This window comes from Enhydra lutris, unplaced genomic scaffold (assembly GCF_002288905.1).
Source record: "Enhydra lutris kenyoni isolate GAN:26980312 unplaced genomic scaffold, ASM228890v2 scaffoldscaffold1, whole genome shotgun sequence".
Classification (NCBI taxonomy): domain Eukaryota; kingdom Metazoa; phylum Chordata; class Mammalia; order Carnivora; family Mustelidae; genus Enhydra; species Enhydra lutris.
This window is the reverse complement of record NW_019154085.1, coordinates 35732760-35876938: the sequence shown is the minus strand read 5'-3', so window position 1 is coordinate 35876938 and position 144179 is coordinate 35732760.

Here is a 144179-nt window from a genome sequence, read left to right as displayed (position 1 = left end):
GGGATCACTTGGTAAGAACCAGCCTTGTTAAAGGGGGCAAGGTCAAGTTTCAGGAATAGCAGTTCAATTGTCACCTCAGGTCTTAATATCCACAAGACTTATAGCCTGCATGGCATCATGGAGTCCCCTACTTATGCTGTCCTCGAATTACATAGAGCATTACAGTAGAAAGGGACTGGGGAAAAGAATTCATTTCCCCAGATTCACTTGTAAATTAATCTACAATTTGTCGTTGTTGCTTAAGGTGAGTTAGATGTATCTCCAAGACTAGATTGAGTGTTTCTTGGGTATAACCCAGAATACTTGCACTTACTGCCATCTCCACTTAGGTTAGCAAGTATTAGACTACTTGGAAACACACAGTTAAATATGTTGAGTTACTGTGAGGACTAACCAGTTGTAATTTATATTTGGGTTTCACAATATCTGTAGAAATACACAGTGCAGAAATGAAGCAAGTGGGGGGATACAGTGCGTTCTGTTAACAGCAAAGTGACAAGAGACAGACTTTCCTACCCCTCCGTAGTTCTCATAGCTATCTAAGTCCCTTAGCTATGCGGTTTCAGCTTTTTATTGGTGATTACTGTCAGATCTATAATTTGAAAGGCAACGTACTAGCCGGTGTTTAAGAAGGAAAAGAAAGACCACGGTATTTGTAATGAAATGCCGGAAGAGCAAGAAAACACGAGCATGTTGGCACGTTGTAGATCATTATTGCCCTTGCTTCCTTGCTTAATAAAGTCATAGATGCTTCAAAATTACTTTGAAGTTGTTGCCAACTTCCTCCCAGTGCTGTGAAACCTGATACTTCTGGCTTTAAAACGTGCATGAAAGTGCAAACGGTAGTCCTTGTGAATTCATTCAGCAACGTCCAAACTGTAGTCTAAGCAGGGAGCGGGAACCCAAGACTGCAGAAGGAGGGAGAAATGGTCTCTGTAAGATTCGGTGGTTGGATGTCAGATTTGGCTAACTTTTAGTTACGCAGACTTGAACTTTACAGAGATAAACACTGGGTTCACCAAAGGATCTGAAGGAATTAAAAGGAGGAACTTTGATCTTCTTAACAATTTTCTTTTAATTTAATAAGCTCATGACAGAGTTAAGTGAAAGCCAGCTCAACCCATATTTAATCAAACACTTATCGGACTACCGAAGTTAATAGATGTGTTTTCGAAGGTAGAAATGAGCGTCCAAATAATAAAAGGGTTAGTCAGAGGAATATTGCCTGTGCTTGAAGCAAGATGACGAGTGCGAGAGACTGGCTCACTGGCAAGGCTGAAATCGTTGTCTGGTTTCAGTCCTGCCTCCCTGAGCAGGTGCTCCGTGGGCTCCGATTCTTGAAAATGTCAAGAGTCATTTTCACAAGTGTCCTGAAGGCCACCCAGGAAACTGAGGAAAATAAAAGCCTTATTTTTAGAACTGCATTCTGGCCTTGGGTGCAGATGCATAATCTCTGTTGTATTTGGGGAGAACATGACAACAGATTGCCGTCCTTGCCCGATTTGCTTGCGAACAAAGTGGTTTAGAACAAAGGTTGACTGCCTAGCTGTTGCTCGCCTGCTGGGTTGTGTAACAGAGTCAGAAGTCTGAAATCTGTGACTTCAGAGACTCCTGAAGCAACTAGCCACTAAGTCAGACAAGCAGAGAGATGATTTTCTTGTGCAACACAGTGGGCAGGACCACAGAGTCATGTGGTGAAACGGAGACGTCTTTATGGGAACACCGGTCCAGAACAGCAAGCTTCTCTCCAGTCTGGCTCTGGCGCAGATCTCTGTGAAAACTCCATGCTCTGCAGCCGTGTTGTTCAATGCTTGCCACGGCGAAGGACCTGTTCTCTACCTGCACTGTCCAACAGGGTAGCCACAAGCCACATGTGGCTACTGAGATGAAAACAGTGAAGTTTCGTTTGCTTCTTTTGAATTCATTTTAATTTCAGTACTCATACGTATCTAATGGGTTCTCTGTTGGACCACACAGTTCTAGAGGGACCACAGTGAGAATATTTGTGAACACCTGCTTCGTGTGTAATACATAATTCATGGACACGATGTCTGGTGTCTGTTTTTAAAGTTTGGGAACTTCCGTTTATTTTTCTCATGACTCTGCAGTGCTGATCATAAAAACAAGACACATTCCTGCAAGATGATAAGGCCCTCATTAAAAACCAGAAAGAACTGAAATGAAAAGGAAAGAAAAAAAAAAGTTGAAGTTACAGGTGTTTGTTGCGACTGCCTGATGATTATTTCTTGGCCAGACATTTGCTGTGATGAAAAGCAGTAATGTCTCAGCAAGCAGACCACTCTTTTACTGTCATTCATTTCTGGACGCTGGGTTCCTACACTTTATCTGTGTTGGAGAGCTGTCTAACTCCTTCCCGGGCCACATCTTAGAAAAACAGAACAGAACAATAAAACAGAGAGAGGAAGGTTTGCTAGGTGTGAGAAAATGCTTAACGATGCAGGTTTCAACTTGCTACCAAGTCATTCCATATGTGACTGTAACTTACTTATTTGGAATCTGGAACACTCTGTCTATGGAAGCACTTTTATAATTTGCTAGCTTCCGAGGCTAATCTCTGGTAGTCTGTTTTACTGATCATAGAGTTGATGTATGAGTATCTGCAAAAAATAGGAGAAAATACTACTGTGGAATACTTGTTGGAAACTGACATCACAATACAGCAATATTAATTACTTGGTCCCACTCTCCAAAAATAAGTATGAAGTTTGACGAACTGCATAAGAACTGATTTTTTTTGTTTTGTTTGGAAGTGTCGACTGCTCAAAGAAAAGCAGATTAAATTTAGAAGGAGGAGGAGACTTTGGAGGACATTCTGAAGGAGGTATTTGGGTGATTCTGGCCTTATTTTCAAGTGTTTGCACTTATTAGCCCTAGTCCCATACTTCACCCCAAATATTTTATTTCAAAGTCAATAGCTTCCTTTTCTTGTCTGTGGGCATGGCAAGTAGGGTTGCTTTTAGAATCTTTAAGCAGGGACGCCTGAGTGGCTCAGTCGGTTAAGCCTCTGCCTTCGGCTCAGGTCATGATCTCAGGGTCCTGGGATCGAGCCCCGCATTGGGCTCTCTGCTCAGCAGGGAGCCTGCTTCCCCCTCTCTCTCTGCCTGCCTCCCCCTCTCTCTCTGCCTGCCTCCCCTTCTCTCTCTGCCTGCCTCTCTGCCTACTTGTGATCTCTCTCTGTGTCAAATAAGTAAATAAAATCTTAAAAAAAAAAAAAAAAAGAATCTTTAAGTAGCCTTGTTTGGATTTGTTACTGGAACAAACTGCTGGAGAGAAAGAAAAACTGAGAGAGAAATAGAATGATATATAATGGACAGAAGTTGAAAGGAAGTAAAAGGATCAAGTCAAGGGTTAGGATGATTGCTGGGGGTGAAATTCACAGACTTGGGAATAATAATTGTCCCCACTTACAGAGCATTTCCTGCCAACAGGAGGAACTGAGCAGGATGATCGACATTAATTATTTCTTGTAATTTTCATGGCAACCCTATGAAGTTGATCTTTTCCCCCCCATGCCTCACTGGGGAAACCAAAATTGAGAGTTGAAACAATTCACTCAAGGTTAGCCCCCTCACCCCCTCCAGGTAAAAGGAGGTGAGTCTGGATTAAAATGCAAGGCTGATGAGTGCCAAAGCCCCTTCCCTTCCACGCCGTTGACTGGTGAACAGTGGAAGATGCGGGTGGTCATGATGTGTATGAGCCTTTCTGGAGAGATGAAAAGGACCCTGGAAGAGGGTGTCCGTGGCTCCCGCTGCTTGTCCAGAAATGGGTGATGAGCTCCTGAAGAGTGAAATGGGATCCATCATGGAGCAACTAGCTGGTCGCAGTACGAGAATTTTAAGGAGCCAGGCGATTCAAACTGGGGAGTGCCTCTTGTTGCCTCCGTGTGAGAGAAAGCTCACTACCAGGGAGAACCAATGGAGACAACTTGCAGACTCTGACTGGTGGTCCCGTTGCTGGGCGCGTGTTGAACGTCGGTGGGTCTGCAATGCTCACTTTGCAGGGAATTTGCTTCAGAGAATATTCTCTCGGACCTCAAAGGGTAAACCATGCAAAATGATACATTCATTCAAGCAATCTACCTTTGCTGAAGACCTGTTGCTGATTGTCAATCCTTCCACATTCCACAAACGGATGCCTGTTATGTGTCAGGCACTCTTCAGTGCCCCCTACCACGAACACTAACTCCATGTATTAGATAATATATTGAAAAGTCAAATTCTAATTTACTTGACCTCTTATTTTAATACCCTTTTAATACCCTCACTTCCCTTTACACCACAACACTGTGTGGCCCTAAAATGGTACTTAAAGTAAATGAGAGCATTTTCCTTGCAGTGTATTTATAAGTTTCTCTTGATTAGGGCTTGACAGGGCTGAGTAGAGAACTATTATAACAGCATTTGTATTTTTCCCTCATAAGCCTGTTGGGCATTGAGAAGGAAGGCCGAGAACACAAGCTTTGTGAGAAAGGCTTCCAGTGTTAATGAGCAGCTGTATGTATCTCAGGAAAACAGTTTGTAACTAAAAATAGAGTCTATCTAACTATAGCAACGCAGAGAGCATTTAATACCCAGCTTCTCCATGGGCAGAAATGAATCCCAAACAAGTGTGTGATTGAGGAGGGTGGAATGATCCCACTGAAGGGCTCTGAAGAACCAGGGCCCCAAATCTAGGGTTGCATGGGTCCTTCTCAGGAACTTCAGCCAAATACGCTTAGTACATTCACATGAGATTTTCGGAGTCTCAAATACAATTAGAAATCAGTTTGTAACAATGAAGCTAAAAGGAGAAACAGTGCACACAGGCTATTTTTAGCACACTTCACCAATTTTTTTTTTTTTTAAGGCCAAAAACTAAGCAGAAAGAAGGAAATATAAATATTCAAAGGAAAAGGTAATGTGAGTTTCTTGGTCTATAGCCATAGTTTACTAAAGATTCCAGGTATGTCCAGAACATTGAGGACATTAGTTTTAAAATGGCCATTTCTGTTATTCTAGTAATACTTGCTAAATTTGAAGATCTTGGAAGTGCTTTCTAAGTTGAATTAGAACTTTTAAGAGGTATTTATTGTTGTTGTCAACCAGCTATGGACTGAATTATGCTCCACCCCCATCCCCACCCCCATTCGTAAGTTGAAACCCTAACCCCCACTGTGTTGGTCAAGCTTTTGAGGAAGCAATGGGATCTAGAGGAGCTCATGGGTGCAGGGTACCCAGGAGGGGATTAGTGCCCCCATCAGAAGACACACCAGAGTGCTCTTTCTTTCTCCCTCCACTCTGTGAGAACACAGTGCAAAGGGGTTGTCCTCCAGTCAGGAAGAGCTCCCTCATCAAGAACCAAATCTCCTTGCATCTTGATCTTGAACCTCTCAGCCTCAGGGACTTTGGGAAATCAGTGTATGTTGCTGCAACCACCCACCATTCTAGCAGCCCGAGCGAACTCACACAACCAGCACTGACCTTGTTGTGTTAAAAAAATAAGTTGTTTGGCTATTGTTGAGTAATCAAGGAATGATCAATCAAGCATTTTTCCCCCTCTCCATATCCTTTTCCCCTTCCTCCATGATGAATGAAATCTTTTGGAAATGTCAAAAGGTAATGCTATCCCCCTAATACCTGTTCTGATCTGGACTGGCTTTCCCTTGCTAAAACATTTCTACCATGTGTAGATTTTTAAGTTTGAATTAAAGGCAAGACCCTCGAAGCTAAGCATTTTCATGTCTTTGGCAGTGTAGTACTGGAAAGAGGAAGAGGGAGGCTACCAATGTTCCAATGACTGAGAGCCACACCTTTGTTTTGAAATCATAATTGTTATGTTCTTGGCCATGGAGGATGACCTGATTCCATAAATACCTGTAAACACATTAAGGAAATCAAACTTCCCACGTGGAAGGTTCTCCACCACGGTAATGCTGACTTAAAACATAATCGGTGAGATCCTCCTAGCAACAATAACCGATCACTTTGAGAAATGAAAATATAACAAAATTTTAAACAGAATACAATTATTCTTACACCCTTTACACATATTATCTCATTGTTATTTGTGTTTTGGGGTCAAATCATAGTGACAGGTATCACAGTACCCCATTACTGATAGAGAAACCCAGTCAGAAAAGTTCAAGTATAAAAGGATAATTTGTTCCTCCCTGTTGGATGCTTTTTCAGAAACTTTAAAATAATAGCTTTCCATTTCTAGAGGATTGAGACCGACCATTCTTAAACTCTGTTGATGCACTTTTTTGCAGTGATGAAGGGTCCAGAGCTGAGGAAGAAATTCCATTGCTATTCTCAGATGTATATTCCCAAACATGGGTAAAAACTGGGAAGCATTTTGACCGCTGTGTATTGTTGAAATCCCCTTGGATAAAAATGGAATAAAACAAAACAACATAAAACAAAATAAAAACATTGTGGGCAGCCTCCTTCCACAGGCTACAGACCCATCTGGTAGGACGGGGTAATTCTTCTCAGTCTCTTCCCGGTTCATTTGAAGTACAATGTGAATACTATATTGAACCAGTTGGAATTGTTACTTTTGCGGGTCAGAAATGGTCAAGTATTGGCAATTCCTGGCAGTCCTCCTTACAAGAGATGCTTCCCAGTTTATATTGCAAAACTGATCAGCAGAAACTCAGGCTCTTTAAACTTTCTCCTCTCTCTCTTCCTTCCTCCACTACAACGATAAGTTGACATTTCCAGGTGCTACACTCTTGCTGGATATATTCAGATTTTATTGAAACTCCAAAATAGGAGGGGAGTCAAGGGAGGGACTAAGGACAATAATGGCTTTTATCATTATAAGAATTAAGAGCCTCTGGCTTAGCGAATGTGGGCCATAAGGTATATTTTATTCCAGGACAGAAGTCTACAGCTCTCTCTCTCTCTTACAAAAGAAAGGATGAGTGGAGTTGCCACTGATAGAGGAATAACCTAGAATTGGCTCTTATTTAAGAAGTCAGTCATTTTCTAACACCAGTAATGAATTACTTCCAGGACATTTTATACCTAATATACACAGTGTCCTGACCCCATGAATGAGAACCCCTAGCATTGTCTACAAGTCAATGGGAATGAAGGGGTTAAACTCTAACAACTTGAGCCTGGGCTCCAGGGAGCATATCTTAGGGGCTGCCCAGGGACTATCAAGATGACCAGGAATTCCACATGTCTGGGAAACCTCTTCCAGCTTGTAAGTTAGTCAGTTGCATTAAAAACCCTCCCAGATGCTGCAGTCCCTTGGAGGAGGCTGGATGGAGCCTCAGGGGCCAAGATCACTCAAGGTACAGAGTAAAGGCAGAGCTGGAGGGCCTCAAGAGCACCTGACAAGCCCATGTCAGATAGGAGGCCTGGTTTCCGAGGGCATAGAATGAAAGCGATTGCAGCAGCACTGGGGTTGATAGACAGTTCACCTAAACTCACCACATCGCATTGCAGACTGAGAACCATTTGCAGCTGATATGAAATACTTCGCTACAAAGAAATAGTCCACCAGGACTCACAGGTTTAGAGCCCCTTGAAATGGTCTCCAGGTGACAGAAATGGGACTCTAACAGCAGGAGAGGATACAGATGAAGCCAGGGACAGGCTAAATCCTACCTGGCTACGAATTTCCACCAACTCTTTTTTTTTTTTTAATTATTATTTTTTATTATGTTATGTTAGTCACCATATAGTACTTCATTAGTTTTTGATGTAGTGTTCCATGATTCATTGTTTGTGTATAACACCCAGTGCTCCATGAGATACGTGCCCTCCTTATCTTCAGTGAGAAAGTAATTCACTTAGAAGAGAATACCAGAACTTCATGAAACAGTGTTTGCAGTTTGTTTTCTGGGTGTGGTGGTGGTAGCTGTGGTCCAGCTTGTGTGTGGGAGCGCGCACTCATATGAATTAGTACATCTCCTGTCTCTAGTTTTTAATTTCATAGCATGGGTTTTATCACTTCCAATGGACTCTTTATAAAGGACGGAGTTAAAGAGCCTGTTGAGACATTTCTATGGACATATCTGCACCAGGTGGAATCAATTGATAAGGTCACAGGTGATTTAGATACTCTGAGGAGGCAGACTAGACAGAGTTCTTACAGAGTGCTGAGGGGATCCCCCCATACCCCAAGACAAGGTCAAGCTTGCTCATGCTCACCAACTCATTGCTTCTATTTGCCAGAGATAGGGAAGGAAACCCATTTACATATTCCTTTTTTTTTTTTTTTTTTCTCAAATCAGAGTTTTGAGATAAAGGTAATTAAATTCCATCGACATGTGGGGTGGTTCAGTCAGTCAAGCATCTGCCTTTGGCTCAGGTCATGAGCCCAGGGTCTTGAGATCGAGTTCTGCATTGGGTTCTTTGCTCAGTGGAGAGCCTGTTTCTGCCTCTCCCTCTGCCTCTTTCCCCTGCTTGTGCTCTCTCTCTGTCAAATAAATAAATACAATCCTTTAAAAAAGAGAGATAATTAAATTCTAAAGGCTTTCAAAATAGGTATATAAATGAAGAGAATTGGATATTATGATAATGATTAAAAAAGGGACAAAGACTTGAATCTTAGGAGCAAATATTTGTGCTATTAATTAAATAATAATAATAAAGAAATTCCAAAAAAGAGGTTCATGTAAGACAATAAAATGCACATAAAGACTTTAAGACTAGGTCAGCGTTAGATCATCAAGGTTTTGTTTTTGTTTTTTTCTCTCTTTATTTTGATTTCCTGTTTGGACAATGAGATTATAGTGAGGGAATGAAAGTTTGAGCTCTGCCTGGTCAGGGACACTGAGGGTAACGCTGAGTCTGACCCCAGCATGACTTCTGCAAATACCCACAAACTCTGAGCTTGACGGGAAAGAAATTTCCTTCCAGAAACGTGCAGTTCACATATGAAGTGGTATTGGAAGTGAGAATTTCTAAGTCTATTTTTTGTCAAGTAACGGTGAAGCTTCCCTCATTGCTGGTACGTGCAGTTTCTTACCTGGAAAGAACTGGCACTTTTCTCTGTGTGGAAAGCAGGACTGCAATGGGCAGATTCTAGGGCACGGAACTCGGGCATCAGTAAGCCGCAGAACTTCTGGTCACTGTAATTAGGAATTTTGGCATGTGATGGTCCCAGAAGGCATGCATTTAAAGAATCCCTAAAAATATTTTCGGAAGAAGGCAGGGCAACGTAAAAATTTACATTTAACACTTTTGCCTCGTTTCAGCAACCTGTGATCAGAGAAGACAGGACAGTAAGAAAACAGAATCTCCCACCCACCCGTCTGGTCTAAGCGATTTCCATTTTACAGCCTTGACTTTTGAGGGGTCTGACGGAAAGATGTGACAGGATTTGTGGCAAAGGAGGGAGGTGACATCAAACCTAGAAAAACAAGATTATTTAGTTAGTTATTATTTATTAACATGGCGTGGGGGCAGGGAAGGGGTGGGTAGGGGCTTGATTTCTAGGGTCCTGCATTTCTACATGGAGGTCTTTCATTTCAAGCAGAGATTCTTAGATGTTGTGGGGTCTTTCTGGAAGTCTGGCAAAGCTAACGAACCCCTTCTCAGAATAATGTTTTTATTTTTATGTTTTTGAAGATTTCTTTCATTTATTTTATTTTTTTAAGATTTTATTTATTTGATGCAGAGAGAAAGATCACAAGTAGACAGAGCAGCAAGCAGAGAAAGATGGGGGAAGTAGGCTCCCTGCTGAGCAGAGAGCCCGACGAGGGGCTTGATCCCGGGACTCTGAGATCATGACCTAAGCTGAAGGCAGAGGCTTAACCCACTGAGCCACCGAGGCGCCCCATCTTTCATTTATTTTGGAGAGAGAGAGAGAGCATGAGCGGGAAAAACAGAAGAAGAGGGAGAGAGCATCTCTGACAGATTCCCCGAAGAGCACACAGCCTGACGTGGGCTTTATCCCAGGACCCTGAGATCATGACCTGAGCTGAAACCAAGAGTCAGATGCTTAACTGACTGTGCCACCCAGGTGCCCCTCAGAATGTTTTTCCATTATATAATATATATATATATATATACTGTACACACATATATTGTGTGAGTAGAGGAAATTATATCTTTTCATAGAGGAAATTAATTATATCACAATGCCATTATCAAAATACTGAAACAAATCCAAATTTGTGATGTAACATATATGTTTCTTGGTAGATACTAAGTAACAAGGTCTACAAGCATGTCCGACCTTCCTTAATTTCAAAGTGCTGGTGCACACGAGTGGGATTCTTCCTCCCTGCGCCGTGACAACATGGTATGGAAGCATCTGAGACATCTATTGCCTACAGAGTCACATGGACAGCTCATGCAAGTCTGGCTTATTGCCTCCTTTCATAACTGGAGGAAATGCTAAATTTCAGCTAGAGGTGAGTCGGTCAGATAGAGTTCAATGACAATAAAGAAGTAATTTTTCCCCTCTCCGATTTCATAGCCCCCTGAATTTTCTCCAGGGAGATCTTGTTAAGAACCTCTGGCTCTGCTTCCTTCACTCATTTCCAGGGGAGGAGGGGTGCGTTATCTGCCTGGTGACTTGTGGGGAAAAGAAACGCAGCCTGCTCCTCTCTGCTCAGCTGCTTCGAAAGCTTCTCTCTCTTCCAGTTAGCCTGTCTGCACAATGCATTCTTTCCCATGTCTCTCTGTCCCCTAGAGAGGCCCGCCCTGTAAGGGAAACCCTCAGTTGAGACGCAGACACTAAGTGGGCAGCTCTGTCTCTTTCGGGGGTCCTGCACACTCTCTTTTATGATGGTACTGAGCCATGTCTTCCAATGCAGTTTCTTATTGGGAATCAAGCTACTGTCTGGAGCTCCAGATGTCTTGCTGTGCTCTGCCTCCTTCGTCAACCACCCTTTGCATCCCCAGGCAGCTCTAGTTTTTGGCTGAAGCTCATAGATTGGGAAGCAGACAGCTTGGGCACCAAGCCCGCCTCTGCTGCAACCTGCCGGGGACTTTGGAAAAAGTGATTGCTTTCTCTGCCTCAGTTTCTTCATTTGTAAAATGGAGCCAATAAAAACCCACCCCACAGGGCTATATGAAAATGTAATGAGTTAAGCCACATAAAGGGGTTGGAATGATGTCATGAATGTGGCTGTTAGGATTCTGAGTGGGGAGTGGGGGAATGGGATGCTGCTGATTGAGACCCTGACCCCAGACTTCTATTGGAGATCTCTAACATCTAGTTGCTTGGGTGTTAAGTTAACCAGGTATTTGCCAGATCATCCTGACTTGGGCTGGGCTGCCAGAGTGTCAGACTCTGCTTATGTTGGAAGACATAACCCCTTTACCTATATCGATATTAGTGGGTGGGTTATGAAAACAGGGAAGCTTTATGAAATCCACAGTTTTGTAGGCCAAATGTTGTCTAAATCAGTATTTTCATGTGCTTTAACTGGATACTTCCATACTGGTTGTTAAATAGCCACTGTTTCCCAGTCCCCAAGGGGATCCCCCCCGAGATTCCCTAGAACTTGTCAACTAAAGGGGACCCCAGGATCTTGCTGTGGTGCTGAGTCTGACATCCATTCTGGCTTTTTGGTGTTTTTTTTAGGGTTTTTTTTTTTTTTTTTTTTAAGATTTTATGTATTATTTGAGCGAGAGAGAGCAAGTGCACGTGTGTGTGAACAGGGGGAGGGGCAGAGGGAGAGGGAGTTGCAGACTTCCTGCTGAGCAGGGAGCCTGACTCCTGGGCTCCGCCGGAAGGCAGACACTTAACCAACTGAGCCACCCAGGTGCCCTGTGCCTTCAGTTAAGGGAAGGGTTTTAAAAGTCGATTATTTATTGAGTATCTGAGGACTTGTGTTGGATGTTAAGACCATATAAGGTCCTCAACTAATGGTTTGGACTTCGGTTTTCTGAAGTAATCCCTCACCTCCTGCACCCCCCCAAAACAAACAAAAACCCAAACCACCCTCCCCCAAACAAAACAAAACAAAACAACAACAACAAAACACACCAGAAACAACCAAGATTCAAAGCTTCTGATTGTCTGCTTGGAAACATCAAGGCGTCCGTGACGTTTCTTGAACCTCTGTGCTATGTCCCCAGAAAATAAGTCTGATTATACCAGCTCTCAGACACAGAAGACTTCATGTCTAGCTCTCTGAGGAGAAGCAGAGCGCAAGGACTGATTAAGGGGAAGCTCCTAAAAGGATTATCAGCAGGCACAAGGCTTCCAAAGCCCACCAGCTGAGCGCTGCCTCCCAGGGTGTGAAGAGGGATCCTGTCATAGCATTACCTTTGGCCACAGTGTAAGTCACCCCATGCACACAACCACTCTACATTTGAGCCAATCTGGGGAGCACATGGCAAAAGAGTAATTACTTAGGCTTTTAAGGACTGCTGGGATCTGACACTATTTCCTAGCCTCTTCACCAACAGGTTGTTGTCCCATGGGGATTTTCACCTCTGTGTTTTTAGTTCTGTTTCCCCCCAGGAGTATCTTTCTCTTCCACCTTTCACCGTGGAGGCGTTACAATCCAGCCCAAACGCCACTTCCTTCTCAGAGCTCCCTGGGCAGACTGTACAACATGATGGTTTCTGGATCACATCAAGGCTGCACACAGGCTTCTTTCACTCAGGTCAGAGCTTCCTTCTTCAAAGGTTCAGACAGTAGGAGGAAAAGAGTTGATGGAGATAAACACTCGTTGAGCTCACTCTTGTTATGAATCAAATACTTCTGAGAGCTATTGTTTGATCACTCTTAGGGCAAATATTTATGTGCCAACCATGTTCTAGGCACTGGAGATAGAACGATAAGCAGGACACAGTCCCTAAGTTACCCTTAAAATCTAGATCTTTCTATTTATGAAGCATGGCTTTCAGTAAGGTTGTGTGCTAGTCTCTCTCTCTGTAAAATCATGTACACAAACACACAAATACAAATGGAACAAGAACAAGAAATATTTCTTCCACTGTAAAATTTCCTCCTTCTCCAAATTAAGAATTGTGATCACTACTTTTCTAACCTAACCCCTCTGGGCGCTAGCATAAAACAGAACAGTCATAGAAACAAACTGAAATGAAAAAGCCCAGGGTCTATGTGCCTCTTTTCCCTTGTGACTTAAGACCCACTGAGTTCTGCCATGTCTCTATGGACGTCGGGGTGTAACATGCCCATAGCACCAAGCATTTGTCACTGGGCTACAAAGGAGGACATATGCAAGCCAGGCCACCTGCGTGCAGAGGCCTGCTTAATTTACCAGCCAGCGTGTGTAGATATGGAGAGGTCCAGACTGAACTCAGTGGCAAGCTCATGCTCAGATAAGCAAGGTCAGGCGTCCCTGGGGGCACAGGCAATTACACAAATGACAGCTCATTGCAGCCCCACAAATAGGTTGCCATTTGCTTCTTGCTTTGTTTTGGGCTTCGGGCCAATGTTATACAGGGAGAATTATATTGTAGTATTCACTGGCCAAAAAGAAAAAAACCAGCCTGTGCTTGTTTTTCGTTTTCTTGTTTTTTGTAAGTATAACAAATAATCTTGTTAATGTAACCCATTTTGAATTTTATAGTTCTACAGGCCTCATTTTTCATTTTGGAGGTGAGTGGTTTTTTTTTTTTAAATTTGTTTGCTTTTTGCTTATTTTTGCAAGCATTTTGTGAAGTGTAAAAGAAATTGTATGTGTGATCCACTGTTGTATATAGTAAACTGTTTGTTTTTTTTTTAAGTGAGAACAGTGTAACTGCTGTATATTACCAGGTGAAGATATTATATATAAAGTATTAGGTAGATATTTGTGTCCAAAGATACTTTTGAGTGGGGAAGTTTCTCAGAGATGCTAGCTTGAAGTTAGTGTTTGGATGAGTATGCTTACAAAGAGTTATGCATATTAACGTAGCAATTTCTAATTAACAAAATGACTTTCACATAAACAATCTAGCTATGTGTCTAAGGAGCAATGTCTTTAATTGCCCTGTGATAAACTACTAACAAAAACCACAGCTGGATAACAGATAGCAGTAAAATCTGTCAATAAAACCAATATTGTTATGCTTCACTGGCTCTGCTCACTTGTTAGAGTGCGCTAGGCAGAATTTTAATGGAGAATTATTTGAAAGACATTTAGGCACGCTGGAACATATTTCTGCTCATATATATGTGATTTGCTGGAATGTATTATCCTTCAAAGCTAATCATTAAAAAAGCAAAACATATACAAAACTATTTAGGTAAAGTTTCCTCCTTTATTTATTTATTTATTATTAAAGTTTCCCCCTTTCAAGACATATGTGCCTAAATGGAAAACCTGGCCAGGATTATTGCCCCTGTACCACATGTGTGAACTCTGTACACTAGCCCAATGTGTTTACCTTCTAATGAGGCTAAACTTCACTCAAGGTTAGTAAACACTTTCATTACAGTACTATTCTTGGTCTGCTTGATGATGTTTATTATTAAACATTTAGTTATATTGAGATGCCTGGGTGGCATAAATGGTTAAGCGTCTGACTCCTGCTTTTGGCTCAAGTTGTGATCTCAGGGTTGTGAGATCGAGCCTGGTGTTGGGCTCCACACTCAAGGCAGAGTCTGCTTGAGATTCTCTCTCCCTCTTCCTTTGCTCCTCCCACTCATGCTCCCTCTCTCTCTCTTCCTCAACAATAAATAAGTAAAACTTTAAATAGCCACATTTTGTTATATTAAATTTTCTGAACTCTTAATCTACTGTGAGATTTTAAAATAATCTACTATGTGATTTTTTTTTGCTATGACTGTGGTTTATGTGGATGGGAATTACCATGATTTTGTATTCAAGGTGGGGGATAGAACATATTCAGATTACCTTTCAGGAAGTCATAAAATAAAGATTAAGACCCCAAGAGCAGGTCAGCCCGTGGTAACCATGGCCTCTCGCTGCCCTGCATGCTTTTCCAGCGTTCTTCTCATAACAGACCTCTGTTTTCCTTTCAGAGCAAACCCTGCCCGTTCCACATCAACTTTGTCGGGCTAAGGGTCACATCGGCCTGTTCTCTCGTCGGACACATAGTTCAGAGTACCCTTTTGGCATGGCTATGGTGATTAATTCAAAGATTGGCACCAATCTGAGCCCATCACTAATGACATCCCCTAAAATCTCTCAGAGTTAACTGTTCGCTGCTGGAGTTGGTAACCTGAGAGAATATGGTAGGCAGCCCGTGGAGTTTCTCTCGGAGAGACATAGATGGAAGGATAAAGCCAAGCGAGGTCAAAGGGATGAGGAATGGAGAAATGGAGGCCTGAGGCATTATTTAGTTACTGACACCAGCGTGCCTGAAATCAGGGATAATTCTAGGCCTTCCAGAAACATGGGATTGCCTCTTTTTGCAAGAGCTAGTTTGAGTTGGTTTCCATTATTTGAAACTCGGAGTCATGATTAATACAGAGGGTTATCTGTTTGTTTGGGCAACATTCAAAGCACACTTATCTTGATTAGAAAGCCTAAGTATAATGACTAACAAATCCCACCCGAACAGGGGACTTCTACTAAGGTGGATGTTTGGGAGACAGTCATGCTCATTCAACAAAGTATATCGATAAATGTTGCTAGAGACCTCTGAGAACCATTTTAGACTTTTTCTTATATAATTTCTGCTTCAGATAAACACTGTATATTTATAGAAGGTCTCCACTCTGTGAGCTGATTCATTTCGTTTGCTGATTTATACATACAAACGGGTATAGAAAACAGAAAACACACTGCGCAACAAAAGCCAAAGAGAGCGTACTTCTTTCTTACTTGGTAGTTATAAATACTACCTCCTCCGTGAAGGTAGTAGCCTTCCCCTTATTTGGGGTTTCAGTTCCCCGAGGTCAACTGCGGTCCAGAAGCAGATGAGCCGTCTGTTGTGTTGGCAGAAGGGCAGTCGTAGCCTAACACTATGTCACAACGTCGGCCTCATTAACGTCACTTCATCTCATCACATTAGGCATTCTGTTCATCTCATATCATTGCAAAAAGAAGGGTGAGGGAGAAACCATATTCACATAACTTTTATAAAAGTGTGTTATTACAATTGTTCTATTTTATTCCCAGTTATGGTTGTTGATCTCTTACACTGCCTAACTTAAAAATTGAACTTTATCATCGGTAGGTATGAATAGGGAAAAGCGTAGCATATATGGGGTTTGGTACCGTCTGCTGTTTCGGGCATCCGGTGGGCATCTTGGGATGTATTCCCTGTGGTAAAGGGGGGCTACTCTACCACTGTTAGGCTTGTCCCAAAGACCTCATGTCCCCATGTTTTTCTGATGCGAGTCTCCAATTTTCTGAGCCCATTGGCTGACCCGCATCTTCCTCTATATCTTCCTATCTTCGCCTTGTCTTTATTTTGCTATTGCTTGACCTTGATCCAACTTCTGAGACCCCTTTTCCACCCCCAGACTGTCATCCTTCTGGGCTCTGCATATGCAATGAGAGTCCTTTAGGTAAAACTCCTCCTGGACTACACTATACTCCAGGACTCTTTCTTTACACACTATGACTTAGAGAAGTCTCACAGCTTCTAGTATGGGACCTGAGAGTCATGAAGGGAGCTTTTCCCCATCAGGTCTCTGAAATCTAAATTTCAGAAGTACATTCTCTTGTCTTGTTTCCTCCCTTGATAAAATGTCACTGATAATGTGTTTTTTTTGGGGGGGCGTGCTGTGTTAGGCCTAGTGGTTGACTCTACAACATCCATCCCATGGCTACCCCACCCAACAGGGACTGGGGGGTTGCACCAGCCCAGGGTGGGCAGGACTCTGATTAGTCTCATTCAATAATGGCCTTCATCCCTTTATCAGCAGTTGGTTCAGGAACTCAGGCAAAGCACAACGTTCCATGTATGACAGATTAGGGGCAAATGGCATCTGTTGGTCTAAACAGAAAAGAAGGGTTCGATTCAAAGGCTGGGGGAAGTGTCTATCTGTCTCTCCCTCTCCTGTCCCTCTTCACTTGCCCCTCTGAGAGACATGAAAGAAGAAGGATATGGCCCTAAGCGGCACATGTAGCCATCCTATAACCAAAGGGAAAACAACCATAGGCCGAAGCCGACATGACTCAGAGAGATAGAAAGAACCTGAGTGTTTAGTGACATTGTCCAGTCCCCGGATCTCCCAGTCCTTATCAATATATCCAGAGAAGTGAGTCATTCATTCTGCATTCAAGCCCTTAACTTTAAAAAAGCGAATGTAACTAATACAATGGCTTGGTTAGTGTTCTTTTCTGGGATCAGGCTTTGAATCCAGTAGAATAAATAAAGCCTGGAAGGAGGTCAAAGGAAAATATCTCCCAGAGGAGGACTGAATAGGGTAGAGTCTAGAGTGAGGGAGTGAGGAACACCAGAAATAAACTTTTTATGCTTCACAACATACTGGAGGCCAGCTCTCTGTCCATAGCCTGGAGATATGATTTCCCCCCACCCCCATCAATCAGGGATAAAGGCTCCTTTTCAGAAATTTTCCCTTGAAACCCTCTCAATCATGCAGCAGGGATGGAGAGACTTGTCCAGTGTTTCCAGGCAAAGATCATAAGGTTGGGCCACAAGTGCAGCAAATAATAAGAGCTAATATTAACATTTATAAACCATTTTCCACTTTACAAAGGGCTGTCACTACCTGATTTCATTCGAGCCCAGAGAACAATTTTCTGGACTAAATGCATGTCATCTACCCTGTACAAATGCAGCAACGAATACACAGGGAGATGAATGGAATGAATGGCCCAGAGCCATCCAGCAGGAGATAAAGAATCCAGGTCTACATGCTGGAGTTCTGACTCGGGGATTCATGGCTATGACCACCCCACGCCACCTCTCTACTCTTCCATGTGGCCTCTCTGTTCCCTGGGGACACAGTGGCTGCCTCGACATTCAGAATTAGTTTTCCTGGTTGGCATCTCTTTGGGAAGGCAGCCCCAGGGCCTTCCTTATCTGTTTGCGGTTGCTGGACTTCTCTTACCCTGAAAAGGGCTTTATTTCTTGGCATCTAATCCCCTTCCTTATCCACTCTCTCTTCTCCATGACCTCACGGGACTTCCTGTTGGTTTTGAGTTCTGAACCCAGTGGGCTGACAACTGGAGTCAATTTCTGCTTTTGATTCAAAGGAAACTGGGTGGGATGTATTCCACACAATGGCGAACTCAGTGGATCATTACATCCGAAGTAATTCCCAGGAAATGTGATGAAACTGTAAAAAAGATATCCTTAATCCTAAATAACGTGAGCTGAGAGTGAATAAGCTCTTTGGTTCTTAATAACACCCAGGAGACTGTCAATGCCTGACTGTAAATGCGGAAGAAAGAAAAAAAGAAGAACGAACGAACAGAAATGAACAAGTAGAAGGAGAAAGGCAGAAAAATAAACCTAGATAAAAACATTGGGAGTCAGAGTTCGTATATGCAATAATTTTCTAACCTCTACAGTTTTTCTCCCATTTTTGAGTTAAAGTAGGCATTGCTTAGTAAGCACACTTAGCCATTCCGCAGAGGTTCTTAAGTGCCACTGAACACGTTTAATCGGTAATTTGTGTGATGGCTGATAGAGTTAGCAGCTGACGAAATGGCAGATGTAATCAATAACCTACTGACTCACAAAATGGTTGATTTGGCCCCCAAATACCTATTATGTTTATTTGTGAATCTCATGTACAGAATATAAATTACAAGACAGTGGGGATCGTTTTCTAGAGTTGTTTATTTTAGTTTCCCTCAATAAGCCCTTACAAATTAAAATGCAAAGTGGAGGTTTAGGAATTCATAGGTCAAGTCTTGTTTTGCTCATTTTCCCAGTGCACATTTGCATTTTCGATAGCTAACATCCCTCCCTCCCTGCTTCAGCCAGGCATGCAGTTGCTTTATTCCGCCTTATAAATATTATGATTTAGCTAAGGTGAAACTTGGATAAGGATCAGAACATGTCAACCAGGAACTATGAGGTTAAGGGAAAGTTCAATCATATTTGACCTAGACCTCTGACCTCTCTCTTTGTGGTTCGTGATGTCTTCGAATCTCCTGACATGGGAGGTTTGGGTGCTGGGGTGTTTACACTCAAGAAAATGATAAGATGAGTTCAGATATACTTAAACGTTGTCTTTTATAACCAGGTGGCAGCCAATTTATTTAAAGCACGGGTGAATAAGAGCAACTCTGGAAGGGAACATCTGACTCACCCTTATCTTGACTTTTAGGATGACGATAATCCTTGGAATCAAGGAACATTCAAATAAACTATGTAATGCTGGGTGCATCAGATTAGCTCCATTAGTAGAACCATGAGATTTATTGAGAATAATTAAAACTTGGATTTGGCACTTATCTTAATTGTTAATATGCAGGAGGCAATATAAGAAAAGATTTTGAATATACCAGATGAGAGAGTTTTAGTGTAGATAAGTGTGGGAAAACATTTGCAAAGTTTGTCCATACAGCATTCCTTAAGCTGGCATACAATATATTTCTATTCATGTAGTAAGAAATGTTCAGGAGAACAGACACCACGGGATGCCCACCCTGAGTGGTGTTTTTCTGTATTGATTTCAGGAGAATTGGGTAACGAATGCAAAGCCATGGGCAGGGCAATCATTCAGAATTTACATTCACTTAAGGAAAGATTTTTAATTTTTAATTTTTAAAAAATTTTTAAAAGAGATTTCATTTATTTAAGAGAGAGGTAGAGACCAAGAGAGCACAAGCGGGAGGAGGGGCCAAGGCAGAGGGAGCGAGACAAGCCGACTCCCTGCTGAACACAGAGCCCAACCCAGGGCCTGGATCCCAGGACCCTGAGATGGTGACCTGACCCAAAGGCAGAGCTTAAGCGGCAGAGCCACCCAGGTGCCTGTTAAGGAAAGATTTGTAATGTTCTAAGTTGCTTTGACTTTTTCTGAATGTCACGATTCCTATTTCATGGCCGCAGTGTGCATTGCCATAGCATAGCTCAGCTGTGCAGGGTTTTGGGGTTTTGTTGTTGTTGTTGTTGTTGTTGTTGTTGTTTTTTGCTTTTGCTTTTTGTTGTTGTTGTTGTTTTTCTACTTGTTAATCTCCATTCAATCCGAAGCGAAGCTCACATCGGGGCTGAGGGCTGGCTACTATGGGTGAGTTACGAATAGGTCATGGGATATGAGCAAGCCATGTTCCACCTCCACGCTATTCAAGATTTTCTCTCTTCAGTTTTCTCCTGTGTGTGTATCTGGCAATGCTGAGAGATGAAAGGAGGTCATCTTTCCAGTTCCTACTTCAGAGAGAATAACGGACTCAAGAGCCACAGCAAACACCACCACTGTTGGGGCGTCTGGGTGGTTAGGTGCCAGGTGGTTAAACATCTGCCTTCTGCTCAGGCCATGATCCCAGGGTCCTGGGATTGAGCCCCGAGTCATTGGGCTCTCTGCTCAGCGGGGAGCCTGCTTCTCCCTCTCCCTCTGCTCCTAACCCCACTGGTGCACTCACACTCTCTGTCTCTTAAATTATGTGAATAAAATTTTAAAAAGAAAAAAATACCACCATTATTTAGTACACAGTAGAAATGCTTTTATATCCACTGTGTCATTTAGTCCTCGAACTACCCGGGAAGGATGGTGATATTATTGCCTTTGACAGACGAGGAGAAGGAGATGCAGAGAAGTTAGGTAAATGGGCTCACCCTTGCACAGCTGGTGACTGAATGTGTGAGAGTGTAAACCCAGACTCGGCGCCCGCCGAAGCCCGTGAATTTGTCACTGTGCCCTGCTGCTCTTTTAAAGCAAGGTTTGGAGAAGGTAGAGGATGAGATGGGGCCGCTGGTCACAGGAGTTCTACAATGGTCTTATTCTCTCCCCATTGCATTTCCTCCTTGCTTTTCTACCCACCACATCTAAGCAGGAAATAATGGAACAGAACTAAAAAAGAGACACTACTGGTTGTCACTGATTTAAAAGGAAAGGAAGCTAGTCTTCTAAAGTAGACTTTAGAACACAATTTGGCCATGTTCCCAAATTCTAAACTTGGAGGCACAGCGCTTTCCATTGAGCAAATTATCAAGAAAATCATTTAGATGGGATTTCCTCTGAAATGTAGATAAATCTTATTTCAGAATTTGGGCTACAAAAGACCCATTATCATTTATTTGCATTTCAGTCTTACTTTGTGGGTCTGATCCAGTGGTTCTCAAACCTTCCTATGAATAAGACTCATCCAGGAGTGAGTCAATTAGTTCTTCAGTAATAAGTAACAGAACTCTTCCCTGGTCACTGTAAGCAGCAAGGACATGGGCAGCTCGCAGAAATAAAGGGAAGCCAGGAGAACAAGGGCCAGAAAAAGGAGTCAGACAGGCAGCTCTAGGGGTGTAGGTAGGAGGAACTAATTTTGTTTTCTATCTACATTCTAGTTTGTGATGTCTTTGAATCCCAGGATCTTTAAGTAACTATCTCTAGTGGTCAGAATTCTACGATGGGCCTCAAGAGTCCCACCCACTGTGTCTTAGTGTTCTTTAGAGAAACAGGACCAGTAGAATATATATATATATTTTTTCTGGATATATACATATATATGTATATATATTTTCTGGATATACATATATATTCTGGATATAAAAAATATAAAATATATTTATACCTATGTATAATGTTTCTTTATTTATATATTCTGGATATTAAAAAATCTAAACTATATTTCCAAATATATATATAAATAATATTCCAATATTAAAAAAATCTAAATTATATTTATAAATAATATTTATGTATATTGTTGATTAAAATATAAAAATAAATATATATGAAAGATATACTTAAAAATAAAGCAATTTATTTATATTACATAGATTATAAAATAAATAAGTAAAATAAAAATATTAAAATATATATTTATATAAATTCTGAAATATTTAAATATATATCATACAAATATAACATATATTTAGAGTATATTCAGAGTCCTGGTTCACAGGATCATGGAGGCTAAAGCCCACAGTCTGCTGTTTGCAAGAGGGAGGCCAATGAACACTGTTGGTAGTACAGTCCTAGTCCAAAACAAAAGGCTGGAGAATCAGGAGCTCTTGCGTCCAAGGGCAGGAGAAGATGAATATTCTATCTTAACAGAGAGCAAATTCACCCTTCTTCAGTCTTTTGTTTTATTTCGGCCCTCAACAGATTGGGTCATGACCACTTGCTTTGATGAGGACCACCTTTTTGATTCAGTCTGCCATTTGAGTGTTAATGTCTTTTGGAAACACCATCACCGAGAGACCCAGAAATAATGTTTTACTACCTATGTTGGGCACCCCTTAGCCCAGTCAAGGTTACATAAAAGTAACCGTCATGCCCTGGTATACACATCCTATGTAATCCCTTGAGTGTGGGTGAGACTCTGAATGATGGAGTATCATTTATGTCAACAGATTACTTACTAATCAGTGGACTTTGAATTCATCAGAAGAAAGATTATCCTAGGTTCACCTGATCTAATCAGATGATATCTTAAATGAAGGCTGGGCCCTTTCCTGGGTGAGAGATTTTATGAGAAAGAAATTCTCTTACTGACCTTGAAGCAGAAAACTGCTATAGACAAAGCCATGTGTCAGGGAGTTGTGGGCATCTCCAGAAGCTCAGAGTGACCCTGAGCAATAGCTAGCCAGGAAGGGGGACCTCACTCTGATAGTTGCCAGCAGCTGAATTCCACCATCAAGCAGCTGGGTGGGGAGAGGACTGAAACCTCACTGTAGCTCTAGCCAACACCTTGATTTCAGCCTGTGAGAGCCCAAGAAGAGAACTTAGCCACACTGTGTCTGGAGTTCTGACCCACAGCACTGTTGAGATCATCAATGGATATTGTTTTAAGGTCTTCAGTTTGAGGTGATTGAATCTCTACCATCTACATGTGGGTGACTCTGAAATCCAGACCTCTCTCTCAGCTTCCATCTGATATCCAGCCACCTCCTTGATATCGCTGCTTGGATATCTGTGTAATAGATAGAACACATAATGTGTTCCAAACTGAGCTCCCTGTTTACCTTCCTCTCAACTCACTTTTCCTATAGCCCTTTTATGTCAAAAGTGACAACTCTATAGTTGCTTAAGTCAAAAACTTGAAATCATGTTTCACTTTCAATCCATCAGTTTTAACCTTTGACTCTCGTTTCCCAAGATTTCCAGAATTAACCACTTCTCACTAATGTCTCTGCTGTCACTCTGATCTATGCCACCCAGTGTGTTTCACATGGGTTGGTTCAATAGCTTCTAACTGGCCTCTCAGATTTCACCTTGGCTCTCCTATGGTTGGTTTTCGACACACCAAGCAGACTGATGTTGTTAAATGAAGGATCAGGTCAGTTATCTGCACAGAGCCTCACTGGTAGACTGAGTTTTTAGTCCCTATTCTTATCTCTCCATTTGCCACGTGACTTTGCAGTCCCTCTCCCTAGAGGTGAACTATATGGCCCCACTCCTCCATTTAGGCTTGGCCATGTACTTGCTTTGAGTAAGTAGACAGAAGTGGGGAGAGGTGTGCAGAAATGACAATATATCACTTCTGAGTTTAGACCTTGAGTGCCTGTTTTCACTTGTCCTCTGCACCCTACTGTTGTTGAGAGAACATGCCCTGGCTAGTCCTGTTGTTCAGAGAGGATGAGAAACACTTGGAGCAGACATGAACACAGCCTGCCACTTATGCTGTCCTGTTGAGCCCAGCCTTGATTTGGCCAGCTCTGCTGATCTATAGGTACATGAGCAAAATAAATGCTTGTAGTATGCTACAGACAGTCTGTGATGGGTTCTTTCCAAGCAATAGCTGATTGAGACACACTCAGAAGAAAAGCCAGAGTGATTCCAAAGCCTGGAAGGCTCTGCCCATTCATCCCCGTAAGAGACCTCATCTCTCCCTACCACTCTCCCTCTCCCTTGCTGTACTCCAGCCACATTGGCCTCTTCACTTGTTTTTTGGAACTTGCTAGGCCCACTTTCATGCAGGCCTTTGTATTTTATCCTATTTGGAATCTCTGAGCCCCTGAGAACCTCTTGGCTTGCTCCTCTATGGCCTTCAGGTTTTCACTCAGAAACCATCTTCTCAGCTGTTTGTAGTTGTTAAACCAACCATTTTCCTTCCCTATCTCCCTTCCCTGGTTTGTTTTTCTCTACAGAACATACTACACTACTACATTTTTTATTTTTGTTCAACAACCCCCACCCCGCCATTCTGCAACCCTCCCACACTAGAATGTGAGCTTCCCAAGGGTAGACGTTTTTGTCTGATTGCTCACTCCTGAATCTCTAGTATTTGGAATGGAGTTCAGTAATATTTTTTCAATAAATGCAATACAGTTCTGATAATTTTAACAGGGAGTCACACTTTTTTTCTCATTCTGTATCATTCTGTCCAAGAACTAATGTCTCAGGAGGGATTAGGTCTGGCTTGGGCCCCAGTCCCACCCCTTGGTTGGGGCAGAGCAGGACAGCTTTACCCATAGTCCTTCCATTTGGGAGGGAGGATTCCCCCAAAGGAACTGGGCACGCTGTAGCCCAAAGCAGGGGAAATGGGTGGCAGGAAGCTGTAATATTCAGCTTGAGTTAACTAGGCCCGTTCTCACACCATTCTAGAGCTTCTGTCTCACAGTGTCTGTAGCTCACATTTTGAGAAACGTCAGATGCAATAAAATATCTTATAAGAGGCCTTTGAGAATTCCAAAGAAACATGGGGAAATTTGAATCTCTTTCCCATGTACAAGCAAAAGAGAAATCTCCATGTGAAGCCCTCAGAAGAGGTAAAGCCTGGACTCTGGGGACTCACACAGGGTAGGAAGCCTCGCCAGAGACTTCCAAGAGTCTCCAGACTTCCCTCATCATTGGCATCTGGAATCCCTGACTGAGCCCTTCCTCATACTCCTGACCTTTTCTCTACCAGAGCCATTGTACCAGGCCTCAGAGGCCCAGTGGACCTCAGCTCCTATTTCCTGGTTAGTAAGTAAGAGGGGACAGGTGGCTCCCACCCGTGGCCAGGGCTGTGACATGGGAGAGACACACTTTCCCCTGTTGGCCATGGTGTGAGGTCGCTGGGTCTACAGAGCACTTGAGTCACATGGTGCATGTAACAGGCTTCTGTGGGGTGGCCCCACGACCTGACTGCATCATCGAATGGGTGAAAGAGCATTTTGAGTGGCAGACACACAGTAGCTCTCCTGTTGGTGGGACGCGGGTCATTTGTGAGTTTGAAGTTGTTCATATGTCTAGAGAAGGAGAATTACACAGTCTTTCTAGGTAAAGTACTCAGCATTTAATAACGTGTTGAGATTGACTTCTTTCCGTAGGGGTCTCCCTGTCATTTTGATGGCCCATCAGGTTGCATGTTCATTGTGAAGCTGGAAGAGGGTCTTTGGTTTGCACAATAACAAACACTTGTCCCTTATGTTCCCGAAGCTTGTGACCAGTGTGCCTTTACCATAGGTAAGTGAATGAGTTATCCATTTTCAAGATTTTTGCCTAATGGGAATAAATACACTTCTCATCTCGAGAGCTCGTGGAAAAATGGATTAAGGAAATGAAATTATGTGAATAACTGTGAGCCCTTTAGAGATAGTTGTTATTTAAATTCACTCATTTATTCATTTATGCATTTTTTTACAAGATTTTATTTATTTATTTGACAGAGAGAGACACAGAGAGAGAGAGGGAACACTAGTAGAGGGAGTGGGAGAGGGAGAAGCAGACTCCCCACCGAGAAGGGAGCCTGATGTGGGGCTCGATCCCAGGACCCTGAGATCATGACCTGAGTTGAAGGCAGACGCTTAACCAACTGAGCCACCCAGGTACCCCGATTCATTTATGCATTTTGATGATATGCCTATTGACTTGTTGCTCTCTTATCTCCTGTTATCAGTTTAAGGAATTTAAAGCTTCACTTACAATTTTAACACCGTAGGTATTTCTACATCCGGAAACAAGGCTCGAAGGGTCATAGTATTTGAATAACGCTAGCAAGAGTAGTAGTGGTCGTAGAAATGACAGTAATAATGAAAACCATCATAATAATCATAGAAGTTACCATTTTGAGGATTTATTGTGTGCTCTGGGCAGTGCTGACACATATATTGTCACTTAAGCCTGCAAATCTGATTCTTCTCATATCAGGAAAATGCAGGTTCATTCAGGGCATGCAGGTTTTAAAGTCAGATAAATGTGGGCCCAAATCCCTCCTCTGCCCCTTAGCTGGCTGGGTGATATCGGGCCAGTTAGTCAACCTCTGCAAGGTGGGGGTAGCAATCCCATGAAAAGAAAGCTAAGTGCAACTACGGACATAAAGGATCAGGTGTGGAGTCAACCAGTCATCTCTTACTAGACAGTGGCTATTTGCAATGATCGTAAATTTATCACAAGTTACACACAGCAAAGTTCCTCCTTGCATATAATCAAAGAGGAGTGAATGACTAGAGAAAACTCCCACCACTCAGGGCTCCATGAGAGAATGCACGCATTTCAGTTTTGACTGATGGTCACTATTTGCTAACCATGATTAAACATGAAGATTAGAGGGCCCTACAAGGACTCTGCCCATAACTACATCCCCAAATCTGAGCCGGGCCAACGACCATCAACCATTCCTTCTAAACCCTTTATTACTTTCTCATTAAGGTCTTAGTCTTGGAGCTGTGAGCACCATCCGTAAAAAGCGCAGCTCACGGGAGGCAGGGGTGGGGAAGCAGGAAAGCCTCCCTTTAAAGAGTGCTTAGCCCAAGATAATTATAACCACTGGAGAAGGATGCAGGCAAATTAGCATCATAATCTATGGGAGCAGAAGGCGCAGTGATGATTTTCCCATAAGAAATACATCTATTTTGGAATTCTCAGTAGTCTACCACTTTCTCTACCATGGGAGTCAACACAGTTTTGATTTACTGACTCACTCTCCCTGGAGTGTTTTTCTTTGAATTTTAAACCCCCCCCCCAAAAAAAAGAAAAAGAAAGAAGAAAAAAAGGAGATAAAGGGTGGTAGAAGAAATGCACGGCAAGAAGGAAAAACAGTGAGAAAAAAGAGGAAATGAGAGACAAAGAGGAAAGGAGAGAAAATAAAACTGTGCTGTCACAGAGGTTTACAGTCAAAACTTAACATTTTGCTTTGTTTCAAGTAAGTAAAATATTGAAAGTTAAAAGTTGAAAATATCATTCTGATTATTTAAGTATTACCGAAATATCAGTAGGTTCAAAATTTGAGTATTTTTTCTTTCTTTTTTTTTTTTTTTAAATTTGAGTATTTTTTCAACCTGAAAGCATCCTGTTAACCTAATTGCAAGTGTTTACTGAGTGTTCTTTGTGGGTCTAATTTTGGCAGGTGCTGGGGGATGGGCAGTGTGGGTTTATGGATGAATCAATGTCTGTTCCCTCAGCACTTGTGATGTGGTTGGGGATATAAAACAATTAGAAAATTAGATATTTTATAACCACAGAAGCAAAACTGATAAAAAGGCAGTTTGCTTTAGTTCCACAATCTTCTAGAAGGGAAAAAAAAAAAATTGGCCTAGTCAAATACCTTTGGCACTTTCTGCAACGTACATCTTTTAGGAGAATCTCTGTGCCTATTAGTGTAGTGAGGTTTCCCTCTTCAGTAAAGTAACTTCTTAACCCCGGTTCCCTTGGGGACAGAGGCTGCTAAAGCTGTGTGCAGGGAATTTATTAGGGGCTGTGAAGCTAGACAGCAGGGGCGAGGGGTAGAAGGGAGTGGGGAAGGGAAGGGCACCAAGGAGAGGAAGCCAACACAAGCATGTTACTGACCTTGAGTCAGCCAACATCAAGGGCACCTGGTACTTGACCTTGTGGGGCTTTCTGCTGGAAAATGAAACCAAAACATGGGAAAGCAGGGCAAAAAGTTGAGAGAGAGTGAGTTGAATCTTGCGAACTATCCTTTTAGCCTCTGACTAGAGCCCTATCAAATATGTCTCAGAGTTGTCCACATAGGAGACAAGAGGGGGCTGTTTATCCATGGGCTTGTGAACGTGTTGGTCAAGGGCAACCCTCATGTGTATTGACTCCCTGCCTCTTTGGGTTGCACATCAAGGATTGCTTAGCAGTTCCCACGGGAGAATCATGTTCCACACCCAGTAGCTGGAGGAAGTGATGGGCCGGGAGGGTTTGGAGTGGTATGCAAGCGCTGGCCAACCCAGATCCTAGTGGAGCTTTGATTCTTGTTATCCGCCATCCCATGGAACGGTTATTCTGCTGAATACATTTAGTAAATCCAGGAATGCTTTCTTTGACCATAGGAAGAGGAGCTGGTCTAACGTCATGCATAGCTCTATACAGGGGCTCAAATAATGTTTCTCAGGTATAGATATAGATATAGATATAGATATAGATATTTTTTTCCCCGGCTTTTGCCCTGTTTTGCTAAGTTTCGGTTTCATTTTCTAGCAGGCTCCTTTTCCACATGGTAGGAAAGAGGGACCCTGGTAACTCATTCACCCACTTACCCATTCTTCCTGTTGCTCTGGGACGCCTAATTAGATGATTTTCTCTGTCTTGCTTTGCAATGTGGTGTGAACACATGATGGGTTCTGGCAAGTGGAAGGTGGACAGGAGTGACTCATGGCACCCTTCCTCACAGGCCTTCACTCTCTCTCCCTCTTACAGTCTTTTCCCAGCTGCCTGTAGGTGCAGGGGATCCAGCAAAAACTTCCCAGATAGAGGGAGCCTGCCTTCCTGATTCTCTGTGTGGAGGGTCACCTGCCAAACACCTATAGGGGACTGTTAGGTGAAAAAGAAAAAAAAAAGGCTAAAGTGTGAAGTCACTGCGATTTTGATGTTGTTTGCTACTGGACCTAGCCTACCCTCATACAGCACGCGTGTGCCCATGTCTGTATCAGTTCCTGGATAGAATCCTCATGATCTCAACTGAGGTTATTGACCACATACTAGAGAAATCAGGGTTTCCAGGGGGTTGGGGAGAGATAGAAATCCTTGATTCCCATCAGAAACACATGGAATGGGAGCAGGGTATTTTATGAAGTGAACAGAGGCAGGACCAAAAAAAAAAAAAAAAAAAAAAAAGGATGCTATGGCATATTGGCAATGGATTCTAGACTTGGCTTTGCCATAACTTATGTGTGTGTCTGGCAGCATGCGGTTCAACCATTCTGGGTCTTTGCTGCTCCCTCGGTACAGTGTGAGAATTCAGCTAGACAGTTTCTTTTTTTTTTTTCTTTAGAGTGGCCAGGGAAGTGGGAGCTGACTTCCCACCCAGCACAGAGCTCTATGCAGGGCTCCATCCCACAGCCCTGAGATTCTGACCTGAGTTGAAATCAGGAGTGAGACATTTAACTGATTGAACCACTCAGATGACCCTGGGCTAGATGGTTTCTAATGTCTTTCTCAACTTTGAGATTGTTTGGTAACAAAATGGCAAAAAATTAAACTGGACAGGTTTCTCTTTCCTTTGTTGATCAAGTGGCTTCTGCTCCCCTCATTTTTATAGGTGTTTTAAGAAATACGTCTGCCATTCTTGGCACCACCTTTCGCTGTGTTGGAGAATCCAAGCTATGGCCATGGAAGTTGTAGAGCCAGAGGGTCAGGGTGGCCCACATGTAGTAAAGAGGAAAATGTTGGCAGCTCTTCTGCTGGTTCTGCACCTGTAGGGGCAGAGCGGCTGTGGGTCCTGCCTCACGCTTGCATGGGTTTGTTTGAGAGGAGGAAGCTAGGAAGGGCCAGAGTTAGAGCTATTGCCCTTGTGGATGATCTCCCTGGTGGTCCTGTCTTAAAGATCTGGATCTTTCTTCCCCTGCAGTGGGTATGATGAGTGAAATCGATGCCCTGCCCACTTGATAGATGCCTAGTTAAGAAAAAGATTGAGTATAGACTTAGAAATGGCAGATGTTCTCTCTCTCTCAGTCAAATAAGAAAATAAAATCTTAAAAAAAAATTTAAAACAATGCAGAGGCCGGGTCAGCTCAGGGGCTGCCAGCCATGTGGGCAGAACTGAGAACAGAGGGATCCAGTGAGAAAATGCAGAAGGAAAGAGAATGTTTCCAGAAGTGTGTATAATGCCTTGAAGGGTGCAAGGCAGTAAGAAGTGACATTTATAAGGATTTACAGGGATAATAGCAAAGGACCAAAATAAACAGTAATAACCACACGCTGAGTCACTTTGGAACTATAAGTTCTTAGTTGCCCCCTTAAGAACAGAGCAGAATGTAACAAAAGTGGAAAGGGGAAAAGAATCGGAATAGACAGGCTGAGATGTGGACATAGTTCTGGCCAGATGACCTTTACCCTATTTCTGTGAGGTAAGATCTGTGGTCACCGATTATATTGGTGATATTTTTAAAGTGAATTGTTTGAATGATGGGTTACTTCTTCTCATACTACTCTCTTTTTGTGGAGAGTCCTTTTGCAGGACTCTAATGAGATACTGTTTCTATAGCAGGGGTCCTATTTTGAATCCAAGTTGATGTCTTTGCATGTTAGGAAGACAAATGGGGAGAGCCCAGGCATCTTGTCACAAGGGACCAAGTTGTGTCCTAGGAGAGGGATGCTCTTGAGAAAAGATCTGGGCTCACATTCTAGATTCAATAGAAAGCGACTCAGTGTTTTGGGACAGTCTGTGGAAGCAATTGTCATAGCAACAGTTCTTATAAGTGCACATCTGAGTTGGTGGAGGCTGTGGAACCAAAAACATGGGGAGAAGTGCATTTACTCACACTGTCTAACACACTCCTTCCTTCCTCGATCTGGCAAATATTGTTGAACACTTCCTACGTCCAGGCACTGTCACTGGGGGATAGTTATAGGTACCTGCCCTAGTCAAGGTGGGAAAGACCCCAGATGAACAAGGTAACCCAAGCACGTATCAGCTGACCAGTGAGGAAATAATCAGATTATGAAATGGAGAAGGATGAGAGGCTTGCAGGGGTCGGGATTCTTGGTGAAATCTGGAAGATGCCATCCTTGGCATCCTTATTCCAGCCGTGCAAGGAGCAGTGTTTCAGACAGCTGGAATAACATTTGCAAAGGCCCTGAGGAGGGAAGGAATTGGCATGTTCTGTAACCTGAAAGGAGGCCAGAGTGACTGCAGCATAATGAACAGGGTGAGAGAGACAGGAAGTGGATTGGTCATTTAGAGCAGGATTTCTTAACCTCAGTGCTATTATTGTCATGTGGGACCAGAAAATTCTCTGTTGTTGGAGGCTGTCCTGTGCCCTGTAGGATGTTTTGCAACGTCCCTGGCCTCTACCCACTAGATGCCAGCAGCACCCCCCAGTTATGACAGCTGAAAATGTCTCCAGACATTGCTTTATGTGTTTTGGGGGTTAGAACCAGAAGGAAAGTGGACCACCAAGGAGGGTTAGCAGAATGTGAAATAAAAGAGGAGAAGGGCACTGTGATGGTGAATTTTATGTGTCTCCTGGCTGGGCCATAAGGCTCAACCATTTGGTCAGATAGTATCCTAGCTGTTTCTGTGAAGGTATTTTTAAGATGAGGTTAACATTTGAGAAAAGCACATTACCCTCTGTGATGTGGTGGGCCTCGTCCAATCAGCTGAAGGTCTTAAGAGAAAAAAGACTGACCTTTTGCTTGAAAGGGAATTCTGCCAGCAGACTACGTTTGGACTTGAGCTTCAACATCAACTCTTCCTTGGGTCCCCAACCTATGGGTCTGCCCTGCAGACTCTGGACTTGCCAGGATACACAATTTCATGAGCAAATACCTAAAAATAAATTTCTTGTGTGTGTGTATATCTATCTATCTATCTATCTATCTATCCTACAGAATGCATTGTATAATGTATACATATATTCTACAGACTAGCATCTGACAGGGGCCTTGGAGGTCAGGGCTGGGGGATAGGGGCAATAGTGGGATTGGCTGGAGCCCAACCAACAGCTTTGAGATGATGGCTGAGAACAATGGCTTTGTCAGAGAGCTATTTTGCTGGGGCCAGAGCTGGGCCAGTAAGAAGGTGGTCTCAGTGGCCCACGTGGTTGAGGGAGATCTCACTGAGAGCTTATAGAAGCTGGGCCTAGCAAGGTAGGGCAGAGAAGCTTGTCCATGGTGCAGCTGAGGACCCCCAGGACCCTCCTATTAATGAGGAGGCAGGATTTTTGGTGGTATTGGAGAAAGGTCAGGAGAGGTGACAGTCAAGGAAACACAGTCACTGCTGTTTGATGATGATATTTTAACTCCCAACCTCGTGCAGCAAACCGGGGACGTAGATCTATGAGAAATACCTCAGTGGAGGTGTCCGTTATGAGCTGGTGGGCTCAGAACAGTGCACAGGCATGGACAGACTCTCTGTTTGCAACCTGATTTGGAGGGCACAAAACCAGTGCCTGGGAACCAGGGATAAATATATCTGCACTCTCCTTTGCTGCGAGCACCCTTCGAGAGGCATTTCCATTGCCAAAGGAACATACCTGACTTTTAGCAGACGAAAGCAGAAGACACATCATCTCACGGGATATCTGGAAGTTGGATTTTTTTTTTCCCAAGAGAGGCCAGAGGGAAGAGGAAAAGTGGTTTCTTCTCTCCTTCCTGCTAGGAGAACACACAGGTTTGCTGATTCGAAGGGAAGACTGAAGAGAAGCTTCTTTTTATAGATGTTGGTTTTGGAGTGAGTTTCAGTCATCGAAGGTATCCATCCTGTCTGCTCAGTAAACTTGCTGTGACCTGGCCGTGAGGGGAAGCTTTGGTGGCCTCTGCTCCTGGGCTATGTTGCTGACCCAACCTGAAATCCTTCTTTAGGTTGAGTCAGCAACATATCCCATGACTTTTGGGTGATAGGCTCTTTTATATAAGACCATAAAGCAGAAGGCCCTTTCTGCATCGTGTTGAATTTCCCAGAGGCTATGACCAGGGATTAGACGGAGGTAAAGAAGTTCAAGAGATACTGCTAAAAAGTGTTGAGGAATGCGTAACTTGGTTTAGGCCTGCCCTTTAAGCGTTTGTGCAGAGAAAATAAGACCATGGGTAATTGAGAATAAAATGTGTTGCTTTTCACACGTTGGAATAGCTCAAGTGGAAATAAATCCCTTTAAACGTTTTAATTTCAATTAAGTTCATATTATAAGACACACACATACACAGTCACACATTTTTTTGGCTTGCATCGCTTTTGCTGTGGATGTAGTTCTCTGAACCCAATGTTACATAAGCACAAAAAAGTTTTCTTAAGAATTACCCAGTTTATAATCTAAATATAAGAGTCTCAAAAGAAGGCTGTGTCAACACATAACTAAGCAAATAGTTCTGATCTTTGCTCTTCTGGCCTTTGTTTGTTTGTTTTGGCCTTCTGATACTCATTCTAGGTCACTGGTTATCCACTATTCTGTCCCTCCCCACCCCCTTCACTGATGCTGCTCATGGCTAACCTTGCTGTTGGTCATGGGAGCTCCCTTTAGGGAGCGGGAGAGTCTCTAATATTCTCCTTTCGCCTGTATTGATCTCAGACACTTCAACACCGTGGCAACCCAATGTCATGGTCTACAACTGCTGGGCTAGGTTATAAGATGGTCAGTGTGATAGGAGCATGTGATCTCAGACTCTAACTGGTAGGTTGATATCATCTAGATCTGTTCATTTAAGCGTTTTATTTAAACAGGAGACCTAGTTTGGCCAAGCATGAACAAAAAAGGATATTCCTTACACGAGGAAGTGTTTGTAGTAAAAAACAAACCAAAAACCAAAAACCAAAAAAACAAAACAATGCCCCTTACCCTCACTCCCCTCCCCCAAAAGCAACAAACCTCATTCTTTGTCCACAAGAAATCTGGTCATGGTCAAATCCAAGAGGTGACAAGGCTAGTTCTGTGACTGAGCAGATGGTTCAACTTATTTTGCATTTCAGTTTATCTATAAAGTGGAGCTAATAATAATCAGCTCTAAGTCACTCCCATGGTAGTAATCACAAGAAGTGAGGTAAGAGAGAGTGGTTGCCGGTTTGAAAGCATCAGGCTTCTGTAAGACTGCACTCAGTCACAAATAATTATTGAGCACTTACTTACGTGCTGTCATCCTTTGTGCACTAAGCTGGAGGTTCAAGATCTGCTACAGGGTATAAATACATAGGACATGGTCCCTTGCCCTCTGGGATTGCATTAAGAGAAGCCCGTGAAATGAGAAGAAACTGACATTCTCTCTCTAGCATTACATAAATGTAACATTATTATTATTATTATTTTTTAAGATTTTATTTATTTATTTGACAGAGATCACAAGTAGGCAGAGAGGCAGGCAGAGAGAGAGAGAGAGAGAGAGAAAGCAGGCTCCCTGCTGAGCAGAGAGCCTGATGCGGGGCTTGATCCCAGGACCCTGGGATCATGACCTGAGCCGAAGGCAGAGGCTTAAACCACTGAGCCACCCAGGCGCCCCTAAATGTAACATTATTAAGAAGTAATGAGAATTTAAACTCTGTGATTAATCCGTTTCACAAAGATTTAAATAGCATTGATTGAATTTTTGTGCTTCGGGTTCAGTTTTGTTTCTGAATCAAGGTGGTAAGAGTGGACACCTTCACCTCATTTATTAAAACAGAACTTTTCTTCAAATTACACAAATAAAGTATATGCATTTAAACTAAAGGTGACAGAATTGCAGAACGTAGAAATTATAAATTCCTTGGCTCCAACTGGGTTTGAATCCTTGACTATGGCTGTGACGCCTTGGACTGGCAATTCCTTATCACTAAAGAGAGGCTAATAAATACCAGTGCAAAATCTTGTCATGATTATGAGAAAACAGATTTAAAATGCCAAGGATGATATTTGGTGGGTGTTTTTAATAAATGTGGGGTTTTTTTTCCCTCCTCCCTTTATTTTGAAAGTTAATTTGAGTGGAATTAACTTTATATGTAATATAGTCATCTGAAGAAAGCCCATTCTGCTATGAGTATACATATGGCTCATTTCTGGTTCCATTTATGCATCGTGAATGTCTTCAAATCCCAGGCGCCCCCATGGAGGGCCCTTCTATGCTTGTTACGTAGAACCTTCTCAAGGACTTTTCCATTTACTCTCAGGAAATGCCTCACCCTTATATTTTCCAGCCTTTTTTGAGGAAAATTCCCTTAAAAATTTTTTTTTGTTTGTTTGTTGAATAACTAACCTCTAAACACAGTCATTTCTTTTCCTATGGCTGCAGAGTAAAGTGTCCTCTCTGAATATTGGAAGACTGAGGTAAACAAAATAAGTAATTAGTGAAGTTTTACTTTTGTTATTCTGTAGGAGTGGTTTTATTATAAATTGTGGAAAGAGAACTTGCTGCTTGGCCAAGAAATAGAAAAGGTTTCCTATCTCTCTTTTTTAAAATTAATTTATTTATGTTAGAGAGAGGGGCTGGGGAGGGGCAGAGGGAGAGGGAGAGAGAGAATCTCTAGTAGACTCCCCACTGAACATGGGACCCAATGAAGGGCTCGACCTCATGGCCCTGAGATCATGACCTGAACTGAAATCAAGAGGCAGTCGTTCAAATGACTGAGCCACCCAGGCACCCTGGTTTTCATCTTTATCTCCCATATTGTGAGGCAAGGCATCTCAGATGAAACAAACACTCTAATGAAAGTGATTGTGTTGGCTGCTCAGTCAAAGGAAGAGGCCCACGGAAGAGTGGACATGCTGAAAGGATTTCTGGAAAGTCTTCCAGGTAGAATGGTTTTCCTGGTGACATGAAATGATCATCTTCTCTTTGAAGGAGGATGGCATGCTGTTCCAGACAGAGCCTGCCCTTGGGTGTCACGGCCCACATTCACGCTGGACTCCAAATCTGATCCCGAGACCTAGGCAAGTTGGAAAACTTCCCTGAGCCTCAGTGTCCTCATCTCTGATCGGTGGCCTCATAAGAAGGTTGAGAGGACAGCATGGCAGCATAGATTCCTATTTCTGGTATACAGTAGGCATATAGTGAATCTCTGTTCTTTTACTCTCCGCCTCCCCTCACTACAAATCGTAGGCTAGGTAGTTTTAAAACTAAACGTTGGTCATTTTACAGAAGGCTGCAAAGTGCCTTCTCATCCTTATCTCCTTTGATTTTTCTAAGAAACCCCATGAAGGAGGTGGTCTTGGACTTAATATGAACACCATATACATATAAAGAAATAGCACTCGAAGAAGTTTTGAGAATTAGCCACCCAGACTCACTTGGCTGCTGAAGCAAGATGCAAGGGAGAAGGTCCAGGCCATTTGGCACCTAAGTCTCTGCTTTCTGACCCCCTACTTGGTAACCCCATGGCTTTGTGGAAGATTCAAATGGCAAACTTGAATGGATTCTTCTTGTTCTCTGATGATAACTCAGTCAGGGTTCAAACCAGAGAAGCAGAATTGGTATTGGATTTATCACAAGGATCTAACTCACACGCTTATGGGGACTGGCCACGGGGGCCTGGAGTCTGGGGTGCAGATATCAAGAAAGGAATGTCATGAGATGTCAGAACCCCAGAAGTGTGAGCCTTAAGAGCTTCCAGGCAATTAAGGTAGGTCCACCAGGATGGCCTCCCTATGGAGTAACTTAATGTCAGCTAACTAGGGACATGAATCACATCTGCAAAATTCCTTCAAAGCAGCACCTAGATTAGCATTTGATTGAATCACCAGGAGAAGGCATGTGTCAGCCACATGTGGCTTCTGCTTACCTTCCTTTCCCAAACTCCCAGGAGAGGATATCCAGTTTGGTCCACCCTACCCAGAACATATTAGAAATGGAATTCTTGGAATCATAGTTCAGTTGGGTCAAGTTGAAATATCACACAGCTATTGCAATAGAAACCTGAAGCCCACCACTGAAACAGTTTTCTAGTACCATATGTCTCTGGCATCTGTGTGCACCTTCCAGTGACTGAGAGGAGCCTCAGCAAACTACTGAAGAGGTGGCCCATCATGAGCTTGGTCTTAGCATTTCTGCTCTCAGGTTCCATGGACAGAGCTGCTATGCATACAAGCTCTCATGGATTGGATCTCTGGGACATTCCTGGAGAACCCGCACACATGCCAAGTGTCTGCTGGTGGTTGTAATGGGTGCAGGACTCACTGCTGAACTGGCAGCGTTTCACGGTCTCAGGCAAAACCAAATCAAAGCAAAAACAGCTGAACCAAATAAAAATGACACCTGTAGCAACAACAATGAGGCAGGATCAACAGCGATGATACTAATGACATTATCATGTATAAAGTTTTTATTCTTGATGACTCGAATTATTTGGTAGTACTGAAAAAATATCAAGGGATGGCATACCTGGGGACAGACCAGCCATTTGTCTTTACCAAGCAAGGAGGACTCTTTGGTCTTTATGTCTGGTACAATATCGCACTTGTTGTATTAGTTGGGATTCTTTGGAGAAAAAGAACCAGTAGATGTGGGCACACAAGCACACATGCACCCCCCCACACACACACTCACTCTTATTCAAATGACCTGGCTCATGTGATTTTGAAGGCTGAGAAGTTCCAAGATCAGCAGTTAGCAAGCTGGAGACCCAGAGGAGCCAACAATGCCTTAGTTTGAATCCCAAGGCAGAAGAAAATTCCATGTCCTAACTCAAGGGCATACAGGCAGGAGGAATTATGGGAGGCTTAGCCTTTTGTTCTATTTAGGCCTTCAACTGCTTGGATGAGGCCCACCCAAATTAGAGAAGGTAATCTGCTTCATTTGTCCGATCAATGTAAATGTAAAAACTCATACAGAAGTACTCTTGCAGAAAAACCTGGGATAACGTTTGACCAGATATCTGGGTAGCCTGTGGCCCAGTCAAGGGGACAAAGAAAAACAACCATCAGAGTAGTTTCAGTTTATACCAAGCATAAAAGAAATTCCCCAAAGGGGCTCTAATTCTCTGATTTCAGGATCCCTGGATTTTTCCTCTGGTTTTCTCAGCTCAGAGCATTTCAAATGTGCTTTCCTTCAAGCCCCCACATCCAGTTTTTTTGCCCAGAAACACAAAATTGAGCTTTACTCCAGGTATAGTCATTTGAGGCCCCTTCCTCTCTGCTATTCCTGCAAAAAGGGTTATCTCCCATCTCAGGAGAACCAAACGGTGGGATGAGGCATTTGTTGCTGAACTCTGACAGATGCTCCACAGGAATGCTGTCCTCAGTCCCTGCTGACATGACCCCTCCCTACCCCAGAGAGCTTAGGGAGTATGGCTTTAGGAAACACATGTATGAGTGGTTTGGGGGAGATCGCAAAAATGGCCCCAGATTTTCATGCCTGCAATTTGACTTTGAGGCTCCTCTTATTAAAAAGCAGTGTCTATTTTCCCACTTCTTGAAATAGGTTGGCCTTGGAACTCGTGTTGGCTACAAAATGCAATGGAAGTGGTAGTGTGTTGGTTTTGAGCTCAGGCTCCAAGAGGCCTTGCACACTTCCATCCTGTCTAGATAATTCATGACTAAGACCAAACTAGCCTGACAGAGCATGAGAGAATGTGGAACAGAGATGAACCATTGCTGCTGAGGCATTTCTAGACCACTGTACCTCAAGTGGCCTAGCAGCCAACCATGGACACATTAATGACCCCAGCTGGAATCAGAAAAGCCCCGCTCCCCCCCACCCCACCCAACTGGTCACTAATCACAGCCCCAACTGCAACCTGAAGGATTGTGAGCTAAATAAATGGCTGTTGTTTTAAGTCATGAAGTTTGGGGTGGTTTGTTAGGATCTTCAATTGTGGCATACAAGCCTGGATGACGTAAGGCACTAGGCTTTAACTGTCTGTTTACATAGCAGTTCCATGGACTCTAAAGGTTTAAGAAGGCAGGAACTCTGGCTTTCCTCTTATTCTTGTTCAAGTAAGGTTCTAACTGGCCAAGTGGTCTGAGCAGGTGATAACTACTCTCATTTCCTATTGCATTTATAATGTCCTGCTGAATTTCCTTGACCTCAGTGGGGTCACAGAGCAATGTACTACAACTTTGAAAGAACAATTTCAGAGGAGATTCATAGATTTTGATGGCTATGAATCATACCTTAAGAATTTGTGGCTCCCTTTGAAGTGCAGACCACAAGATGTATCTGATTCATTCAGCATCTGTGCTATTCCTGTGGTTCTGTGTCCAAAAGACCTGACTGAGCTGAAAATGAACTGTACTCACCAACGAGACCACTGGTTAAAAATGGGGTGGGGGGTGTATTAACCAAAATTGTTCTGAGTTTTCTGGCCACGGGGCCAAAATCTTGCTCAAGTTTGGGTTTTATTCTTGGAAATGTTTTCTTCCAGGAGACTTTTGAGATCAAAGCTGAGTCTCTCTTAAGGGATGTGGATTGTGATTCAAGGATGCGATGTGCCCTCCCCGAATGTCCTCCTGAGAGTCTTCAGAGCAGCTCAGTTTAAGATCAGTATTCTTGGGCGCCTGGGTGGCTCAGTGGGTTAAGCCGCTGCCTTCAGCTCAGGTCATGATCTCAGGGTCCTGGGATCGAGTCCCACATCGGGCTCTCGGCCTGCTTCTCTCTCTCTCTCTACCTGCCTCTCTGTCTACTTGTGATCTCTCTCTGTCAAATAAACAAATAAAATATTTAAAAAAAAAAAAAAAGATCAGTTTTCTTATTGACTGATCAGGATGTGCAAGTGACAGCCACTTGGCCTCCAAGAATGGATTTTTGAATGTGTTTGTTTGAACAATTTTTTTTTTTTTTTTTTTTTTAGATTTTTTCATGTTGAGTGAAAAGAAAGTATACCAGAGTGTCCTCTAATTATAAGGCTAATCTAGTTAGTGTTCCAGTCTGGTAGATACCTTAGTGTAACACAAATGGAAATTTTCATTTACTTTACCTGCTTTGTTTAGTTGAAGAGCTTGGTAGAATGCCATGGAACTTTCTAGAAACTATATCCATTGAAAAGATCATCTAATTTGTTGGAGAAATTACTGCATAGGCCACACCCCAGCAACCTGCACATTTTTGAAATATTTTCTGTTTTGATGGAAAAAATATACTATTTTTCAACTGGCAGATCATCCCATCCTTCATCAAAAACATCTTCCCTTTAGAGGCTTTGTTTCATTTGGCAGAAGAGACTATACCTTCCTAAGGGATGACATGGTGCTTTCGGCTGAGCCAAGCCCAGTTTTTTCAGCTTCTAATAAAAACAAAAAAACTGAATCTAATGACTATTGATTAGCTTCTTACTATTATTATTATTATTAATAGTGGTAATAGTAGTAATTACATTTATTGTGTCCTGGGCAAGACACTAAGTAAAATTACCCATAGTGTTATCTCTTTTAATTCCCACAACAACCCTCTTAGATGGGCACTGCTATTAGCCCCATTTAAAAACAAACAAACAGAGGTAGGGAGGAGTCAAATGACTTATCCAAATGGCGTAGCTAAAAAAAGAAGAGTTGGGGACCCAGCACAATTGTGAAATAGCTATGAGTTTTGTTAGGCTCAAAGCTCATAGCTATTTCAAAAAACTGTTTAATATTAAAGGAAGTACTAAATAATCTTTTTTTTTTCTTATTTTATCAAAACACGATGGTGAGTGGCAGTCCCTTTGCATAGGCAAAGTGGGTGATTAAAACTGTATGGGAGAAAAGGGGCACCTGGGTAACTCAGTCGGTCAAGCTGCCGCCTTCAGCTGGGGTCATGAGCCCAGGGTCCTGGGATCGAGTCCTACATTGGGCTACTTGTTCAGTGGGGAGCCTGCTTCTCTCTCTGCCTCTGCCTGTCACTCTGCCTGCTTGTGCTCTCCCTCTCTCTCTCTGTGGCAAACAAATAAATAAATAAAATCTAAAAAAAAAAAAAAAAAGTATGGAAGACAATATTAATTTCCCTCTACCCTTCTGAGTTCTTGGCTGAGGACCCTGCCATAAAAGACAGATCAACAAGAGAAAAACAAGTTTATTAACTCATAACCCTCATGTATACATGGGACATACCCAGGCAAAATGAGTGATTCAAAATAATTCAGGCTTACATACCATCTTAATAGGGTGAGGGGAGGGGACACGCAGGCCTCTTGGAGAGAGTAAATGATTTTTGGCAAAGATGAATGGACCCTTAAAAGAACAGGTGGGAGATGATGTTTGTGAGACAGTTTGTCTCTTCTTCTGGGACAGGAGTCAGTCTTCCTCCACTGATGAGTTTCCTGGGGAGAAACTCATCCCAACTGTGTTCCTTCTGGAGGGTATGTCTTTCAGGCAGATAAAAGAGTTCAGAGAAAGCTGCTCCTGGCCTTTGCTGTTGTTCCAGTGACTACAGCTGGAAACAATGAATATTCTCAAGGGGCATATTTTGAGGTGGAATGTCCTGAGACCCTCCAAAACTTCATGTCTCTTGGTTTCACTTTTGGTTAAGGGACATTGCATGCTGACTCCTAGAATAGAGAATGGGGAAGATGTCAAGTTCAATGTCTCTGCTGGGTTCTTCTCTCAAGGATCTTTTAGACTCAAGATTCCATTCATGGCAGAATATTTTACCATAATCCTGGAGTTAGGGAAGAGGAAGGGGCAGGGGAGAGAGAGGGAGAGATGGAGAGTGAGAGAGAGCTGCCTTTACCACTACCAACCAACCGTTGACCACGTCTTTCCAGCTTCCATGTCTTGCCCCCAGTGTAAAGTTTTGCAGGCGAGATAAACACAACACCAGGCAAGGTAGGCACAAGGCAAGATTTATTAAAGGCACTCTCTGGCGAAGTTCCGGGGCTCAGGAGAAGGGGAGCCAGGAAAGTTGCACCGGGAGGAGGTGGGCACCCTTCGGAGAGGTTCTGCGACTCACAGAGGGTGCAGGTAGTGAGTTGGGGAGGTCGCGCTGGGAGGGAGTTGGCGAGGTCCTTTTATTGGGTTGAGGTAGGGCATAGCCTTGCGTCCATATAAGGCAAGGTATGCGGTGATCGGAGGGTATGGGGTGGAGAAAGTGTATCGGACCAAGGTAAGGCATGGGGTAGATCCAGTTTATATATGGCAAGGTATGTGGTGATCGGAGGGGATGGGGCGGGAGTGGGGGAGGGGGGGAGTCCGTGATGGGCAGTTCCCGATTGGGAAGTTCCTGGGTGGAGAGTTTCAGTTTCCTGGTGGTGACATGGAGGCTGCAGTGAGGGTGGTGGGGAAAGTCCGCCATCTTGGAGAGGGTTGGCGGGAAGATCCGCCATTTTGGATCCCCGGTTTCCCAGCCGGCCCATCACCCAGGATATGTCTTAGTATTTCAGTTGCATTACCTGGAAAATGAAAGGTCAGAACACAGTATCAGGTGTGGTCTCTCTTTGGTCTTGCTCTACTGAATTCTACACACAGTTGGTTTCATTTTGGCTCAGTTAGTCACCTGCCCTTCACTGGCAGTTGCTGTTGGTTGCTGTGTGCCAACTGGCCAAGCCTGTGACCATCAGCACGTGGGGTAGAGTTTGTGTGCCTCATGTCCTGAAAAGCCCATGAAATGTAGGCAATCGGACATTTCTTAGAGCAAGCCCCAGTGGGCCTTCACTTTCAGCGCTGGTTTCCTCGCTGGGGGGAAACCCATGGCCAATGCCCTTCCCCACCCAAACCTGTTTGTGTCATTTCTCTGGGTAACCATGGACTTTGCTGGGGGTGGTGCTGGGCCGGAGATTTCCCCCGTGCCCAGAGAGGTGGGGGACTGATTCTGAAAATGGTGACTTGCTGGGTCCACCGTGGCAGCTCATCTGCCCCTGCCTTTGAGACAGCCTCTGACAAGGGACAAGGAAGCTCCCAGTTCTCTGGGATGACTCACTCCACCTTCTTTGCTGGGTAGTTCACACTCCCGCCAGCCCGCCTGCCGGAACAGGAAGGCCCTTATTGTGCTCAATTGTTTTCCTGAATGCCTTTCTCAACAACAGCAAAAGGAAACATTACTGTTTGGCTTCAGGCCATCCAGGCCACTTGGTACTTATAGTGCTTAGAATATAAAAGTCAAGCTCGGCTGAGAGGCTGAGACTCTCAGGGAAGCTGTTACTTCTGTGTTTCAGATTAAACGGCTGCCTCTCGCAGTCAACAATCCCGAGTGATTTAAGACAAATGGGAACTCCCTTTACTAGCAACAACCCCCTACCCAAAGTCGGGCCGTTTGTTTTATGAGCCTGTTTCTTGTCCAGTAACCCCAAGGGGAGGGCGTGGGGGGGCTAACACCACCACCCACTGAGTCGCCTGAATAAAATATGAAAGCCCATGCCCGCCAGCTACCTCCCTCTTGGCTCTGACTGTTCCAGAGAGACTAGGCGGGTGGGGAAAAGAGGAAGGAGGAAACCAGAAGGTTCGTTAATATGTAAAGAGAAGAGAATCGGGAGGGCCCCCAGCTGCCTGGGGCTCTCCAGCCTCTGGGGGGGACAGCAAATGGCAGTCCTCCTATCTCCGGGTGCTCCTAGGGGAACTTACCTCCTCCCCCGCCACAACAGAAAAGTCTTCCCCATCATTGCAGAGAGGGGAAAGGAGGGGGGCTTCTGCTTAGCGCTGTCTCTCCATGCTCAGTAACCCGTCTGGATGCTTCTTCCTCTGTGGACACCTTGACCTGATCCTGCCTTCTGCCTCCTTCTCAGTTGCTGCTGCTGTTCTCCCTGTGAAGGCTACTCCGTGGGGGGCTGCAGTTTGTAGTGGAAAGTGGGATCTGGGCACAGGATGGCCAGGATGCTTCTGGGCCCCAGCAGCCTCACCGTGTGCACAGTCTAACCACATCCTTCAGTCCTAAACTTCTCTTCACTGAGGCTCAGGCTGGAGGCTATGATGGGGGCGGGGGGCCGCAGCGGCTGATTCTGCATGGTTCCTTTCCTCAGGCCTCCTCACTCCCCGTCCTGTTCCAGTGCCTTCTTTCTGGTTCTCCTGCACCAGCTCTACCTACTTCTTCAGCCCGGACCAGCCCCCAGACGGATCACCTGGAGTGAAGTGACACAGGTGGAGGGTCTCCTGGCCCACCTGCCCTGGTGCAAGGAAAGCTGAAATCAGTTCGGGCTCCCCCAGAAAATCTGCCTCAGGAGCTTCTTCGATATCCTTAGGGGCGTTTTGTCTGTCTATAACAATACGAACCCGAAACAGGGGGGGTTGCCAAAAAGTGAGGCTGCTCGAAATACTTTGGGCAACTAGAGCAAAGGAAAGTGAAGAGATTCTTTGCTGGAGGACTTTTCAGGGACTTAACTCTGCAGCTGGGTGTGGTGGCTTTGCAAAGAGGTGAGGGTGTGCAGAGGTTACCTTGTGCCTTCATCTGGCTCGAGGATTCTCTGGTTGCAAAGGGGGAGTGATAGGCAGGTGCTTTTCCTTCAGCTGAGTGGTCTTCTCTTAGAGAATGCAGATTCGCTAGATAGGAGTTAAACTTGAGTGAGCTTTGTGGCTGCCTCCAGCACCCCTAAACCCATTGAGGGGCGGGGTGGAGTCCAAGCTCGGGAGAGGGGCAGACTTAACAACTTTTCAGAGCCCAGGGGAGGGTAATATGTATGCTGCTGATGGGTGGAAGCAGCCAGAGTCCAAATGTAATGCGGGAGTGGGGTGGGGACTGCAGGGGAGCTGGCTGAGAAAGGGCCAGAAGCCTCATCCTCTTGGCAGAGCTGACTGGAAGAGTCAGGGGTCCCCATGAAAACAGCCAAGCTTGCAAAGCTAGGGCGCGTATTCTGACGTCACACAGCCCTCTCAGGTGCATCAACAGGTAAGCAAGCCAAGTCTCAATGATAAAAAGAAAAGAAAAAAGTCACACATCACATTTGCACATGCACCATGCTGCCAGTGTGTTTTCACCAGGTGGAATCATCTTGCTCATTTCTTGGGTCTAGAGTGAAAACCTTATTACGGAATCCCAAACCTGGGGGCCAGGGGCGAAGGGGGAAGGTCTGGAGAACACAGTGGATACACAATTTTGCTAATGATGGAACCACTTCTACCTTTTGTTTTGTATTGTTTTTAAAAGAAACGTCTCCTATTAAAACTTCTTGGAAATAACATTTCACAGAGCCCTGTTAGGAAAGTGCTTGTCTATACAGATTGCAACTTTCTTTGCTCCCTTTACAGAGACAAAAGAGATAAGCAGAATACCCAAATCAAAAAATGGACAACATTCCAACCATGTGGGAACGTGATGAGTAACTGTGTAAGGGGCATTATCTTCCAATTTCCTTTCCTCTTATGTGATATTCTAAGTGAGCAAACTGAAGGATAAAGTGTTGAATGGAAGGAGGAGGGAGAAGGAGGTACCAAGAAGAGAGCCAGGTTATGGCTTGTGTCACTAGTGCTGACAATCGTTTTTCACCAAGAATGGGAAAGGGGAAGCAGGTATAGACTTTGGAAGAGAGGGAACTAATAGTGAGTTGCTTTAGGACAAGCCTCCGAGACATCCAAGGGGAGCTCTCCACTAGGCAGGCAGATGTATGAGTCTTGAGCTCTGAGACGTCTGAGCTAGAGGCGTAACTTTGGGTCAACAGAGAACTCAAGCCGTGAATGTGCATGAGATCATTGTAGATAGTCCTGCTTGAGCAGCAGAGGGGGCTGGGCTGGGCTCAAGGAGGAAACCAGGAGGGAGGCCAGGCAAGGAGGCTGCTGGAATCGGGTGCACCTGCAGTTAGAGCTCATGAGATGTGTACAAACCTGTCTGAACCAGGATGGAATAAATGGTGGGGATTTGCATCAAACGGTTAAAACGTGCCTGTTTTTTTCTTACCTGTGTTACTTTTCATTGGTATACTAAAGTGGGGTTTTCAGAGCACTTTTTAGGTGATTTTTTTATTTTTTAAAGATTTTATTTATTTATTTTAGAGAGAGAGAGGGAGAGAAAATGAACAAGGGGCGGGGCAGAGAAGAGAGGGGAGAAGGACAAGCAGACTCTGCAGAGCGTGGAGCTGATGGTGGCAGGGGAGGGGGGGTATGTGTCTCTAAACATCATCTCACATAGTATCTTTTCTTCCTTCATTTTTTTGGTAAGAACAAGTGAGTGTTACTCAGCACATTTTAATTATACAATACGATGTTACCAACTGGAGTCACCGTGTTTGACATTTGATCCTTGGATGTTACTGATCTTCGAGTTGGAAGTTTGTACCGTTTCGCCAACCTCTCCCTGTTTCCCTCACATCCCCTCAGGCCCTGGCAACCATTTTTCTTCTGTGTCTATGACTTGGATAATTCCACACAGAAGTGCTACATGTGGTATTTTTATGAGCTTTTTTTTTTTAAGGATAAGGAAGTTGTACTTCACGTTGGCTCTTTGGCTATAACCTAACCCCTTTCCTACTGGATTGCAAAATACTTGACTTTGGGAACCCTGGCTTAATTTCCTCACGGGTTCCCCCTCCTCCATCCAGCACCTTCCTTTGTAACTCCAAAGCATTTGATAAATTGGGGGTGAGTGGAACTGAGAGTAGACATGAAACATTCATGATTTGAGTGCTTTGAAGCTCTCATCTGTGGCTCAGCGATTGTCTTCCCTACTACACAGCAATGGGTATGATGGATTTTGTTGTAATCAGCATTACAGCCTCCAGAAGACATGAATCCATCCTGTTGGGAGGCTTCCTAGAGAATTCAATATGACCAGCTCAACAAATACTTTTTGGATCAGTATGTGTTTTTACACAATTCCCCTCCCTCCTTTTTTTCTCTCCCTAATCATGCACACAACTCCATTGGGATCTGCTTTTGGAAACGTGGAAAAGCAATCTTCTTTCATTTCTTTCGACTTTAAAAAATACAATTTTTTTATAATTTTAATTTTTGGCTTGTTTTTTCCCCCCTATATATTCTACTCTGCATAACTTTGAATGTATTTCCTCTGAGTTTAAATGCTTATAAGATTCCTAATATTGGCCAGTTTCTGCCTTGGGCTATTCAAAATGAGGAGAATTCATAAAGCACAAGGGAGAGAACATGGGCTTTGACTTTAGAAGATCTAGTGTGGGTCCTGAGTGGCCTCAGGCAAGTCACTTAACCTCTCAGGTCTGTTGCTTTATCTGTGGAAGAAATCCTATGGCCTTCATAGGGCTTGACATGAGAATTAAGTGAAATGTACCCTAAAGGTATCCTAGACTTGCCTGCACTATATGCTAGATGCGTGTTTATTTCCATCAACTTCCTCTATTTTAAACTCCGACACATATTTATGATGTAAACATGAGAGCTCTTTCAACACAGAAGCATGTAGGTCGTACCTGTCACTTACCACTTCTTTTTTTTTTTTTTAAAGATTTTATTTATTCATTTGACAGACAGAGATCACAAGTAGGCAGAGAGGCAAGCAGAGAGAGAGAGAGGGAGAGGAGGAAGCAGGCTCCCTGCTGAGCAGAGAGCCCAATGCGGGGCTCGATCCCAGGACGCTGAGATCATGACCTGAGCTGAAGGCAGAGGCTTTAAACCACTGAGCCACCCAGGTGCCCCTCACTTACCACTTCTTACTTCTCCCATTAGTCTGTGCTTGCCACAGTAGATTCTAAATACCTTGAAGATAGATCTATTTTATATTTTAGTGTTTTTATGTCCAATCTCCCCTACGATCTGCTCAGCGTCAAGTAGGTGGGCAGATATTTTTTAACTAGCCTTTCTTTATTTGTCATGTAGTGATGATGGCAGTTTTTGACCCTGTGAAAGAAGTTAAGTAGAAATTTAAAACCGTCCATCCGTCTCAGGTATTCACGGTGGAGCTGTAAGGGGGTGGTGTTGTTCCCATTGATTTACCCCACGATTTCCCTGATCAGAGGATACTCGGATCTCTATTCATCCCTCTTTTCTCTCTGTGTGGCAGGATTCCCAGCACAATCTGCAAATTGGCAAGCCGTGAAGTTTGTGCAGACACGAGTGTCAGTTAGAAATAGAGTGACTATATAATTTGTTGTTCAAATGGGAACACATGTGAAAGTGAAAAGAGGAGCCTTCGTTGATTGTGTTGGCTCAACAGCGGTAAACCAGGGCCATCCCGGGCAACACAGCGACTCTAATTATCACAGAGGGGGACCGAGGTTATCCCTGCCCTGCAACAGCCCCCCCCATTAATAAGATATGGAAGTGATTATAATGCTAATTGAATTTTGTATGCACTTGGCAACATGCATTTCTTTACCACTGTCTGTTAGTATCTCAGAGGGGCTGGTGTTGGCTGCATTAAGCACATTATGTGGAAGAGAAGGAAAAGAAGTAACCTTAGTTAAGAGAAGATTCCAAGTTTGGCAGAAGAGAAATTATGTGGTTTCTTTTCATCATGCAACTCACAATTTAAGGAGGGCCAAGTGTATGGTGTTACTGACCTATCTTGGGGGTGTTCTCCTCTGATCCTGGACCCCAGGCTACCTGCTACCTGGTATCTCTGGATAGCATAAGGCCAGTTCTAAAAATCTTCTCTGAAAGGCAACATCACCAGTTTATTCCTGGAGATCTTACTGCAATTTACTTTGGAAAGTTGGGAGAGAAATTTCTTTGCAAACAGAAGATGGGTAAATGCTACTGTTATTAACTCTCTAAACTTGTCCTCATTTTATTAGAAGGTGGCTTTCTGAGGGGTTGTAATGTCTTTGGTGATCTGGTAATAACCATTGAGATCATAACCTTGTCTTTCATGAAATAAATCAACAAAGAATATAAAATGAAGATGGATATTTAAACTGTTTCATCTATGAGTTCCCGTTATCCAGATGGAAATGAGATGCCTCCTGATTTGTAGCCAGTTAGTCAATAAATGTCTTTTTTTTTTTTTTTTTGGTAAATAAAAAAATCTTTCTGAGCAGAGTCAATGCTGTCTTTTCCTTTTTTTTTTTTTTAAGATTTTATTTATTTATTTGACAGACAGAGATCACAAGTAGGCAGAGAGGCAGGCAGAGAGAGGGAGAAGCAGTCTCCCTGTGAGCAGAGAGCCTGATGCGGGACTCGATCCCAGGACCCTGAGATCATGACCTGAGCCGAAGGCAGAGGCTTAACCCACCGAGCCACCCAGGTGCCCAATGCTGTCTTTTCCTGTTGCTCACCCAAGCAATAGGTTTTTGTGGCCTCACCAAAGAACCTACTAGTCATCGTAACAGCATCTTCATCACAAATTTTGTTCATCAGGTATTAGAAAGAGATCAAAACTCAAAAAAAGTCAGGTTCAGACCCATACCCTGCCTTTTATTTGTTATCTGTCTTCAGAGCAGTCACTTTATCACAGTGACCCTCAGGATTCTTATTTGTCTCTTTCTTTTATGGGTCAAATGAGATCACATGTGACCAACACGTTAGGTAACCCTATAGGCACAAATTTAATAAGCTTAATTAGGATGTAAGCACCACAAGAGTGGGCATTTTGTTTACATCTCTACAGTGTATACCTGCACACTCAATACACAGCAGTAGAATGGATCAATAGTATTCACGAAGAAGAGTTGATAATTTCAACATGCCACCATGGATTCACTTAGCATAGTGTTGTACCTATGTTGTACCTTCCATCTTTCCTGTTCTGAGCCCAGAAGCAAAATAATGTGAAAGATAGGGTCAGCCCATGTCCATAGTTCTTCAAGTGAATTCCCAGTGAACAAAATTTATCAGTAAGTCATTGTTAGAGTGGAAATTATGCTTTTCAGCCAGGCCATTGTTAGGTGAGGAATAGCAAAAGATAGCTTCCTCTGTCTCAAGAATATCAATCATCATTATCTTTGTTTGTTCCTCCCTTGACTCCAGCATCTATTACATGTGTAGGTCATTATGAATCTCTGTTGCCTTGCTTCTTGTGAACGGTGTGATCTCAGAACTTGTCAGAGTGAAGATCTTGGGGCAGGCCATAGTTTTACTGGATCAGAATCTGTATTTTAATAAGATACAAGTGATATAAGTGATACCTGAGAATTCCTGCTCCAAGAAGGAAGGAGATCTGTTTGGGGTCTTCTAGGAGCTTATGATTTATTGGGAAGCAAACATGTGCCCATGTAGCTAATATAGATTTCAGGCCACAACCTCAGTGTGCACAAAATAGGACTTTATTTTTCCTATAATTCAATTTGATTCCTGTTTCCTGCTCCAAACTCTTGGCATGATACAGACTTCATCTTAAACAATTTGGAGTTTCCCTCCCTCTCTCCTGATGTAATAACAGCAAGGTACTGGGGATGAGAGATGATCAGTTCATCAGTCTTGTGTTCAGTGGGGTGTCCTCTGAGATTTTCACAGGCTGTTTTGATCCTTGGTTTCTTACAAATGTGATAGACTCCCCCCCACCCTCCCCCCCCCGCCGCCTTATGGGCTCCTTTGAGTCCAGGAACTTCAAGCCTATAAACTGATGCCATGTTGGGGATTTCAGCGAGATTTCCCTGGGCCCAGGGGGCTTGGACACAGTCCATGAGTCTCTGCTCAAGAAGCAGAACAGGTAAAAAGTGGGTGTCTGTGTGTGTGTGTGTGTGTGTATGTGTGTGTGTGTGTGTTAGTGGGAAGGGATTTCTTTCTGAGACCCACTCAGGACTTTGCCCTCCTTTCTCCATCTATTATTCTTACTTAAGGTCAGGCAACCTTTTTCTACCCTGGGGGATATTCTTCCTTCTCTTGTTTTCTTCTATTTCTTCAGAGGCAACCCTTTTCAGTGATGTCTACCTCAGATGCACTAGCATGGTCTCTTAATGAGTGTAAGTTCTTGGAACCACAAATGCCAGGAGATTCTGTCACAATTATTGTCCGGGGCACTGGACCTACTCTTTGCTTACAAGGGGGAAGAGAGGAAATTACTATGGGGTAAAACCCGATAAAATCATGTCTCAGAAATACTATTTCACTACAGGAATGGAAAAGTGAAGAGAGTTACAAGGTAAGACATCTGTGGGGGTTGGACAGTAGTAGCAGGTGAATGAACGAATCATTCACAAAGGACAAGTCAAGCAAGTTACCATCTTTAACCCATGAAGAGTGAGTGCTTCTCTGTGTAATGAGCACATGCATGGCCCAGCACTCCACTACCTTCAAGGATGGATTTAAAGATGCCTGGTGCTGTTGGGTGGGGCCTGGAGGGGGCCATGCTAACCTTTGTTCCATCCATACTGTTGTCACTTAATCATGAACGGCAAGCTATTGCTGGAAGTGAGACCGTGGTCCTCCAGCCACAGTGTATCTTGTAAGGACTCCGTGTCTGAACCCTTTTGACTATTTTTGCTCCCTCAGTGACCACATGGAGGATGTTTGGATGTTTGGCTATTTTCTGCCCCCTTCACAATCCCCTTCCAAATGTCAAACATCCCAAAGGGTGAGAGGTGTTGAGTATAGAATTAAATAATGTGCTGTCTTACAGATACATAGACACTGCTCATTGGGCGACTCGGGATTGAGTTTTCAATGAAAATAAGACTTTCTTTTTCTGTCTTTTTGTCTATCTGCTTCTTTCACTTCAGCTTGTGGGACTATTGGATATTTTCCCATAGAAACTACTACCTTCTAAGATGTTGGAATAGTGGCCTCTGCAGTAATAGACCCTGGCCTGGGGCCTCATGAAAAGTGTCACAAATTGCCTGATATAAAGGCAAATAGCCATCTGTCTTCCTCCTTCAATCCTTAGGTATGCTATCTTCAGAGCATCTTCTTCCTCTGATTGGAGATAATTAAATGGGAAAGGTGTCTCTTACCTGCTCACATTTGTAGGTAAAATAGCATTTAGGCACTTGATTTGGAACCAGTGTTGTTGGACACAGAAGAGTTGCTGTCACATTAGAATCATTTTACACTTTTATTTTATTGTTATTTTAAAAAAATATTTAATTTATTTACTTGACACACACACAGAGAGAGAGAGAGAGAGAGAGAATGAGCATGAACACAAGCAAGGGGAGTGGCAGGTAGAGGGAAAGGGAGAAGCAGGCTCCCCACTAAGCAAGGAGCCTTCCCAGGACTTGATCCCAGGACCCTGGAATTGTGACCTGAGCCGAAGGCAGGTGGTTAACCTACTGAGCCACCCAGGTGCCCCTCATCTTACAGTTTTTAAAGCACTTTTGTATACATGTCTGTTAATGTATTTGAGCTTCACAACAACCTATAGAAAGAGATGGCAGGCTTTCCCTGTTTTATAAATGAAGAGATTGCAGCTAAGTGACTTGTTCTAGGTCATATAAGTAGTAAATGGTAGACCTGGAACTTTAGCCGTTCTTAGAAGCATCTGGTTCTAAGATTTCTGATGTACAATATTTAGTGGAGTGACATAGATTTATTTCTTCATTCTTGTGTAAGTGGGTTGGCATAATATATTGCTTTGACAGTTTTGACCTCCTTAAAATTCAAATAGATTTGTTTTTATGGTGTACATATCTGTGGATTTTGCTTTCTTAGCATGCAGCCCTCTTCTTTTGGTAACAAAACATTGATTTTCCTTTGAGGATAAAAATCTTCCCTGTTACATGTGGATTTATGGGTTGGTTCACTGGTTTCTCACTGGCCTAGGGTTAAGCAGCTTCACACAGCTAGATTATCTTGGGAATTTGAATCTTCAGCTGAGTGACATAAGGATGGGACAGTTTTCCCTAGTCTATGGCAGCATTCCTCCAGAGACTATGAACTTTCCTTACCCAGATATTTGGAAATTTCTTGTCCCTAATCCTTTTCTGAGGTGTGTATGATCAGATTTTCCTTGATTTTATGAATTTCTCTGTATTTTTCCAATGAATTCCTTTGTGATTAGTTTAGCCAGAATGATTTGCTTATACTGAAAGTTTCCTAATTTATAGGAAAGACAAGTCACGGTGATACAAGATTTTTCTTGAGGCATATTTACAGTTTTGTCAGAGATATTCTCTTCTTTTTCTCACTTCCATGGAAGCAGTATAACTTCCCACTCCATGGGACTTGATCATGTGACTGTTTTTGTCTTCACAGTGGTCAGAGGATAATTCCCTACCCCCTCGGTTTTGGGTTCAGGATATGATTTGCTTTGGCTAATGGAACATTAGCAAGCATGACTCAATAGAGGCTAGAAATGTTCTTATAGAGTAGGTCTTGGGCTCTCTCATTCTGCTATTGCCATCCCACATTAGCCCACGGGTTCCAGGAGGAGGATGAGAGACGTGGTTGAGAGTCACCCAGCTGAGCTGCCCAGCCTGGATCAGCATATCCCCAGAGAATCCACAGACATGTGAGCTAAAGAAATGTTTATTGTTACATACCACTAAGATCTTGTAGCTGTCTTTTATGGGACATTTTTGTATCAAGAGCAAACCTATGCAGGAATTCATATTATTAATAAGTACTGTGCTGGCTGCAAGAAAAACCTAAAATATGTAGGGCTGGGTGGTGGGTATAAGTTGGAAAAATGTTGAAGAAACTATCATAAAAGCCGAAGAAATGGTGACTCATGTTATATAATTGTGAAGCATTTGGTGTAATGATCTTCTGTGGCAAACTGGAAGACAGAAATGTAACCAATGAACTCGTGGACTTGGGCAAGATGGTTTCTATTAGAATGTTGAAGTATTAGCTGACCTCTTTTAGCTACATATGATGAGCTCAGAAAATAACTAGCTGGTTTGTAATAGAAGTTTGAGAAACTATAAAGAACCCAGAACTTGCCTGTTTAGGAGAAAACAAGTTTCTCATACCAGCTTTCCATTCAGTAAGAGATTCTTAACTGAAGGCATAGGCCAAAAAGTGTATATGGTAGCAAGAGGTAGACTCCCACTCCAGTCTTTGCTCCAAGGCTTTAACCACCAGAAGCAAATGTTGGGCTCTAACGCCTCTAAAAAGGAATCAAATGGCAAACTAGACTACACTTTCAGCTGAAACTTAGAAAGTGAAGGGTGTGTCCCATAGCAGCCAGATACATCCAGTACCAGTAATTAAATCTAGAGAAAGAGGCCTGTCTGGAAAATAATAGTGGGTGTGGCTTTTGGAGACCAAGATGGTGAACTATATATAAGTATGGCAAATATTCATTCATTTAAAGAATAGTTAAGATCATTCTAAACAAAGGACTTTTTTCTTTTACATACTGAAAATGTCTAAGCAACTAAAACCTAGATATCTACCATGTGCAAATATGTCCTGAGATAATGCACAATAAAGAAATAGAAATTTTAATATAATGGGACATCGAATAGAATGAAATGTCAGGTATTTCCATTCCCTGAAAGAAATGAGTTGCAATTATATTAGTGGACTGTGAATATGCAGAGGTTCACAACAATAAAAGCCCAGTATTGGTGCTATAGGGGGATATTCATAAGGTATATGACAAATATTAGAAAATAAACTTAGAGCAGGAAGTTCAGAATTAGAGGTAGATGAAATAACAGCACTTCTAGTGAGATCTTTGAAACTGAAGAGACAACATTGAAAAACAAGGAAGATCAAAATTAAAGTTGGCTACAATGGGTCTGTTATGTCTTGGCTTTTATTAGGTCCATTTTATAACTTTCTGTTCCCAAACTACCAACATTTATGAAGTTAAAAATGGAATTAATGTACTATTCAAAAAATACAATTTTTTAAAAAAGATTTTATTTACTCATTTGACAGAGAGTAGGCAGAGAAGCAGGCAGAGAGAGAGGGGGAAGCAGCCTCCCTGCCAATCAGAGAACCCGATATGGGGTTTGATCCCAGGACCCTGGGATCAGGGCCTGAGCCAAAGGCAGAGGCTTTAACCCACTGAGCCACCCAGGTGCCCCTAAAAAATCACAATATTTTTAATAACAGGAGAGGTAGATTTGTCTCTTACCAGTAAAAATTAGGATCAGCTTTCCAAAATCTTTATATGGTACAGTCCAATGAACTTGGCTCAGGTTTAGTTGTGGTAAAGAGCCCCTTACTCTCTGTTTTCTAAAATTTTTCTTTTTATTTAAGTAGGATCCTTTCCTTGTTGAAAGGTAAGATCCAAGGATTGAGGACCACCATAGCCAAGTCATTAGAAATAAACTGTCCAATACAGTGGCCACTAACCGCTAGCCATTAATTGTCTATCAGTTACACTCTAGCCACATTTCAGGCACTCAATAGGTACATGAAGCTAGTGGCTACCGTATTGGACACTGCAGATATAGAATGTTTCCATCATCACAGGAAGTTCTAGAAAGAACAGTGTTGCCCAAGAATATAATGCAGTGCCTTGCATAACATAGGTACTTATTAAATATTTGCCAGCTGGAATTATCATAGTGAGTTACAACTTTCAAAAAATTTAGGAAAATATGCAGATGATCCTATGCCAAGGGACTCTCATTCCCGAGTGCTGTCTGGGGGCACGCCAATGTTATAAGTTTCAAGGAGGAAGCTGCAAGGAAGACCGAGAAGTAGGGAACCACCCTGAGAACTGGCAACGAAATGAAGCAAGATATGAAGGAAGGAGTTATCAACTGCTCAAATGTTGCTCACAGATCAAGGAAGATGAGAACTGGGATTTAACCATTTCTGGCTTTCTCTTTCTGATAGTTGACTGGCAATGCAAAATAATATACTTCTACTTCTCTTTTTTTTTTTTTATCAAATGTGTCACTATTGATCTCTGCTCTTAGAGATACAAGATTTGTCTTACACCCACTTTTCTTAAACCCTCCTTTATGTTATATTTAGTTCATGATCACCTACATAACTCCATGCCTATGCATATTTATACTTTGCCTTAGTCCACTCAGGCCGCTATAACAAAATCCACGGACTAGGGGCTTAAAAACAATAGAAATTTATTTCTCACAGTTCTGGACCCTGGAGAGTCCAAGAGAAGGGTATCAACACGATCAAATCCTGGTGATGGCCCTCTGTGGGGTTGCAGACTGCTGACTTCTTGTGTCCTCACATGGGAGAAAGAGAGGGAGAAAGCTCTTTGGGATTGTCTTCGTAAGGGCACTAATCCCATTCATGAGGGTTCCCCCTCATGACCTAAATACCTCCCAAAGGCCTAGGTCCTAATATCATCACCTTTGTCATTAGGTTTTATTTATTTATTTATTTATTTATTTATTTATTTGAGAGAGAGAGAGAGATCCCAAGTAGGCAGAGAGGCAGGCAGAGAGAGAGGGGGAAACAGGCTCCCTGCTGAGCAGAGAGCCTGATGAGGGGCTTGATCCCAGGAATCTGGGATCATGACCCGAGCCGAAGGCAGAGGCTTAACCCACTGAGCCACCTAGGCGCCCTGTCATTAGGTTTTTAACATGTGAATTTTGGGGACACATTCAGATCAGAGTGTATTTATATCTCTGTTTTTTTGACTCTTTGGTTCTAGGTAGTTGTTCTTCAAGTCCTCACTACAGAGGTTGAGGAAATTCGTCTCCCGTGGGCCAGTCAGCTTTTTCTCTCCTGACTGACTGCTGACTGTCATTAGTTCTGTCTTTCCTTTTACAATATTCAGGTTTTGAACATTTACATTCTGTTTCATAAATGGAATTAAGCTTCTCATACTTAATCTATGTCTTTAGTTTGATTATAAAAATATAAAAACAATAAATATAAATTATGTTGTTATAATCCATCTCTGTTGATCGTTAGTTTATTGGTCCATTAAATTAAAAAAGCTGTTTATTCTGGGAATCATAAAAAATGGTATACTTACCTTAATTATTATATTTTACCCTAAAACTTTTAAGTGTTTGGATATTTTTTTTTTGTCCCTATTCTAACACAAGATCAGGAACTTACATGTGTAATAATCACCATAAGATATTTGTAATATTTGAATCCTAGCATCTCTTGAAAGCAGGCTGTACTAAGAATGATATATTTTGGGTCATGATAATGCCAGTTTCATGAATGAATAATATTGTCCAATAAATGACCTATTAAATGATGTGAAAAGGAAGTTCGTCTGCAAAATCCTTTCTAATGAAAAATTATTACATTCCTATGGTTGATGTTGTGTTAGTAACACTAGAATTGGTTACAGAAATATGTGTACATGAAAAAACCTATTGCTTTTATGCTACAAAGTCTCTATGTTTTTGGTGTTATTCAGTGCCAAAGCAATAATGAAAATCAGAAATAATACTGAAGTAGTAAACATTCAAATTATATGCAAAATAATTGTATAGTTTATATGCATGTGGTACCTTCCTCTGCATATAAAATTTCTTTTTTGGCCTTCCACAGTCTTACATTGTGGTAGTTCAAGCCCCTGCCCCAGAAGTCTCAGCTGAAAGGTGAAGAAACTCTTTAAACAAATGGCGAATTGAGTTTGTGCTCTGTACTACTCCAACAGGTTTTGGGGGTGGATTCCAAGTTTGGCAACTTTGATGCTCAGAGCTGTGGTTAATTTTTCATCCTTGTGTTCGAAGTAATGATACTTGATGAGAACTTTTTTTTTTTTTTTTCATTAAATCATTAGGTGCTCCTCTTAGGACAGAAAATGAACTCCTGAATTCTTTGAGAGTCTTGCTATTTCTGGATGATAACTTGGTGTAAGCAGTAGAGCCCAAGAATTTTCCTTGTATATGAAAAGCTCTATGTTCTTCATACCTAGAGGTATATTTGAACATTTGCTCATGTTTGCCTCTGGTCTTTTTTTTTTTTTTTTTGTAAAAGAAATAAAATGCCCCCTGTTCTTTTAGTCCCTTTCTACACACATACCCTGAGAACAAAGGACTGTTTTGACAGTGTAGAGTTCTAAGAAAGAGGAGCCTAGATTAAACAAACAGTAGTGCCACTACATCGCCTGCCAAAGGAACAACAGCACTTGGGTGATGTTTTACAGGCAACTCCGTAGCATAAATCTTTAATCCCACTGCCTTTCATGTGACATTTATATATAAAAACTGTTTATAGAGCAATGAAACCTTTGCTTGTGTTCATTAGGGTTTATCAGGGCCGCCAATGTTTCGATTCTCATGATATAAACTGCTCACAATATGCCAGCAAATATCGAGACATTTTGCTTTTGCTCTTTGTTTGGGCTTTTACCAGAACCAAATAAGGTGCTGATGTACCAGTTACAAAACAAGGTCAATGGCAAGAAGGTAGCGGACCTTGTGCAGCTTGTGCTTGCAGATTCCTGTGAATGTTTTGTATCAGGACAGAAGGGAAGATTTGCTCGTCCCAGCATCCATGGATTGTGACTTAAGTAATCTTCACAGAAAATGTAGGCAAGATAACTTTGATTTAATTTAAATGAAAGAAAACTGATTCAGGAGTGGATACATTGGCATGCTGTATTAGAGAATAACCTACCCAATATAGAGCATAGAGTACGTTTCAGAATTATAGATCTGGAAAAAGGCCACTGAGAATAATTTTTCCATTTATTGAGTAAATTAGAAAACCAGCTTGCAGGAATACTCAGGAAACTATAGGAGGCTCTTGATTGCAAATGATGAAAACCCACCTCGAACTAGATTTTGTGAAAAGCTTAATCAAATAGCATAGGTAACTGGAGAGGCGAAGAGGAACGATTGACTTTGGGCATAGATGGCTCCAGACCTTTTAGATAGACTTCTCTCAGCTGGCTTCCCTCTCATCTTCATCCTGGGAGGGGGCACAATGGCCCCCAGATGTTCCAGATGCATGTGTTGTTCAGTATTCCTAGTTGCAGAGAAACAACAGCTGCCTCTTAGGACAAGAGTCCTGGGGACGTTATGACTGGCTCAGGGGTTAATTCCTGATCTAATCAACTCTCCCAGAGAGATGGGCTCAGTTCTGTGGGTGACCTAGCCTAGGTCATGGCCACTCCTTCAGCAGGAAGGTGGTATTGACACCACCTGCACTATGTGTTGTAAGAAGGCTCTATAGCACAGTGGTGGGATCACTCCCAAAGGAAGGGATGCTGGACAGACCAGAAAAATATATGCTCACTACAATTAGTCATTGACAGCTATAAGTGGGACATGAGGTTTGTGTCTCAACTCCATGTTTCTTTTTATTTGTTGATTCTTAGTTCCTGTTGTCTGCCTAATCAATATTTCTAGTTGAGAGATGGTGGATGTGTGTAGGTTTTTAAAAAGTAGTGTATACACATTAGCGCTTGGGTTTGGAAGGCTAAGGGTCAAGTGAGGAGTAAGCTGATTACTGGAAGGAGCTGTCTCTGTGCTAGGAACTCCACAGATGGACCATAAACCAAAAAATATTGAGAAACTTTGTTTTTCACTAGGTCATGCTTTCTTCTCAGATTGGTTACATGTGAGTTACTATAAAATTCAATGGTAGTCTGGGCTTTAAGGAGGTGGCTGATGGGCAAACTAAAAAATGCACATTTGGGATAAAGAACCTAGTATCTGGAGTTTTCTCTGAACCTTTTGAGTATCAAGAAAGAAAATCATAAAAAAAGGACAAATAAATAATTGGTTTGTATTTTCATAAGAAATAAATGTGCCTCCTGAGAGTCATATCTCTTTTGAGGACAGTCCCAGCTGGAATAAGGAAATTTAGCAAGTGAAATTTGACAAATAAAAACTTTTTTTTTTTTAGTATTCTGGAAACTTGCAAACCTCAAAACAATTCTGTTATTATCTTTTCAGTTTTTATTCAGTCAGGTTGAATTATATGTCCTCATAGTTCATTTGAGTAAAATTGGGAGAACAAAGTTGGAATATTTCTATTATAAGGTATTAAAGAGTTAATACAAGAACAAGTTCCATCTGAGGACGGCACCATCACAATCTGTGGGAGGGAACAAAAGAAGGAAGATGATTGGTCTTTGTTATTAGGTGTCAGTAGATTGTCTAGTATATTTCCCTTTACCTTAAAACAGTGGTCCTCAAACTGTAATGCACACCAGTATCACTGGGGAGGCATACTGAAACCCAGATGGCTTGGCCTCATCCCCAGAGTTTCTGATTCAGTAGGTCTGCGGTGGGCCCTGTAATTTTCATTTCTAGCAAGTTACCGGTGCAATGCTGATGCTGCTTATCTGGGACCACACTAGGAGAACCACTCCTCTAGACAAATCTCAAAGCTCAGCTCTGGATGAATCATCACGATCCATAGTTCCAGATGAGTTGGGGGTAGAGGCTGCCCTGGGGGCATCTATAGCCAGTTTGCAGTAGTGATGATGGCCTGAATTATGGAATAGGCACAGCTCCAGAAAGGAAGCTTATGGGTGAACACAGGACTCCAGCTCATGTGTCAGGTAAAATGGCAGGGTTTGCTTCTTTTGGAAGATGTGCCCTGCAATAATTAAGCAGGTTGTTAGGGTTCTCACCTGGATGTTAGGGGCAGTTTCTAGGACTAGCTAGGAATTTGCTAATTAGGATAGAAATCTGGTTGAAGACTCTGGTGCTATGATGGTCATGAGAAAGGTTGATCTGGAAGTCATGTGAATTCCCAGGAGCTTACCTTGATTAGGCTGAAGGCAATAAGGCTAATTGTAGTCTCATGCAAGAAGTAGGCTGGTGCTGAGCAAATACAGAGCTAAGACTATCCCGGATGCAGGCCTAACTTATATCTGAGTATTGCCTCTTCAGTGCCTATCATGGTCAGGATTAGGGCAGGCAGGACCTACCTAGAAAACTATTTTGTTTCTCAAACTTCTTTTGACATTGACATACACTAAGAAACACAAAATACATTATAGAATAGTATATACACATACACAGTTTCCCCAAATAATATTTCCCTTACCACGTACAATGTACCTTATTCTGTTTTGTTCTATTTATTCTATCATATTCCATATGTCATGAATATAACAAAAACCTTTTGCTATCCAATAATTTATTTTATGACCCACTAACGGGCAGAGACCCACAGTCTGAAAACGTTCACTTAGAACTTACAACGTGTGCCATCCATACCCTTAACTTACAACTGACCTTCCCAGCCCCCATGCAGCAGATAGCACATCAAAACCAGCTGCAGAACACAAAGCCATTTCCAGTTAAGAGGCCAAGCCCTTCCTGCTTCACCCAGACACACTATTACTTCCTGGAGGCTCACTTCCGGGGTCAGCCTCTTTCATCTCAGGGCTCTGTGGTTTACTGCATTGTATGCCTTGCACAATTTTTGGTTTTGACTTCTTTGACATTGTGAAAAACCTCAAGGAAGAGGCTTTCTCCTCCAGGCTTGGATTTGGGAACCCCATCGGTTCCCCATCGGTTAGGCTGATCCCTCCCAACCATTGAGGCTGGACAAAGACAGAAAGCCAGGCTTATCTTGCCTTCTCCTTTGTCTTCTTCTAGTTAAATGTTTAGCTAACAACTTTTTAAAAGGCCCTTTTTATGTTATAAATAATAACTACATAAATTAAAATAACTGCTGATAAGTTCCAGTTCGTAAACAAAACCACACTAGTGTGAGAACCAAAACCATGGTGCTATTCAATAAAGAAGCAGTTCTAATATCTGTAGCAACCACAGTGTGGACAAGATGGATATTAACCAATCAATCAACCAACCAAACAAAATTCCCAACAACCCAAGTGTTTGAAGAAGCAAGCCTTAGTTAAAGCCATATGCAAACATAACCAGAAAGATGGTATGGTGATAAAGCCACATTTAAAAAAGACAACCTGTGTGTGTCTATCACAGTAATAAAGCAATGATAAAATATCTATTTTCAGGCCACCAAATCAACCTCTGCCCAAAGATATATTCCAAAATCTTAATGCTTTAAAGGATATTGTCACTTGTAAATTGCTATAGTCACTTTGGGACACAGTATGGAGGTTTGTGAAAAAATTAAAAGTAGGGCCTCCATATGATCAGCAATCCCACTTCTGGGTATAAAGCCAAAGGAAATGAAATCACTGTCTCAAAGAGATGTCTCCACACCCATGTTCATTGTGCGTTATTCACAATAGCCAAGACATGAAGGCAATCTAAGTGCTTGTCAATGGGTGAATGTGTGAAGAAAATGTGATCTGTATGTACGGAATATTTTCAGCCATGAAAAGATGGAAATCCTGTCACATATGAAAACATGGGTGGGCCCTGAGGATATTGTGCTAACTGAAATAAGTCAGACAGAGAAAGACAATTGCCTTATGATCCCACTTACATGCAGAATTTGGGGGTGGGGGAGAAGACAAACTCGTAGAAACAGAGAATGGCATGGTGGTTACCACAGGCTGGAGGGTAGGGGAAATGGGGAGATATTGGCTCAGTGGCACAAAATTCCAGTAAGAAGATGAATAAGATCTAGGGATTTACTATTCAGCATGGTAATGGTAATTAACAATTCTGTATTAAAAGTTGCTAGAAGAGTAGATCTTCAATTTTCTCACCACACACACTAAAAGGTAATTGTGTGAGATGATAAGATGTTGGCTAACCTTACTGTGGTGATCATTTCGTAATATATACATGTATCAGATGATCAGAGGATACCCCTAAAACTTACCTCATGTTATGTGTCAAATATATTTCAATAAAGTGGGAAAAAAATATTGTCACAATGGCCAAGAAATGTAGTAGAAGGTACCCTTCATTTCTCACCTCTGTTCAATTCTTAATCCAAGATGGTACTTTCTTGAGTAAGGTAATTTACCTCTTAAAACAGCTGTTTTTAACAAATCAAAATGCATAAATCTCACCCCGGGAAACGCAGATTCCAATCTGTAAGGCTGTGTTAGAGATTCTGATTCACTACCTCTGGGGTGGGGAAAATGAATCTGCATTTTTAACACTACTGTTTCCTCCCCTGTGCATCTCCTGTCCCACCTCTGCTGCAAGTGATATTAATATAGGTAATTCTCAAAGGCCACATTTGGAAAATATTATCAGGAGACAAAACAATTTATTTCAAGGAGGTCACAGAGCCTCTTCCACAGATGCACATTTTGGTGAGCTGACGTTTGATGGAAGGACGAAGTTGTTTTTCATTTTTCTTCTCTCACTCGATTAATGGTCAATTTCCAGAACTTTCCATGTGACTGTTCTCAAAGTCTGGCAGGCTGGCTTGGCGTGAGACCTCTCAGTTCCAAAGTCAACACAGGCTGTGAGAATACAAGGATGAGAAGCATGGCCAGGGAGGCAGAGAGAGATGCAGCTGGCGTCCTGACTGCTTCTAGAGCAGCGTGTGAGTCAGCACCTGCCCCTGTGTGCAGTCACGATGCCCACCTCCCCCCTCACAAGCATTTTTTTTTTTTTTTATACTCAGGAAGTTCCAGAAAACTTCACGACTCAAAATCCGAGATCACAGGTAGAAAGCAAATTTTACCTCATGAAATCAAAGACAAATGCAAAAATAAAATGAAATAGTAGGTCATTTCCAGCCAGATGTACCAAAAAGAGGATCTGAAACCATGATCTTAAAAAAAAAAAAAAAAAAAAAGCAGTTGTAAAACATACCTAAGGAGGGAAGTGTGGTTTTTAAGAACTTGCTGGCTCATGGTCTAGCTCACTTACAGAGACCTAGAACTCACCATCCCCAAAAAGTTATTTATCCCTCTCTGCCTGAGTTCTTTATTTCTGAAATGGGTCACAACGTTATTTGCTTCTGAAATGATGCACAGGAGTATCATGTGAAACTATTGGGCAGATCTGTGCTCTTTGAAACACTATTCTTGTGATTTTCTTGTGCAAATGAGAGAATTTACCTCAAGCTGATTAGTGCCTTCAGTCAGAGAGAGAGAAACTTTTGGGGCATGCCATTATAAATGATAATAACTATCAGCACCTTATTGGAAAATAAATAAGTACAAAGAATTTCTCAGAAGCTCCAGTGTGCTTGAATAAAGAATCAAGTCCCCTGCAGATTGAAGTGATTTATTCTCAGACAATTCACCTAGAGACATTTTTCTCCCATTACTAAAGGACTGGTAAAGAAAAATCTTGAATGACACATTCAGCAAAAGGTATCTTGGAAGGTTCTCTTAGTTCCTCTTTGGGATCCAACAAGGGGACAAAGTTAGAAACTGGGAAACATTTGGCTGGCTCCTCAACAGAAAGAGAGAGATTTAATCCCATCTAGTATTACATGCAGCTTTGCTCAAAATAAAGCAGCTGCTTGGGAACTGATTTCAGCCCGGTCCTGTCTAAGCAGATCCATTTGTGTGTATGTGTGCGTGCGTGTGTGTGTGTGTGTGTGTGTGTGTGTGTGTCTTCTTTAGCTGAATCTGACTTGTCAGTCTGAGAACATATGTGTATGCCATTCTAGAAAGAATGCACATTTATTTTCCTCCCATTTAATGTTTGAACATGATCACAGTCACCAGATGGGTCAGAAAAACAATGACAGCATGGTATAAATCTTCAGAGGGTTTATCAATCTGATTGAATTGAGAAGATAAAGTGGATTTTGCTAGAAATCCAATAAACTCTCCTCACCACAAAGAATAATAAGGGCTTGTGCCAATTCTCTCCTTTATTACCATCTCTGCCCTTTTGCTTTTTATTCTCGTTTCTGTTTCACTTCCTTCATATTATAAGGCTCATTTTACTCTCTAAAGATGTTAGGTGAACCTCAGTTCTTCTGGACTAATTAATCAAAGAAATTGGAGACAGCATGTTGGCAGTGGGAGTAGCACAGGGCTTAGAACTGGACACGCAGGAGTTCGAAGACAGGCTCTTCCTCTGCCCCACTGTGTGGTCGCTGAGGCTCACTGTCCTCATGTGCAAAAATGAGGCTAACCTTTCCAGGGGTTGTGAGTTCTGGAGATTATAGACGTGAGGCATGTAACATGATTTCTGGCCCTGTAAAGGGTGACTATTTTAATCTTGGGCACCCGAGGTTATATTTGTTAGCCAGAAGTTCATTCTCTTTAAGGAGGCAGAACTTGTTACCAAGAGGGGAGGAACATTCTTTACCAAAGATCTTTAATAGCACCATAGGATATAACCTGTATCCTCTGATTTTGTAGTGGCCCTGACTGTGGGAATGGCTGTCCAGCTCAGAGATTTTTTTCTAAGCATTGAGATGTTCAATTTGCTATTATGCACTAATCAGGAACTTGCAGGTCATAGTTCTACACGCAGCAATGGCTATTCTATTCCACTCGGCCATGACGCTGCGATGTCTGCATTTAAAAATATAAGTGCTGGGGGCGCCTGGGTGGCTCAGTGGGTTAAAGCCTCTGCCTTCGGCTCAGGTCATGATCCCAGTGTCCTGGGATCGAGCCCCACATCGGGCTCTCTGCTCTGCAGGGAGCCTGCTTCCTTCTCTCTCTCTCTCTGCCTGCCTCTCTGCCTACTTGTGATCTCTGTCTGTCAAATAAATAAATAAAATCTTTAAAAAATATATATAAGTGCTGAAGTTCTGTTGGAACTTACTAGAGTTCCTGGTGATCTTACTTCCCACTGTAATTAGCACATGCAAATTTGCAAAATTTACCTCTGAGGTTAAAATGCCTTCATTTTGGCTAATGAACTTAATAGCTGGTAAGATAAAAGGCAAAAGATTTCACTTAGGTCATTGTTTGTTATGGCTGCTTTCACTGGGAAAAGTAGACACCCCCCTTAAAATGACTTAGAAAACAAGAGAGGGAGATTTTTAAATTCAATAACAAACAAGCTTATTTTTATGATCACATTTTAAGACTTCATATTTCAGGTGGGGGGATAAGCTTTTTGAGGAGGGACAGGTTGAATTGAGCCATGTGAGGAAGAGAGGCATGTAAAGATTGAATAAGAACTTTCCAGGCAGAGGACTCATGGGCTGTAGATATCCTGAAGTGGGAATGGATTGGTGATTGAAGGACAGTAAGAAAGGTGATATAGTTGGGATATAGGGAATAAGGGGAGAAAGGTACAGGGTGATGGCGGATAGGGAACAGAATGGAAACAGGAGGCACCAACTAAGATCTTGAAGTTGGACAGATTACCAGTGGATGTCTTTTGGCAGAAAATGGAATGCCTGGCAGAGAATGGATTGTGAGGTGGGCCATGCATAAAGGCAGGAGCCCAGGTAGGAGGCTAGTGCTGTAGTGCAGGTGGGAGATGTTAGGAGATACTAGGGTCCTGTGCTAGGGAGTGGCAGCAGACATGGAGACAAGTGAATGGATCCAGGATAATTTTGGAAGTAACCTTTGAATACAATGTGCTGATGGGTTGGCTGTTGGGAGCAGAAAGTATGAGGCAAAGAGAGAAATCAAAGATGACCCTCTGGTTTTTGGTTTATCAAAATAGCTGGCCGTGGGTACTGACACAGAGCTGGGGAGGTGGACAGAGCATGGATGAGAAGGTATGGGTCTGGGGAGTCAAAAACCACAGATGTTGCTTTGGCAGGGCCAGTTTAACCCTAGTGATGGTCTTTAGAGTCTGATATGGATCAACAATGTAATTAGTGGAAGGATAGGAGGTAAGTTCACCCTCGTTAAGATCAGATTACTGAAGATCACGTGCTCAGAGAAATATAAACTATGGAGAAAACTGAATGGGACTCTAAATTGTCATGTAGAGCTGCCACTTTTCCTTCATCCAACAACCCTCAGCTGCTCCTTTTGGGTGCATCCTCCCCTCCATGCTTCTCTGGAGCATGCCTACAGAGAGCATGGTGTTTTCTTTTCTCTTCGCTTGCTGGGTTTTGTCCTTGTAATCACCACTAGTTCTCGGTGCCTGGCCAAAGGCTGGCACAGACCTGGTGGTCACAAAAGGTTCTTTAAAGGAATGAGAGGATGAACGAAGGCATGCTGAGGTCCCTAGATCTCTACTTCTGATCAATCTCATTCCAGGCTGTGATTTGGGGGTTGGGAGACCTTGGACTGAAGGTATGCATCAGCATTGGCTTGATTTGGATGTGAGCCTCTATTCATGCATGGCACAGAGTTTTCTTCTCCCACTCTCATTTTGGTAATTGCCTGTTCATTCTCTTGTGCCTAAATCCTTACCTTGTTAACCCAGCCGCACTTCCAGGCTGTTGAGAACAGACACCCAACGTTCTTACCAGTTCCCTGTCCTGATCAGTTTCCATCCTCTTCATGCTCCCTTGAGCCCAGGCTTGTGAGGAAGCTTTGGCCATTTTCCTGAAAAATATTGCCTGCTTCCAGGTCCCTGTTTCTGAGCATTCTGGCCCAGCAGATCAGTCCATCGTTTCTTCTTGGACCTGCCCAGTGAGAGCTGGTTGCTAGTGTTCCTATTTGCTGCCCAACACTGTTTGGTTTAACCATATGCTACTTAACCATAAGCCACCATAAGCCTTAACCACACCTCAATTAATGTGCCAACTCAGGGAATATAGCCAATTCGACTTACCGACACCTTCAACTATCCAATCACAGCTATCATTCTCCAGTCTGGCCAAGTCATTAGAGACAACTAATATCATTAAACAAAACACAGAGAGGAGAAAATAAAAATCCTCCTGTTGTAAAGAGACACAGCTGGCATTGGTCACTTGACTCCAGAAGGTCACATGGTTATAAGGTATATTTCACAGAAAGAGAGAGAGAGAAAAAAAAATAACCTAATACATTTATCTAGGAATACTTACATTTTTCAGTTGTTTACTCCCTTCATTTTCTAGGGGAAAACTTAAGCTAGGCCACTCTGCCAACATTAAACATTAAACCCTTACTGAGGAGTGGATATATGCTAGGAACTAGGAATAAAGTTTCCATCCATTCACTTTTTTAACTGATAGAACTGAATGCCTACTATGTGCCAGGCACTGCTCTGGCTCAAAACCCATCCTTGAACATCTTTGACCAAGATGAATTTAGGAGGTACCCTCTCTTTTAGGGACTGGCAGAGAATGACAGATAAATTCCTTGGTGGCCCCCCCCTTTTTTTAACCCACAATACAATTCAAACTCAGACAACTCTAACTGTAAAGTAAATATAAGGAAGTCCAAAAAAGTACTGGTTTTTCTTCTGGGATGATAATTTTGTTAAATATCAGTTATCAAAATATTTTTATTTTTCATTTTTGTTGTGGCTGTTGTCTCTTTTGCTAAATGAGTCAACAGCATATTTCCTGGTTAGTAAGCCAGCACTGCTTCCGGTTAATGGGAGCAATATATAGGTAAACAGATTTGAATAAATAATTGTGACATAAAGAGACACACCCTGTGATAGAAGTGCATCTAGACTAACAGGGATGTAAACACTGCTCTGTGTGACTCTAGCACTCCCTGGCCCTCCCTGCTTTTTTTTTGCCTTCACATTCATATTCAGGGGAAATTATTTCCAGATTCGGGACAAAATGGAATGTATGAATGTAAATTGCAGCACTCACAAAAAATAAGGTAACATGGTTATTTAGGTCTTTGTGTGAGATGAAGGAACAAATTCAGAAATATCTGACTGTATTTTTGAAGCTTTGAGGTCTTGTTATTGCAACCCTAAGGTGTGAATTGTGTGCACTGTGTCTGAAATTAAAGTTTAGGATAGCCGCTAGCTCAAAAGCTTCATATGCTGCTTTTTTCTCCTTCACTAAGTTTTAGCTTACACAACTTGTTCAAAGGATAGCATCAAAGGCTCGTTTTATCAGTTAGTTTAGGGTAATAGACTGGGGTTGAACTCTAGTCAGTAAAAGGAAACTTTTCAGACTTGGAGTTAAAGTTCAATCTGTTATTCTTGGCAAATGGCCCAAGAGGGAAACAGAATTCATGGAGGAGGATCGTTGGCTGGACAGCTATCTGATCCAACAGTTGCTATGAGCAGATCACAGAATGGAATCATCAAATGAATGTTCACGCACTACTGACAGCATGGAAATATTTCCTTTTCCTTGCATATCTGTTTCTTTAAATGCTGTTCTTAATGCTCCTTCAATATAACAAAATCTCAGTCACTGTGAGTGAAAGAGTAAACGTCTCCATGTGGACTCAATTCTGGTGTTCATTAGGTTAGAGCAATCAGGAATGTATTTCCCTTGGGACTCATGTTTCTGCTTCATGTTGAAGGTGATTACTTGGCATTCAGATCAGACTGGTAATGATTTCTTCTGCTCTGATGTCCAAAGACACGAAAGAATTCATGTCTGGTGTCACTTGTGAAATGATTGAGAACAGTGGTCAGCTGGGGGCAGTGCCAGGATACTCTTCCTGGGTCTAATTCGTAGTCTTCCCTACTCTTGTCTTAGTACCATCAAGAAGGAGGGGTCATAGGAGTACAAAGAGAGGGAGAGAGAGGCAAGGAATTGGGTAATGAGGGCCCAAGACTATGCAATGGATGGGCACATTCTTACTTGATCACATATGGGTACTGCCTGCTGCTGCTGAAAGGAAGTCATTGCTGGACACAGCCCCATTGCTCCTGAGTGCAGGCCATGCCCCCTCTGCTGTTCTAGGGGAGCCTGGCCAGCCTATGTGTACATGAAAGTGTATGGGGAATGGAGGCTGGTCTGTGTCTAGTGATTGATACCACTTGTAAGTCTGTGGTCTCTCCTTGTCCAGTCACCTTCTCTGGGCTCCACTCACCTCTCTCTGCTTTGTGTCTTCTCTGCCAAACCCAGAGAAAAATTCTGGTGTCTGGTAGAAGTTTTGCTCTTCCCCCACCATACCCTTGGCAAACATGTACATTTTTCCTAATCTATTACTTAGACACAATCATCATTTCAAAAGTATTATCTCACCAGTATCACTTTCCTCATCATCCCATAGGGTTCACAGGGGAGGATGGAGAATGAAATTGTCAGTGCAAATGCAAATATGTCCCAAGATGATAAAACTATTCAGAGGTAAGCTATTTTAAAAAATATAAGTGAAGGGCACCTGGATAGCTCAGTTGATTGAGCCTCTAACTCTTGATTTTTGTTCAGGTCATGGTCTCAGGGTTGTGGGATTGAGCCCTGCATAGGGCTCCATTCTCAGCGGGGAGTCTTCTTCTCTCCTTCTCTCTCTGCGCCTCCCCCATTCACATGCATGTGCAAGCACGTATATGCGTGCGCTCTCTCTCTCTCTAATAAATACTAAATTAAAAAAATCTTTAAAAAAATATATATATATATGGAAAGGTAACAAATGTGATTGAAATCCATTTGCTCAAACATATGATAATAATAATAGCAAACACCCATAGAGTGATGCCAAACATTGTTTGAAGGCTTTGATTGTAGGAACTCAATCTTCACAATAACTCTGTGAACTTGGTGCAGTTTTATTGTCTCCATTTTTAACAGATCGGGAAACTGAGGCACAGATATGTACAGCATTAGTCACACAATTGGTAAGCCCAGATCTGAATAAGGCAGAATCTGTGTACTTCACCGGGGCAACACATGAGTATAACATGCCAGTTGAAGCAAGAAGACATTCTGCAAATAGGAAAACCATGTGGGTTTGGATTCAGAGGGCTCTGCTGCTGGACAAGTCACTCACCTAATTTGAGTCTCAGTGTCCTCAGTAGAACACAGAGATAATGTGCCTGCTTCACAAAACTTTGTATTGAGGAAGACTTTCATGGGAAGGCACCTAGCTCTAGGCCTAGGGCAGAATGAACATGCAATGGTGTTTTCTTCTTCCCTCCTGTATCTATCCTAGTCCTCATCTGTCAGATTCGGTCTTCAGGTATATTGCTGCATGATGGAGACAATATTATTAGTGTCTACTCCAAGTGGAATTTTTAATATTTTTGAGAAATACTGAATGTTGTGGCTTATACAACAATGGCTCCCCAAAAATATCCATGATGTAACCCTCAGAATCTGTGACTTTATTTATTAGTATTGTATTACAAAAGAGACTTTGCAGATGGAAGAAAGGTTGCTAATCTTTAAGTAGGGAGATTGTCCTGGATTATTGTGGTTGGTCCAATATCATCACATGGGTCCTTAAAGGTGGAAGAGGAAACCAGAAGAGTCAAGGAGAAATGCAGTAGAAGAGGAGGCAGGAGAGATTCAAAGTGTGAGAGGAACCCCACTCACCACTTCTGGCTTTGAAGATGAAATGGGTCATGAACCAGGGGATGAAGGAGGCTTCTAGAGGCTGGGGATGGATGGCCCAGTGCTTATAGACAGCAAATGAGCAGGGCCTCTGTCTTCCAGTCACAAGGCACTGAGTCTGGCCAACACCCAGAGGGAACTTGGAAGTGGCTTCATCCCCACAGCCTCCTGAAGGGAAGGTAGTGCTGCAGACAACTTGATTTCTGCCTGGGAGCCTCTATGCTGAGGGCTCCTGCCGAGCCATGACGTCCCTGGACCGTGGCCCTGTAGAACTGTGGCATAATAAACATAGTTTGAATCTGCTAACTTCGTGGGAATTTGTTACCATGGCAGTAGAAAATCACACAAATATCCAGTTTGTCCCAAGAACTTGGCGAGGTCTTGGGAATACAGCTCTGAGCTGCACAGATTGCTATCTGGACAACAGGCTCACCCAAGTCCAGAGATCGGCAGAGGCCATTTCTTTTTCAATATTGTTTGCCAATTGTCCCTAAAGCTAGTTGCTTGCTGGTGTGTGCTTCAGTCTGCAGCTGTCAGACAGTCATAATCACACAGGGCTTTTCTCTGGAACTGAGGTGTAAACACTTGTGAGCTGTTTTCCATATAGTCCTTGGATGACCTGTGGAAACTCAACTTCCTCCTAACACTCAAATGCCTGTCTCCTTCCCAGACGTGGCTGTGCCCCTGTGTTCACAGATGTGGTTTGGAAGACACTGCCTCCAGCTCAGGGAGAGCACATATTGGATAGAATAATTAGATTAGTTGCCCAAATTAGTTTTTAGGAAATATTCCCATGTGTGTCTTTTTTGACTGTTGCCCCTTTTGTAATTCTTTAGACAATGGTAATTATCAGATGAAGGAAAGAATTAAAATGGAAAGACAACAAAAGGGTTCTCACTGTACTGATCTCAGACAAATTTGAGATCATCAGACAATTGGTTGAAACAAACCAAGGTCACATGCAAACAAATGTAATTATCTAAAAATACAAAATACTGTTCTCAGCAAACAACCTTAAGAACTGAACAAATATTTAGATTTCCCAGCATCTGTTGAAAATCTGTGTGAAATGTCTCCAATAAACTGAACAATGCTTAAGAAACACTTGGGCTAAATAACCTGAAAAGAAATTATTCATATTTACTAAGGAATTACATAAATCAAAGCCACACATGCCAGAATGTAATCCTATCTGGAGAATTTACCTCCTGGGATAAGCTTTTCCTGACCATCTTGTCTAATTTATTATACTAGTTAAGTCTCAATTTATCCTATTTATTTTCTTTAGAGTATTTAACAGTGTTTGGCATTATCTTCTTAGAGTGGTTCACTCATTGTCTCTCTTCCTTTCTAGAATGTGAGCTCTGTGAGGGCAGGACCCTGTCATTCAGTTGAGATGCCATTCAGGCATCTGATAATGAATGTGATTTTTCTTTGGAGAATCCTGAACTTTCTTCTGCTCAAGTGTTTTCAAGAAGTAGAAACTACCCAAACTCCAGTCTTGAACATGGGCATGCAGAGCCCAAACCAATCAGCATATTCTATCCAGCTGGCTAGAAAGATCAGTTTGTGATGGGCATACGACCAAAGTCATGCATACCAGGATGAATGTGATCAAATTTTCTGACTTTTGTTTGAGCTTTTCTGCTTGAGTCTTAAGCCTGAGAGGATATGGGGGTTGACATTGCTGTTGCCATTCTACCTCCACATTGAGTTTATCAAAAAGGATGGAGGGTTGAGCCCAGAGATGGAAGAAAGGGAATCTTGATGGCACAACTTGGGCCCCAAATCCTGCTGTGTTGAGTTCCCCACAAACATGGAGTTTTTACTTATGGACCAGTAAACATTTTTCTCAAAACAAAGAGCCTTAAGCTGAATTCTAACTGATAATTTCAATAAGCCAGAGAAGCATAAAGTGCTGTGGAGTAAGGACCTCATTAATCTGGGCACAAAATTTCTGCAACTGCAAGTGAAAAATCATGTGTGTATATGAGCTGGTGGGGGTGTCACTCAGCCACTCATCATCCTGTGTCTTGGTCCAGTACATTTAGAAAACTCGAGACAGGAGAAACAACATAGAATATTCACAACTCCCTGAAATGGCAAGTGAAGTTTCCGATTTAGGGCTTTGGAAACCGAATAACATTTCTGTTGTTCCCAAGCTGGCAGTTCTAAACTAGTTGGGTAAGAACCTTCTACTCTCTATATTGAATATCACTGGTCTTAGTGCAAATTATTAATGAAGTCAATTAGTTTGAATTCACAAGATATTTTTTAGTTTTGTTGTTGTTGTTGTTGTTGTGACTATTTTCCTATGCATTCAGGTAACTATGGAATGGCCAATGGATGTAATCTGCAAAAGCAAGAAGTTCTGAGTGGGACTGGTTGACTGATGTATTGTCATGAAATTACAAGATGGCTGTAGTCCTGGGTATGCTGGTGACTGTGAGAGGTAAAGTAATCTGACTGGTGCTATTTCTCAACCTGTGGTTCAGTGACTTGGGTTCTTTTAATATTTTAATGTGAAGAAGAAAGAGAAAGAAGTGGAACAGCTGCTCTAGAGAATTATGTGGAGACACAAGAGGAGACTTGCAAGAACAATCCTAATACACCAGGAGGAAATCAAGAATTAATCATTAGTCCTGCTCTTGGACTAACCCATTGAGCACATTCTGAAGTGTTAAGTACATATTGGTGAGCACATTTTTTTTAGATCATAGATAGGAACAAAAGAAATTATTCAGAAGGCCAGACCTTGATAATCTCAAAAATCTCATAGAAAAAAAGGAAAGCAAAGAGACATTCTAGGAACAGACACTTAAGGATATATATCTAAAGGTATATCCTAAATTGCATGCTTTGGTTCTAAAGGAAGGTCTTGGCAAACACCACAGAACACACCACAAGTGCCTTCAGCAAATGTCCAAAACTACTTCATGTAGTTGCATGTGTGACCAAAGGGAAAGGTTGAGGTTTCAGAGGGAGGGCAAATACCTGGCAAGTGTTAAAAACCTGGGTCCAGGAAGATGGGTGAATGTTTTCCTCTATCTGGATCAACCAGCCTTAGTGAGGGGAGAAAAACATGAATTGAGTACATCAAGAATCAAAATATCAAGACTAATTCAACACTGAGCTGACCTAAAATCCTCTTATTGCCTAAAGATAATAGGATAAAAATGACTCTAGCTTCAAAGGAAGGGAGCACAAAGGAAGGGAGCACCACATTTTCTGTGGAAAATGTGCCCTCTATCAGATCCCAGTCAATAGGTTGGCAGGTGAAGGACAGGCACTGTGGAGAGAGCAGAGAGTTGTGCCGAGGCAGACGGTCTGACCAAGTCTAGCAACGGGTCATAAGAGGAAATGTGGGTGGGTGGGTGAGTGGAGTGACTGGGAGCTGGTGATAAACAAATGGCAGAGGCGCAGAGAAGCAGGTGGTCCCAGGAAAGTAGGATACATCACTCCAGAAGTGAGAGCTGTGGCTCAAACAAGGCAGAGACTCCTTGTCTTAAAAGGCTTGGAATAGGGGTTAAGACATTAAGAACAAATGTCAAATGTAGGAAAATTGGATAAATGAGATTTCTAGATCTCAAGCACAGGATGAGATGATTTGGCGCTGGCAGGGATCTCCTGTGGGTGGGTCTCGGTTTTGCACTCTTTTAACTTTAGGGTGAAGTTCAGGGTGCTGTGGACAGCCTGGACAGCTGTCTGTGGACAGATCCAAATCACAGATCTGGAGATCTGAGGGCCATGTAGGTAAATGAGGTGCAGAAGATCATTATCGGCCTTTACTCCTCAAATTTCTGTTCTTGGCCATTCTCTCTTCACTCTCCTTGGATGCTTTTCCTCATTGTTTCAGCTTCCAGCTACAAACTGAAACTTTCCTCAACCCTTTCTCTCAATTATCTATCTACCTACTTACCTACCTACCCATCTATCTATATATCATCATTGCATGTTAAAAATTGCCCTCAAAAGTCCCTGGGACATTTTTGGCCACAACAACATGGGACATAATGGAGTAACCCCGGGAGATTAGGAAAGTGCCTTGAAATACTACCTTATTGGAAGTTAATAATTCATGTGATACCATCATTCATTCATTCATTCATTCATCTTCCCATCCAAAACATATTTACTTAATGAAATCCCTGCTTTCATGGAGCTTACAGTCTAGAACTCAGTTTCATTTCTTAGCCCTGAATCTTATAGACATTTCAGATTCAGTGTGTTCATGTCACATTCAGGAGGAAACATGTTATTTGTTGTGTTGTATGGTTGGTCTGAAATGCTGCATATTTTGATGGCTTTGTATTAACAAACAACTTTGGTCTTAGAAAGTAGCTTGGTAAAGATCGTCCGCAGTTTCTAGAACTCTTTCAAGCCAAACTGCTGCACTTCCAAACAGTCCATAGACTGGTGATGCACAAGTAAACAGTAACAATAGGAAAATAAATTAATGTTTCTTATTAGAGATTTTTGTCTCTTATGGAAAATATAATAATCAAAAATAATAGATTTACCTATAATCCTACAATCTACAATTAATCACTGCTAATTATCCAATGTATTGCTTGCCAGTTTTTATACATAGCTGACCTATACTATAGCTAACCTATACTATTTCATGTACTTATTTTTATATATTATATCACAAATTACCTTTCTATACTATAACTTTAGTGGCTATCCATGTCCCATTCTACAGATGTACTGTAATTTATATAATTTATCTCACGTTACTTGAATATAGATTGTTGCCAATACTTTCAGTGCTATAAATGATGTTTCAATAAACAGCTCATAATGTTATCTTTGTGTCCATTTCCTCTAGGACAAATACTCAGAAGAATTTATGGCTCAAAAGGTATGCAAAACTTTCAGTGCTTTTGTTATATGCATATCATTAAATTTCATTCCAGAAAGCTATTATGCCCATATTTACAGTGAACAATTACAATCAATTCCTTAATTATGCTGTGAACCTGACTCTATAAACTCCCCTGATAAGTGAATGCAATTGAATTAACTGTTAAACCTTCTTTGTATGTACCCTTCTTCTGGCAAATAAAATAAAGTATTTTGTATTCAGAACAAATACCTGAAATTCTGGTGATAAGGTCCTATTAGACTGTGTGTAATGGTGTATTAGATAAAACTATTTACAAAAATTTATTTAAATATGTTAAATGTATCAAGTGGCCAAAAACCTGATGTCAGGTTAACCTTATGCTGGTTGCATTTCTGGGTTGTAGTGGAATGCGGAGAGTTTGGGGCTCTTAGGAATGCATGTCTTCATTGTAGTTCTGGTTACAAGTAACTTTGTTTCCTTAGGCATCTAGAGAGACTGAGGAAATTGGTGGCTATTCCCCAATCCTTCATTGTTCATGAGCCGTGTTTAAGCCAGAATTTTTGGAAACTTTGGAAAATGGGTTATGGCATCTCTTTTCTTTTTTCCTTCATTCCTTCCTTTTTCTTTCTTTCTGGCATCTTTTTTCTTAACTTTTGTTTTAAATTCCTTCTGGCACAGTTTTACATAGTCTTCCTAATTTCTCAAAGACTGCTATCCCCAGAGCAGATCTTTAAATTCTTGGGAGTATTTTAACCTGGAAAAAACTCACTGGTAAGGGAAGTGTGGTGGTTTAAACATGGCTATAAATTCTTTGCTGCTCCTCCCTGTCTCTGCTGCTTTAGAATTTGGGATAGTTTTGTGACGTGCTTTGATCAATGAAAAGAAAAGGAAGTAAAGTTGAACAAATTTTAGACCCAGTTCTTAACAAGTCTAGCAACATCACCTTTCCTTAGGGTGTAGCCACCAAGCTGCAAGGAGGCTCAAGACAGGCTGATAAGGGACGAACCACCAAGTGGAGAGATGCCTTGGCCAATGAGAGGCTCTCCTTGATGTCCTGGCTGCAGGTGTGCTCCCAGCTGAACCCAGCTGCATGAGTAACCTCAGTCAGCTATTACTATACTTGTGGAGTGGAACTGCCCCACTGAACCCAGTTGGCCCATAAAATTATGAGAAAAACTTTCCAAAATGGTTTTTTAATTTTTTTAAAGATTTTATTTATTCATTTGACAGAGAGATCACAGGCAGAGAGGCCAGCAGAGAGAGAGGGGAAGCAGGTTCCCTGCTGAGCAGAGAGCCCAACTCGGGGCTCAATCCCAGGACCCTGAGATCATGACTTGAGCCTAAGGCAGAGGCTTAACCCACTGAGCCACCCAGGTGCCCCTAAAATGTTGTCTTAAGCTAGTAAGTTTTGGGGTGGCATGCTATGCACAAATAAATAACCGAAACAGAAAAATAAATGTGCAATTTCAATTCATAGTAATACTGGGTATAAAGAAATAAGTGGTAAATGTAAGCGAATATCAACACTTGTCTGGGGTAATCAGAGAAGTCTTCCTTGGAGGAATGATTCTTGACTTTAATTCTGAGGAATGAATTAGCATTTCTGGGCAGATGGAGGTAAGGGTTTTTTCAGTGGAATGAGCAGCCCAAAAGATGACTTGGAGACTTAGCTTAGGACATCCTAAGGGAACTGGTAATATTGACAAGGGTTTAATCGGGTGGTCTAGAGAGCACCTCTGTGTAAAATTAAGAGGAAGAATAATAAGAGTAATCTCACACTTCTCTTTATTTTGTATCATTTTATCAAGGGCAAAGACCCTGTAGTTGACACATTTCACATACTCACATTTTACAGGGCGAAACATTTTTTCAAGTATTAATGAGACAAAAGGAACTGCTTTTGTTGAAAGGCAGTGTCTGATCCTCATTTACTATTCTAGCTAAATGATTAATTCATTCCAGAAACAAAAACAAAGACACAGACATATTATAAACATGAATTCCTCAAGAAACCCGTCTATGGACCACCTAGAAGGCTTCCAGGGACCACCAGTCAGGATTGGTCTGGGCAAGATTATGACATGCTTGGAGTTTATCTTGGTGTTCCTGGCCTCCCATCTCTGTGTCTTCAATTCAGTCTCTCAGTAGCATCAGGGTCTCATCTTCTCTGTGAAAATCTGCTTCCCAGAAAGGATCAGATACACATGTTCTTACTTAGAAGCACTACCCTAAAAAGAGAGGTATTGCCTCTCCCCCAGAGGGATGTCCATTACATTTGTTAGAAGAAAAGGACTTAAGCTAAAGGGATGATTCTGTGATGGTGGACACTTTTTTTTTTCTTCCCAATAAGGAGTTGCCTGGGTGACTTAATCGATTAAGCATCTGACTCTTCGTATTGCTTCAGGTCATGATCCCAGTGTCATGGGGTCAAGCCCTGAGTTAGGCTCTGCACTCAGTGGAGTCTCTGCTTGTCCCTCTTCCTCTGCCCCCTCCACCCCATTCTTGTGCTCTCTCTCTCTCTCTCAAACAAATAAATAAATAAATAAAACTTTTAAAAAATAAGCAATTTAGTGTGAAAGAATTTGGAGTTGAGGTAAGGAAATAGAACATGCTGCCTTCTCAGTTTTTCTATAATCAAATCCTTTTAAGAGACTCCTATGCCTCTCATAGTCGATCCATTCAAGAAGTTATCAACAGAAATAGGTTAGGGTCAGGCTAGGTGCTGGGGAGAACACAGATGTTAAAAGAAGTAACTGACTTCAAGGAGCTCATAGCCTAATAAAAGATGTAAGAATTGATAATGCATGCAATAAAGCAAGACAGAATAAATCACAGATAAAGATGTACACAAAGTACTATATGGGACAGCTCCCCATCCCTTGCCAAAAGAGAGAAAGAAAGAGAGAGAGAAATGGTTATTTCTCAAAGGTGAAATTCACCAGAGTGGAGTAGTGGTCAGGGCAGGAGAAGGGCAATGTGTTGGTATTTTTAGCCCTACATAGGAAGTATTAGAAAGTAGAAGTTCATGAATTTAAGTTACTTCCTGAGTAACCTAGCTCATGACTGGTGTGCAGGAGCTTAAGGTAAGTGAAGGCATGGAGTTGGAGATGGAATAGGAGTCATCCTTTAATTCCAGTAATAAGGGTAGGCATTGAAGCTCTCTTGTTCATCTGTGGGGTAGAGTGTATTGGTGGATAAAAAAATGACATGATATACCTTTAAGATGTTTTCTCTGATATTGTGAAGGATGGGGTTAGAACGGAAAGAAACTATAGGCAAGAAGACACATTACAAGGATTTATCTATTCATTCATTCATTCATTCACTCATCTATTCAACAGAAGTCTAATTAGTATCTATTATTTGCTAGGCATTATGAAGAGCTTTAGAATAAACCCATGTAAAAGAAGGTGAGACATGGAGTGAGCTCGAAAGATGGCAGTAGGATTTTAAGGGGATGGGATCATCCTTCTGCTCTCTTCTCTTTGGTATTTTTCTCAAAAGCAGGGCTTGGCTCTTCCCAGTTGGCACTCTGCATATTGCAACTGGCTGGCTGTAAGGAGAAGGGGTGTGAGTAATGATGAAGCTCTGGGAGGGGCCTTTGTTCTCTGGATGAAGGTGGAGTTTCTGAATCCTGGGCTTCTTCCCTGAATTCCAGAGGGAGCAGCAGCTCCTATATACATCTCCATCTTATTCAAGCTTCCTTCCTATAAGACCCTGCTAATGATATCAGCTTCTAGCAGCTTTTAGGAATGCTCCCTCTTCAATAGCACTAACTTGGGAATGTGGTCAAAGAATCTGGATGCTGTTGTTCAGTGTGGGTATTCCAACTGCAGAGGTGATGTGTCACTAGGGAGAGTATGGAGGTGACTAATGGCGGGGGGGTTGGGTTGAAGGGGGAAAATGACAGGATATGTATCTACCCAAAAAACTCCAGAGCAATTGGAATATTACCAGTTTGCATTTATTTCTTTCAAATTTGTTCATTCTCTTTCTTTACTATATGATTTCACCTTTCTACCATTTTCTTTAAAATGAATAGTATAAAGTTGCCTTCTCTTTGCAGATTTCTTGATTTTCCTTTACTTTGGTTAATATCCTGTTTAAAGTACACTATGATCTGTTGTGTTCTTTTGCTTCTGTTGGAATTATCTTTATTTTTAAGCAATGTCCAGTGAATTTAAGTGAGGAGATTTTCCTGTGATTGGTTTAATGAAATAGAGGAAGTTATGTTCTTCATACAAATATTTTATTCCAGGGTGTCATTCAGAAAGAATTCTATTACCATGCTTTCAAATTAGGTCTATGGTGTCAGTTAGGAGACAATATCCTCAGTGGCTGAAACATTATGTCTTTGTATTCATATATTTATTTTTTTAAAGAGAGGGAGGGAAAGAGGGGAAGGTTGGATGGAGAGGGAAAGAGAAAATCTTAAGCAGGTTCCACACCCAGTGTGGAGCCTGACTGAGGGCTTGATCTCATGACCCTGAGATCATGACCTGAGCTGAAATCAAAAGTTGAACACTTTACTGACTGAGTCACCCAGGTGCCCCTAGGTGTTTGCAATCAGAGACCCATTAGGGCTATCTTTCCTCAGAGCCAGAATACATGGGTCTGGGGTGTGGAACAACTAGGAGTAGATCCTCTCACTGATAACCCAACTGTGATTATTTTGCTTTTCATTCATTTTGGAGGTCTTGGTTCCTGAGAGATAAAAGTTTCCATTGGTGCCTATAACAGTGCAACACTGGTTTCATGGAATTGGAAGATGAGACTACCACCTGGCCATTTTGGGATCCTTGTGCCACTGAGCCAGTGGACCAAGAATGAGCCACTCTACTGGCTAGGCGATTGACATGACTACCATGGGAAATTGGGTAGCTACTCACAGTGAGAGCAAGGAGGAGTATGTGGTAGCTGCTTTCTGCAGCTGCTACCTCTGTGATACCTTAGGGTTCTGTTTCTGGCTTTTCAGTTATGGGTAGCTGAGGAGTATCGAGGAAGTAAGGTTAATTTGGAAACAGGAGTAGAGATTTTCTATGGAAGAAAAGGACAGACTTCAAATATAGATCTTTTGATCAAAAGGAGCCTGCTACCTGAAAAGTTACTGATAAGCATTCTTTGGGGGGGATGGGTGAGGCTGACATCTCTTTTTGGTCACTGTCATTGTTTATCTACTCCAAGTTTATACTAAACTGCTCAAATAACGTTTTGATGTCTCCTGATAGGACTCTGGCTGATTCAGAGCTTTACAATACTCAGTATTTCATATATACATATATATGATAAGATTTGCTGTAGAGAGGTCAGCTTTAGACAAGTAATCCCAAATTCCATTCCTACCATCTGTGATTGACTAACTTAGAGTGCACTAATGAGTGACATGGCATTTTTGTAAGTTAGAGAGTCCCTGGGGTAAATGGGGAGGGTGACATCTGCTCTGCCTTGTCCATAAGGTTGGGGTAAGAATGGAATACAATAGTGTCTGAGGCTGTGCTTAGTCAATCATGAAGAGCTGTACACATTTTGGGAACTAGGATGACAAAAGCTAAAGACAGTCTCAAATGAAGACACCGACCTCATCTGTCCCACTAAGAGATGCTTATTGGTAACTTTTCAGGTAGCTGGCTCATTTGCAGCAAATGGAAACTGAGAGGACCAAGAGGTCCATAGATGAGTCTCAGTGCTTTTTTTAGATAGAAAATCTCTACTCATATTTCCAAATGGACTTCATCTCTTCCCGATTGCTACTTCCAAATGTTACCCATGTTCTATTTTAGTCTTGGCCAGTTATGAGAAAAATGTCCACATTATTATCATTGCAATTTTGCTTTTATATTTTAGATTCAATCTGGTCCTCTTGTGCTGTAAAGCATTTTGGATTTGCTTGTTCCAGGGCTTGGATTCTGGTTCCATTTCTGCCTCTTGCTAACTGCAAGCCAGTTACTTACCCTTCCTGGTGTCAATTCCCTCATCTGTTAAATGGAAAATATGTTTTGCTATCTGTCTCACAGGACTTTTATATTTCATAAAAAAGTGCTTTGTCAATTCAACAAGGGGTGTTACTATTATTGTCAGTAGTGTTCATGGTAGTGGGAATTCAAGATTGTTTAAAAGGATCCTGTAAGTAGTGTCTGGAAATAGCTCCTTATGAATTAGCATTAAAATGTGCTATTTCAAATCTTTCCCATTGATGCACATTAAACACATCCTGGTAAAATACGTGGCATTGAATTTCAACAAAGCATTAGTTTCTGGAGCAAGATCAGACACTTCAGCATCTTTCCTGGCAGTTTTGATCTCATGAATTTATCCTAATACTGCAGCCACTTGCTCATGTCTGGAAGAGTGATTACATCGAAGAGACATTCATGCATTGGGAAAGGAAAGACTGACAAATGAATACTCAGAGATTCCAGAATCAGGAACAACTGAGTCCAAGGTTTTAAATATCAGAGATGTCTATGTTAGAAGTGACATGCATGACAAAGCCATTGAACAGAAGTGTAGGAAATACCCAGACCACATTACTTTTCTGATGGACCCCAGAATAAATGCTCACCACCCAAAGCTTACTTGCCGTACGTTTTTCTTTTGGCTACTGTTTTAAGCTGCTTCCAGACACAAGAGGGAAATGGAGAATGGAGTCAATTATCTGCAGAACTCCTGCTAACGAGCAGTAAAGGCTCATTACAGACTTATTAATTCATACAAAATCGGTTATGTCTGACTTACTTGTGTTGGCTGTCTATATGGATTGGATTCACTATATAATTGCTAACTAGTTGAAAGATGAAAGGATATCGCTCACTTAAGAAACAACGACGACATGATTTGTGTGCGTGTGGTGTTTTTATTTCCACTGTAAAACTAATCAGATTTAATAAGACAATCGAAACAACTCCTGCCAAAGTAACGCAATTGAAATTCTTAATAGTTATTGAGTCTCAAAATCATATAACAGGCTGTTTCTTGATTGAAAGGGCATATGTTCATATATAGAAATGCTGGTAAATCACTACTCCTTCCTGGTGAATTATTGGCTGTCTATCCAGTTGTGAATGTGTGAAGATCACAAGCTGAACTAATTTTAGCTTTTTGTTAGATTTTCCATTGGGTAGATTAGAAATAGTTTACAGGTCTCCTCAACTGTCTCTCAAATCATTCCTCACTTTGAAAAGAATATCTTCATTTAAGGCTACTGTTTCATGTGTGTTTTCCTGTTTCTTAGAATTTTATAGTTAGACTTCTCAAAATCATTAAACTGTCAGTGGTTCACCACAAAACTCTCATCTGTGTCTGCAGGCTCAAAATTGTTCAAACACTTATGGCTTTTAGGAATTTTATTTCCAGGACATACCTGGTTTTCTAGCAGAGCTAGCTCCTTTTCCAGCAGCCTTGATTTAGTATGGGAATGTGATTTGTAGCACAGCTTACTACTTAGGAACTGAGGACATCTTAGGTGCATATCATCATGCCTCAGAGGTTGAAAGAACTCCTTGATGAAGTTATAGTCATCTCCGGACACAGGCGTGGAGGTGGTCTGAATCTGGCTGACCTGAAGTAGGATCCTGGTAAGGTGTTCACTTAATGATATGAATTGCTGGGCCTTATTTTGTGTGTGTGTGTTTTTTTTTAATCTGCTTTAAAGGAGAAAGGCAAATCTTTTATGCTGTTTAGGCAGCAACAGTTCTTAAGTGAGATGGTTTTTTGACTAATGCAATTGTTTGTCAGCGAACAGCACCATCTTTAACAGTCCCCACTGCTGCGCTGGATCCTCTCATTTACCTTTTATGTTGGGAGGAAATTCAGATGTAACTGTTAGCCAGTACCTTCACCTCATTTTATCAAAGAGCAGGGCAAGGCCTGGAGAGATTAACTGACACAGGGCTTGTGACAGAGCCAGGTAGTTTTGACCCTTGGCCCACTGCCTATAGACTTTTCCAGTGATAATGAGGTGAACAACACAGGATGGTTATCTATGTCCCTCAAGATTTCTGAAATCAGTGTTCTTATTCTTTGCAGATATAAATGAGTCATGTCAAATTAAAAATGACTCCGAACACTTCTCTGGAAGAACTTGTTATGGGAAGAGGAGGTTTGCTGTTATTTACCACTGCATAACAGATTACCCTAAAATTTAACAGCTGTAAACAAAACACACTTATTATCTCACAGTTTATGTGGGTTAAGAGTCTGGGAATGTCTTAGCTGGGTTCTCTGCTTCAGGGTCTCTCACAATGCAGGTGTTGGCCAGGACTATGGTCTCATTTGAAGGCTCAACTGGGGAATGATCCATTTGTAAACTCACTCATATGGTTGTTGGAAGGATTCAGTACTTTGTGGGCAGTTAAGCTGTGAGCTTTTGTTCCTCACTGGGTGTTGGCTGGAGGCAACCCTCAGTCCCTTGCCACATGGGCTTCTTCAACATGACAGTTTGTTTCATGGAAGCCAGAAAGCTAAGAAGGCAAGAGAAAAAGAGAATGCTAGTAAGACACAAGTTACAGTTCTTTATTGCCTAATTTTAGGAATGACAGCCCATCACTTTTGCTATGTTCTATATTCATTTCCACTAGAAGCAAGTCCCAAGGTCCAGCCCATCCTCAAAGGGAGCAGGTCACATGAGGGCATGAATACCAAAAGGAAGGAAAGACTGGGGAGAAAGTTTTCTGTCATTTTATAGAGTCATATACCATAAAAGTATCATCCTACTTGTCACATATTTAACACATATGAAATCTCATTTACTTTGGTTTGCTAGAGTTCATCACAATGTACTGTCATAACCTGAGTTCACATTATCGTCACTAGAATACAAATGGGGATAAAGAGTGGATAATCCCCCTCTACCTCCTTTATCCTCTTTGGTTCCTCTTTCTCTATTGTGAGGCACACAGAGGAAACTGTACTTACAGGAAGTGCTTCTGGATCTTCTGTATCCTTCTAGATCAAGATAATCACAAATTTATCTCCAGAGAGTCACAGCAATTCTACTGTGAAGCACGGCTGATGAGAGACACACCACCATCCACCTACACCTCTACACTTTAGGGACAAGGAAGCCTGAATCTCAGGTCTTCTCAAAGATTTATTGATTGTTTTAGGCACTAAACTGGCATTTTGAATTATTTCTGAGTAAAAATAAGAAGTTACCTATTTGTAATGATACAAATAAATACCTTTTATTTCAAACCCTAAAAAGTACAGTTGGCAAAGAAAATTCTAACCCCCTATACTCAGTTTTTTCTGTTTCTCCTAACAGAACCAAGAGCTTGATTTAGACCTTTACACAAACATAGAGGAAGAAACAAGTGTGAGAGCCAAACATAAAAAAACATTCTTTTTGGTCACTGTGCTCTCGTACCTCTTGTGGGTGATGAGCCTGAGATCCCCAAAGACCATGTATGAGATATACATGATAGTATCACATTCAAATGGACTTTTTTTTCATAAGCTAATGTCTTTGGTTTCAGCTACTCATTCTTTGTGCTCGGTTAGCATTTCGTTCACTGAAGTGGATGGATACACGTGCTCTTTGATGTCAGTTTGACTTGCTTTCCTCTTGAATAGTTGCTGCAGAAATTTAACCCTGGTTTAAACATATCAAATTCACCCATTATCCTCAGAGAAGCAAGCTGGTTTTCTTCCCTGGGAAGAAGTTCTCCTATAAAAAGGGATACTCCAGGACAATGATGAAAATTAGAGGTTTCAAACATCCAACAAAGGATATTTGAGCAATATTTGGCCAGAGAGAGAGAGAATGAGAGCAAGAGTGTGTCATGAAGGGGAGAGACAGAGAGAGAGGGAGAGAGAGGGAGAGAGGAGAAAGAAAAATCCCTTTGTAAATAGTCATTGAAATATAACTTCAAATACTCTGTGTTTCTGGGAAGAAAGCCTCTATGTAAAAAAAAAAAAAAAAAGTAGCATCCCTCCAGTAAGTTCTAAATTAAGTTAATAAAAACAAATTGAAGCAAGGGCCAAGTCTGCTTTCTGGAGGCCACTGTGAGAGTCGGACTCTGGCAACCGTTTCCGTGAGAAAAATTGGTTGACTGTGGGAACTTAATGATTTCTGTAGATTTATTTCTGCTGCAGATATATGGTGAATCAGGGCATCATGTCACTCTTCCTCTCTTGTCCTCTCTCTTTTTAATCTCCCTTAAAATTTTCCCTTTATCATCCCAAAGCAAAACAAATAAAGTCCCCTGTCTCTCTGCCTTTGGGGGCCAAAAAGCAAGTGAATAGATTTGTCACGGGCCATTCAGCACTCTTGAATTGGAACAGAGCTGGAACAGCTCAGGTGTCTGTAATACAGATAAAAGGGGGTTGCCCAGTTCCAAAAAAGAATCTGTTTTTCTTTGACGGTACCTCAGAAAGGTCAAATAGGATTAAATTTTTAAGTTGACCAGAACAAAGATAGATGACTTGATTTTCGGTGCAAATTTGGTTATGTCAAACCAAGGAGCACCAGGAATATGATCGATTAACCTCTGGAGAGTCAGTGGCATATTTCATTTCACTCCCTTCAGTGTCACTGTGGGCATTGCGCTGTCTTTCAGGATGATGGATTTACAGGAATTTCCCAATGTCTATTAATGCCCTTCACCCACTTTGCTGAGATCAGTCATGTGAACAAATGGTTTGAAGATCTTGTATGAAGATGCTATAAAAAGAGTCATTGGTTTTTCTTGTTCATAGTAGTTATCATGTACATGAGTAGAGAGACTTGAATTTGAGAATTAATGTCTTTGAACGTAGAGCAATGTTTGAGAGCTTTGAATTTCCTGAAGAGTTCAAATAAAGCTGTTTACTTCGAAGAGGATTTTTATTTTCCTATTTGTTTTCTGGAAGTACATTTTTCTACAGCTTTCCTTACACACATTTTATTTCACGTATTTCTACATGCCTAGCAAGTTACAAGAATCCCAAATTTTCTGTACCTGAGTGCAATGGGGTTGGGAGGAAGGAAAATGTAAAAATAAAAGCAAAATGGAGAATGTTTAGGGACAGTGATAATGACCATGGAGCGCGGTGGTAATTTTCAACCTACACATTCTGAGATAAGGTGGGGGAGGGTGAGCGAGCAGTGTGCAAAGCTGCTAGAATCTTCTCAAAGACAGAACTGAAGACATTGCCTGAAAAACTCATTTTTAAACATTTCCAATGGAAATACAAATTAAAATATACAAGATAAACACACACACACACATATAAAATAGACATTTAATAATTTTCTATTGAGATTGCTATACGTTGGGTAGTGTGGTAGTTAAAAATGGTCATTTTGGACAGTCTGCCCTGAACGCTGTGTATAAGGTGGGGACAAACAGTCTCACAAATGAAAAAAAAAGGAAAAGAAAAAGATCACACAAACTCCAATACAACGTGAATAAAACCTAAATGTTGGACAAGAATGATAAGTCATGCACTACAGGGAAGACATAGGGGGATGGGTTGCTTTGATTAAAGAGGAAGAAGAGAGGGATGGGAGGAAAAAGGAGGAGACACCCAAGGAGGTGAAAGCAGGAGACAAGACATGAATAAGATTTAGGCTTCTTAAACCAAAGGGTAATGAATGAAGGAGAGGGAAGATGTGAGTGATAATAACATTCATCCCACAGATATATATTTACTGCCTACCATATGCCAGGAACTGGTCTAGCCTATTCTAGCTAATAGTGTTCTCTGTGTGTGTTACTTAGGAAACCTAGTGGGGAGATATTGGGATAGATAAACAATGTTAAATGCTAAGGAGAAGAAATAAAGGAGGGGAGGGGAATAGGAAGTCTCAAGGAAGGGTGGGACTATTAGATGGGTGGCCAAGGATGGTCTCACTGAGAACCAAAATCTTGAGTGGAGACCTGAAGGGAGTGGAGACCTGGCTCCTGGGGGAAGAACATTCTAACAGAGGGAACAGCATGTGCAAAGGCCCTGGGTGGGAATATACCTGTAAGAGAGAGCACAGAGCACAGGGGCCACTGTGGCTGGAGCAGAGGAGGGTGAGAGGTTCAGGGGATGACTGTGAGGATAAGAGATTTGAGGGGAGGCACTCTGAAATAGGGACAGGCCTCTGGCCTTTGGTCTGAGTAAGACAGGAAGGTGTAGAGTAGAGCTGTGGCATGATTTGACATGATTTCAGCATCTCCCCAGCTACTCAGTTGAGAGCTTATGTTTTTGTACCACTTTGCAGTTTGTAAAGTGCTTTCACATAGAACCCCACACAACTCCTCATTCCCCTGATAAAGAAACCGAAGCACAGAGATGTTAGAGCAAATTGTCTGAAATCTTTAAGCTCATGATGTGTTGCACCAGAATAAACCATCCTCTGCAGGACCTAAGTTGGGGCCGTTTTCATCACATTCCCCTCACTCGACCATCATAGGAAAGCACACACAGGAAAATACATAGGAAAACAGGGACACTCAAAGGAAAAAAAGAAAAAAATGGAGAAACTCCAAAATTCCCAGTTTATTCATTTTTCTTTTTTTCTTCTCTCTTTTTCATCCAAAAACACTTTATAAAGTTGCTGTTCCCACCCTTTACTTCAAATGCTGTTTTGGTGAAAGGCAGTGTCTTAAAATTTGGGCGTGTGAGAATTAAGGCCTGAATCACAGATGTTGGTGTTCAGTTTATCAACACGTAAGCATTTGGCTGAAGAATGTAGGCTTATGCTCTTTCTTAAGGCTGGAGACAGACTTGGGGGGGGCGGTGGAGCTAGTCATGACTCTCAGTTTCAGAAAGTAATTCTGGCAAAATCGAAGGCTGGCTGTTCAGCTTCCTGGCGGTATAAATCCCATCACCAAGTTAGGATAGACGGAAGAGAGGGTGTGGCTAAAATGTCCTCTCTACTTCCTCGCTGGCTGCGCTTTTGCATTGCAAGGGGCGTGTATGTAGGCAACAGATCATGTTTCTCAATTCTCTGGTGTCTTTGCCAGAAATATTTCCCTGATTCTAGAAAAGATTTGTGTTATTTTTAATTTTCAATGCCTTTATGAATTTTTACTTTTTTGGAGGGCTTTGTGTTAGCATTGCTATACAGAGATAACTAGCATGGCCTTAGTTTTAACTTTTTAGATGAAATTAGTACACTTACATCGTGATGAATATTTACATGAATAAAGCTGTGTAACCATTACCCAAGATGGACAACTGTTCCAGCCCCCTAGAAAGGCTCTCGTGTGTCCTTTTCCAACAACTAGCCCTATTTTAACTCAAATGCTTATCTGTGGTTTTGACTTTCCATTTTGGCTTATTTTCAGTAAAAATTTTATTCCTCGTTCAAAATAGAAGAGGTTGTGATTATATGGTTATTATTAATGTCTGTTACAAACATCTGTTTTGATGAAAACGTGTAAGAAACACAAATTATATTTTACTTATCATCCATGTGTGTTTAAATAACCAAAGAAAGAAGATTTGAGGTCAATTACCATTAAAGTTTGTATTCAACACAAAGGTATAACAACAAGCACTTGGAAACCTAGTGCCAAACCCCAATTGCCTACTATTGCCCTTCCATTTATCACATGTTCTAAGACGACAAAATTGAGGTACTTAATGGGGACTTCTGTTAGGAAAAAAATAAAATCCTCATCATAACTTTTTTTGTTGACTTGGTATGCTGCACCTGGCCACAAGTAATGTGGAGGAAGCTATTTTCAGCAATTTTCATTTTATTCAAACTGAAGAGAAACTGACTGATTCCCATTTGGGAAGGAAAATCAATATCCTGCTACCAATACATCAGTTTCAAGTATAGATGTAGATTATCAACAGTGATTGTATTTGCTGTTTCTTCTTCAGTGAACATTTAAACATTCCTGTTGATTTGATAATGCATATTTCTTCATGCTAAATAGTTCCTCAATAAATTCATTGCTGAAATATGGAACATGTATCTAACATAAAAATGTGAGTCATATGGGTGACTTAAGAGAGATTTCTGGCAGTTGTTTGAAATTAAGCTGTATATTGTGTTTGCTTGTTTCTTACCTCTCCACACTCAAGAAAAGCACAGCACATACTCCTGGAAAGGAGTGCTTGCTTTATTCTCAAGCTGTGGGACTGAAGCTTATTAGACTGACTTAGGGAACATGCCCATTCCTCAACCAATCATTAGGGTCAAAGAAATAAAATGTAGTGATGGGTCATATTTGAGAAATGTTCCCACACCTGGGTATGAAGGGACATAGGAGGTGACTCACTCTACAGAACCACTTTAGGCAAAAAGTGAGGGAACAGCCTATTCCAAAGGAAACTCTAATATTTCTACAACCAGGAGGAGTGTAGTCTCAATAGACAAAAGACTTGCAGGTACATGGGAGGTGTGAGGAAGAAGTGAGCTCCAATTTCAAAGTTCAGATTAAGAAGGACCATTTATAAAGCTGGTATTTTAATACCCATCTTGTTCTTTGAATGACTTGTGGGAAATTGGAGAGGTGATGATGTATCCTCCAATCTCCAAAAATATGAACTGCCCTGAAAAGTTGTGTGGATTTCCTGTGATGAATATGAGCTGTCTACTCTAGCACCTTTTGCAAAGAAAGGTCTTTCCAAAATACATTTTCCTTTTCCTTACCTGTTGCTTTATAACTGCTCCTTAGCATTCCTGCAGAGGGCCAGGACTTGAACTTGATTGAAGGTATTATCAAAAGGGAAAAGATGGTTATTCTTGGCTAATATTAATCAATTTTTAAAAAATCTTTTATTTATTTAAGAGAAAGAGAGCACCAGAGCAGGGGGAGGGGCAGAAGGAGAGAATATCAAGAAGACTTTATACTGAGTGTGGAGCCCAACACGGTGTCTATGCGGGGCTTGGTCTCACCACCCTGAGATCATGATCTGAGCAGAAATCAAGAGCTTAACACTTAACAAACTGAGCCACTCAGGCACTCCTAATATTAACTGATATTTTTTACATTCTTCTGAACCAGAGTTGTAACTCATCTTAGAATTGACTATGCTCTTCCAACTCATATATATGGTAGAAGTTAATTTCTTAAAGAGGGTCTTAGTAAATATGGTTATTTAGTGTATTTTTCCATCCTTAGTATCTAGTTCTGAAATTTTAGAATATTTTTTAAAATGTTCTTTAAAATGATTTGAATGTTCTGTTGGGTTCCAGATCAATTTTCATATATTTGTAAACAAATAGTCACATAATCAAGCAAAATCATGGCAGCAATGAACTAACCAGTCAATATCATATGTATGTTTGCGCCCCACAATCTGGCTTTTGTTGTCCTGTTGAATCTTGTTTTCTCCTTGGTCTTTTGGTGATTTCTGGTGTAGTGGATTCTTTTTCCTTGCTAAGAGATATACTATTAATGAGCTCAAGAACGAAGATTATTTGGATCAAAGCTTATTTCTCTTTTTCTCTATTTTTTTAGGCATGAAGTCAATCAGTGTTTCCCTCCTAATACTACATTATTTCTCTCCTCCAGAGTCTCTCCTCAATGTGAATTTTTTGGGGGAGGAGGTGTTAATGGGGAAGGGCTCTTGCTATGTACTGGGAAAACCCATCTCTTATTTTTGATATGTGGGCTGTACGCCTCTGTGCTCGTCCTGCCAAGTTCTGTCTCCAGTGTCTTTGTTCTCTTCTCACTGCCTTATATGGTGCAGGAAGGGTTAATTAATTAACACTTAGAAAGAGCTTTGAAGATGAAAGTGCTTTGTTAGTGCCACCATCTTCTCCTGGCTTCCCCTGTCTCTGGATTTTACTATGTGGAGGTCCCTCCCTATTCTGCACAGCAACCCCTCCTTCAAGGCAGAGACTCTGTTTAGACTTGTAGGGATAGATTACTGGATTTTCAAAGAAAGAAAACCTGAGTTTTGTAGGAGAGGATAAAACAAACCTAATGGAAGCATTCTTTTTATTACTGGACTTGCTAAAACATAGCAATCAAATTTTAGGTCAAACTCCTTAACTTTAGATACTTTTTCTGAGGTGGGGTACACCTCATATGTGTAATGGCTTTATATTTCAAAACTTCTTATAACCCCAAATGCCCTTTCTACCATGAGATAATGTCCAAGTTGTCATTTTCACTAACTTTTTCTCCTCACCCCTACTTTCTCTGAAGCTGACTGGGGTCCTGGTCTCCTCATGCTCCCCTGAGGTTCCAGCCTCAATCTTTTGTTATAACGAAATCTCACATCCTCAGAATATCTCTGCTGACTTCTTCCTTAAATCACATAGAGAAAATTATTATTATTACCATGTCAATATTTTTCCTGTTTGATGCCCCTTGTCATACCACCATGCTATCCAGAAAGTGCATTGGTCATTGTTGGGCTTTGGCTAATAAGACAGATGCAGCCATAAATTCCAGTCCACTCACTGTCATGGAAGCATGGCCCTTCTACTGACAGTACATGGAGTCTTGCTCCTTCCTACTAGTGCCAGTGAGCTCTGAGACCAGCCTCAAAGCCTTAGTGATCTATTACTATCCTCTTTGAATGACCTGAAATGGCTTTTTGCAGTGGAGGGGAAGAGAAACTTTTGTGAAAATTTCAAAGACATGTAGAATCCAAACCAAATGAAGACTATATTTCTTAATTTTCACAGACAATGGTGATGACTTGTAAATACATGTACAGCCAAATAAAATATTGCTTCAGTACATTTTGCCCTCATGAAAAACGATTTCCTTCATTTGGGATTGCTGAACGAGTATTCGGGATTTAGTTCTTCCTTGTATGTTTTATTTGTCCTAAAACTGTGTTTAAAAAAGTCAGTTTATTTCTCATGTCTTTATAGGATCTTGCTATATATACTTCTGTTTTCTCACTTGATGTAGAGGAGCTTTACAGAATAATTATGATAATTGCCATAGAAGAGCACCTGCAATCTGCCAGGTACACATGAGATACTTTTTTCCCAATATTTCATTTAATCTTCATTAGAGTTCTCTGAAGTAGATTTTACTATTCTTGTTTTATAGCTAAGGAAATGGAGGCTAAGAGAGATTACTAATTTGTCCAAAGTCATAGAGCCTATAAACAATGAAGCTGGGATCGAAACCCAAGAGGAGCTGTGTCCAGATTCTATGCCCAGAGCCTATGCTCCCACTGATGTTCTTCCCTCTTTAGATCTGCATTTATTGTAGCAAGAAAAAGCTGATTCTCCTCTGGCACATAAAATGGACGAAGGACTTTACAACCCACCCCAAGTGTCATCTAGCATCGTTGAGTTGTTATATCACATAGGTTAGGAAGCGATTACATTATTCTTGATGAAAGATTTTGAAATTCTGAACTAATGATAATGGAAAGAAGACTACAGGGAGGGATCACAGGACGAGAACCAGGCTTATGAGGGGAGATAGGGAGTTCAGTTTGAGGTGAGCACAGGGAGTGGTGTTTGAGGTGATGGGAGAATTTCTCTGTTGATGTATTTAGCAGGACTTTGCTTGGGAACTGAGAAGGCCAAGTTAAAGATGTTGGTTTGAGAATCATCTGTACGAAGGAGATATTTTGAGATATCAAAGTGAATGAGATTGTCCAGGAAGAGAGTGTGAAATCCAAAACAAATTCTGGATACATAAACTTGTGAAAGCTTACACTTAAAGAACAGGCATTTAAAGGGGATTCCGAGAAGGTTCTGAGAGGACATGACACACAGAGAAAAATGAGGGAATGAATTCCACCACAAATAAGGAAAGAGGGCTTCAGGAAAAGTTGGCATTAGTGCTGAGTGCTGCAGAAATTGACAAGGATCACAGGGTTGTGATTTTGCAATTCAGAGATTGTTGGAAACTGTTGAGAAAATAGTTTCTGAAGAGGAGTGGGAGCCAAAGCTGCATTGCAAGGGTCTACAGAATGATTCAGTGTTGTGATGCTGGAGCAAGTGAATGAACACTACTCAATGGATCTCAAGTGAGATCTTGACCACATCTTATCCACTGAGGAGTTAGATGGTCTAAATGTTTGGTTGGGTAATTTAACCTCTTGGGTTGGGTTCACCCAAAAGCTGACTCAGATGAGGATTTGAGTACAAGTAGTTTATCTGGGTGATGGTACCAGGAGGACCCAATAAGGGAATGAAGAGTTGAGACAAGGAAGGGGGAAAAACCAATACTCAGTTGTGAGACATTATGCTCAATTACTTTCTTGGCAACTGGAGCCCATTTTTGCCGGAGACAATATAGAACACACCTTGGACTTGCCCTTTTGGGGAGTCAAGGAAGCTTAATTATTCTCCAACTCTTATCTGTATTGACTGAAAGTTGTTCTCAGGGTGTCAACCCCTAGCACCCCTGACCTGCTTCATGCCTGTAAAGTGCAAACAAACAAACAAAAATCAAAACCCCTAAACCCAAAACCAAAACCAAATGTGAGATAGAGTCTCAAGGGTTTGCAGTAGGAGGCTGTCCTTATGCACAGTGAGTTCAGAGGGCAATGGGCAGGGTCTGTTACAACTAGGAATGGGCAGGGCAGAATGGAGACTGAGGAAGGGGAAGGAGGAAGGGATTAATCTTTATTGAGTGCCTAATATATATAAAGGATACTGTGGATGCTTTCGGGTGTGTGTATCTCAGCCCAATTTATCCTCAAAATTTCACATGAGAAAACTGAAGTTCAGAGAGATGAAGTAACTTTGCAAGGAGCAGCAGAGATTCAATTCTTCCTTAGATCATTGAAACACAGAGTTTCCCCACCATGGGGTAAGTGAACCTGGTGCCTTAATGGGGGCATAGCTAAAGTAGTGGCCCGTGGTGTGTTTGGACAGATCATCTCATTGAAGTGATGCTCTTTGTTTCTGAATTTGTGCTTTCATACCTTCTCTCATTTGGAAGGAGTAATTAACAGTTTGGTTTTTAAAAGGTCCCCTGCAGGCTTACAGGCTGCACGTGGAAATCAAAATAACTAAAAGAATAATGAAGTGTGTTAACAAAGGATATTATTATCTCTTCTAATTATTTATGTTGTTGGAAAATTGAATGTAAGATTTGCTATGATTATCTTGTGTTTCTGCAAATAGAAATTATTACACCCATTTTGTCCGTCTTGCCTTCCTTCCTGTCTTCTCTCCGGAGCTGTGTCCTATGCGTCTCCTACCTGTGCTCAGGCCTTCAGATTCCTTCCCCACCTGCTGCCCATTTAGGGCTCTGCCTGACAACACTGATTTACTTGCCCTTCTTGGTTGAACTCTGCCCTTCTCTTCCTATTCATATTCATCTTTTTACCCCCTTTCCTTAAAGGTCCCTTTCTTTACTCAATTGATCATGAATCTCAGGCAGTAGTGTTTTTTTCTGGCTTCCTTCTGCTTCCCTTGATACTTTTCTGTGTCCTAATCCTCAGACTTTTGGCACCAACTCCAGCTAATCTGATAAAGATCATTCTGGTGAGTGCTCTCAGTGGGAGAGAGGAGAGCAGCAGGAGGCCCTCCAGGCAAGCCCCACCCCCCTTCCCAGGAAGAGTCTCCCTATAAATGGTAGTATTCTGTTAATGATTTTCCAGTTTGGGTTTCATGTTTTTAAAATGTAAGATATAACGATAACAGCAAAGAATGTTATTAAAAAAAAAAAGAGAGAGAGAAGAATGGAAATGAGCACCCTCACCCAACCCACCACCTCAACATCCTAGTTAGTTTCTACTTATTCCTTGCAAGTCTTTATTCTAGGCTGGAGTCTGGATTACTGCATTTTTTTTTTTTTAAACGTGACATTATTTCAGAATCATTTTAAGTCTATTTAAACATGATTGCTGTCATTGTCCTTTTTAATGACTGATTAATATTCCACTGTGTTGGGGGCACCATATTTAACAATTCTCTTCATGAAAACACGTTTCATGTCTTTAGGACTAATGCCCAAAAGTGTAATTGCTGGGCCTTATGATAAATCTATTTTTAGTTTTAAAAGAAACTTCCAACTATTTTCCAGAGTGGCTGTACTGTTTGACATGCCCACTGGCAATGTGGGAGAGATCCAGTTTCTCCACATGCTCCTTAGCATTTATTTATTACTAGCACTATTTTTTATTTTATTCATTCTAAAAAACTTGCCTGTCATCATCTCAGATCTAGCTTGTTCCACCAAAATTATTGCTTTTAAGAATTATTTATGTATTTGAGAGTGATAAAGAATGGGGGCGGTGAGGGAGAGTGAGACTCCTCAGTGAGTGCAAAGCCCAACTCAGGGCTCAATCCCATGACCCATGAGAACACTACCTAAGCCAAAACCAAGTGTTGATGCTCAACCAACGGAGCCACCCAGGCACCCCTCCATTGAAATTATTAATGGTGTGTCTTCTACCTTCATATGGTACCAGTTTCCTTAGTGCAAGGTATGGTCACCCTGCAGGGTCACATTATAGAAGTAGTCACCTACTTCACCCCTACTTATCACCGTTATACCTCTTGGTGGTTTAATTGGCATTTCCCTAATGGCCAATGATGCTGAACAGTTTTTCATGTGCTTTTTTGTCATCTGTATGTCCTCTTCAGTGAAATGAATATTTATGTCCTTTGTACATTGGATTATTTATGATTTAATATTGAGGTTTTTAAAAAAATGTGTTAAAATACCTATAGCATACCATCTTCACTATTTTTTTTTTTTTTTTTTTTTTTTAAGGGAGAGAGAGAGAAAACGAGTGGGCATGAGCGGGGCGAGGTGCAGAGGGAGAGGGAGAGAGAGAATCTTAGGCAGACTCCACTTGGGGCTCAATCTCATGATCTTAAGATCATGACCTGGGCCGAGACTAAGAGTCTGAAGCTCAACTGACTGAGCCACCCAGGCGCCAACCACCCCCTCCCCCACCCATCTTCACCATTTTTAAGTGCGCAGCTCAGTAGTGTTACATACATTCACATTGCTGACAACCAAATTTCCAGAACTGTTTCAGGCAGAACCAACATTCCATACCCATTAAACAACAACGCCACTACCCCTTGTGATCAGGAGTCCTGCTTTCTGTCTCTATGAATGTGACTACCCTAGAGACCCTATGTAAGGGAAATCATATAGTATTTATCTTTTTGTGACTTGCTTAATTCACTTAGCCTCATATCTTCAAAGTTCATCCATGGTTTAGCCTATGTCAGTTTCCTTTTTTTTTTTTTAATATGGAATGATATTCTATTGTGTATATGAACTACATTTCATTTATTCATTTATCCATAAATGGATAATGCTGAGTTTTAGAGTTCTTTATATATTCTATAATTCATTTATTGGAGGTGTAATTTGCAAATATTTCTCCTAGTCTGTGATTTGTTTCTTATTCTAACAGGGTTCTTCCCAGATGAAAAGCTTTTAATTTGAATGACATCCAATTTATCATTTTTCTTTTTATGAGTCATGCTTTTGGTGTCAAGTCAAAAAACTCTTCACCTAATCCTGTGTCTGGAAGACTTTCCTCTGACTTTTTTTTCCTAAAATTTTTGTAGTTTTATGTTGTGCTCTTAGTCTGTGATCCATCTTGAATTCACTTTTGTATAAGGTGTGAGGTTCAGGTCAAGATTCATGTGGCTTTTTAAATGTAGAGAATCTTATTAAGAACAGGAGTGAGATTAGTAAAGCAGAAAGTATGCAATCTAAAAAAAATCTGGGTTTTGGGGTGCCTGGGTCGCTCAGTGGGCTAAGCCTCTGCCTTCAGTTCAGGTCATGATCTCAGGGTCCTGGGATCAAACCCCACATTGGGCTCTCTGCTCAGCAGGAAGCCTGCTTCCCCCTCTCTCTCTGCCTGCCTCTCTGCCTACTTGTGATCTCTCTCTGTCAAATAAATAAATAAAATCTTAAAAAAAAAATCTGGGTTTTACTTCTAATTTAGAGGGTGACTATGATACTGGGAATCTCAAGTGCTGGAAAATTCAGACCCAGTATGAGGAAGGAGGACAATGTAGCACTTATTTTCACTTTATAGGTAAGGCCATTTGGGGGACAGAGGAGCTAAGGAACATGCATAAGTTTTTGTGGGTAAGAATGATAAAGCTGATTCAACCTGGGCAGAGTGGCCCCAGAAGCTGCACTTAACCACCACTGGTCCACCCCTGTCTCCATGGCCTTCAACACACGTGCAAAGAGAGCAAGCCTGAAAATGTTAGAGTCGTGAAGGAGACCACTCCAAGTTTCCATATTGTAACCAGCTTAACAGGGATGTGTGACAAGTAAAATAGATTGCGGACTAATAATAAAGCCAGAATAGTTCTCTGTATGTGGGAAGCACAGGTGTAATAAGGACTTGGTTAGAGTTGCAGTAACACATTGTGAGATCTTTGGCAAGTCAACCTCTTCATTAAAGAAAGATCAAGGAATATTTAATTTGCATAAGATGTGAGTATGTAGGCATATGATGAAGGTTGGTGGTGTTATCTGAGTTATGTATCAGAAAAATCACTGGAGTGGCACTGGGGTGACTCAGTTAGTTGAGGATCTGACTCTTGGTTTCGGCTTAGGTTGTGGGATCAAGCCCCATGTTGGGTTCCACGGAGTCTGCTTGAGATACTCTCCCTCTACCCTTTCCACTGCTCGCTCTCTCTCTCAAAATATAAATAAAATCTTTAAAAAAATAGAAAATCATTAGAATGAATTGAAGTGGTGGTGTTTATACCTCGGTCTGAAAAGTCACATTCATTCATTTGTGTTCCTCTGTCTGCCCTTGAACAGAGGCAGAGAAACTTCCATCTCATACCCTAACCTTTTAGAAGGTAAAGACTGAAGTAACCTTAACATACATGTCAACAGAAGCCAGAACTTGGGTTGATATCCAGGTCTTGTCTTTGTTCCTGAAGCAACTTTCTCTTACTTTCCATCACATTGCTGAATGGAATAGATGTTTCTAGTGCAACAGTAAGTGTCCGATTTATAGCACAGAACTAGAGGCAGCATAAAGAGACATTTCATTCTGAAAGTGCATGGAAATTTCCACGGAATATATGGGAAGCCGTGTGAGTGCTCTGGGTACGATGCCATTAAGCTCTGAGTAATTTTTATTAGAACAAGATACGTTTCCATCTATATGGATGGTACTGGAGCATTTCCGGTTGTATCACTGCAAGGGTTTGAAGAAAAACAACAGCGGATTCAGTTAAAAGTGAAAGAGAAACTTAAACATCCCTTCTAATCCAGCTCAAAATGAAGACCAGAGAAGAGACTTATTTTGACCATGTCAGTGTCATGGAAAACACAAATTAAAACTGTGGTAAGAAGAGGCATTACAAGAGGCTCTGGGTTATGTGCTCTGGAAGCCAGGTTTGAATCCTGATGGGACTCTCCATGCTGCCATGTATGAGCTGGGGGCCCTGACCAATTTCTTATTCTTTGTGACTCAGTTTCCTTGAGATGGGGATAATAACATTGCACCTGCATCATAGGCTGCTGGCAAAGATTGAACAAAGGAGCCCATGGAGGGAGTTTAAAACAGCAGCTGGCACATAGTAAGTCCAAAGTATGCATTGATTTTTTTTTTTAATATTATCTAAAAACCAATCCTTCTAAGTCAGCTTTTCAATGAAGAGTTTGTGGAAATTTTCCTGTGACATCATATACAACGTCCTGGTGGACCAGGACTTCTCGACATGTCTGTTGAAGAGGAACAGTTTTTACAGATCTCAGTTTCTAATCTGCCTGACCAGACTGATCATTTTGTAAAACAATTACATTTTGCAGTGATGTGAAATTGCTGTAAGAGTTTCTAAATACCTCCTCTCACTTTTTCTCCTTACCTCATCACTGGCCAGCAACACCTGTCAATGTACCCACCCCAGTCCTTTGAGGATACTGTAAGTGGCACTGGCCCATATTTCCCCCTTAGGCCTTTGCTGTCTGGAGTGGATGTGTGCTTTTCAGCATCCCCTCACCTTTGCCCTCAAAACAGCATCTCCTTTCCCTTTGGGAACTGCCCCTCCTCCATCCCATATGGTCCAGTGGGGTTCTAAAGCAGAGTGCTCTGCCCCTCCTGAATACAGGGTGGGTCCATCGCAGTCCCGAAAGGAAGCAGATGGCACCCTCGAACTAGGTAATGTGAGGACAATTTAATACTGACAATGTTTACATAGTTAGGGGGTGGGATTGAGAGAAACAAACACGAGATAATGCAAGACTTTGGAGCTGAGAAGAGTGAGGCACTCTTGCTACCTGTAAGCCTAAAAGGCCAGAGGAAGAAGTTGAGACCAGGCCCTGGAGAGGGCAGCTAATGAAGAAGGTTGTCTAAAAGTAGCTGAGGAGTTTTAATGAGCCATAATTCGGGGACCAAACATCATAACCCCATGCGTCTCTCATCCTTTAATCTCATGTAAGCAACTCCCATTAGCCAAACCCAACCGGAAGCCAGAGAGAAGGGTGCACATGAATGGAGGTAGGTAGAGAGTGGATCATAGGGTGACCATCCACTCAGGTTTGCCTGGGTTGGGGGCGCTTCTGGGCCCAGGGAACTTCCAGGAGCTGAGCCAGTTCCAGGTACCCTGGGACAGTTGGTGACCCTAGATATGGAGGAGCAGAGAGGGTAGCTTAGGTCTAAGTCTGGCCGATCATAATACATCCACTTTTTTAGCCACAGCAGTGTGCCTACTTCATCCATTTATCACCTCAAGCTCTCTGTGTGTATGTGTGTGTGTGTGTGCTTACATTGGCGTGGTAGTGATCTAATGCAATTAAGTCTAATAATGAGTGTGAGGCCTTCAGGCCTCATTGAAATCACTGGGTGTTCTGGGCAGGGGCTGGTCCAGTAGGGAACCTTAGTGACTGGTATAATCTTAAGCACACTGACCAGTTGTTCTCAATTTTGGCTGCACTCTGGAATCACCTGGGGAGCTTTAAAATTACTGTTGTCATGGCTTGTCTCCCTGATAATCTGATTTAATCGGTGGAGATGTGGCCTAGGTGATTCCAATGTGCAGCTGGGGATGAGAAATGGAATGACCACAAATGAGGATACTAAGGAACTTCGTGAAGGCGGAGCTGGGCTCCAGTTTAGGCTGAGAGCTAAATGATTAGTCTCATGTTCTATCAGCTGGGAACAGGGCTTTATGCAAATGTCTTGCCTTGGTAACAACTGAGACACTGCACATCTCAGGCTCTCCCAGTGACCCCATCTGGAGAGGGGGAGGGGGCGTCTAGGTTCTTCCAGAAGTCTCCTTCCCTAGAGTCATTTCTTCAGAGTATGAGGCTCTGCCATGCTCCTAATGTCCGAGGGAGAGCTTGCCATCCTAAGTGATGGCAGCATGCCTATCCCGCAGAGCACTGGGACAAGTCCACTGAATATATTATCCTTCTGAACACTTAGCTGGCCTTCCAGGAAGCATTTGGGAGAATTACCCACACCACACGAAGTAAGTACCTCTGCAGCCCAGGGTTGGGACCAGGTGAGGCAACAGAGGTGTCCGGGAACAGAATCCAAGGAGGCATCTCCTCTGGCCCTGAGAACAGGTACCTGCTTAAAATTTGCACCTTTGATACCTTGCCCTGTGCTGCAGTTCCGAAGTCATCCAAAATGGCCCACTTGACAAGCAGCTCACACGTGACACAGATGGCAGCCGCTTCCTGTGGTCCCGGGGTCTCTCCCTCCCTGTATCACATTTCAGCTTCTCAGAAGGATCCTCCTATCTCTTAGAAGTAACTTCTTGGTTGGACTCTCCCGCTGGATATTTGTTGAGCACCATACGGCCTCTATATTAAGGTAGACAAGCTAGACTATCCCTTCCAAATTGGAACCCAAGCTGGACCTCATCTCCAGGAGCTATAGTTCACTGCCGACTGTCCATTTCTTTCAGGAGCCTTGCTGATTTTTTAAACAATCAGCTGCAAACATGTTCTCCACATTTAGTACAACTCTAATCAGTTTACATGATGTGTTTCCAAACAGGAACTTCGTTGTGTCATTTGAATTGACCTTTGTGTACTCAATAACTGTTTCTACAGAAAATCGTCTTCATTTACAATAATGAATTTAGGAGTTTAATTATAATCAATTTATATTTCTGTGTATTTATTTTTTCCCTTAAATTACAAGTCAGTATTATTTCCTACCAACAGCACTTTCTGCCCTTTCATCAAGAAATATTCTTAGTATCAGAAACTCTAAAGTTTCTTTCAAGTGAGGAGTGCTTTAGAACCGGGCTCTGGCTTTTGCTGGTGTTATGGGGTGCCTAGCACTTTGCAAGACTTAACACAGGAAAACTATAACAGCCACTTTGTACTCATCGTGCAGTAAAGGCATTGCCTATCACCGAACACAGCACAAAGCTAATATTTCATAGTTGTAATGGCCACGGGCCAGAATGTATCCTGACCTGACCCTTTTTGTTTACATAAAGCAACATAAACTGAAGAATCCACACAAAAGGCCCTTTGGGGGATGGCTGTTGGCTCTTGTCTATTTCCCTGGGACAAAGAATATGGCCTAGAGAATCCCGGAGTAGAAGAACTTTGTAGTAAGTACCCAATGAAGGCCTTAAGGGTGATTGTAGCACCGTCTCCCAGGAAGCCTGTGGGGCATTCTTCATGCCCTTTTGCCTTTTTGAGAGAAACAAGGACACAGGTGCATTGCCTGAGGTCACAGAGTGAATCAGCATCTGCTTGGAGATTCTGATTCCTAAACCTTGGCTCAGGCCTTGGCGGTGGTATAGGCAGGGATGGAGTGGTGCGGGGAGGGTAGGGGTGTCAGGGGTGGTGTGGATACCTATTGATACCAAACTTTAATTTTTTTTTTTAATTTTGTTTATTTACTTGACAGACAGAGATCACAAGTGGGCAGAGAGGCAGGCAGAGAGAGAGAGGAGGAAGCAGGCTCCCCGCTGAGCAGGGAGCCCGATGCGGGGCTCGATCCCAGGACCCTGGGATCATGACCTGAGCCGAAGGCAGAGGCTTTAACCCACTGAGCCACCCAGGCGCCCCCAAATTTTAATTTTTTTTAACATGAATAAAAGCTTTAGAAATCAGTTTCCCTTCACCACCACTATTGATTTTCTGCTATTGATAGATTTTTTTTTAAAAGACCATTTGCATGTAAATTAAGCAGACACGCAGACATTTGCATTCATATTGGCAGGGTGCTCATTGTCATTAATTATTTATCTTTTTTTTTAGTTATCCAGAAAGTGGGTTCTTTGGTTTCTCTCTCACAGTTGAAACAGGTTTCTGAGGATTGTGCTGCTAATTCCAAGTCTCCTGGGCTTTTGTAGCTCATTCCAGCAGGAGGGAAGGACCTTCCTTACCCAGGGTGGGTACTCCTGTGTTTAGTGAATGAATTTTAACATAGATTATCGTTTGTGAAAATAATCTTGGGCATTTTGAGTTTTCATTCACTGTGTTATGGAAAACTTTTGGTGATTTGTTGTCAGCATTTTTGGTGAATTTTACTGTGGAAATTGTCAAGCATCCACACAAGCAGAGAGAGAGGTATAATGAACTCCCAGCGATACCCATCCACCTTCCCCAATGGGTAGAATCTTACCATATTTGCCCGCTCTACCTCTATTTTTGTTTGCTGAAATACTTTAAAACAAATCTGAGATCCTGTAGACCTTTTACCCATAAATGCTTCAGAGAATAGATAAAGACTTAAACCCCACCCCCCAGGATCCTATTATCACACTTAATAAAATTAACACAGTCATAAAATGTTATCTTAATCCCAGCCCATGATTTAAAAATGCCTTATTTTATTTGGTTTCTTGAGTCCGAATCCAATGTTTGTTGCTGTTGATTTCCATTCCCTCAATTTGATAAGCACTGCCAAGCATCAGTTATGGGCCAGGAGCAGGGGCAATGAAGACCAATACAAGCTTAGTCCCTGACCTGCGTGTGGTCACAGTCTTGTAGCAAAGACAGACACAGAAGACAGACACAGACACAGAATCACTCTAATATATATATATACAGTGTAGAGAAAGCTAAAACCAAGTTGTGTATTGTGGGTAGTGCGCACACTGGTGAGGGTTTCGGGAAACTGCAGGGGTGATAGCAGTTCTATTGGTGATAGATCCCAATAGCTACATTTATAAAGCAGTTACTATATGTCAAGGACTATTTCAATTATTTCTTTCTTAAAGTTAACTCTAAACCCAACATGGCGCTTAGACTCAGGACCCTAAGATCAAGAGTCTCATGTTCTACTGCTGACTGAGCCAGCCAAGTGCCCCACCAGACACTATTTCAAATGTGTATTAACACATTTAGTCCCCTCAACGTTCCATACTGTTATTATAATACCTTTTGTACACATCGAGGCCCAGTATGTTTAAATAATGTAATTATTGAAAGATGAGTAAGAGTAGCAGGTAGCAAATTGGGCAGGATATTTGGGCAGAGAAAGTCCAGTAAGGAGGTAACTCTGATGTGAAAGTTTACAGCAAGGTGCCCACAGTGGCTAATGTGTGTGTGGGGTCAGTCATGGGGTGGGATGCTGGCTGAAGTGGTGGTTGGTTGACTGGTGATTGGGAATGCTTTATAGATACCAACAGAGGAGTCTCCACTCTTTAGGAAATGAGAGATCACTGAAAGTTTTAAAAAAGATAATGATAAAACTGGATTTGTATTTTGGAAAGAAAAATAGACGGTCATCATGAAGGATACAATAGAATAAGGATTGCTTTGAGAAATCTCTGGGAAGGAGACTGTCAGTGGAACAATCCAAGAAAGATCAACCCCACACTGATTTTTTTCCCCTAAAGATAGTTAGGATGTTATTTTCTTACTATAAAAAGTAATCCAGGGGCGCCTGGGTGGCTCAGTGGGTTAAGCCGCTGCCTTCGGCTCAGGTCATGATCTTAGGGTCCTGGGATCGAGTCCCGCGTCGGGCTCTCTGCTCCGCAGGGAGCCTGCTTCCCTCTCTCTCTCTCTGCCTGCCTCTCCGTCTACTTGTGATCTCTCTCTGTCAAATAAATAAATAAAAATCTTTAATAAAAAAAAAAAACTTTAAAAAAAAAAAAAAAGTAATCCATGCTCATTATAGAAAATTTGGAAAAGATAGCTTTTGACTCTTGGGAAAAGATACCCCAAAGAAGTATCTTCCAATATTTTGCTATGTCTCCTTCCAGGTTTATGCACATATATGTGCACGCATACACACACATTTCCTTTCTTTAAAATTTGGATCATAATTATATATTATTTTGAATCCTGTCTCTTTCACTTAATATTATGTCTTCGTATTTTCAGTGTCACCAGGAATTACAAAACATGGTTTTGAATAAGCATTTTATTCCATCAAATAGTGACATCATCATTTATTAATTATCCTCCTCTTTTTGGACATTTAGGTTATTTATTCATTCTTACTTTCTTTGTTTGCATTTATACCAAAGTTCTATACCTATGTCAGAATTGTAGTCCTTGATCCCTCATTCCTCTTCCTAAAGCAATTACTCAAGTTTTCCACTGAAACTATCCTTGCATGTCCAAAAACAACCAAGCAGTAACCACAAGAAAAGGAGACATTGAACTTCAAGAAGCTGGTGTGCAGTCTGGACTTGCAGTTCCAAACTCCACCCACAAGTGTATTTTGGATAACAGCTCATCAAGCAAGTGGGTTGACTGGGCTTTTACCTGGGTCTGTAAGTCGGCTTGGTACTCCTGTTGTTAAGGTGCCCACAGGAACACATTTTTTTCTGGATGTTCTTCACTTACCACAATAACCACTCTTTTAATCTATTAATCATAGCTACTTCCATAATAGAAGGGAGTGAGAATGAAAACCTTTGACTTTTGAAAATCTGCAAAGAAGGGACAGGTTACTCAGCTGCTGCCAGTAGATGCTGTTTTGTGGAAAACATTAAAATACTCCAATGGTCATTTTTATGCCATCACGGACCTTAGAGTGAGTTCATCATTTTTCACTGAAACCCTAAATTGACCATTTGAATTCTTTCAAAGAATGCTATGGTTGGATTACTTGAGAATCTGTCTGTATAAAATAAAATATAATCTGTCCAGTGTTTATATGTAATCTTATCACACCATATCTAATTGAACAATAGGAATTAGAGGTAATGGATCAAATCAATTATTTATCCTCTTCCAAAATAATATGATAAGTCAGCAGAACAGTGTGAGAACACAAGGAATTTAGTTGGTGGTGCTCTCGATTTTAAAAAAAAGAAGCAGAGAAAAAAAAAAAGAAAATGATAAATACAATAGAAAGTTAGTTATTTCTTCAGTAGAATCCATTTTGATGTCTCCAAACTTTGCTGTTTCTATTCAATGCATTTTGACTACTAGTAAGGTGGATGGTTTATTAATGTAATTGCTGACTTTGAGAAATAACCATCATGTACCACTTGAAAACTGGTCACACCTGAGTAATATGTGTGCACCGTGAGACTGGAAGGCCCTGAGCATCCAGGCAGCCCTCTAGAAGATGGAAACTAGGTTGCTTTCCTCAAGAGAGAGCCCTGTGATCCATAAAAACTCATTTTTGCAGAGGCAGCCACGTATGTCTGTTAGGGATGCTTATATGAAGCCATATTTCCCCACTTCCTTCAAAAGAGTGGAGAAACTTTTCTTGCAGTTTGGTCAGGATTTGGTTGGAGTGGGGGGTCTGAATCTGAGATTCCAAATTCCTTTTTAGATTTTTAGAAGCATGATTTTCAAATACCGACCTTGAAGTTTCTTCTCAGACATCTCTGCTGTGATGCAGTAAGAAGCACAGAGCAGGCATTTGTTAATTGTTGTTTACTAAAAGGTAGAAATACAGCGTCCTAAGGAATTGTGTCCATGGAAGGTGAGAAAAATGGAATGTTGGAAAAACAAGACAGTTCATTGAAATACTGTCATTTGGCAGGATATAGATATGAACTCATCTACTGAAGGGCAACTATTATTGTGATGTTCCCCTTCCTCTCCTTTTTGTTGAGTTGCTCAGAAAAGAAATTGAAGAGGGAAGAAACAGAGTAGAGATCCCGGGAGTGTGATGAGCTATGGGGTGAGGGACAGAGGAAGAAAGCAACTGGTTTATGTAATGCCTTTGCATTTCATTTCCTGTTTTCCTAGGGTGGGTTTTGATTCTGTTTGAGTGTGTAGGAGTCATATCTCAGGGCTCTCAGGAGGAGCTGATTGAAAATCTTACCCTTAACTCCGATATTGGGGGATAGTACTGGAGTTCCTATCTGTCGACTTTTAAAGGTCATTAATCTTTCTTTATTGAGGTATATTATGAAGAACCTGAAAAATACAGAGAAACCAGGGAAAATAAGATAATTCCCATAATATCATTATCCAAAGAAAACCTTTGTTACTGTCTGTGTCTCTTCTTCCAGTGTTTGTGGTTTTCCATATGTATGCAGGCACAATGTCAACATTTTTGGAATCAAGTGGATCTCAGCTCAAGTATCCATTCTTCTATCTTCCAACCAGGAAGAGAGGTCTCAGCAAAAACCAAGTCTGTTAACACCTTGATCTTGGACTTCCAGGTTCCAGAACTGTGAGAAATAAATGTTTGTTGGTTGAGTCCCCCAGTCTGTGGTATTTTGTTGTATTTTGTTAGTAGCCTCAGCAGACTGATAACCCTCCTTACCCACCCTCTGTGCTCACACACACATGCACACAAATGAACCCTCACACAAGTACTGGTGAGAGGGAGAGGGCACCCAGGTGATCTACTTTATTTTTTTTTGCCAACACTCTGACTCTGTTGGGATATTCTTTGTGAAATGTTCCAGTTTAAGAAATACACATGTGACAAAAATGATCCTTAATTCAAGGTTATTTGTATGAATCACTCTGACTAATAGGGCAGCTACAATGCAAGCGGAGGAAGCTTCCGAAGAAGGAGGAGCTAAAATTAACTTGAGGAAAAAAATGGGTCTCCCATTAAGCAATAGAAGGCTAAGATGTGTTCACGTTGATGTCCTCCCAGGCTATCACCAAGAGACAACTTCCTCTCCTGAGCAGCTGTTCAGCACCCACCTCCTCATACTATTGCTCTGTATGCCCCAGCCCTATCATCAGCCACCTTAGTTCATGGTCTACCTGAAGAACTCTTTGTGACACTCAAAGGAGGCCAGGGTTCCTGCTGTATAAACTACATGGAGGTTTTAAATGTCGTAGGTATCCTTCAAAGATTCCCAGGGGATTTCAAAACACACTTATCTCAGGGAGTCTATCCCAAACCCTAAAAATGTATTGCTGAACAAACTTGAATCCATGCATCACATACTTTACTTAATGACTTGAACCTATGCTCTTTTTAGTGTTATCTAATCTTGTCAGCATGTCTGGGTAGTAAAGCATTCATGCATTCTGGGCCTTTAAAGGGTGCTCTTTCTGGTTTGGACAACAGCTATTAACTTTGTTTACCTACCATTGTTTTGCCAGATTATAAATGGAAAGATTTAAGTCATCTCAAATCCTCAAGCCACCATTGTGTATCAAATCAAATCAAATCAAATCAAAGCCCACCACCTGAAAGCTTTTTAGGTAGGTGTGGTTTGTGATGCAGAGAAATTTAAACTATATGCCTTGGCTTTAAGGAATTGAGAGTCTAGCCTTAGACCAGGGGCTTGCATCTTTCCAGACTCAAGAAAATGAGAGATCAAAATAAGATATTTCAGAAAGAAAGGAAAACAATGATCACTAGTCATGGAGTCATGGAGTCATGGAGGTTTGTTGGTGGTGATGGATATAGTGACAAGGTAAACAAAATAGAATAAATGAAAATCTAGCTCATGGAGTCTGTGTTTGGTGATACCCTGTTTCTCACCCAGATTCTCAGCCTCTCTTCCCCTTAGTTTCCCTGTGGTGATAGGGAAGTTGCAACAAAAGCCCATCACCAGATACAGTTGTGAAGGGTAGTAAACAAGGAAATGCATATGAAGTGTTTCACAAGTGCCTGCTAGGGAGTAACCTCTCAGTAAAGTTTGTTTGCTCTTGGCTTTTAAATATAAATTGCATTTCCCCGTAGTTGGGATTTTCAGAATAAACCACACATTTTTTTCCTCTGTACTTATATGAGCTATATATGTACTTTGATCCGGGGACCTTAAGTGTAATAGCAGGAGGAAGAGAGTTTTTTCATTCCTAATGTGGGTTTTGCTATTTTTTTCCTTCTCTTTTTGTTGTTGTTAACATTAGGAGAATAGAAGGAAGCAGACCCCACCTGGGACTCTGGGGCTGGGAGAGACAATGATCTGTTCCCAGCTGCCTTATTTTTTCCTCCCTTTAAGTTCTAAACCTTATGATTCTTTAAAATCTCTAAGTGTCTTCAGTTTCTCTCCTCATGGGCATGGTTGGGATACCCTCTGGTGTGTTGTGATATGGGGGCTGGGGAGGTGGGTTATGAGCAAAGTGGCTATGAGAATCTGCCATCTGTAAGTTAAGGGTTTGTAAGTTGTCTCTTTCTGTATACAAACAGTAAACTGGAATGTAAACTAAAGTTCTGCATAGAGTTTACTGTGGTCCAGTTGTCACTTTTCGTGTGTGTGTGTGTGGACATGGAGGAAATTTTTCTCTTGTGCTTAGACACAAAAAATCATTCTGGACTAATGTCTAAGGGTCAGTCTTTTTTCCCCCGCATATTTTAAGAGCAATACCATAGAATGATACCTATATTCACTCCAAGTCTCTTTTGTGTGTTTATTTTTCTCTTTCTATAGCCTAGAACATTTTTTTTTCCCTGCATTTCATCATCTTTTACAGCCAGGAAGTAATTTCTTTCAATTGATTAAACTGCAAGACTGACTATCATAATTATATTATGACAGATATCATTAAAAATACATACAACTGAATAACAACAACAAAAAATACCTTTGACTGCATTTTTCTTTGTTCTTTACCCACAGAGGAAATAAATTTCAAGTACCCAATTTTGAAAGGTGAGGTTGGCTAGCCTTAGGGTTAAAATTCATGGTAGATATTAAATTTGTTAGAAAGCCAAGAAATTGACTGTATACTTAAGTTGTAAATTAACATACTCTTTATATAAATATAGACTCACACAATCTCCTCCTTTAGTAACTTCTCCAATGTGTGTGTGTGTGTGTGTGTGTGTGTGTGTGTGTGTGTGTGTGGTGTTTTACAGTCTAATGAAACCATAAAAAAGGACACAGAATTTTATAAAAGGTAAATATATAGCGAATAATAGGTGTTATGTTAATGAGAGAATTATAGGTGTTGTGTTGTGTTAATGACTTTACTGAATAAATATTGCTTCTTAGGTAGTTTCATTAATAGTAAGAAATAGTTGCTTCACTGAGGTATTTTTATTTTTGTGGCTGCCGTGTACCAGACAAGACTTTTCAGGTAAAAAGGGAAGCCAGCTATTATAAAACAAAACAAAACAAAAACAACCTAATAACTTTTTCAGTTTGGATTTATTTACATTTCTTAAAGATCTAACAATGATTTTTAGGTCTATTTGGTGTTCAATTCTGCCAGACAAGGAATCCTATTGTCTAAAATTCAATTGTGTTAATTTCCAAGGATTCTGCCCCCTCCTCCCTGCCCGCCGCCACAGAGGGAGTTTTTTACCTTTATCTGTGCTGATTGCTGATTGCTTGTGTACTTTATAGTTTATAATGAGTAAAATACAATTGAGGGGACTCTTAATCATCAAACATGGCTGAGAAATAGGATTCATGACAAATAAGAGTGTTGGAGCAAATGCGAGCTTTTAATGCATGGATGCAGGGTGATTAGGGAGATGAACAAGGGCTTCTCTTTGTCAGAGGAAAGAACCTTACTGCTAAGTGGGAGGAGGCACGTGGTAATGACTTGGACATATACCAGGTCACTCACCTTGTGAGTTGTCCTCAAGCGCACCCACCTCCCTAGCTGACTCCTCTCTGACTTGTTCTTTCCAAAGTGTGGATCACTGTTCAGCCAGGCACTGAACCAGCTTCTGTACTGGGAGAAGAGGAGCAACTCAAATTGTTAGTTTTTGACTGGCAAAACAAAATCAAAGATGTTTATTCCGATGCTCTTTATTAAGAGAAGGAATATCTTGTTATTTAGATTTTAAGTTTTACTTACTATAAAGAGTCATTGATTTACACTATTTGCTATGGACCGAATTGTGTCCCCCTCTCAAATTCAGATATTGAAGTCCTAACCCCCCACTGTAACTCTATTTGGAAATAGGGCCTTTTAAGAAGTAATTAGGATTCAATGAAGTCATAAGGATGAGGCCCTAATCCAACTGGGCTGGTGTCCTTCTAAAAAGAAGAGACCCAGGTATGTCTATGCACAGAGAAAACCCCATATGGAGACAGTGAGAGGGTGACTACCTGAATGTGAAGGAGAAAGACCCTAGGAGAAAACAGCCCTGTTGACACCTTGATTTTACATTTATTTAGCTCCCCCAAAACTGTGAGAAATAAATGTCTGTTGTTTAAGCCACCCAATCTGTGGTATTTTATGACATCCCTAGCAGACTATACACTATAGTGTATAACAGACTATACATATATTGATTAGTGATTTTAAAGAAACTGTGCATTCAAAAATAAGTCAAAAATAAGTCTGTATTTATTTCTACCATTTGCGCATATGGTTGAGTATTGTTAGAAAACTGTCCTCTTATTTATTGAAAATAATATATCTCAAGCTTTACTGGTTTTATTGCCCTATAATTGAGGAGACTGCAGAGACCTAGAATCTTTTCTGAGAGTATGGTCACCCTCAAGTAAGAGTTTTCTAATTATGAGAAGAACTTATGAATACAAGTCCATCAGCATGTGAGCTTGTAAAGAGGCTGAAAAAAACTACCTGTATTAAATTCATCTGTATTTCAGGAAGACTCAGCAGCCTTAAATGGGAAAATCAGAAACGTAAGTGAAAACAGGATAGCAGGCCACATGCACTTTGCTTGAATAACTCACCCTTAAAGGGAGGTGCTCTTGTCATTTGATTATGCAATAGGAAGACGGTTTAGGATATTAACTTAACCTATAAATATCAAGAGGTACCTCATATGGCTCATTACAGTAGAACAAAATAACTAAATTCTTGGCTTTTTGTTTAAGCTTTATAAGCAAATGTGCATGCATAGAACACTGATGGAGTAAGAGAGAACAACCTCTTCCTCTACTTATCCATCCTTTTCTAGATAACGATTCCATGTGCTTGGCATGAGGTGAAAGGCAAATTTGAAGAAGAAAGTTTCAACATCAGTGGGTTCTTGAGAAGTGGCCCAGAGCTAGCTTGGGCAAAGAGTAGGGAACACATAATTAAAACCTCAGGTGGATTTGGTCATGTGAGAGTTGGGAAGACATATTCCTTCCTAGGTACAGCTCTTAGATATAACTATTTGCTAAGTTTATAAGATGCTCTGCAAGGCAGGGGTGCTCTGAGCAGAAGTGTTTGGTCACGTGGGTCAGAAATGGCCATGTGGTGTTTCTTCACTTGGAGTCATAGATTTCCTGTGTGTTCACAAGGGCCTCCAATGTGGACCTAGGGAGGTCTTATGCTGGGAGAAAAAGACCTCACAGCACTGCTTCTGAAGCCTCACCGTTGGAGAGCTGAGACCATGAAGACATTTTAGGGGCATGGATAGTTGGTGCATCTGTGCTACTAGGTTTTGATCTTTGAGTGCCCAGAGCAGTCCTTAGAGCTATCTCTGGGGACAACCCTGAATTTTGTCAGATTATGTTTCTCTCTTCCTTATCTTTGCCCAATGAAATGGGCACTCTGAATGAAAACTTGAGTTTATTGTAAACATGGAAAATGTTGGAAAATATTTGTTGTTGATCTGAGTTTGGGCTTGAAGGTCAACTGTACTTGTTTGCTACAACTGTATGTCAGCAGTTGATATTAACTGTTTCTCTCACCTGGTAGAGTGGAAGCATTTCGTATTTGGAAAGCACATGTAGAAAGGGGAGAGATGGTCTAGGTCACTTCCTTGGGCCTTGAATACCTACTTCTGTAATTAGTTAACTTTGAAATATTGGGAACTTATGGTTGATCACTTAAGGTTGATTGATCTATTAGGGCTTTCAAGTGGGTGGGGAGGCATTTACTTCTAGTTATTTATTTTTGGTCTTGTTTCAGATCCTCTAAAGAGACTGCTCATAGCCTAGTCTTCAACCTGGCCATGTGTATAGATTGAAGGTTAGGTCATTCCAAGCCACCCAAGGCAAACTAGACTCTCACTACCAACTGGAGTAAATGTGGTCAGACTGACCTTGGAGCCATGCTGACTTTCTTAGAACATGCTGAATCTGGGAGGAACTGGATCAGGGACAGAGGCACTAGCCTGAGAATAGCCCAGAGTTTGCCATTCCCCACTATGCATTCATCTTCAGTTTTAGTTAGAATAAGAATGGTCTTTAGATAAGTAGATCTTCTCTTATATTTAGCCCCCAAGACATTTTCCTAAGGGCACCTAAACAAGTATCATATACCTAAATGACTTCATGCCAGATTCTGTTCCAGGTCCCATTCTTAATGACTTATAAGCAAATCTGATTTTATCCTTTATGTGTCTTCTTATATAAACTACCAACCCCACCCCACCCCTACCATACTTTGCAAATAGCTCTTCAGCTCTTTTTTGCTTGTTAAGTCCCTGAAGGTCTGCAAGTATTTCCTCCTAGGGGTGGAAACTCCAATTTCTCCTTTGGGCACCTTGAAAGCACAACCCACCCAGTGCATAATAATTAAATTTTCTTACACCTTTGCCATGTATTGATCTTCTTAGAATGACCTGCTTCTTTTCTGCCTTCTGTTACAGAGCTGTTACGAAAGCCAGGTAGAAAACAGGGCATACAATTTGCTGTGTGCTGTGTGCTGAATGAGTGTTTTGTCTTTGGAGGCAAGGCTGGGATTTGCAGTGTCAGAGAGAGCTGCAATGGAATTAATGACCTAAATAGGAGACATTTAGTAGCTGGTAAGGGATTAGGTGTTGAATATTGGGAGACCCAAAGGTGTGGCTATTAGCCCAAAGCTTCCTTCCAGAAGTTACTTAAAGAATTTATTAGCTGAAAGCAGTGAGTGTCCTCCTCCTCAACATGAGCAGGATTGTCCAGCCATGAAGGGCCACATACTAGCTGAGATTGACAAATTACAAATACAAGAGTGCAGTGAACCCCAATAACATGTTTGGACAAGGGAGAACCACACCCTCAGGCATCTAAATGCATTCATTTCCTCCAACCAAGAATAAAGAGTTCTGCTCACTTCCAGAGCAAGCACAGTTTAGCAAGGGGCATGGGACAGTGGTTCTCAACCAGGGACTATCTTTCCCATTCTTTCCTACTTCATATCATGAGGGACATTTGGCCCTGCCTGGAGATATTTTTGGTGATCACAAATTGTATAAGGAGAATTCTACAGGCAGCTAGTGAATAGAAACCAGACTTGCTGCTAAATGTCCTACAATTCAAAGGACAGCCCCTGACATTATCTAACTCAAAATGTGAATATGCTGCTGTTGAGAAAGTATTGTCTAATGTTAATTCCAAATGTTTCAAAATCAAGTAGGTGCTCAAAACACAGTAACTCTCATCAAAAGATTGCTTTCTAGACACCTGCCACGGATTAAACATAAAGAAAAAGTGATTTATAGTTGAAATCACTGTGAAAAAATGACTACAGTTAAAATATAAGCTGATGAACCTGTTTCTCTTTTTGAAGAAATTGATTTATAAAGAAAGGATGTTGCTTTTTGTTGTTGTTTTCAACATTTTTTCTTTTTTTCCAGAAAATATTCTTGCTTTTATGTGCATCAATGAATGTGAAGTCTTCATAGAATTTCCACAGATTTTGAGCATGAATAGTGAACAGACACTTAAAAACCAATTTATTAGATGATAGGATGACTACATCACTCTGATGCGCACATGGATTTTTTTATTCCAGATTTTGTGGGGAACAAAAGTGCTTATTTTTGATGAAAATGGACATTGTACTCGAATGCCCCACAAATATGCATGCATTTCAGCTTCGGAAAGAAAATTGATCGTTCACTACAAGAAAGATGACAGCTTGTCCCTGCCATATTTAAAGTCTGAATCATTAAAGTTTAAAGGTTTCACAAGGATCTTGTATTTAACCGCTTAGAAACTGTCACCAGCTGAGATGTCCTTGAGAACGAATGGGGAGATGGTGCAGCGTTCACAGTGGTATTTTGCGTGTGTGTGGTCGTCTGCCCTTCCGTGAGACCACTCCATTTTTCCCGTTGAGAGACGATCAGAGTGTTGTAAGACTCTTAAGTCAATAAGAACATGACTTTCCTCTATGATGTTTCATCAAGCAGTTGGATTGATAATGAGAAACATTTTCAAAGACAGAATCTTAATATAGACCTTTCAAGCTCTTAGAATTCACATCAATAGAACTAATAAGCTCACCATCACTAGGCTAGTGTGTGTGTCTATTAAATGAAACTAATTTCACTTAATCTTAATTTTCAATTTCTATCTTGTCTCCTCAGTTCCCGCATATTCTCTTAATTACAGCTTATGCTTAGCTTTGCTGATAGTAGAAGTAAAAATTAAATGAGGTATGGAAGCCAAGTCCAAGGCTACTTAGGTGGCAGGGTCTCTATGACCAAACTCTTACTTGAATATTGAGATGGAATTTCCTCTGTATGTATGCATGTCGGCATACATACATGTGTGTGTGTATATGTGTGTGTTTACCTCTAGTTTCGATTTCCACAGAAACTAGTCCCTTTCCCAAAGTGTCAGTTTCCTTTTGAAATGGTTGGGGCCTTTTTCTATCTAGAAAAACCTTTTTGAACTATCCATAATCATACTACTCTTACTACTTAACAGTTGTATAAACTTACTAGAATATAAGTTATAAACTATAGCAACCATTCTTCCTAAACTGACCTAATTATTTTAATATGTATATACAGAACTGAAGAATCCTGGAGCCTTTTCAGACGGGAATTGTAGACTGTCATAGCCGGTCCCAAACTGAACACTCAGTGTCAGTCAGTACTTATTTAATCTAATTTTTAGGTATGTGGTCTTGCTTCCCAAATTATTATTTTTTTTAAAGTAGGCTCCATGCCCACCATGGAGCCCAGCACTGGGCTTGAACTCACAACCCTGAGAGCAAGACCTGAGCTGAGATCAAGAGTCAGATGCTTAACTGACTGATCCACCCTGGAGCTCCCTAAATTAATTTTTTATTTTATAGGATTGGGTTGATTTTTTATATCTTAATTCCTGTTTTTTTTTTTTTTTTAAATCTTAGGGATTAAATTTTAGAGGTTAATCTTAGAAATTTAAAAACAAGAGTTTTCTCTCAAATTTTATTCTGAGAAGTAGTTGTATCATCATAGGTCAGTGTGAAGGCTGTTCCTGAGCTCCCTCTGCCTCTTCAAATGGAGTCCGACTGAACTGTCAGGGATTGCCAGGGAAGCAACATCTTATTCACTGCAGCTCCCTGGGCAGCTAGAAGAGCTTACCTGTTTGAATTTTTATCCTTCTCCCTAATGCTGTCAGAAAAGGAAGGCAGGCACCTCCTGACTCTGGTTAATGGTCTGCCACGCCCACCTTGTCATGAATAATAATGTAATGAGGGTAGAGGAAAAACTCCTTTCTCAGGATCCACTTTAGAACTCCCAGTTTAAGGGGTGCCTGGGTGGCTTAATGGGTTAAAGCTTCTGTCTTCCACTCAGGTCATGATCCCAGGGTCCTGGGATTGAGATGGAGCCCTGGGGTCGAGCCCTGCATGGGGCGGGGGTGGTCTCTGCTCAGTGAGGAGCCTGCTTCCTTCTTTCTGTCTCTGCCTGCCTCTTTGCCTATTTGTGATCTCTGTCTGTGAAATAAACAAAAAATAAAATCTTAAAAAAAAAAAAAAAACCTTCCAGTTTAAGAATAACATCTGGTTAGTGGGCCCCAAAACAAACTGCTTTATAGAAAAAGTAAAAATGTGCACCAAGACATAAACCTTAAACTAAGCCATTTATATCTGGCTAGCAGCTAGAACAATTACAAGGAAGCACTGGTGGCTGCTTTCTACCATTGAGTCTGAACAATATCCTCCTCATGGTCCTGAAAGTGGACATGACACCCTTTTAACCATTTTCCAACCTCTGCTAGCAAGATAGAACGAAAGACTTTAGTTTTTTAGTTTTTAGCTCTTTTGTATCTTTAGATGCTGTTCTAGCATCATAGGTACACCAATTCTTCTACTTCTCTTTCTACTCCCAGACTAACATTCCTAGAAAGCAACTCACTGAAAGGGAGAAGGGTGATGACACAAGGGAGGGGTGGGATGGATTGAAGGGATAGGGGTAGATACAAGCAGACACAGAAAGTATCCCGGTTGTATTGTATTTTCTTACATTTCTTCAAAGCCAGAGAGCTGCACAATGAGGTTGACTTGAACCCATATCATTCATGAGAGTTATGTGTGTTAGTGAAGGGAAATTCGTCTAGGAGCTCTGTACACATCCATCTGCCATCCACATGGAGATCCAAGAAAGAAGAGAGAAATTTGACCAGAACCCAACTGGGCAAAGAAGAAAGCCAAAGTTAATACATACATCCTGCCTTTTAGATGCAGGGTCTAGACAGATCTCTTATTTAAACAGAAACACACACACATATGTTTATATAAACCTAGTGTGTGTGTGTGAGAGTGTGTGTATATATATACATATATATATGATATATAGTTTTTATATATAGTTTATATAATACATATTTATATAAAAAACTATGTACACATATATATCTTGTTCTATCCTACACACACACACACACACACACATATCAGAACAAGAGAAATAGGACATTATTCAGAAGATACAAAGGAAGAGCAGACCCCTGAAAAAGATATACTGTAGGAATATGAAAAAAAAAAAAGTAGAAAGCTGGCATCATCTATGAGATTAAAAAAACAAAAAGACAGGGGTACCATAAGATAAGAACAGGAATCCATATTAAATGAAATGATAGTTGGGTCAATTAGAAATACGAAAAAATAAAGGTGCACCAGCAGAATTAAAGCAGGAGAGTCAAAGAGGTGTTATAAACAACCAAAAAGCAAAAAGGAGAGAGGAATTCTACCAGGATATAGAGGAAAAAACAAGGGTTGGGAAGAGTGACAGAAAATGATACATCTAAAGCCTAGAGAACAGGAGAGGTAACCTGAGAATTACAGGTGTTCCAGGAGAAAAGTAAGTAACAAGCAGAACAAAAGCAATTATTCAAAGATATAATTAAATAAAAGTTCCCAAGTTGAAAAAGAGTGAACGAGAACAGATCAAAAGGGCTCACTGTGTTCAAAGTAAATTAAATGAACGGAGAACTTTGTAACATTTGAATTATAGGGATGGAGAGAAAGAGACCATAAGCATTCATGCAGAAAAAATAGGTGAAAAACAAAAGAAGCCTAGGCTGGCCTTAGATGGACTTTTCCGTGGACACAATGGAGCTATGTCTGCAGCATTTTGAAGGAAAAAGCCGTTATGTGACCATTTTATGCTTAGCCAAGTTTTAAAAATATCTGTTAATAAAAAAAAATAAGACATTTACACATACACTAAAAATATCCCAACCATCTGATTTTTCTGGAAAAAAAAATCCTTTAATATATGAAATTCAAGAATAGTGAAGCCAAGGTACAACATGACTGCTATAGTACGTGGTGGTACAAGAGATGGGCAAGAATACAGTTTGTTTCTCAAGTCCAGAGGCAAACTGTCATCCCAACAAATGTGTTTAAACTGGACACGCTAACAAAGCTACAAGAATTTGAAGGAATCATTGTCTCTTTCTGGAATGTCATCAGGGGTAGACTACAAGGAAGTTCTTTCATTTTTTATTTTTTAAGATTTTATTTGTTTATTTGACAGAGAGAGAGAGATCGCAAGTAGGCAGAGAGGCAAGAAGGGGGAGGAGGAAGCAGGCTCCCTGCTGAGCAGAGAGCTCTACGCAGGGCCTCAATCCCAGGACCCTAAGATCAGGACCTGAGCCAAAGGCAGAAGCTTAACCCACTGAGCCACCCAGGCACCCCAAGGAATTTCTTTCATTATACATTGTTACTCATTGTTATGGGAATAGCTTTTCAACTAGCCACAAGTTCATCCAGGAGCTCCTTTTATTTTTTGGATGAAATTTACCACTAATTTCAGAAATACATATAGTGATTGTGAAATAGGAACACATACAAATAGCTTTATGTTTTCTTTGCACTATGGTGGTTTCTTTTCTTTTTTAATTTTAATTGAAATATTCTTCTTTTGAAGTATAATCGACATACAACATTTTATTAATTTCAGGTAGACAGCATAGCGATTGGATATTTGTAATCATTGCAAAATGATCACCACAATAAATCTAGCTGATGTTCATCTTTACATAGAAAAGTTTTTTTGTGTATAACTTTTTTTAAACATTGATGAGCACTTTTAAGATTTCTTCTCTTAGTAATTTTCAAATCTATAATACAGTATTATTTACTGTACTCACCATGTTGTACAGTATATTCCCATGACTTACTTATATTGTAACTGAAGTTTATACCTTTGACCCCCTTTATCCATTTCTCTCCCCTAGCCCCTGTTCTCTGGCAGCCAATCTGTTTTCTGAATCTATGAGCTTGTTTTTTGTTGTTGTTCTTTAAATTTCACATATACGTGAAATCATGATACTTGCTTTTCTCTGTCTGACTTATTTCACTTAGCATAATGTCCTGGAGTTTCATCCACATTGTTGTAAATGTTAAGAAAACTTCACGTATTCTTTTTTTTATGGCTGAATAATATTACATTGTATCTCTATTGTAGTGGTATCTTTCTGTGTTTTTCTAGTTTACAAGATTTTACTTAACGAACTTGCGTTACTAGTTGAACAGAGTATAAGTTTAAAGAAAAGCGATCATTTAAAAATAAAAACAAATTCTATTCTGTAATTCCACATTTATTATAGCAATAATGGGTTTTACAGTTGGAGATAGTTCTAATCCTATCACTTTCCTCTAACCTGGACTTGAATTTTTCTTAGGATCTAGGAAGGGGTGACAACATTTCCTTTTAGGAGTTTCTGCAAGTGGACATTGTTTTTACCCTCATCTTGGCCATGATTGGTTGAGGAATCCAGTGTTATGACTTTCTGTATAAAAAAATTTGTCCTAGGGGCTCCTGGGTGGCTCAGTCGTCAAGGGTTTGCCTTCGGCTTAGGTTATGATCCCAGGGTCTGGGGATCGAGCCCTGCATTGGGCTTCCTGCTCTGCAGGAAGCCTTCCTCTCCCTCTCCCACTCCCCCTGCTTGAGTTCCTTCTCTGGCCGTGTCTCTCTCTGTCAAATAAATAAATAAATAAAATCTTAAAAAAAAAAAGAATTTGGCCTAAAAAAAAGTGAGTAGGAAGAGAGAAGAGCCAAGGAGGTCCACAGCAAAGCAGTTACTAAGATCTGTCCCATTTCTGTCATTCCTGTTTGTTCCATCAGTCTGTCCCCAAATATAAGCAGTGAAGGAATAAATTTGTTCCAACTGCCTTTGTGGTGTTCATGGTATGGAAGCAATTCTCCACGGTCTCATACGTCCACGTTGAACATAACTGTGGAATCAAACAGCCAGCTTCTGCTTCATCCTAGTGGGGAAACTAGGCAGATTTAGGTATCTGCTGGAGGACTGCAGTTTTGAGGTGGTGGGAGAATGCTATTAGACTCTTCTAGATTTCCTCATTGTTAATTTTTACCCCTTGGTCCACCCTTTGTTCTTCGGTGCTTTATTCCAGGATATAGAATGTGGTACAGTGCTTTTGAAAAAACCATTCTTCCATCTGTGCTATAATGCCACATTTCATTCTTACAAAACCTCTATGGTTTTAGTGGCCAAGCCCTAGACCATGTATTCCATGTCAGTAATTGAACATTTCACTTTTGGAGAAAACCAGGCATGTAACCATGGTTTGTAAGTAACTCATAAAGCGCATTTTAAGATGTGCGTGTGTGCTTTTTTTTTTTTTTTCATTTTTACCAAGGTTTTTTTTTACACATTATCTCTTTTCTCCTGAATAATATTTTTTGTTCAGTGACACCACTAACATACTGCTTACTTTGAAATCAATCTCTCCAACTGTTTTAAATTTTTCTGAATTTGTTTGGTGGTGGTTGTTGTTTACTGGCTTTCCTTAGGTCTCCCTCCTTAAGGATTTTAATTTAGTGTCTGACTAATGTATGGTTGTTATTAACATCCTTTTTACATCAGTTTTATGAAAGTCAACCTCCCAAATAGGGGATAACTGTCAAAATAAACCCCATGGTAACTGTCTGGAGTTTTGGTTGCTAATAATGATGAGCTAAAATTACCAAGAAAGGTCACTATGTGCCAGGCACTAAGTAAGTGCTTTATTTTTGTGGATTGTCTTCACAAACCCTCCCGACAACAATAGGATGCAGACACTATTTTTGATCACTATTTTATAAACAGAACAACTGTGGTTTGGAGAGGTCAAATGGTTGTCCAAGTTTATACAGAGATGACGAGGGTCTTGGGTCAGATTATTTCCAAAGCCCATTCACTTAATTTCTACACTGAATTGTCTCTAATTGGACAACTCCTGAGTATTTCTGCTAGGTTTCAGGGGATGAATTTTGTACTTCAGAAACCAGTTTGTCCTCAACGCCATAAGGATGTTTCGTCTTTGTCGTTTCCAAGAAGAGTGATAAAAATCAGAAAAAATATATTTCCTAGAATCATCAAATATTAGAAAGTTCCAGGATGTTAGTTTCTGACCAGCATTAGTAATCTGTTAACAAGCAGATGGAAACAGAATTAAATGAATTTGTAACTATATGGAAGTATTAAAAAAAAATCAGAAGTTCTGTCGGGGCACCTCTGAACTTTCACATGAGGCAGATTTGCAGGAGTCTTTCCTTTTGTTTTAATTTGGGCACTGAACTGTTGTAATGGAAAAGCAAAGGAAAAACTTCTCGACTGCAAGTGGCACATGTTCAGAAACCACACCTCTTTTGAACATCATCGACTGTTTAAAAAAGTAAGTTTTGCTCTTTAGGTCACATGTCATAAAGCACCAAACACAGTGAGTAGCCTTAGCATGTCTTCTGAGTATATATATATATAAAAAAAAAGCAGCCTTGCTTTGTCTGAAAAATGTTTACATCACAGATGGTTTTGCTTTTGAGTTTCTAGACAGGTGACTGTGCCTTCGAGAACAGACCTAACCAATCCAAATCCTTGCTCTCAAATCCTTGCTCTCAGCAAAGAGTGAGTGGAGTTTGGGTGGCAGACAAATGCCCATGGTGTTGGACCTAGAGCCCTATCAGGAGCAGAAATCCTTTCCACACCCTGTACTTTGACAAACCTGTTCTTGCTCTGCTGCCATTGTGCAAGGAAGCAGTTTTCTAAATAGCGATGTTTAAATTAGAACTTGGTCTAACAGAAGTTCTAACATGTTGTACTGATTAAACAAATTGAGATCAAAACAGACAGGCAGAGATACAAACAAACAGGCATCCTTCTCTGAAATGTCCCATTTCTTAGAGAGCATGGGAAAAACAATATCTGTGTAATTTTGGAAAAGGTTGCTCTAACTCTGACTAGAACAAAGAGACTTTGGGAAATAGACTTGCTATTTATTTGATGGGGATAAATGAAATGCAGGAATAAAAAAAGACTCGCATTTGCTTTGAAGATAGGACTTCATGCCTGAGATTGAGAGACTCGCTATGAGGGATGGAGGGTGACCCTGAGTCATTTGGGGGTCACAGCAATTGAGAATCAAGAAACCTTGCCTGGGGATGTATCCTTGCACCAAATCCCTCCAGCCCGTTTGCCAGATGCTAACTCAATTGGAGGAGAGGGGATTATGCCCAAGGAATGGATAAATCTTCTCACTGATACTCAGACATGGATGTTATTTTATGGTTCTTTTTACAAAGGCAGATGATCGGATTTAAGGAAGGAAAGTGGAGAGCAGGGACAAGTGTAAGCTGTCATGGTGATCTTACTACTTTAATCTTTTAAGTGCATTACCTTATTTTCTGTAGTAGATAGAGTTCCTCAAAAGCTGCAATGCCATTAGGTTTTTTTTTTTTTTTTTTTTTTGCAGTTTCAGTAGTTTTGATACATGTATTATTTTTAAAAATATTTTTAAAAAAGAGTCATTTAAAAAGATAAATGGCATTTTCTAATCTAATTATTTAAAAACTAGTAAGTCCTTATATTGGGTTTATTAGAGCTTTGTGCTCATATCTAAGATAGGGCCAAAGTAAAACATAACAGAGATGATGATATTTACCAAATGATTATGTAATGATTGATTATCTATGTAATTGTAACTTGCTGAGGAATAAAGCAGAAAAATGACTTTTGATATCCCTAGTTCAAGCTGTGTTGTGTGAAAATGGAAAATCTTTAAAACTTCTTCTGGAGTTGTGCTCAGGAGTCTCCAAGATGCTTTCTTTACTTTGCTGTTTACTTGTTCTGATTCAAAGTAGACTACTTCCCCTTTCAAGTGGATCAGACATACAATTTGGAATTTAAAATGCAGGCAGTAAGGAAAGTATGTTTGGGATACCTTCTTTTTTTTTTTTTAAAGTATTCGTATGCTAATAAAGATCTTCTTTTGCAAAATCTTTCAGTGACAGGCTTAGTTATAGGCGCTTAATAAATGCACTTGTGATTCTTTTCTAAGACATACTAAAGATAATAGTAGTTGATGCTTTGATAAAGCATGACCCAGTGGGTGTAGGGAGAGGGGGCCAAGGCAGGGATGGAAACATTTTTGGCCTTTCATCACAGACGCTAAAGCACAGCTGTTAATTGCCAGTTGTCATAGACTTTTGGATAACCTGACCTTTGACACTGCTTAGGAAATAGCTTCCTTGCCTCACTCTGGCAGGGCTGAATTCTATGCCGGGTGTAGACTTGGAACCATCCCTGTAGAGACCACAAACCCTCTTTCCAGTTCTCCTTTGAGCCTCCAGTTATGTCCTGATACCTTGACTGTCAGTTTACTCTAGTGAATCACACTGGACTCCACTGGGTAGCTTGTGCCCTGAGGAGGCAGAGCTAAGTTTTCTATCTTGTGATCTCTCAACATGATGGCTCATTAAAGTCAACATGATTACCTGTGCCTTTGTCTCAACCAGTCCATTCCTTACTCAGATTCTACTCGTCCTCTGAAGACATGAAGAAGGTCTTCAGCACACGTGGGGGTCCCTATGATTCTGCACATGCACACCCACACCCAACCCGCACACACTCACTCTCACACACTGTTCCTCTGAAGGCTCCCTTCCAGGTTTCTGTACATTTCAGCCTTGTGAAGGAGAAGGGGACCTGGACTGGCTTAACCAAGTACTGGTCTTGGGGCCGGATCCAGAGATTTGCCAAGATGTCCTCACCTAAGATAAAGGGAGTTGGCAGTACTGGGAGATCCGGGTAGGAGAGCTGAGGGTGAAAAGCCATGAGAAGAGCTGGTAGAAGCACCTAATCCAGGAGGCACCAGACACAAAGGAAGAGAATCAGGCAGTTGAAACAAACCCACTGCTAACAAAGCAGTATTCATGAAGGAGGAAGGGCCGGATGTTTCCCTGAGAGGCTGCTTAAGTAGACAGGTGGCAGTTTGTTTGTTTTCATGGGCGACAGAAATGAAGCACGTATGTGAGTGGGTTAGTGAACAGAGGCACTGGTTGGCATGTTGTTTCTGTATTTCCTTTGATCATCAAGTTTCATGAATGAATTAACTGTGCCTTTCATATATCCTCTGTAATGTCTACTGTCTCCTTTTCTACCTGTGTAGAAGAAATCCTCAATTCATTAAAAGCCAGAAGGAGGTTGGTTGATGATTGCTGTGTTAATGGCCAGGGCTGCTGTAACAGAATACCACAGACAGGCATCAAACAACAGAAATTTATTTTCTCATAATTCTGGAGGCTAGAAGTCCAAGATCAAGGTACTGGCAGGTTTGGTTTCTATTGTGGACTCTCTCTTTGGCTTATAGATGGCTGCCTTCTTGCTGTGTCCTCACATGGTCTTTCCTCTGTATCCAAATTTCATCTTAAAAGAATGACCGGTCAGATTGGATGAGAGCCCACACTAATGGTGTCATCAAACTTAATTACTGCTTTAAAGGTCCTATCTCCAAATATAGTCACATTTTAAGGTACAGGTGATTTGCAATTCAACATGTGAATTTGGGGAGCACACAATTCAGCCTGATAAAACTCTCCAGGCTCCAAAGCCATGCAGCCTAGGCTCACTCCCAGCGGGTGGGTGGGTGAGGTGCCATCGTTAGGGTCCCACCAGCTCCCACATCTCATGCTGGTGCCCTGCTGACAGCTTGGGCCATTCCTCCATGTCCTCTGACAGCTTTTCTTCTTTGAAGTTGGAATTGGTCTGCTTTCAAGCCAGGGCTGGCCTGGGGCCAGGTTTTGTTTGATTCACCCTGAGTTTGAAAAGTTTAATTAGTGGTTAAGATTAAAAAGTAGATGTTGATATTTTACATAAATATCTCACTTTCTGGCCTTTTCTTCAAAATCTGGAAGACCTGTGAATACTGGGCTTGACTTCCACAAGACAGTCCCTGGTGAAGACTCTGGTGGGCACCTCCAGCCTCAGGTCCATTCAGCTCAGGTCTCTCCTGTAATTGAACGACCTGAACCCTGAAGGTATTTGGATTTTTGACTCCTAAATTATTGACAGACCCACTACCCACCCCAATCCCCAATGCTTTGACCTGGTTCTAATCTCACACCTTTGTGAGCAGCCAGAAACTTTCCATTTGATCCCATTCTGACACTTGTAATCAAACGTTTTCTCATGTACCAGCACAGGTCGGTTCAAATGCCTGGCTTTTTATGTTAATAAAACCTTCTCTGTACTTAGTTTTGGGAGTTGGGTTCATCACTGACCTCCATCTCCAATACCTCCCTTTATTTCATCTCATTCACCTGCCCAAAGTGTCTTGTCTATCTACTACTTCACTCTTGGTCAGGCCTTCACAACCATATGATGAGTCTGGCTCATTGCAAAAACTCCTTAGCTCATCTTTTTTTTTTTTTTTTTTTTTTCCCAGATTCTACCTCCTATCTCCAAAACACTTACTAAAACATTATTTTCAAAGTGTTACCTTTCTGTTTATTCTTTTGCCTGCAAGTCTAGGCTTTTACAGCTCTGTTTTCCACTTTAGCTTCCTTTCCTTCCATTTTGCTCAGCGATTGGTATGTTAGTAGGCATTCAGTCACTATTTGTTGAGGAGTGAGGGGTCCTTTCAGAACTCCTGCGTGTGTCATTGTGCTTGCCTTGGCCTGACTGGCTTCATCTATATCCTCCCACCCTCCAGCTCTCCAAATTCTTCTTAATCTAATAAAAAAAAGTGCTTTAAACATGTCTTTTCCTTTTCTTTTGTGTGTAATCTATAGCTTTGCATATAGGAGGTACAGATTTCATTTTAAATCACTAAAACACCTAACAGAAGTCTCTATGTTCTCTGATCCCCAACCTAGTTCACTTATGGTGAGATGGCTCTCAGCAAACCTTGTGGTTTTCTTTTAATTGTAATCCTAGTAAATATGAATGAAATAAATACACAGCTTTTAATTACAGTAAAGACACTATGGAATTTACTCTCTTACTCAGTTAGTCAGCCAGGAATTACAACCCGACTTTGACTTAATGAAAGTTTGAAGTTTCTTTCAATCAGAAGAGTGGAATAGTCCACCTCATAAGCAGAAAACTTCCTATTCATTCATTCCTTTATTCAACAAATAAACATTAAGGACACAGCAATAAAACTGCCATCTTTTCTACTTTTTCCTTGAGAAACACAGTTCAAGGACAAAATTTTAAGGAATAGGAAGAATGTGTATTAGTTTCATATTATTGCTATAACAAGTTGCCACAGATACTGTGGCTTGAAACCACACAACTTTATTATCTTATCATTCTGGATTTCAGAAGTTTGAAATGGTTCTCACTGAACTAAAACTAAGTATTGGTAAGGTTGTTCCCTCTGAAGGTGCTAAGATAGAATTATTATTGCCCTTTTCTTCCTTTTAGAGACTAGACTGCTCACATTCCTTGTCTTCAGGCTGTAGACCCATTCTAATTGGCCCAGAACAACTGTCTCAAAGCAAATCTTGCATTATCTTTCTACAGTCTAAGCTCAAAATGGAATTTATCAAAAATTGTCTAACATAACATACCAACCTATTAAGGTAAAGTTTATTTTACAAATGCAAAACAGCTATTTTACATAAACACTCAAAGTCTATTTTTATAAATGTATTCATTAGATATTTTCTTTTGAGAAATGGTTCAATAGAGCTCTTACTGTTTCTTCCAATTAGTAATCATTAGCGTTCTGTAACATTTCCCTGAGAAAGAATATTAAAGTACTAGAACAATGTCACTGGGGGGAGAACTTCTAAATTTGGAAGCTATGTGAAAATCAATGATTCTGGGATCAAACACTTAGTTGGTCTCATGACTGCATAACATGGTTCTTAGTCTTTTGGAGGAAGATCATCAATATAGATGGACGTTAAGAGAATCATTCTTTTGTTCTTTTGGCATACTGCAATTAAGGAAGCATTGGCTTCAGTTCAAAATTTAATTTATACTTATAAAATTATAGATTTTCTGTGAGTTACTAAAAGCTAAATAGGCATGGAAGAAAACACCATTCAACTGAAATGTTATTATTTGAATGCCAGGATGGATTCCTTGACTAGAGATCCAGAAAGCTTTTCTTAGCTGTTACTTTTAATAGTATTAATAGTACCTTACATGTATAGCATTTTACAGTCTATAGATTTGTAAATAAATTATTTGATAATCCCTAACTTCTCTGTGTATTTCTGTACAATAATATTCATCTTCCTGTATTGAATTGTCTGTTGTATGAATTCTTTGAGGGTAGAAAGTGTCTCTTCTCAGCACATATCAAAATTCCCAGGTCATAGCTGTGATTCACTGCTGTTGAATGAATAAAGGGATGATGTCCATGTTTCTTATTGTTGCTCAGTCTTCTCTTTGAAATTTTCTTCTCCTTTGGGTTCCATCATGACATACTCCCCAGCTCTCCTCCCATCTTCTTTCTTCTCCTTAAAAAAAAAAAAAAAAATAAAATAAAATTATTTATTTATTTGAGAGAGAGATAAAGAACAAGTGTGGGGGATGAGCAGAAGGAGAGAGACACTCTTTAGCAGACTCTCCATTGAGCATGAAGCTTGACTCAGAGCTTGATCCCATGATCCTGATATCATGACCTGAGCTGAAATCAAGAGTCAGACACTTAACTGACTGAACCACCCAGGTGCCCCATCTCTTGCAATCTTTCCTGACCACGCTTCCTTCTTTGTCCTTCTAACTTTCATTTCTCTCCTTTGACTCTAAAGTTCAAAGGTCATCCTTTGTTACACTCTCTTGCTACTCCCCCATACCCTTTCTTGGCTTATTTACTAGCAATTCTCATTGTGTCAACTCTGGCTCTTTAACTCCCATGTTATTTCCAACCTTGACCGCTTACCTGCATTCCAGTTCTGTACCTGTTAGGTATTCTTCTGACACTAAGAATATAATGTTGAAACAAAGTCTTCAGTTGTATTATTCAAGCTATTCAAGATTTTATCATAAAGAATTCCTGATTTCTTTAATGCCATTAATAGTTTACTTATCACCCAGTCACAAAACCGTGAGTTCATTTTTTATTCATATTTCCCCTCCCAAACCTCAACCAGACAGCTACCCCAATTCAGCACTGAGTTTCAATGTTTTTCACATTGGAACAAAATGTTTTGATTCTTCCTTTTCCTTTTCTTTTCCTTTCCTTTCCTTTTTCTCTTCTCGTCTCTCTTGTTTCTTTTCCCTTTTTTACTTTCTCACTAATTTTCCACATTTTCCTGTTATTCTGCTTTTCTCAAGAAGGCGTCTTATTTCAAGATCATCCCCTTCCTCCTCTGTCCATCTGAATCTTTCCTGTCCTCTGCACCTAACTTTAGTACCACCTCCTCAGAGAAACCTTCCCTTATCTTCTACTAAACAAATGTGAGGTCTCTTTCCTGGAAACAAAACCAGACTTTTATTTTTATGTGATGGGACTTCGCACATGTATCTTTACTCTCTACCAGAATGTCTAAGTTCTATAAGGGTAGGGGTTATTCTTGAATGCTTTTGAAATCTGAACAGGGCTGGCACAATTTCTTACACATATTAGATGCTCATTAACTATTTGCTGTTCAACTGTATGAAGACCAGAAGTGACAAGATGTTGTCTCTGTGGAGACCAACTTTATAAGAGTTGTGTCCCTCTGTAGGATAAGCTTACATGTTCAACTTGAGGCCCAGGGGACACAGAGGTGGAGAGGTAACTAGCAATGAATTAGACATTTCTAAGATGTAAAATTTTCTTGTAAATACTTCTAGAATCTTTTAGTCTCTTGTGCTTACCTCTGAAATACTTTCCTTAATAACTATGCACTTGGAAAACAAATAATGCATTGTATTCTTATCTCTATGTATTTTCTTCTTTCTTAATTCACATTCAGAGATTTATTTTTTCAAATATTTTATTTATTTGAGAGAGAGAGTGAGAGAGAGAAAGACCACAAGCAGTGGGGAGGGGTAGACAGAGAAGCAGACTCCCCACTGAGCAGAGAGCCCAATGCAGGACTTGACCCTAGGCCCCCAGGATTATGAGAGCAGTCGAAGGCAGACACTTAAATGCCTAAGCCACCCAGGTATCTCTCACATTCAGAAGCTTAGAGAGAGGAGGTGGTGTTGGGAAAAGATGCTTTCTATAGAAAGGGTATCGATTTGACCTTACAATATTGGTGGTTTGCATCTGCTTAAAGATAGCAGTGTTTCCAACCACTTCACAAGTGTCTGATGTCCATCTGCTAGAAATATTCCTGACTTCCCTATTAGTCAGAAGTTTATTTTAAATTATAACTTTCATAGAAATGAAATTTCTCTACTTAGAAATCAATATTCACTATTTTACTTTCTTACATATTTGCCCAACTCTAAAGTTGGTTCAAGTAAGTCTCTCTTTCATTACTATATCTTGACACCTTTTTCATTTCTTGACTTTTCACTAATTATACATTTTCAAATATTCTACTAGAATTTTTATACTCAATAAAAAAAGTAAAGATGATCACACTTTCGGAGAGCCCTGGGAGAATTTACTTGTCTCTGGTCCTTATTACTAAGAACCTTGATAATGATGTGTGGTTATTAAAAAAGTCACAATATGCTTTTAACAATTTCCATTATGACCTAATAACTTACCAATTATTTTCCTTTAATCCAGAACATGATTTTGTTATTATCTATCAGTTTAAATAAGAGTAGAGATTAATTATATCAAGATGATCTCACTAGCTCAAATAATTGGTAAAAGAGCATGAGATAGTTCTGATGAACTTAATTATATGTGCCTGAGTTTGTGAGGAGAAAAGGAATAGGGTTGGCAAAGGCGGGTACCAACAAGGCTTTGTTATTTGGCTTTCATCTAATCAGTCACAGCCATATGAACTTTTTAGGTACCCATGGGGAAATATAAATGCAATTTCTGATTTTCTGTCCAAATAAGCAATATGTTTACTATCAATATATTTCTAATCTGATGTGAAAATGGCATAACAGAACTTTGCAAATTTGAAGAAATTCTTAAGATTTCTAACCTCCTTTTGTAAGAAGCAATTTTTTTCAAGTTCTAGACTTTTGGAAATTTTCCTCACCCAAAGAATATAACTATACTAATAAAACAGCCATTTTCTCTTTAAGTACAAACCATCCTGTAGATTTGTGGTACTAGAGACATTTTGGTTATTTCCCCCCTGTTAATTAACACATAGAAATCAATTAAGTTTGCTCCTGTAATTTTCATTTAGAATAGAACATTAAATTTAACAGATGATCAGTCTCATTACTTTCACTGAGAGGTTTCTTGTAGCTAGTAGCCACCTGCTTGCAAGCATTTTTATATGAAGTTCCACACTTCTGTTTCTGAAAGCAGATTCCCACACCATCTGTATCAGAATCACCTGGGATGCTCATTAAATATGCATGTTGCTGGTTCTTAGGGAGGTCTACTGAGTGTGGCCCGGGAATGTTAACCTTAATGAATACCCTCAGTGATTCTGATGTACATCAACATTTGAGAAATGATGCATTCAGGAGTATGCTTTCAGGCAATTGGGATGATTCACATGACAAAGAATTATGGCGATACAAATCATCAGTGTCAATAAGTAGTATTAGCCAAGAATTCGTGTGTATACTTTCACTTTTGACATAAAGTGGAATGGTCATTTGTGTGTTGCCATTGAAATGAATTTAAAAAATTCAATCCAGGGCGCCTGGGTGGCTCAGTGGGTTAAGCCTCTGCCTTCGGCTCTGGTCATGATCTCAGTGTCCTGGGATCAAGCCCCGTGTCAGGCTCTCTGCTCAGTGGGGAGCCTGCTTCCCTCTGTCTCTGCCTGCCTCTCTGCCTACTTGTGATCTCTCTGTCAAATAAATAAATAAAATCTTAAAAAAAATTCAATACAGAATTGCAAGATAATTGCTGTAGATAAAAGCTTAGTTTGAATTGATAGTATCACCTCAGCCTTAAGAGCATCTGATTCTGAATGGAAAAGATGACCAAGGAAAAATGGTCAGAATAAAAAGAAGTCAATGCCATTGAAGGTATAGTTTTAGGGAAACAAAAATTTCAATTGTTAATGGATATATACTGTTCTGATTCACAGGAAAGTACAAATTATATGTGTAAATCTCAGGATTGCATATGGAAAATACTACTCAACATCTTTTAGAATTATGCATAAGAGCCTAAAGCAGACAAAGTCAAGAAGATTTTTAATGTTTTTTTCACTTAATTTTATTTTTTTTGTTTTAAATAAGATATAGAAGTCAGAAAATTATAGAATAATGTATTTTCAAGGGAGGACAAATGCAAATACTTACACAAATCCAAACAAGTTATGGTTTTAATGCAACTAAAACTTATTTGGTATCTTTTTTGTGACCAGAGCTAGTGTAGGTCCCAGCAAGTCAAAAAAACCCACTAAATCCATGGAGGAAACTTATTGCATATTACTAAGTGAAAGAAGTTGATCTGAAAATGCTTCATGCTATGTGTGATTCCACCTATAAGACATTCTGCAAAAGGCAAAACTCTAGAGATAATAAAAACATTAGTGATTGCCAAGAGTTAATGGGAAGGGATAAATAGAGGAATATAGAGGATTTTTAGGACTGTGAAACTACTCTGTATGATACTGTAATGGTGGATACATGTCATTATACATTTCCTCAAACCCATGGAATGTACAACACCGAGAGTGAACCCTATTGGAAACTATGGGCTTGGGTGATAATGATGTGTCAGTGTAGGTTCATTGATTATAAAAAAACGTACTTTTGTGATATAGGATGCTGATAGTGGAGGAAGCTATGAGTATTGGGGGGGGTGGAGGTTAGTGGATATATGGAAACTCTCTGTATTTTCTGCTCAATTTCCTGTGAATTAAAAATTGCTTTTACAACTAAAGTTTATTAAGAATAGTTATTGAGGGGTGCTTGGGTGGCTCAGTGGGTTAAGGCTCTGCCTTCGGCTCAGGTCGTGATCTCAGGGTCTGGGATCGAGCCCTGCGTCAGGCTTTCTGCTCTGCGGGGAGCCTGCTTCCCCCTCTCTCTCTGCCTGCCTCTCTGCCTACTTGTGATCTCTCTCTCTCTCTCTCTCTCTGTCAAATAAATAATAAATAAAATCTTCTTTTAAAAAAAAGAATAGTTATTGAGAATTCTTTAAAGATTCTAACAACCTAATGGTTGAGATTGAGCTGCAATACCCAGTAGAGTCTAGAGTCATCAAGGGAACAGGGAAAGTAAATACTAAGAAGCGGGACCGCATGGAGGAGGGAACAATTAACTATGGAGAGGGAAGAATCAGGGAAGACCTTCAAAAAATGGGACATCTGAACTGGATTGTGAGGAGTTAGACAAACCTGTCAGATACAGCCCATCATATTGACATTCCAGTGTATTGGCCTTGGTTGGGGAACTGAAAATCATTTGGTATGGTTGGAGCAAAACTGGGAGAGTGGGGAGAACAGTAGGAAAGAGGCTACACAGTAGGCAGGGGCCAAGTCAGGAAGGCTGACACACTCACACGTCTGCAGATTTTATACACACACACACACACAAATGCATACATACACATGCATGTACAGAAACATACACACATATTCTAAAAGATTAAGGTCTTTAAACCTGTTGGGGAACACTGAAAAACTTTTAGCAGGGAAGAGATGTGGACTAATTTGCATTTTATCAAGAATCCTGGGGTAATTCTGGGGAGGTAGAAGGGAACAGAAACTGGATGGATATATCAGTCAAGTTAACTGGTTGAAGTTAAGGTTTTGTGTCAACAAAGGAAAGAGAAGATTCAGAGTCAAGAGATATTTAAGAAATTGGATCAACTGAACTTACTGAGTATTTCCTTGTGTTAAGAGAGGGAGGAATCAGAAATTTTCTCTCGTTTTGAGCTTAAGAAAATGAGAGAATGCTATACTTCTCATGATGGTATCTACTCTGGGTTAGTTACTGGGGATTCAGCAATGAACAACTGGTCCTTGTCCTTTTGGAGATTACTGTTAGTGAGAAAAGAAGACTTCCCACAGTATGAGACATCAGACAGGTATGATGTCTGTTAAGAAAGAGAATGTATAGCTATCCATATAGGAGAGATCTAAGATGGAGATAGTTTTGAAAGCCATACATATATAGGCAAGAGTTGACAACATAAAGATAGTTGAGGTGGTCAAGAGGGGATGACAGATGAGAAGAAGAGAGGGTTGCCAAACAAAGGGTGCATAAAGGAATGGTCAGAGAATCATGGAGGGAGAATGATGGCATCAAGGGAGGAACTTTAAGACAAATGAAGTGGTCAGAACATGTTTTGGAGAACTGAAATTAGATAAAGCCTCAGAGTCATCTCTGGGTCTTGCAATGTGGAAGACCTTGTGATATTTGTGAGAGCTGCTCTTGGCATTGGTGAAGCCTCATTGGAGTATGTTGAGGATGAAGGAGAACTTACAAGGGAAGACATTGGAGTATGTTGAGGATGAAGGAGAACTTACAAGGGAAGACATCTTTCTGATGTTTGGTCCTAGAGGGGAATGAGAGAGAGGGAACATAAATAGACACAGGATAAGGATCTTGAAAATGGGAGGCAATTGAACACTCTGAGTAATGAAAGAAAAGAAGCTAGCAGTGAGGGAGGGGTTGAAAATGAAACAGAGAAGGGCTAATTTATGAAGCTACATGTTCATAATGAAGCTACATGTTCATAATTTTAAGGCCAGGAGGGCACAAGTTTCATTGATAGGTCTTGAGTTAGCTTTAGACAAGGAGAAGATAGTTTTTCTTCAAAGCTAAGTGGAAAGAGGTAAGAGGGTGTATGGATATATGGAAGCAAGGAAGGAAGGCTGGGGGAAACCTAGGGTACAGGTTACTAAAATAGAAATGCAACTTTTTAAATGTCATTAAACTTGTCAATCTTGATCATTTTGATATTTATATCCTATAACATGCTATCTCACACTTAAACTTTTGGCTTATCAGATTAAGAAAAATTACTTAAAAATTGTGGCTCCAATGTGAAGTGAATGTCAAACATAAAAAAATGGATTCAATTTTTAAAGGTCCTCCCTAGGGCTTTATATTTAAACAAAGCAAGGGCCTCTGAACCTTATAGATCACAACAAGAATGTGATTCCAGAAAATTCAGAGGCCATGTCATTCTTGGAGATTTTTCTAACAAACAGAAGCTTTGCTGTGGAGTTCTATAAATATTTATCAAGCATGACTTTTACCCACAGGAGGTTAAAGATCTCCGAGTTTTGGATGAGAAGGCATGGTTGTCTGATTTGACCTGAATTAGTAGACAAAGGGAAATCTTCAGATTCCAAAACTACTAAGTGCAACAAAATAATGACATCTTTTACAAAACATCATAAGATAATAGGAGCTGATCCAGTCAGTTATGAAATAATGCAAGTACTGTAATAACTTTTATCATTATAATCAGATTTAATACATTATATTTACTTTTAGATTGGTTTTGATTGCCTCAGCAGAAAATAAAATGAGACATATCTCAACTCTGAGATTTACATGATATTACAGAAAAAAGCCAGGAAGCTGAAAAGTTTTATAAACTGTCAATAATTACAAATATATTTCAACCAACCCTGTTAGAGGAAAGTGCATTTTTCCTCTTCTCTCTATTGAAAATGATATTACAGCATAGTTTTCATATGAAAAGTCCATCAAACAGGATGCAGTCAAAAATGTAGGAACAAGTCTTATAAATATGTTTAATTAATAAAAGGTGTTTAATTAATAAAAATGCCGTTTTTCCAGATTTTATGTTGTCAGCTATAAAAACTTTGTGATATCCTGTGGTTTATTTTCTTATTATAAATAAATATTCCTTTTCATACTTAATTTTGTATTTCACATTCTTTTTTTTTTTAAAGGCTCCACAAAATCTTTATCTCCCCTAAGGCAAATTTTATGATTATCATTGAAAATACGTTATCCAGAGAATTTTCAAAAAATGTTTCAGTGTTTGATGTTCCCCAGGAGAAACCTCATTTAGCCCTGTCCAAGGCGTCAAGGTGTTTTCCTTACAAGTACATTTTTATTGCTGTGAAACCTTGTATTTTACAGTACTTATAGCTTTCTTAATGATCAATGACTTTTTTTATAGTTTATTTGACTTTATCTTTTTTCATACTAGTGATTTCCATCCCACAAAAGAACAAAACCAAGGTGTCCCTGTTTACAGTATAATAATAAAATAACATTTAGAGTATATTTTGGTCTGTTAGAATAAACTGTATCCCAAAATTTTAAGGAAAGAAGAAACCTATATGTATACCAAAAATAAGGTTAAATACAATGAAGGGATAGATTATGACTATAAAAATGAAAATTAAAAAAAGATTTTTGAAAAGATATTGATAAGATAAAACAGTTAAAATAGGTTAAAATAAGAACGAGGATAAATTTAAAAAAATAGAAAAAAACAATGAAAATTTAAAAAATTCAACTTTGAGAGGCTGAAGAATCATGGGGAAAAAAGCCATGAATTCTATGTGCTGTATTTCCCTAGCACTGGTGTTTTGCAGTTTTCAGTGATCAGTAAACTTGGTCTTGGCTGTATGTTCTTGCTCAGAAAACAGGATAGAGGTTCCTCAAAAAGTTGAAAATAGAGCTACTCTGTGACCCAGCAATTGCACTACTGGGTGTTTACTCCAAGGATACAAATGTAGTGATCTGAAGGGGCATGTGCATACCAATATTTATAGCAGCAAAGTCCACGATAGTCAAACTTTGGAAAGAGCCTAGATGTCCATCAACAGATGAATGGATAAAAAAGATGTGGTATATATATACAGTGGAATACTATGCAGCCATAAAAAGATGAAATCTTGCCATTTGCAGTGACATGGATGGAACTAGAGGGTATTATGCTAAGCGAAATAAGTCAATCAGAGGAAAAAAATATCATATGATCTCATGATATGAGGAATTTGAGAAACAAGACAGGATCATAGGGGAAGGGAGGGAAAAAATGAAACAAGGTGAAACCAGAGAGGGACAAACCATAAGAGACTCTTAATCTCAGGAAACAAACTGAGGGTTGTTGGAGGGGAGGGGTTGGGAGAGATGGGGTGGCTGGGTGATGGACATGGGGGAGAGTATGTGCTATGGTGAGTGCTGTGAATTGTGTAAGACTGATGAATCATGCACCTGTACCCCTGAAACAAATCATACATTATATGTTAAAAAATAACATTTAGATAATGATGTGCATGATTTGAAGGGTATACATGGAAGTAAACATACCTGCTGAGTGTTTCTAAGCAAAAAATATCTGGAGTGTTTTTCCTTCCTCTATTACACTTTCTACAATTAGAAGCATTTCTAAAAACCAATACATACAAAATCCTGAATATTTAGGGAACATTTCATTGAAGGGGTACTTACGTTTGATGCATGTGTCATTAGCAACAGGTGTATTACCCTGCAATTATGGCAGTTTTAGAAACTCTACTGGTGGATTTCTATTTCAGGAAGAATTCAAAAGTAGTTATTTTCATATTTGTTTTCTGGAGTTCTGTATCCGGAGAAACAAATATGTGTTTTTATATATCTTCATAGTACACATTTGATAGTCACATATGAACTGGTTACTGCAAAGTGACTTGGGTTTTTTTTCCCCCTGCTCTCTGGTCATGGCTGCCTCAGTATTCTTAAATGTAATATAAGGTGTCTAAATGGGTCATTGAAGTCCTTCCAAGTTTGAGAAGACTTAGAAATTCTTAGAAGTCAGGGCAAGGTGAGTCCTTAGCATACATAGACTTTCTCTCTCTCTTTCTTTTCTATATGGACATGGTAGAAAGCAGAAATATATGGTAAGATCGTGTTTTGAATTGCCTGTGTGAGAGGGCAGTGTCCTAGAAAACAGGTGATTGCTCTAATTCTGCAGCATCTGATAAACTAAGGATGTTGTCTCCAGGTGGCTTTCACAAGGTCAAGATTGAAGTTGACCCTGAGGACATAGCCCTGGCTGCCGTCTGTACCCGGTTCCGAGCCAATTGTCTAAAGATGTGTGCTAGTGTTCACATGTTTGAGGAGAAAGGGGAAATTAGGCAGAGATAAGTGCAAATGTATTCCTGCTAGTGACAGACTAATTTACCATCTACCTACTTGGGTCTGGAAAGTGGCAAATCTGTAGCATCATCTCCATAAATGAAGGAGAGCATGTTATTGTAGACACCAATTAGTGGGGGGTGGAGGGGAAAGAATTGCTGGTTTGAAAGCAGTTTGTCTGTCACTTTGAAAATCAAGCTCAGTAAACAGGGTTGCATAAAAAGCAATCCTGAAATATTGCATAACTGTCATACTCTGGCGTGTTTGGCAATATTTCCATTTATGTGAAAAGGTACGATGCTAGTTTTACTGTACTCATATCTATGCATTTCTGTTGACAATTGGCTAGAAGTTAAAAGGCTCTATGTAGTAAAGACAAAATTCCATCCATACAAATGAAATAAAGGATACTTTGACTCATATTTTTTCATGTGTGGCGGCTATGGATTCCAGCTAGACACAGTGTATATTTTCCTCTAGACTTGATGCGCTTTAATGTTAACACAGCAACAGATCACAGATTTATTTTCCCCTGTAGAATCTATTGCAGGCTACAACTACCTTGTTTTCCTGAATTCCACTTACAGAGGTACTTTGTCTTAGGAAATCGAGTTAGAATTGAGTGTGGTTGTGAAACATATAATGGCATGATGATAGTTCTTGATGAACTATAGTACTTGGCAAAAGTGGTTTCCATCCAGGGCTGATACAAATCAAGATGGGAATATGATCCTTTATACCTAATTGATAAAAGATTTCTCTGCATACCCTATAAATCATTGACTCCCGTAAATGAAAATAGGAGCTCATTAGGCATTGCCAAGCAGTAAAGTCTGTGGACTAGCAAGAGTAATTATAGACCAGCTTTATCCATAGGGCAGTGAAGCTCACAGACAATTTAGGAACAAAACAGTTTGTCACATATTTTCTTTCCTCTGTAAGAATCTATTCCTTTACACAGTGAATTTTACTACATGCTTAGTGCCACCCCATCATGTTATTGCATTTTGGGGGCATATTTAAAGACAAACACTTTCAGTAGCAGAAAGCTCACCAGAGCCCATGTAATTCAAGCATTGATTTTAATTTTTCCATGCTGTTTTAATGCCAAATTAGATTTCATTTTGAAAGCTTGAATTCTTAATGAGTTTTTATTATTTTTTTATTAGTCCATGGTTGGAGTCTTAGAACAGTTTTTAAGGCATTGGTATTTTTTTCTTTTTTGCAGTTTTCCAGCAGGTTACAGAGAAATAAGTATTCTGTATGGTATTCCTTCCCCCAAAGGTACCAAAAAAATCCCACAAAAAAATCACTGTGAAGTTGAATTTTATTTTTAACTCAGTGGAAATTCACTACTAATTTGTAATAGATGGCTTATCCATGACAATAAATGTATGAATTCATTATATATTTACTAAATATAGTTATTTATAAAAAGCCATGCTGAGCTGTTCTTTATCATTTCAAATGACAAACTGTATTTTGGTCATAAACAGAATTATCAAGTTGACCACATCTGGCTGTTTTAAATTAGGATGGTATAACATGTTGGTTTTGTCTGCTGATGAGTAGGAAATGAAATCAAGGTAAGGCAGATGTAGAGCAAGAAAGGAAAGACTAGCTGCAATGGAAGACATGGTTTATTCCCCCTGGTTCTGATCAAAAGTCCAGTTGAATTCAAACAGGCCTTCTCCATGGATACTGATGCAGGTTTGGGCAAACAACAAGGAAGGTGAAGGTAAAAGTCAAGGTGAGAGGAAGGAGACCAGAAATGAAATTCACCTCTGGGTAAAGACACATTGGAATAACTTAACTGACAAACAAGCAAAGAAGCAAACAAAAAACACCCCTTTTCACCATTCAATGACTAAATTTCTTCAGGGAGGACTTGTTAGCTACTTGAAAGCTGAAATGAGCCCCAGGAGCTGTCCGTGGTCCAGGCGTGTAGGAGATACCACGTTCTGTTTTCTTAGACTCTCTGTTGGTAGATTTGGCTTCATTCATCAGAGCACTGATCGTATTAACTATATTTTGTTTAGTTTTTGTATCCTTGATATTCTGGCATTTGTGGCCTCACTTATGGAGAGTCAGTGCCCCTTTCCCCCAAGGCTACCAAGGTATTAGAGATAATGAAAAGCTCATCTGGGAATACATCTTCCCTATGTAAAGTAACCAATTAGGAGCCCCCCCCCCACCCCCGACTATCTGCTTTATCAAACTCTCACACACTAAGCCAAGATCAACCAGGGTCAGGTACCTGACAACTAAGAAGAACCTCTAAGCCTCAAGTTCTTCTGGAATTAATCAAACCAGCCAGTCCCAAGCTGTTTAGCCTCTCCTGACTTGTGTTCCCCATGAAAGCCACTAAGGTCTCTGATCTGGATTTTCCTCTCTCTCTTTCTGCTTCCTGACCAACACTGGTGCTTCCTCATGGGCCCCTGTATGATGTGGCATGTCCCTTCTTCTTGGGAAATGTGAACAGTAAAATTCTTCTCTCAATGCCATTGGCCTCTCTGTGTCATCATTCAGTTCCTTCTATAAATTAAAATAATTTGGGTACATTTTGAGACATATCGCCTTGTTTATGTAGTGAGTGGTCAGGAGATAAACACTCTTTTCTAAAGTTCTATTTTCTAGTAGTTAGGATATTTTTAAGAACCTTTCTTTGTTCAACACTGAATGGGTGAAGCTTATACATGACAGCCATCACCTTGGAAAGTTGGAACAGACAGAGACAAAGAAATGGCTAAACAATATCAATGTACAGCAATAGTTCAGTCAATGTGGAAAAAGAAATAGAATTTATATCCTATATTAAGAATACCTTTCCTGGGGCACCTGGGTGGCTCAGTGGGTTAAGCCGCTGCCTTTGGCTCAGGTCATGATCTCAGGGTTCTGGGATCGAGTTCCGCATCGGGCTCTCTGCTTGGCAGGGAGCCTGCTTCCCTCCCTCTCTCTGCCTGCCTCTCTGTCTACTTGTGATCTCTCTCTGTCAAATAAATAAATAAAATCTAAAAAAAAAAAAAAAAAAAAGAATACCTTTCCTTGGGGCACCTGGGTGGCTTACTCATTAAGCATCTGACTTTGGCTCAGGTCATGATCCCAGGGTCCTGGGATCAAACCCCACATCGGGCTCCCTGCTTAGAGGGGGGCCTGCTTCTCCCTCTCCCACTCCCCCTGGTTGTGTTCCTTCTCTTGCTATCTCTCTGTCAAATAAACAAAATATTTTTTAAAAAAGAATGCCTTTCACTTTTTTAAAGTCAAGTCTTATATTCATTAGTTAGATTATTCAACCTAATTCTCTGGCTTAATTTATCAACATAGATCTTCTAAGCACCCTGCCAAATGTTGTAGAGGCTGAAAACAGAGGCAAAACATTATTTTTATTCTTAAAGGTCATAAAATCTAAATAACAGTAGCACCATTTCTGCTAACCTGAGTTTCCTAGAAGTGGAGGCCAAGATAAGACTAGATGTAGAAGAAACTTTTATGATGAAATGAGAGACACATGGATCTCTTGCATTTCTGTACATCTTGTGAGGAAAGACACTGACTACGCTTGTTCTAGATTATGTTCTCAAAAGATGTTTGTATAGTGAACAGCCTGGGGAAATCTCCTTCTAGAGCATAGGACAGAATGTTTACTGTCTAGTATAAATGAAAATAATTTCTCCCTTCCTGGTGAAGTTCAGGCAGACCTAATACTTGTTTTAAGAAATTTAAGTTCTCTAAGCTTGGGGAAACCACCCCCACTGACCAAAACGTCAAGAATAAAATCCAAATATGTCTGCCTCCTCTCCCTTATGTAAGGGTGTCACTTGGCCTTCTTAATATCATCCTGTGGGATTTGCAGTTTGAGTAATTAGAGCAAATGATGATATTGTAGCTACTGCTACTGCTGTGACCAAGACACTCTCCTTTGTCTCTCATCCAAGAGTCTCTTACTTCTGCTGGCATCCATGAAATGGTGGCAGACTAACTTGATAGCTTGTAAGCAGGATAAGAAAATCCCAGAACCTTCAGAATTCTTGACAAATTACTTGTGAAGGAAAAATGGGAAGGAAACTGGGGTATCCTGAGATAGCTCTTAGACCATGATATATTTTCTTGTATTAGAGAGAGGGAAGGGAAAAAGGTTGGGTGGAAGAATCTTGGACAGTGTGTAGTTTAAGAAATTTTAGAAAGGCTGATGGAAAGTCTTCCAGCCAATGACACTCCTCAGAGCTATCCCACATCTCATACAAGTCGCTTGATCAATATTCTTGCTACACTCAGTCATTGACTGGAAGCAACCTGTGCAAAACATGGCTTTGGATCAAAAGAGCTGGTGGATTCAGAAGATAGCATCTGGGACATTGGTCAGTACTTTTTAGTGAAAGATCTGAGAGGCACATTTTCACGGCTGTCACATCAATTAAGGGTCCTGTGATTCCGAAATGTTTTATCTTAAAAAGAAAGTTGACCACACTATAATTTAAAGAGTTAAGAAAATCTGGCACATGGAATGTTTAAAGGTTAGGTTGAGGCATGTGTTGAATAGGACACTTGGTTATAAGCATCTGAAACCCAGGTCATAACAATCTGAACAAATAAGCAAGCAAGCAAACAAACAAATAAAAAAGAAAAAAAAAAGGAAGTTTAAGGCCTCATGTAATTAAACAGCGAAGAGTCAAAGCTGGTATCTTAGAGATATGTGGGCTGGTAGATCAGATGATGCCTCTTGTTCAGCCTTCTCCTCTTTCCTCTGTGTTTGTTTTTCTTCAGGCAGGTTTTCCATGTGATGCTCTATTGTCCTTGTAGACATTGATCCCAGAGAAAAGGGAGTTTCTCCTCTCTGATTGTGCCAGCAAAAGCCCTTGGACTGACACTCATTGGCTCAGTTTGGATCAAATCCCTTGTCACAACTAATTGCTTGAGTTGAGGAACATTGTTTTCTGCTTGCTCGGCCTTAACCACGTGCTCAGTCTTATGCCAGAAGTGACTTGAAGAAAATCAGTAATGGTCCAGTAAGTGGAAGAGCAACAGTTGCTAAAAAGTAATGATGTTGCATAAATAAAAATGTTCATGAGAAGGGGAACTTTTTTTCTCAAAGTTGCATGATGGTGATGACTATTGAGGTTGATTGGTTGTGCCCAAATTAGCTGAGAAATTTAGTGTCAGCTGAGGATATATAGGTTAAAGAAAGGTGTTGACAGAGAAAGCAGATGAAATCAATGGTTGGGTTTAGAACTCTCTCAGGCAAACTGGAGCCTGTAGGCTGCATATTGATGCCCCCTACATTGTTGTTACTCTTTTTAATATGATTTTGGTGACTCAAAGATATCTTCAGATGGCATGGTCTCTAAGAATACACATTATAGTGGAACACAAACCATAACTAGATAATAAGATTTTTAGAAATTCAGAGAAAGAAGAGACACCTTTGAATTTACCCTACTTATATTGCTCTTTGGGAGGAAAGTGTTTAAAAATTTGCTTTCAAGAATATTTGAGTTAGTAATTAGTAAATTTGGATTTATGAAAACGGTCTTCAAATACATAAAAGTATATGACAATTTGGGGGCTTGTCCTGTGTCTTTCCTCCATTGAAGTTCAAGGTATCAACAGATTAACCTGATGAATGATATTCTTTAGAGTACATATTACCTAACATCTTCTTGGACCCAATGGTCTCAGTATTTCTTTTCTTACTCATTCTCAGAGACAACTGTAATACTAAGGCTAGGAGTTGAAATATCTGGATTTTGGATCACCACTCACTATGTTCTTAGGAAAACCCTTTATCTTCATAAAGAAAATGGGTATAATGATACATTTCTTAAATTGTTGAGCCAATCAACAGATAATACATGTGAAGCTCTACTGAGATGCCAAAGATGAGAGCTATTGTGACCTTATTCTCAGGGATGGAACATTTAGGCCAAAGATGGAGATATAATGAAATCGCCTTTTTTGTTTCTTTTAAATTATAGGACATAGGGTGGGATCTCTTTAGCCTACACTGAGAATAATTTTTGCCAATCAATTTGTTTTTAAAAAAAAGTTAAGTTGTCATACTTCAGAACACAGGCAAACCTGCAGATCCCCATGACACTGTGAAGGAATACACTTATATTTTCGTCTTTTTGTTTTGGTAATTGTCAGTCTCTAATTTATGTCCTTTGAGGAAAAGCTTATCTCACCATCAACTCATTAGTGGCTTAATATAGGGAAAGCTGATTATAGACAATCTGAATAGCAAATGTTCACACTGCAGAGCAATCAAGCTAATAATACCTGTCAAGAATATTTCCCCTGGATCTATCATTGTGGTTGATCTTCTCAGATTTTATGTGTATGGGCATCTTCAGTGCTTCTTAGCACTCTGCTTCTGGGATCCTGCATGCACTGTAGTCTTTCCAGAGAAAAAAAATCCACATGAAGTCATGTGTCTAGGGGGAGAGGAAATGAAATTGTTTATACATTACCACTTGTTTCTCAGTTTGTTACTTGATCAAGATATCCCAAGATTTGGTCTGAAGGAAAATATGAGATAATGTTACCATAGGGTGCAGAGATTAGGTAACCAAAGTGGAAGCAAAGAAGATTCACACTGAGTACCCAGGGAGAAAGGAGGGAATTTGAAACCCATCCGAATCCTTTCCTTTTAGTCTGTCTCCAAGAGGCTAAAACATCTGGTGAATTGCGTCAAAGACTCAATCAGTCATCCCTGTGTTTGGTTTTTATGATGCCAAACATCTGGATTGACTGAGTTTCTCTTTTCTTTAATTAAATCAACTAGATGTTTTGGCTTCCTGCAGAATCAACTTCAGTCTAAATATTAGACATCACTGTCCTGTTTGCACTCCTATTCATTTGGGATACTTTTTGTTTAAGTTTTCATTTCTAGTAACTGTATGATTGATTGAAAATAGTTTTGAATGTTGTATAATATATTTGAGCATCAATGTAAGTTTTAAAAAATAAATCCAAAAAACAAAATTGACTTGATTGTTTCCCTTTTTTCTAAAAGGAATCCAGGATATTACCTACAATGAACAGTAGTTGGAGAGTTAAAGAAACGTTAAATAATTATATGGCTAGTTCCCAGCAGAGATCAAAATATCCTCTTTGATGTAAAGACCGCTGGCACCAACAGTCGTTTTGACTGTGTGTGACAAGAACACACCATTTATATAATTTATGCATTCCTAGGTTTTCTGGTCTGTGAGGATTTGGTCTGGTTTTGCATTCTTTTCAGATACCCTTTGCATCCTTATCTGGAAAGGCTTCTGGGCAACTTGATAATGGGAGGACATTAAAAAGAAATGAAAAGAAACTGTGGACACACACTGGTTTAATGAAATATTATATTTTCCAGAAGATAAATGAAACCTCAAAATAAACAAAA